Source organism: Alligator mississippiensis, chromosome 13 (assembly GCF_030867095.1).
Source record: "Alligator mississippiensis isolate rAllMis1 chromosome 13, rAllMis1, whole genome shotgun sequence".
Lineage (NCBI taxonomy): Eukaryota > Metazoa > Chordata > Crocodylia > Alligatoridae > Alligator > Alligator mississippiensis.
This window is the reverse complement of record NC_081836.1, coordinates 11,100,217-11,215,124: the sequence shown is the minus strand read 5'-3', so window position 1 is coordinate 11,215,124 and position 114,908 is coordinate 11,100,217. Positions and strand designations below refer to the sequence as shown.

The window sequence follows — 114,908 nt, the reverse complement described above, 5'->3', positions numbered from 1 at the left end:
GCTGGCAGCCAAAGTATGAGTCTGGCTGTGGGAGGCACGTGCTGCCCCCACATATGCCACACGTGTTTTTTTTCATGTGGATTCTTTTGACCCCAGGATCTCCCAGGGTCAATCCCACCCCCAAGCTGCTACCTTGCATCATGTCTGTGGCGCCACATACTGCACGGCTGCACTCATCTGGATGCAGCCAAGGAATGCATTAATGGGAAGGAGATGAAAACTCAAAGGGAAGGTAAAGAGTTGAGGATGAGGGGGCAACTATATTTTTCTTAGCCCATTTAAAGTACCACTTATACCAGCTAGTTACAATATTGATTGGCTTTTTAAACCATTACAACAATTTCCATGCTGTATTCCTGCCAAAGGTAAATTTACTGCATATACTGTTTGATAATGCAAAGTCAGTAAGTCAGATCAGCCCAAGACGTTTGGTTTTCGTTTGTCTGTTCTGTGTTTCAAATGCTGTTATATATATGTACATTCAGCTAATAAGAACTGGCAGCATACCTACAGTAATTATTTCTTCCTGATGCTTTACTGGATAGAAATGTACATAAACCCTTTGTTAAGTACTAGATACTTGCAGGGTAAGCAAATGTATATGTATAACCAAAATGTAGATCATCATTCTGCGTACACATGGTTGAACAATGGTTTCTATTTATTCCACACAACTCCATTCACAGACTTCATAAGCAACGCTTCAAAAAGTCTGCCGGGACATTTAAAAACTTAATTTACCAAGCCACTGTTGTTTGAGTTTATCTAATAAAACAAGAGGAATGAAGTCACTGATCTCTTTTTGGAATTGCTGTCAGTACAGATATTCTAGACTAGTGCCTCTGGCTCCCAATGGAGAACTGAAGTTGTAGTACACCATGCTGGGCACTGTGCTCAGAAAAGTCCAAAAGAACTACATGTGGCAACTGCTTTTGGGTTTCTAAATTTTTCATGCCTGACGAAGTGCTGGAGCTGAGATTCATAAAAGCACCTACAGGATCAAGAGGAGCCACTTTTGACAATCTTCACATTTATGTCTTTTGTGCTCAGAGTTGTCTTTTCTTACAGGCAAGAAAATCCACACTTGTGAACTGGCTAACAACCATGCTGGAATATTTAAATTGTTCGCCCCCAAGGAGACAATCATGTTGTTGTCTAGAACAGAAGCTCTTAAACTATGGTCTGCAGACCACCACTGGTCCGCAAGCTCCATTCAGGTGGTCTGCAGAAAGGTTGTGGAACAATTGAGAATATCTGTCCTTGTAAAGTAAGCCTACTGATATTAACATCTGAGTTGCGTGCTTTGATTTGTAGAACAAAAAGTAGTTTAAAGTGGTCCGCCGAGACCTTCAGCAATTTTCAGGTGGTCTACGGAAAGAAGTTTGAGAACCAGTGGTCTAGAACAATGCTAGTTTTGCAGAGCATAGATGTAAGCCAGTTATGATTGATTAAAGGTAAACCAGTGGGATAACATAGGCAAAATGCTTCTTTCTGTCTGCCCAGCACAGTGGAATAATAGTTTTATTGGATCGTTAATTATATGTCACTATTATATAAAACTAGCAAATTGCCCATCAAGAATGACCAGAGGAATGGGGGGCAGAAACGGAGCCCCACATCTGGCTCCCCCTCCCCCGCTGCTCTGGGTCCACCTCTGCTCCCCCCACAACCCCTCCTTGCTGCTCTGGTTCTGCCCCCACTCCCCCCCCCACCTCTCTGTGTCCAGCACCACTCAACCCCACTTCCTGCCACTCCGGGTCTGGCCCTGCTCTACCCCTACCCCCCTCCATTCCCGGTCCAGCCCCGCTCTACCCCCCCACACTTAATTCCGGGTCCAGCCCACCCTTCCCCCCCCCCCCCCCCTCCGGGTCTGGCCCCGCTGTAGCCCCCTGCCATGTCCGGCCCTGTGCTCCTCCCCTCTGCCACTCCAGCTCCAACCACGCTCTACCCCCCCGCCGATCCAGGTCCAGCTCTGCTCTACACCACCCACTCTCATGTTCAGCCCTGTGCTCCCCGCACCTCACCACTCTGGGTCCAGCCCCATTTCTCCCCCCGACTGCTCCGGGTCCGTCCCTGCTCTACCCACACCCCTTCCCCCACCCTGCATCCACCTGCCTCCCCTCTCCTCCCTGCCTGTTGCCTCCCCCTCCCTGCCAGCTCTTCTGAAGGGAGTTGGGGCCAGGCAGCAGAGGGCACTGCCATTGTGATTCCCCCCCCACTTTGCCCTCAGGCAAGGAGGCATAGGGATGCCCCGCTGCTCAGGCACTACAAAACTTGCCAGCAGCGGCGCAAACTTGGGCCTACGCAGCTTGGGCCACACAACCAATCGCCGCCTGCCCTCTTGGCAGTGCATGCGCAGTTGCCCAAAAGCATTACAGACAGACAGAGACAGACCGACTAAGCCTTTTTATTGTATTAGATTTGGTTTTCTTTTTGACATATCTGCAGCCTAAGACAACATTCTACATGCAACCTGTTGGCCAGTATCCATCAAAACATACAGCCTTAGTCTTAAGTTAGACAAAGGCAAGATACTCATATCTTATAGACCGACTTAATATGTTAATTCAGAGTATATGCAAGTTATATATGCTGATATTTTAGTGATCAAAGTTATTGTTCCTTGAGGTGACTATTTGTTACCTAAGGCAAAACAGATCAATATATCTCTTGCATCAGGACTTACTTATGTTAATTTTCACAGACTTCCAAGTTTCCTGTTGTCTGCTTTGTGCATTTGGGGAAGGTCTACATTTTCAGGATAACTTAGGCTCCCTTCAGCTGTCCATTAGTGAAATTATAGTTTCATACTCATTGTCCTTCATGTAGAGGTGATATGGATGGGACTTCCTTAAGGTTTAAATACTTCTCCCAAGTTAGCAGGATGTCCTGTTGAATTATGCCAGGCCGAGTTCCTCACTGCACCATTCCAGAGACCATGATCAAATGTGTACCCACCTCTCCTACATGTAACTGAAGAATTCTGTCATCTTTCTGATACTTTATTAAGAAATTTTTCTATTTGCAAATGTCTGATACCAAGATGCTTAGATTCAGAACAAGATGCATTTTTGTTCATCTCAGAATCAGTGGTATTTATTTGTATTTATTTATCATGTTTGTTGCTTCTAATGCTGAACTTTAAAACCAAAGAAAAAAAAAATCTATCATTTATATCATTTTCTCTTTGATTGTTCCCCCTCCCTACTGTGTTTTGAATTAATCTGTCATGAGTATAAATGTTTATGTTTAGTAGCTCCAATTTGACTTTACAGTCATAATTACACTACACCACAAAGAATAGTGGTGTCAGGACATGTCTGCAAACATCTCTTGCTAGTTAAAGTGCTGCAGAGCCAACAAAGCAAAAACACAAGAGGCAAAAACAAAGCGTGTTTTTGTAGGTCCTATAAACTAACCTTGTTGTGGTCTTGCAGACACTTGTTGATGGGACTATTACATTTAAAATAAACAAAGAATTTGGATATTTTATACAGTTTAACTCTTCTAATTTATGCCAAATACAATGTGAAAAGTCTGACATTCGCCTTCTTAAAAATTGTATTTAAAAAATACTATAAATGAGTATTTTTATGTAATCAGAGATGTATTTGGTAGCCAGGTTGGTCTGAGACAAAAAGAAATGCAAAACTCTAGATCTCTTGGTTCAGAGATGATACCTTTTATTAGACCAACTAAGAAATCGCTTTTGTGATTCCTTAGTTGGTCTTAATAAAAGGTTTCTCTGAACCAAGAGTTCTAGAGTTTCGCATTATTTTTATGTAAATATTTTGTTGTCACGGTGCCCTTCAACTCCCCCTCTTTCATTCAAAGACTGTGAGCACTGCTTGGCTCCTCTGCACTGTTCATGCATCATTCTTCTGTAATGGACAGTTTTGCTAATTAGAAACAATCTCACATCCATTAGCTTGGGTCTTAAAGCCATGATTAAAAATCCCAAATTATTGTTTTTAGGTTTTTCTGTAGAAGTGACAGATGATATCAGACTATATGGGTGAAGGAGACAAAGCCTAATACAGGCTTGCCACCAAATTTCTAACAAGAATCTTAACTGTGTAACAACACCTGAGGCTCAATACCAGAGGAATTTGGTGCTCCAGGAATCCATGTCTGCATAATGTCTGTTCTGCAAAATAGAAAAGACTATTAGGAGACACCTGGAGGCTCAACAGTACACTCAGAATTAATACAACTGAACAAAAGGACCCCAAACAGTTGTGGGAGTCAAATTTCTAGATACTGACTTGGTGACTGGCTCCTATCAATGTCATTGTGTGAATCAGAATCACAGCTTCCAATATGCCTGAACTTGGGGCATGTTTGAATTTCTATTTTAAATTTGCATCTTGAACCTGTTTCTACTTGTGAATCACTGTGACGTTGTATCTCCTTTATATAACGTACAGCTATTATCGAATACACACACTTAATGCAACTGACTCGCACTGTGTCAGCACAGAAGAACCCACAACTCCAACGCTGTAAAACATTATTCCACCCACCAGCTCTTCAAATGCTATAAAGAGAAGCATTTCTCATACACATGACATCAGTGGATACAAGTAAAATTACATTGCATCTAGACATACATTACCTAGAATCCCCTTGTCTTGTAATTTTTAGTTGAGCCTAAATTCACATACTGTATTTCCAAAATTTAGATGATACACAAGTATATAAAACCTGTAACAGAACAGGCACCAGTACTAGAAATATCACCCTTTAAAAGTTCCTCATTTGGCCTAAGTGCTTCCAACTCGGATTCAATTTTTTGCTTTTTTATTTTTGCATGTAGACCAAAGACAGGTAAAGGAACAGTTCAAAGCTTTTTCAGCAGAGAGAGAAAACAGTTTAGATATCTGTTCAGAGTAGTGGGGGTTCCATCCCCCAATACCTGGTTTTTACTAACTTCCATTATTCTACTGGTTTATTTTTTTACTTTACCACTTTCCTCTTTTCATCTCACCAACACTTTTTCTTGTCTACATTTCCCAAATTTTTGTTAATTTTTCCTGAATAATTCCTCTGCAGAAAGTCATCTGCTCATGCTCAGTTGCCCAGCTCTTCCTACTTATTACTGGTTTGCTTATTTAAAACTGCCCATTTAAAATCCCCATATCCAACTAATTTCCAAAATATGTGGAGCCTTCCGATTCCAACATTCTTTCCTCCTTCCACTAAAACCAAGCGCTTTCTGTGGGCACTGCAATTTTATATGCTTAATTCAGCTCTCTCCAAGCCCTGGGTGTCAGATACAACTAGATGAACCCTACTTAAAAACCTCTTTTTTAGGGTTTAAACGAAATTGCATTGTGCCATCCCCTCCACTCAGGGGAAATTAATTTTGCTGGTGTAGCAAAAGAGAAGGAAATGATCTCTGTCATAGCAGGAGAGATTATTGGTACAGTAATATTTGTGAAAGCATTTCACCTTTACTGGACAGAGGTGAAAATAAGGGAGATACTGATGTAAAAATGATGTCAAAGACCCTTAAAATTGCACCATCCCAATGCAGAAAGGCAATAAAAATGAAAGGCATCCAAGCTTGCATTGCCAAACCTTGTCTTGGCATTAGCACATTTTCAAGAATCCCTTAAAATCTTGAAGGACTGCTCTTTTTTCATGGCTGTGACAACATGCATCACCATCTGCTCCTTCTTGTCTTTAAACAGGATAAAAAGCTCTAACTAAAAAAAATAAAATATTTGAATCCAATTTTCAAGAGAAGTTTTGTTTAAAATACTTTTACATATTATTCCTCATTACAGGATCATTTATTCTTCATTACATATTATTCCTCATTACCTTAATTTTCCTGCTGATATCTTCTGCATCAGACTGTCAATGAGATTAATTCAGTTAACAGTCTTTTCAAAGGTGTTGGCTGAAGCCATATTTTGTTTCTCTGAGGAATGTGAGGGAGTCTTGTTAGGATCACAACTGACCAAAGATTATTCTCATTTTGGTTTCGTTTTCACGGAGATTGGTTTATCTACCTGAAAAGTCCAACACTGACAGACGCATGAGATTTTTTTCTGATATACAAGTCAGTAGTAGGGAGGTAGATAGAGGTGATTGACTGATCTGTGAAAAAAAGGCAAGATACTCTTTTTAATATCCAGGTGTATTTTGTGTAAAGATAGGATAGGCTTCAAGCTTTTGCTAGAGTATGAAACATCTGCTGCAGGCTGCAGCTTTTATTAATGTGCTCAAGTAATGTAGGTGTATAAGGCTCTGACATCCTGTATTCAGAGGAATTTAACATCTTAACTGATCATAAGATTATGATACTAGGAAGAAAGACAAGGCAAGGGCAGGGGTTGGGGGTAGGAGGAGGAAAGTACCTCTACATGGATCAAGGTTTTATGATTGCTTGGCAGAGAAGATGCAGTACACTACTTCCTAAATACTTGTTTATAAAACTTGAAAAACTGTTTAAGTATTTCAGAGAATGGGAAAAAAGTGGATAGTGAGAGGGACAGGGAGGTCATTCAGTAATAGGAAAGAAATCATGGAAGTAGTCTTCACATGCTTGATTTCTCCATGTTCTGAGAGCCTCTGCTACATACAAGACGCTGCCCATTATAACAGCCTTTGCAATCGAAGTTACATACCCTGACATCTCATTACTTGGTTCATGAGTGGACCTAGGATTTTTAAAAAGGGGTGCAGATGATGTGGTACACCACCACATATAACACACCATTTTTCTCCAGTTAAAAAGAAACTAGAAGCTTTACTATGGTAGGGGTCTGGCACTACATTATTCTATTTGAAAACAAAAACACAACTTTACATTTAAAAACACGTGCATAACTTTGTTAGATTACATATTAAGTTAAAAACAACAAAACTAGGCAAAAATGGTCTAAATAGAAGATACTGTGCCATTAGTTCTGTAGTCATTATAGTTAAATGTACATCTCTTCTTCAAATTTGTAAAATAAAACCTAGTCATCTTGAGCATCTTGACAGCACCTCCAGTTATTCATTTCTACACAACTGAGTTGGTATGGTATTACTACCCCCGAGTTAAAGATTTTAGGGCTATGAAATAGAAAAGAGAGATTACCAGATAGCAAAACTGCAGAAGAAAGGATAGCTTGACTCGAGCTACCTCGATTTAACATCAAGACCATTAAAAAGGAGAGGGTTGTTAATACCTACCAAGTGAAGAGAGATTAGCAGGAATCAGGTGGATTATCAGCAGCCATGAAGTTAATGGACTCCCTCAGCACTGCCTGAATAGAAATGCTGCTGCCTCTCCCAAGCAATTGGTTTAAATTTTGGATAGATTAGGAATCAAACTGCACCCCACCCTAGGTCTGCCTCCAACTCAGTTATGTGCTGGTGAAAACAATGCTGGTCATTGCAGATCCTGACATTACCAAGCAATCTCCAACCGATTCATTTTACCTAATTCTACCATTTTATTTTTTTAACTAATTCTGCTCCATCTCTACACCTTTCATAGGCTCTAGCCCTAAGTATAGTTCCTGACACCTGTGAAAGGGTGGAAACTCTTTAGATATACTTGTGAGCAAGTCACCTGAGAATCCAGTCTGCATTGTGCTGTGCTGGGATCTTTTTCACTCTGTGTGGATTTAAGCTCAATAAGCTCCAAGAATAAGTTATACACAACCAAAACTCCCTAAGGAAAGGAAACATAACGGATGCTCTTGTCGCATGGCACTTTCTTCTCAATTTTCTTGTGCATATGTTGTATGTGTTGACTCAGTTCAGGGATGGGCAAAATATAGCTTAATCGAAGTCTGGTAGATAACCAAGAAAACAAGAGCTCACAGTACATTGCAATAGTTGAATCAAATCTGATCATTAATTATTCTGTTACTCATATCTAATAGATGTCCGGAAGTATAATTAATTACCAAGTTATATAGCATTAGCAAGACAATTACTGGAATACTGCGGCCATTTCTGGCACCCATTAAAACCAAAGCTAAGCTAATATTCATGAAGAAGATTACAGGAATGCTTTTGAGGTCTGAAAAAACTGTCTTACAGTGAGAGCTGAAAATGCTTAAAAGTATTCAAGCTTCACAAAACATTAAAAATTGACTAGATCATGGCTTATAAGTATCTACCACAAGGAAAAAGTTCTCATGAGCAGCATTATGGAAGGCTGTAGCAGGCTGCTAAGCCAGAGGCTACAGCCCAGCTGCAGGCAGTAATGCCAATTACAGACTGCTTAGGAGGACTGGGCCAGCTGTGGGAGATAATTAGCTGGCCCACAGGAAGTGAAAGACTCCCAGGAAGAGGAAGCCAGACAGACAGAAGGTAAACAAGAGGGCCTGGCCAGCAGTTACAGTGCTGGACCATGGGTTCTCAGGGTCTGCAAAGAAATCCAGGGGCTACAAGACTGGGAGCAGCAGCACCATGGTAGAGACCTGAGTCACAGCCAGTCTGAGAGGGAAGATTACAGCGAGGAAGAATCAGCAATAAGCCAGAGGCACCTTCTCAAGGTCTGAAGAGGACTCAGACCTGTGGAGCTAACCCTCTATAGACTGTATTTATGTTATTGTTTGAGGACTGACTGATGTGGGAGGACGCCTTTGTGACAGGTGTGCCCTGAGAGCAAAGGACTGTATTGCGTTTAAACACTATAAGCTAAGTGGTAACCTTGAACCCACTACAAGCACACAGAAGCTGTATTTTAAACTATTTCTGTTCACTAAACACGTGAGATGTCCACTGTATGTTCCTATTGAAAAGGGCTAGCAGTATAACTATTGTTCTCTACAGGATTCCAATTTGCATCAATCTTCCATATTGAATATCGTATTTGTGACATGACGTGACAGTGGAATTCCTACCCATTAAAAAAACAGGAGCCCTTGAGGCCTAGACAAGATATATTTAAGTGATTAGTACTTAACCTCAGCTTCTAGCCAGTGACCAATTCTTTCTGCCTTCAGCCTGTACTTTTCTTATTTTAATTAATTAACCAGCAGTGCTAAATCTGTATAAGATTTCTTAATGTTTCAGGCACTCAGCTCCAAAAGAAAGACAGGCACAGGAGAGAAGACAAATCTCTCTATGCAAATGTCTAAGTTGCAGTGGATGAAGGGGAACTAGAAGAGAACATTTCTTCCATCTCTCCCCTCCCTAAAACAATCTGTTCAAAGCCTGCCAAGGGAAATCTGAGGTCATTTGAGTGTTTTCATCTGCTAGACGGTAACAAACAATGAGGTGAAACCCTGAAAAATTGAAGATTATATATTAAGAACAAATATGCACATTGCTGAACAAGCCTCCTTTATCAAATTAGCAATCAATTCATAATTCTTGCTGAGATTTTAAATTGCTTAGAGCAATAAAACCTTGATAATTAGATTATGATTCCTTTCCTAGCTGAAGTACTGAAATCAATCAATGTTCACACTAATTACTTTACACAAAGAAAAGCTATTATGCCTTTTTACAAAAACTGAGATTGTGAAAGGGACAGAACCACGTTGAACATCAGTTGCAGCAAAACCTAAAAGTTATGACGGAATGTGATGTTAAATGAGGGTAAGATTTCTTTTTTAAGCCTTCGATGGTCAGAGTACAGATTAATACACTGAACAGACTGCTCTCTGCAATCTCTCAGCTGCCCAGAACCATCCCTCTCTAACCATTCATAGAATTCCCCCTCCTCCACATTTTTCATCTCACTTACCTCTCCCAAGGCTTCACTGAGCTATTATCTAACCTGACGCAAGAGGTGAGAACAAGTCTCCCTTTGAAGTTTATCCACCTTGCTTCCTGACTGGCTGTGTGCAAGTGCACGGGTGTGTCTGGGAGATCTGAAGAAACGTAAGACTTTTCCAGCTGGCAAAAAAAGGAACATTAGCTTGAAGGCCATACAAAAGGAAACTCTGCACATTTGTTAAAAGCAACTGTTCACATGTAATTGAGTAGTTTTGCCTCTTGAACACTAAATCAATATCAGCAAGAGGAGTTAGAGCAGCAAGATACATTATAGCTACTCAGCCATACTCAACCCCTACTCTTTTCCTTCACTAAGCCACTGAAAGAAAAGGAAGACACAGAGGAAGTTCTTTGTGAATGTGTATCACCATTTATTGTAGTTCAAGAGTCAGGAATTGAACAGAGGACACTGTCAGCAAAAAAACAAGAGAAAAAAACAACTTTTTTTTTTTTTTTTTTTTTTTTTTTTTTTACAGGCTTCATTTTAAAACACTGTGGTTTCAAATCCTTTTTAAAAAGGAAATTCAAGTATCTTAAGCAGGGGGCAGTAATACAAAAATGTTTTGTGGATTTTTTTTTTAGTTTTTTAAAAAAATGTAATTCTACATTTCCTGCACCCTTTTTGCTTTGGTAAGGCCAAGCTATGGATACAAACTGGTATGCAACATAAAAATGACCCCGCCCCAAACTGCAGGCTCCAAGACTAAAAGGATCTGCTCTCTGGAGACAAGCTGTAAAGGCTCAGAACTGTCACTTAGCATATCCTATCTCCAGCGTTAAAAGAAGGTTTATTTTTAAAAAAGTCACTGAAGTCCTGGTATTCCCAAACACCTCATTGGTGGCAGCTGCTTCAACATGTTCCTATCCACAAGGCTTTTCAAAAATACCAGAGCATCAAGATTCTCTCCATTTAACATAAAGGGACATCTCAAAGAACAGAACTTAAAATCCACGTGTCAAATATTTTGCCTTTTTTAAATTATTATTCTTGTGTGTCTTCTAACACCAATTAAAAAACAAATATGCGAATATGTATAATATAAAAATACGATCCCAAGATTAACACTTTGTTGCAGGCACAGTTATCTCACAGAATATGTTCTCTTGGGGGCAGGAGAAGGATTTTATTTTCATGGGGACTTTTTTTTCGCATTACAAAGAAAGACAGCAGTGCAGGTTTATGGGAGGAAGAGAAGGGAAGGAAAGAGGAAAAAGTTACTTTAGCAGCAAAATGTCCGATGTTCTAACCACAATCAAATTAACGGATATCTGGCTGTAAAAATAAAGTTGAAGGGATGCTGCCCTGATCCATTCATCTTTGCTAAAATAATTCAGCTGTAAAAACCCCAAATTGTGACAGGTTGAAGGACTTTGTTTTGTAACATGAGCAACTTCCTAATTTGTCCTCCAAGCTATTGACCATCGTTATCATTTAAATATATGTACAAGAATTAAGCTGCTTTTCTTCTCGTCCACATGCTTCTGGTCACTACCGGATATCACCGATGGTGGGCATGCTAATCCCAGCGTTAGGTTTCCAATGTATTATCTGCACCACCATCACTAGACCAGCCCATGCCCTGCTCTTCTCATTGGCATTGGCGTGCGCTGCAGGGGAGTTTTTAATGGTCAGCATTCTGCTTGTCTCTCATCCAGGCTTGGATTTGCTCTTTCAGTTCTGGCACTTGAGATGAAGAGAAAAAACAATGAATGATTAATGTGAAAGTTGTAAAATTTTAGATATGCCATTATCCTGAAGAAGACAGGGGCGTCCTTGGGCTAAGAGAGGCGGTAAGAGGAGCAAACTCCTGGGTTATGTTCCCTGTTCTAGCAAAAAAAATTGCTGCATGGCTTTAGGGAAATCCTTTCATCTCTCTCTGTCCGTGGATTATACCCACGTTATGTGGGTATCATCTACCTATCAAAACACGCCCAAATGACAGGAACTCTGGACAAGTTCAGATACTAAAAGAAAAGTGACAAAGGACTAACCAAAGACACAAAACTTGAACTTTTCTGAGTAGGCTGGAGTGAGGGAACTGCTGCTTTACCCAGGCTCCAGTTCTGCAGAAGCTTCAGATACATCGGACAATCTGCAATGAAGCTGTGCTCCACTGTACACCATTCCAGTAATTATGGTAAAAGCAGAGCTACCTGGTTCCAGCATGTTTTCTGTCAGCGTCTGCCGATTGAAGGGGTCAGTGGAGGAGTTCAAAAGGTGCCGCAGGATTATTGATCTGTCCATGATAGTTCCAGATGGCAGCCTTACAGGGTCAGTCATCAGGGTGTCCATGAGTGGATCTAAAGAGAGTTCAAGCTTTACATCATCATGAAATTACATGCACACACACACGCCTCTCAAGACCACTGATGACCAGGTATATTATTGATGTGAACTTTAAGGGAAAAAAGGCTCTTAGGCATCTCCAGTCAGCTGAACTACAGTTGTAATGAGGGCAGCATCAGATAAGGACATGTACGGAAGGGCAACACTTGCTGAGAAGGGGACTACTGCTGAGATAAAAGCTACTTCAGAATGCAGAACTGGATGGTACCCAAATTTAACTAGGGAAATGCAGTGTAAAGGCCCAGCACTTCACTACTGTAGCATCAAAAAACCCTGTAAAAACCGTAAAGCAGATTTAGCACAGACAGGGCTAGACATGGATAACAAGCTCCTGATCAACTCTGTTCTCTTCACTCGAACACTGTTTCACTGAACTGGGGAAAGGTGCAGGACTTGAGGACACCAAGTTGTTTCCATTAAAAGTTACAAATCTCAATTTATACTTACATTATGAGAATGTATGTAATCTCTATTCCCCCTCAGTTCCCTTTACTCCAAAGTCAATGTTTAGAAAGTCAACTTGCCTCTAAATTCATCTGGAGCATCACTATAATCGATTTCCGCACGGGCATTCTTGGCAACAATTTCCTCCACCTTCTCTGCCAGCAGCTTGAATTTCTCTATTGCTATTGTTGACTTGATGCCAGCCTTCCTCATCTTCGAGATAACCTCCTCAAACAGCTCTTTGCTGTAGGACCTCTGTAAGCAAGGAAAGCAAGCTGACCATGGGAACTGGTGGCAGCTTTGCTTAGCTGCAGCAACTTGATGTAAAGATCTCAGCACCCTTCTTAAAAGCATCTAAAAGCTTCATCACTAATGTGAGGTAGGTAGGGGGAACATAAGAATTATTTCACTCCGCATTGAGATGCCATCATAGGGGGGTGAGTACAAAAGCACTTTTCCATCATTCCCCCCCACTAGTTACTATTCAGGACAGGAAACAAGAATGTCGTAATACTTCACTGAAAAAGTCAGGAAATTTAAGGAAGCCAAACAATTGCCAGAGTTGTTGAGACAGGACACCTGGTCACAGATAGTTGGGGTTTATATTTAATTTAAAAAGTGACAGCTTCAACAACCCCAGTTCAATTTCTGCATAATGGCCACCAACCCACAAGTGCTTCTGTTGGATTGCCATCCAAGAATTGAATCATCCAAACTGTATCTTGCTTGCAGGATGCAATAGGGTTAGGGTATATGGTAATATAGATTCAACAATTTTCAGAAGTCCAAATTCATATGTTAAGCACTGCATGGGTTAAGGATCTGAGTACTCTCCCCTACAAGGTTAAAGTGGGAAGGTGTACTCTAGCCACCTCAGGGAAAAAAGCCTACAAGGTTCTCCTCTATCTTGCAATCCAAACAGTTTCACTGTCTTGCATACCCACACTATTGAGATTATTATAATTATTATTATAATTTAACTATAAAATTAGATGGTACCTTCCCCAATAGAGAAATATCTATGTGCCTGACAATTGTGGGTTAACCATTTGGCAGGGGCCTCTTTTCCCCCAAAAGTACAACAGGTACATTTGCACAAATTGCCGAAAACACTGCAAACAGTTTGAATGATTAACTGCTGTAATTAACCATGCCATGTGTCAAGTGGGTACAGGAAAGTGGGTGTCAGGGTCTGACTGAGGAAATCTAGAAAACAAGCAAGAGATCCAGCTACGGACTACTAGAATCCTGAAAGCCAGGTGCCCAAAATCAGGCTGACTAGCTAACTACTGGCTTACAATTGCTCCAGGCAGATATACTAATCTCTGCAACAACATGGAATCCTATCCTGGGAAAGAATGTAATTCCCCCCGCCATTCCCTAATGCCAAAAGATCCTACTGCAAAAGTCATTCTGTAGTCTCACAGAGGGAAGCTGGTACCAGCTGGGATCCTGCCAGTTTGCTGCAGCATGCAGCACACTGCAGGAGTAGCCGAGCTCTGTTTCTAAAACTGTGCAGCTACCTAGTGCAATACAAATCAGCCACAAACAAAAGGCATACTCCACAGCTTCCATCGACTTTTGCATCAGTCTCATCAAAACTGAAGAAAAGAAATATATATAAAGAACTTTGGTGAAGCACTTATGTTCTAGAGACTGCAAAGCCACCTGCATTCACTTTCAAAGTGTTGGGTTTTGAAGAAAAAAGTTTGAAAAATTAGGTTTTTTTTATAACCTAAAGAGCCCTGTTTTCTAAAATCTTGCAATTCTGTTTTTAAGCCGGTATGAATCAAACAACAAACATATGACCTAACGCACTAGGTCTCATGAACCCATAGTATTCTTTGGGCATTATAAAACATTCTTAACACAGCTACGATTCTTCAGTACTATACGTCTTGCTGAAGCATGGTATTCAGTGCTGAGGACACTGTGTACCCACCCCAACTCCATGCCAACCTGGAGGGGAACAGAGAACTATGGGCACCATGCCCAGGGCTTTGGAAAGGTCTTCACATTTCTTCTATTACGTGTTTGGACTTGCAAAGCAGCAATATTCTTTTGAGAGTCCCCACTAGAATCAGACATTTTTTTTTTTTAATTCAATAGCTATTAAACTATTGTGCGTTTTTCCTGGTGCTTCCTTCCTGTCACTGACAGTTACCAAGATACTCATCATTCCCCTCAAGACCTTTTTTTTTTGTAATCCATCATTCATTCATTTGTACAAGTCACAACTCAAGTACACAGCAGTTAGGTGGGGACAAACGAGAATGAAGCACATTAGTGCTGGAACCGGAAGAAAGCCTGGTTAACATTCTGGTTTTTACCCACACCGAATAGCATTAAAGGGACACCATTAATTTAAAAATTACAAGCAACTTCCCTCTGCTACTGACACCACATGTACTGATAAAAACAGAAAGAACTTTAAAAATCCAACTGAATTTTCACTATTTGTGCTTTTTTTTTTTTTTTTTACTGCATCTCTCTCAGATTAGCCTAATGCGGGTAGAATAAGGGAATCAATTAAGCCAGTTCCACAGCTCTGCGGTTGTATTTGGGATGCAAACAGGGTTTTAATTCTTTGGAAACAGTTTCCATTAGAATTTTAAGCAGGCACAGAAAAGCTTCCTTTTTGTCTTTGGATTTGGAAAAAAACTTGTTCTTCTACCAAATACAAGCTACTGGCCCACAGTTTTCCCCCTTTAACTGGCAAATCAGTACAAGGGACCAAGCTAACAGATGAGCAACAGCTTAAATGTATGCACACAAGCTTCTGCAGGAGTGATTTTGCAAAGATGTTTGCCAAGGTCTTCACTCCCTTCTCTGGTACTCACCTGGTCATCAGCAATTGCTTTAGCAAAACGAGCACAATCTAGCTGCAGGTAAATATCAGTCAGTTGGTCCAACAGCTTCTTTGGTTCAAACCCATATTTCTCAGGGTTTTCAACTTTCAGGTCACGGCACTTAGGGCCACACAGTTGCTGAAGGTTAAAGTTCAGCATAGCAGCCAATCGTGGTCCAAGTTCCTATACAGGCAAATGTAAAGCACAAACAGAAATGAGGCAGGTGTGAAGAAGGGCTAGTACCCTTTGGGGCACAGGCATCAAGATCAAGAATTTATGGCACTAGGATTTCCCTTCATGGAAGCTTCTGCTGAATTCATAGGTTTCACACTGCAATCTCCCAGCAGCACTTCTTTTTTTCAAACTGAAGCACTAAGCATACAAAATAGAAAACAATTCAACTCGTATTAATGTACCCAACGACCACACATGACTAATAATATTACTGGCAGAGGGGTTTCTGCTGATGAGAAACTGGAAGTGTCACAGCCTGAGCCATGTACCAAGCAGTCAGAAGCTGCATGTGCTTCTCACTGTGGTTTGCAGTACCACACATTTCTTGAGGACACCTTGCTTTGTTGCAATACATACTCAATGTGGGAGTTTGGGTTGGATGCACTCAACCCTGCTCAGAAAGGTTCAGATTCCGGCACATCTTAATTTTCCCCTTAAATTTGTTAAATTCAGTGCCAACATTTTTAAAGTCTCATCACTATTGGCCACTACAGATCTAAGAAATCTATGATTTTCTCAGTGGCTAAGAAACCACCAAATCACAGACACCACCAATTAGATCTCAGTGCACTGGGGTGGCAGTGAAGGAATATGTTACAATTCCTAGCTCATTAGCCAACCAACATTTTTTAAAAAGTCAGAAATCAGTCGGGCAGGGGAGAACACGAGAGCACGACCGGTCATACTTACAGGTCTGAGGAAAGGCTTCTGAACCTGCTTGGTAAGGATATGGAACATATCAACAGTTTCTGTTGCCAGGGCAAGATATGAGCGAGACACACGCTCATCCTGAGCAAGCTGAGACTGACGAGCCTGTTGCTGGTCCTAGAAAATAAAGATGTAACAACCCAAAGGCTAAGTCCTCAGAACTCATTACCAACCCTGAACAAAACAGATTAATAAATTCATAGATGTAGGGTAGGAAGGGACCTTACAGATCTTCTAGTCTGACCCCCTGCTGTGGGCAGGAGAAAAACTGGACTCAAATGACCCCAGCCAGGTAAACATGGAGCCTCCTCTTAAAGATCCCCAGGGTAGGAGCCAGCACCACTTCCCTTAGAAGTTGGTTCCAGATCCTATCCGCCCTGACTGTGAAGTAGTGCCTTCTAATGTCTAGTCTAAACCTACTGTCTAGCAACTTACGGCCGTTATTCCTCGTTACTCTGGGAGGCGCTCGGGGGAACAAGGTCTCTCCCAAACCCCGCTGGTCCCCCCTAGTAAGTTTATAGTTGGCCACCAGGTCCCCCCTTAGCCTTCTCTTGCGAAGGCTGAACAGGTTAAGGTCCCATAGCCTCTCCTCATAGGGTCTGCCCTGCTGTCCCAGGATCATGCGAGTGGCCCTCCTCTGGACCCTCTCAATGCTGTCCACATCCCCCCTTGATGTGCAGCGCCCAGAACTGGACACAGTACTCCAACTGCAGCCTGACTAGTGTCATATAGAGGGGGAGGGATCACCTCCTTGGACCTGCTCGAAATGCATCTGTGGATGCACGACAAGGTATGGTTAGCCTTACTGACCGTGTTCTCGCATTGTCAGCCCATGTTCACCTTGGAGTCAATAATGACTCCAAGATCTCTTTCTGCCACTCTGCTCTCAAGAAGGGAGTTCCCCAGCCTATAGGTATGCTGCTGGTTCCTACTGCCCAAGTGCAGCACCCTGCACTTGTCAGTACTGAATCCCATCCTATTTTTATTTGCCCACTCCTGTAACCTGTCCAGGTCCTGCTGTAACGTGTTCTTCCCTTCTAGCATGCCCACCTCACCCCAAATCTTGGTGTCGTCTGTGAATTTAAACAGGCTGCTCTTTACCCTGTCATCCAAGTCACTAATAAAGAAATTGAACAGTGCGGGCCCAAGGACTGAGCCCTGAGGGACCCCACTACCCACTTCCCTCCAGGTTGAAAATGACCCGTCCACCACTACCTCTCTGAGTGCGACCCCTCAGCCAATTTGCAATCCATCTGACTGTGTAGGCATCAATGCCACAGCCACCTAGCTTTTTAATGAGAATGGGGTGGAAGACAGTGTCAAAGGCCTTCCTGAAGTCCAGGAAGACTACATCCACAGTGACACCTGCATCCAGTGATTTTGTAGAAGGCAATCAGGTTGGTCTGACAGGACCTGCCCCTAGTGAAACCATGCTGGTTGCCCTTGAGCATCATCCCCCATGGATACAATCCTGATCTACTCTCAGCAGAGAAAAGCAATAGACTAAGATATGAATGTGAGCCCATTCTTTGGTGTCAGGTATGAATACAGCTCCCCGCTTACTGGTATGCCTGGGGGAAGAGTAAAGAAGCAGACAACGGGTGGTCAAAATACAGCCCACGGGCCTAATCTGGCCCACCAGGCCATTCTATCTGGCCCACGGGGTGCCTAAAAGACCTAGAAAATTAATATTTATCTGCCCCTGGCTGCCCGTCAAAGATGACAGGAGCCAGCAGCAGTAGGACCCAGGGGGAGCCGGTGGCAGGATTCAGCAGCCACAGCAGCAAGGCCCACTTGGCCCCACTCCACCCACAGCTCACCTCCATCCCAGCCCCTCTAGCTAGGAGAGGCTTCTGGCCTGGGCCCCTGGGGCTGTTCCTGCCTCCCTCCCCCAGAGAGGTAAATTCAGATAAGAATGGGATTGGGGGGGGAGGAGGAGAAAAGGAGTGTGTGCCATCACCTCAGTCTTCAGGGCTGGACCAGGCTGGCTCCTGCCATGCAGCCAGGAACCACATGGTGCTAGAGCATGGCAGCAGCAGGCATGACAGTGGGGAAATGGCAGTGGCAGGAGTGGAGGTGAGTGGCAGTGAGCAGACGTGTGAGAGTGCAGAGACAGCTGGGCAGGGACGTAGGGCTGAGTGGCAGGAGTGCAGGCTGGCAGGGGCCCAATGGAGCCAGGCTGGGCTGCATCAGCAGGGAGAGGGGAGAGTCGGCCCAGCTCCATAGAACCCCTGCCAGCCTAGGCCCTGCACTCCTGCCACCCTGCCCTGGGCCCCGTGCTCCCGCCCAGCTGTTGCTACATTCCTGTGTGCTGCCACTCGCCACCCCTACCCACCCCATCTGCCACCGCCATTTCCCCACTCTGCACGTGGTTCCCAGCTGCATTGCTGGACTGCAGGACTCAGCAAAACTCCTCGCAATTCTTGGCTGGCTTTGTGCAGTGCTGGCCAGGCCAGGCTGGCTCCTGCTACATCCTGCAGTCTCAGCCTTGCAGCTGGGACATGGCAGGGAGGGAATAACATGAGGAAGCGGGAGAAGAAGGGCAGTGGTGGCAGACAGGAGAGGGAAGTGATGGAAAGCGGGAGCACAGGTCCGAGAGAGAGAGAGAGAGAGAGAGACTGCCATACATGCACACCACACCCCAGCCACCCTCCCCTTCCACACATGCCACAACCCTCCCCAGCCACCCTTCCCCCCCACACTCACAGCCTCCCACAAGCTCCATACCCACCCATACCCCACATATCCACACACATGCTCCGCCACCCCAAATACACACACATCCACATCCCCCCAATCCCACATATACACACCCACACGCCCCACACCTATCCACTCCCCCGCAACCTCCCCCACACACTCCTCCACACCCCATATACCCACAGCCCCTCACCCACCCATACCCCGCCCACAATATACAAGAGTAAAACTTCATTTTAAGCTTTTATACAATCACCTCTATGTACACTACGCAAATGCAAGTAATTCAGGACAAAATATTTTTTAAAATCAGACCTTGTAGTAGATGTTTGAGTTTTAGAATATAATTTGGTATTCTTCTGGTTCTGAGATGGCACACCCCCTTGCCAAAAGGAGTACTTTCGGGGGTAGGAGAAGGGACTTCTGGTGGCAAAGGTCAGGTGTTTGGGGACAGGACTTCTGGTTCCAAGATGGTGACCAGGGGACAGGGCACCTGTCAAGGGGTGGGGCTACCCTCGCACCCCTCGACAGCTTGCCAAAACTTGGTAAGTGGCCCTCCAGCCAAAATAATTGCCCGCCCCTGAAGCAGACTGTATCAAAGCTCTCAATTGCTGTATTATTGCACAAGGTAACTAGAAATGAGGTCCCCTGTTATGGGATTTACATGGATTCTCTAGCAAATTTGCTCACTATAATTTGCTCTTCCCCACCAAACGCCAGTACTTCGTAGTCATCCCGGATTCGGAGAGTCAGGCAGAGATCTTTCTGGCTTGCAATCCAAGGACTTCCTACTCCAAAAATCTGTGGCCATGTGCATTATTAAAGCCAGCTAGATAAGACTGCAGTCAATACTTTCAGCATATGCAACCTTTTGGGTATCGTTTCATTATTGTTTGTATATGGGGAAGAAAGCAATACCTTTTTGGAAGATAAAGCAATTAGAATTTTCTTGTCTGAAGAAATACAGCAAAATAGATCTTGCCCTTCTTTTTATATCTTTTCTATGCCAGTCTGTTTTTTTAAAATCAATAACCTTAAAATAAAAATATCTGACATTGGCAAGTCAACACACAATTGTTGTATAATCAGACTGAAGTCTGAGGTTTATTCTCTTCCTTTCTAGTCCAAGCTTTCTACAAGATCAATGCTGTAACTCTTTTCTAGAACAATTAGCAGAAGTAAACTCGATTGGTGGGCATTTTCCAAAGCCTTCATTGTAAGGGTTTGCAAGCCTCAGTTTCTACACTATGATTTTTAGGTACACCTCACACTCCTCCCCTGCACACACACTCCATGCCAACCCTGACGTAGCTCTGCAGATTGGTTTTTTGTTCAAGAAGTGGTGTCTGACATGACCTTGGCTGCAGAAGCAGCAAGAGGCAACATATCCCCAGGTTGCTTTTGCAGAGCTGCTCTTGGGTACTTCTGTACCCAAAAAAGCTTTAGCACACAAAGAAAGACATGCTTCTGGGAAAAACCCAACTATACCCACCCTTGGCAGCAGGTCCCACTGTTCCTTGTTCTTCATCTCCTCTTGGACTTCATGAATACGCTTTAGGGACTCCAGACTCTCATCCAGCAAAAATGTTGTGTCATTTATCAGCATATTGATGTAGCGAACAAACTGCTTCCCAGAGCTGAGAATATTGAAGCAAATATTTATCTCTCTACAGCACAGCGGGTGTGTTCATTCCAGACTGTGACTCTCAATCTGGATCACCTGCAACCTTTCCCTCACATTCCACAGTCTGGACAATTCATTGCCCTACTCCAGAGCCCAGGCTGACTGTGGCAGCAAGAGCCCATGCACACTCCACATTCCTCTGTGTTTAAATGGTTGCAGCTCTGGCAGGGGTGCCTAGTCATTCACAAGAATGTCAGGTGAAAACAGTATCTCCCCACTCCTGACAGCAATGGCAGAGCACAGAAGGAAGACATGGCACAAGAGGAGGAAAATTTCCACCTCAAAGAGCAAAGCAAGGACAAAATTGTCGTTTAGCTAGGAAACCACAGGGTGGACCCAAGCAAACCCATCAGTGTATGGAAAAAGAACATGAGACAGACCAGCAGAGGGAGCACAGTGCAGAAGAGAGAGGGATAATTCCAGTTTCTGTACAATGAATTAGACCACGATACGGTCATTAAATGGCAATTAGGCCAAGCATGCCCAAAAAGATCCCCTGCAGGATCTGAGTTAGGGTCATCACTCTCCCAACTCAGGAACATGCTCCGTTGCCGCTCACTGTTCCCTCTAATGAAAGACTACAAAAAAGCACATCCCGGGGTATTTCTGGCTCACTACGACAAAGGCAGAGAGAGCACACGTTTCCCTCCCCACAAAAGCAAGAGAGAACAAGCAGTGTACAGAGCAAGACACAGGGCATATTTGAAAATGAATATGCAGGGAGATTTCCTCTTCCACTTCCAGGCTTAGTATGTTTTTTCTGGCCCTGACACTAAGTGTCTCTGCAGTTCTGCTCTTGGAGCGATCAGCCTTGGACCTTCATTCCAGTAGTCTTTACACTTCAAGTGGAGGGTTAATAGGCTCTTTGCTGGCTTTCAGGACAGCGAGCTGCAGCATGCATAGCCTTTTACTCACTTGAACTCTTCCATGAAGGTGCCATGGTGAGCTATGTTCTGCCAGAGGCTTTTGAAAATGGTACTGATGTGGTAGCGGATGGTAAATTTGTCATAGAACTCGCTGGTGGCTCCAGTGTGCTCAACATCTGAGAAAGAAAAAGACCCCAATGTTTCCACTAAAACCTCCTCACCCCCACCCCTCCCCTCCTGACTGCGCTGTGTTGGTACATTGTACCTTTCCTATCACACCTTAGCTGAGCAGGAATAACTGGAAACTGCAGGAAATGAAGACCCATGGGTAGATTTCAACTTAGTCCCCATTTAAAATAGCTGTGCCCACTATCTCCCAGAACCAAACCTTCAGGGAATATGGATCCCATGAAACATCTCAGAAGGAGGGGAATACCATACCTCTGCCCTGATGCCATCATTTAAAACACATAACTGTTTATGCTTGCTAATAGTTGCAGTACATATAAAATTAAAAATATATTATCCCTTTAAAAATGATGAGGTTCTCTCGCTCAATTAGAACAGGTTTTTGTGATTAAATCAGGTGATTCAGTTGTTTCTATATCAACTGAATCTCAGGGCCATTTCACACAGGTAATGATCCATACTAAGACTCTCTCAGGGTTGAATATTTCCAGTCATCACCACAGCACCTCAGCACTTCTAAATAAAACAATCAATAGTAACAGTAAAGTCCCTAGTGTATTTCATAAAGCCTCTGGCTCTTCTCTATTTTGGAGGCAAAATTCTGCTTGCATACAGCTTCAATTTTTATTTTAGGAATTTGCCATTTCTTTTTGTTTAGGCTGCTTGCATTGTTTCAGGGTAAAACAATACAATAATTCTGGATTTCAAATACATACAGCACAGTCAAATCAGGATTGCTAGAAAAAGCTTAATAGGGCAAAAAAGATAGGACTGGCAGGGACCTCTGGAGGTCATCTATTCCAACCTCTTTCTTAAGGCTGGATTATCCCTGCCTACACCATATCATCCAAGTGTTTGCCTAACCTGCTCTTTGGCAAAAAAAATTACGGGGAAGGAACCTGACAAAAGATACAAAGCCAGAGTGCTCACAAATTACCTGGTTTTGTAAATTTAAAATATCAGCCTTGATGATGTTATCAGTGTAGGCACCAGTCTTGTGATCTCTTCTTTGCCCTGTACATTTGACTCTCAGCAAGTTTTCTTACCACAAAAACAAACCTGGGAGAAGTCTCCCAGGTTATGTGAATATGTGCACGCAGCCTCAGGCACAACAAGTTTCAGCTTCAGGCTTGGCACATATGCACCACTAGAGCATTATAAGCATCTTTACAAGGTTTAGAAGTGCTGACACAAGTACGGTCAGAAAGCAAGATAAGGCCAAACTAGTCAGGATCCACAGGAGACCGGCCTTGATATTCAGAGCCTAAAGCAACTGATGACATGCGCACGCACTCCCCTCCCCGTGTCTTACCTGTATAAAACTTCATCAATGACGGGACTAACAATTTAGTGGAGAGAGGATGATTCTCAATCATTTCAAAGAACTTTTGCGTCCGTGGCTGAACGGCAGGGTTTGTCATGAACATCACCTCCACCAGCTTAGCAATCAGATAGGGGTTTCGGATGTAGTTCTGGTTGCACAGCATCACAACAAGGAACATCACAATGTCCTGAGTGCAGGGCTCATAAAGCACCTGAGGAGCATATCTGCAGAGAAGGAAGAGAAAATAAGCATGCAGCATCTACAAGGAATTCCACCGTGTATCTACCTCAGGCAACTACAGGTTTAGAAGGCCCATTAGCACTAGCAAAACCATATGTCATTTTGACACCACCACTACCTATCACCATGGAAACAAGATTTTCATTAGATTCTATTAGAGGCTCTTGCCAGTAGTTCTCCGGGAACTGGATCCTGGCCCCCAACTCCAGGGAACAGGCCACCTTTGAAGCACAGCCTCATTCAGCTGCTGCACTTTCTCTGGCATCAACACCCCCTTAGAAGTGTCACTTTAACAACAGCTCCTAGGAGCTCTCTCTTTGGAAGTTGAGCTGAAGATAGGACTGCAGGAGGGAAACAACTGAAATCCCAAATTTTATTAACAGCTGCCTACTTAGTCTGAGGAAGAGCTGCACTCAGCTATAAGGTTAGCTTCAGAAATCAATGCAATTGTCAGACCCACAAACTGAAGGTCATTTCTCTCACTGTTGCATCTTACATTTATACCTGTTCTAGAGCTTGTTAATACCTCATCAGACCTACAAGAGATGAAATTCAGACCTATCTTGATATCAAGAGGGTGGTGGCGTTTTCTACCACCCTACACTGAAAACGGAGTCTCCTGTAGGCTGTATGAGGGATATACACATACACACAGCTTCCAATCCCCCTTGCAAATATGCACCAAGGGTTGAGAATAAAGCAGCTTGTGGTTCCTTGAAAGTCACCTGCAACCCTATTCCTACAATGCCTTAAATGGAGCCAGCGCTAAAAGCAGCTCACATGTAGAGGCTAAGACAACAGCCTGCTGGCCCAACCTTCTCTTTTCTGTACACCTACAACAGTACATGTAGCTGATCCCCACTGAGTCACCAAAAGATGCCAAGTCCCACATCCCCAGCACCACACAGCCTTCAAGTGAGTTAAGAAAAAGGACAGTCACACTGGTTTTCAGCTACAGAAATGGCAGATGCCAAAGGGGATCCAGAGACTACTGCAAACACTATCAGCAATACAGTATCATGTCACAGTACAGGGAAAGATAATACCTGATCTTCAAGCATGACTTGACTTACTGAACAATAAAAAATAAAAATTCAGCCACATCTTCCACGTAGAACTCCGGCAGTGCTGCAAACACCTTCGGAACATCAAGATTTAAAGGCAGCTTCATGCTACGGAACAGAAGACACACAGGGACAGAGTTAACGAGGGGGGATCATGGACTACCCGGGTTAACCAATATTTTGTGTTCTCTTACAGAACAGCTCCTTGCAGACCTTCTTAAATGAGGAGTTTTAACCAAATCTCAGTGCTTCACGTCAGGAATCCACACCTGAAATTTTTATCGCTCTAACCGAAACTGTTGCATAAATAAAGCTGGGATTCTTCACAAACTCATCCATTGACATGAACCAACCACAAATTTTCCAGCAGGTGGTAAAAGTGAGAGATAGGTTCAGAGTGTGACAGACACCCCCAGCCCTGAAACTCACTTGGGGTAAGCAGGGTCGAGGATGCGAAGCATCAGCTGAATCACCATGCCATAAAAATTCAGACATCTCCTCAAAAAGTTCTCATCTAGCAAGCCAGCATCTGCACACGCCTTGCAACGCACCAGCTTCTGCAAGAGAAGATGCACATAAAGGCTAATCCAGTGCAAGATACAAGAAACATGACACAAAATCCATCCAAACAGCTCAACATGTCTAAGAAAAACTATTCCACCACCCTCTGTAGACTATCTAGGCAACAAGAACCTTGAAAGCAATATCAATGAAATCAAAGATGTCCAATATGGACATATATACAAGGTGAAAAACACTGATAATTTGTAGGCAAGGAGTTGTACAGTAGTACAAGAACAGGAGAGTTAAGAAAGGAATCAGGGTGAGGTAATTGCTCAATGCTGTCTAGATGGTGCAGCATAAAAATTTCCATCAACTGACAACTGGGACTATTAAACAGATCACAGATATTCTCAATGAGTGACCATAGCACACCCACTTCGGAAAGCTCTCAGTAAAGGGAGTTAAGAACCTTGGAGTTCTAAGATCAGGTTGGCTCTCAGTTGTGCACGCACATATGGAGATCCTGAGTAATTGCTTTGGCTCATTACTTTTATTTTCCAATCTGGAAGATGGGGACATCAATATTTTTAGATTTCCCAGTGTTGTCCTGTGGATTAGTCTTTGTGACTTGCTTTTAAGTTTAAAATTGCTAAGCACTAAGGGGTTTCAACCCCTATCATACGGTGCATATTTATGAGGGCACTTAACAGGTATTATACTACACTGTAACATGCTACAGACTACACATACAAGAGCATCTAAGGAACATTTTCAGACACCTTCAAAAAAAACTCACCACTTATCAGCCAACAGATCATTTACAGTGAAAGAAAACATTAACACTGCACACGCATATTGGCAAGGCCAGTTAGTTGCCATCCCAGCTAATTACAAACCTTAAGCTGTGTTTTACAGCGTTTCAGCATCTCTCGATGTCTGGTAGCCAGAGGAGAATCTTTCCATTGACTCTCATTGTTTTTCAGATCCTCGACAGTCCTGTAAATCATATGAAATCACTGGTGATTACAGCAAAGCTTAATCTACCTGGCTTTCTTGCCAAATTTTCCCTCACTGCTTTTATTAAGAGTAAGATTACAAAGCCCATTCTTCAACCGAAACTACGCCATATCATGACAATGACAACAAGCTACTCCTGTATCTTGCTGAAAGCAAAGGCAAACCTTGTCCAAAGCCCACGTGCTAGGATGCACCAGATGCACCACTCCAAGACTGACATACCCATTAAGCCTTCGTTTCTCAACTTTTTTAGAACCAAAGTATCCCTTGATAGACTCAAGGCACCCTTCAGAAAATGACAGTTCTTAGCTTTCACTCATTTTTTGACTATGAAAACAGGTCAAAATGGTTTTTAAACACTAAGGATTTCTTTTTTAAAACTCTGGCCACATCTGTTTATTTCCCCAGGGACAAGCAGAAACAGCATACCTTGTGTCGCTACTACATGTCCCCAGGAAATGCCCATGCCACGAATGCTCTGGCGTGCAGCAGGTTAACCCAGTGAGATAGAGAAGGCTGGGTCCAGCAACTGTGCTGGCCCCAGGAGCTTTACCTGGGGTCCTGGGAGCCTTGGGGAGCTGCAGCCGCAGTGTTCCGGCAGCTGGGAGCCTGGCCTGCAGCTGGAGCACGGCTCTGGCTGGCCAGGCTCTGGTTTTGGGCGGAGCACACTGCGGCCATGTCTGCCACCCTGCTTTTTGCCATGGATTTTTTTGACCCTGGGAGCTCCTGGGGTCAACCCCCCTCCCCCACCATGCAAGGTAGCAGCATGTGATGTGCCTGCATGTGCCAGGTGTAGTGACAGAGATGGATCTGCAGCGCCATATACCACATGTCCACGCCCGCCTGGACACGGCCTCTGGGGTTATCCTGTGAAACATGTTTGCAAACCTAAGTATGCTAACATTGCTTGGCACCCCATGGCACCCTTGAAAAGATCTCAAGGAGCCCCATGGTGCTGCCACACCCTGGTTGAGAGTCATTGTATTAAGCAAACTAGAGGCATGACCAAAAAGTCTGGGGGGGAGAGGGGAAGAGGAAGACAGAAGAAAAAATGGAAAGTGGAGGGGGCAGGATGATAACAGGGGAAGAATTTTTCCTCTAGGAATAGCTAATCATTTTATCACCACATTTTGTACTATTTATTTTGTTTCAAATCTACAATATAAAAAAAAAAAAAAAACTTAAACCAAGTCATTAAGAACCATGATGGAGAACAGGGATGATCTAACTAACAGTGAGAACCTCTGATATTCAGACCCAAATCTCATTTACCTCTCGGAGCAAGGGCAAAGAGAAAGTGAAAAGCAGAAGCAGCTAGAAGGAAAAAAGGGAAGGTGCCAACATGAATTTCCCCAAATATGTTCCCCTCCAGACCAATCCCTGTGCCATCTCTACATCCCAACCCCCACCAAACATTTTCTTCTCCAGATTTTTTCCTTTAACCCACAATCCCTCTGATTCCAATTCTAACTTGCAGGGGGGAAGGAGCGTAAACAAGGATGAAATCACTCCCATTCTCTACATCCATGCAAGGGCCACAGTTATTAATAACACTGTTGGCCCTTTCCTCTTGGCACAGTCAGTGTAGATCTAACATGGGGAGTAAGTCAATGGTAGACTAGCATCACACAACCATCCACACTAAGCTCTTTTCTGGACATGATAAGTTCAAGTATCTTCTGGACCCAGCTCATTTTAAAAGAGCAGCTTCTCAGTGCAGCATGCAAAGTATTCATTCTCTCCTATTCTGCTTCCATTTCCTCCCTCCCTCAGGCATGAGTAGCCTCCGCTTCCTCTTGCCCCCCCACGAACAACTGCTATCTGCTGCGGCTAATTATCTAACCTTAATTTCTTTATGAGTGACATCTAAATACATGGCCTGATCTTCCTGGGAAATGCTGAGTACCCATAACTTCTACTGAAATCAATGAAAGCCAAAAGCACTCAGCATGTTGGAGGACTGGACACAGTTGCTATGGAAGCACCCAATGACTGACAAGCCTAAGAGGAATGGTTATTCTTTAAAATCCAGGGTCTGCTTATTCAAAAACCTTTGTTTATGTACAACACGCAATCATTCCTCACACCCAGTCCCTAACAACCTTCCTGGACATTTGTATGTGTATATCATAACCACAGGTTGGCAACATACAGTCCACAGGCCAGATCCAGCATCACAATTTCTGGGACCCTGCAGACTGTAAGGAACATCTCAAAGTGCAGTGCACTTCTGGATAGGTGGAGGAGTTGTGGCAGCAAAATCCATTCTGCACCACGCACCAGGGAGTAGCTGCAACAGGAACAAGTCAAAAAAGGGCTCCAGCATGTCCCCAGCCAGACAGGGACTTGTGGAGCAGTCAGCTCATGATCCACATAGGGCTGTGCTAGCTAGATTGCAGCAGATGGGGATGCTTTGAGAGTAGGAAAGTTATGCTGGAGACCAGGGTGCTGCTGGGGTGCCTTCAATCAGTGTATAAGGACTGCCTACCCCCAACTCCTCCTGGGCATGCAGGGCTGGGGTTGGCAGGTGGACAGGGGTTGCTCTAGTTGATGCTCCATGAGTCTTTCCCACTTGCTCAGACACTGCAAGGAGCCAAGGTGAATCCAGCAATCCTTGTACATGTGCTTTGTGAAGAAGCTACCTGCTGTCACATTGCTGGTGAAGATCAACAGCAGAATAAGATATACACTCCAGAACTCCTCATGACTGAACTGTTAATTGGGCCCTCCATTACTGAAAGGTTATCAATCCCTGCTATAAACAACTCACAATAAACTATTATTGAATGCAGATGAAAAATCCTGCAAACTGTCTGTGGTCTTACTGCCAAGGGACTTTTACTAAGTGAACACAATTATACACAATGGAAAATACTCATGCTGTATAATCTGCTCTTACTTATTGCAGCAGAGAAAGTACCTTGGAACTGCGATTGTACAGCTATAAAAGTCTATTTGGATTCATGTCAAGAAAGGAAAACAAAAGCATCTTCACGTTAGCATCAGAATTGTAGGGGTTTTTTTTAATTTTAGAAATGACAGGCCACTCATTGAATGACACAAGCAACACCATCACTCAGATTCACTGTAGGAGCTTTTACATAATGAAGGAGATAATCACTTCTTATCTTTAAACACCACAGTAGCCCTGAGGAACAATAAACATATGATCTGTTGGGGAATACAGAACATCAGACAGAATAATGATAAGTTGCTTTTAAAGCAATCACTACAATGACTTGCACATCAGACAGATCCAACTTCATATACCTCTATCACAGTGCAAAAAGGCCTAAAGTATGATATCCTCACACTTCTGGTGGTGCCACAGAGCACTCAACAGTTTAACCACTGCAAACATTACCAATAACATTGCCATAAGGGGCTTTTGAGAAAGATCCAGTGTTCTCCAAGACAGGGACTCCCAAGGAGTTTGGTATTGTATGTTCACCTAATCTCTGTTCTTTCCCCTATTATTTGAATTTGTAATGCAAACCACTGCCAAGAAAATCTGTAAGGACTAAAAACAGCAGACAGATCACAGGATAGACACCACCATACTCTACAATTTCACTACGTCCATAATGTGCTTTTAACTTCCATCAAATTTGCAGGAATCAGAACCACACTCTGGAAAACATTAATTTAAGGTGACAATTGGAATCTTGTATCACATGCTAGGTAACTAACAGTGTCTAACCTGTTGAGTTCCCTGATGGCCCGCAGTCTACGGATGTAGCGGCGGCAGCTTGGCAGGATGGAGAGGTGGTGGGCATGCAGGGTTAGAAAGAAGCATTCCGTTGGGAATTTCGGCTCAGAAAATTGAGACGGATCCCTGTCTAGAAAAAGAAAAGAAAAAAAGAACAAAACATGGGACCAAGGACAGTGAGAAAAAAACTGGATGAAGTAGTGAGCAGAACCTGACCACCTCAAACTTCTCTGCAAATCTTCAGCTGAATTAATGAAGGCAGAAAACAATACCAAGCAAATTATATAGGGACAGGAAAAAGAGTGCAAAACTATCTCTAGCATCACATATCAAAATATCACTAGCACCAGAACAAAAGGAAAGAAGTAAAAAGGAACATGTATGTACTATACTTACAAAGCTCAGCCATCCAGGCTGTAACATCCTCCATGGTTGCTTTCACTCTGGTCTCATCCGTTGGGAGGATAATGCGACACCTCGGATGGAATATATATGTGGGATCAACTGTTTCTAGCTTAATTTTTGTGCTTAGCTGCTGCAGAACCCATAGGAAATTGAGCATAAAACCATCTGTGGACACCAACCGATCATCTGTCTGTAAGGCAAGGTACAGAAAGTGAATGCTTGGAAAAGGTATCTTAAAATAAATTAGTGGGTGACAGACCTTTGCAACGAATAGGTTTAGGAGCCAAGCCACTACTAATAATATAGAATATATGGCAAAAAAAGAGAGCACCTCTAAGGAGACTTCTCAATAACTAAAGTACAAACAGCTGTAACTGCCAATATGGTCTCCTTGTCCTGTGTATGTTTAACCACTCATTTTTCAGGAGCATTAAATGTATATATGAAAATTGAAAAGCAGTAGGAAGGAAAGAGGGGAAAGAAGCTGAGAAATGTTTAGCAAAGTTATATTCAAGACCAAGAAGGATTAGGTATGTTGCTAAGCCTTGCTTCTTACCCTTTACTTTATAAGCAAGATTTACAGTGGTTCTTGGAAGTTTAAGTTTAAGTTCTGACAACAGTTTCAAATGTTACGTCTATGGAAAATGGGAACCTCAAATAATGATGCCTTAGCAGCACCTGTTTATGAGTCCTATATAAGGTATGCCAAGGAAAACTGGTACGAAAAGCAGGTAACTAGTGACAAATGTATGCCCTATTGCTTCTGCAAAACTGTGCTAGTTCATTCCCAGGGCATACACAAATCTACAAGTCACAAAAACATGAAACTTGGCAACTTGATAAACAACTATCTGAAAACCTTCTTTCCCCACTTGGTGGACACTTCCACAAAGGGCAGGTTGGTATGTATCAATAAAAAGGATAAGCTTCTGCTACAGAATTACAGGCCAACACATTTAGCTGGCACCTCGGTATTCACCCAGGAGGAAACACAAGCTTTAAGCTAGCAAGTAGGTTAATTTCAGAAAATAATTTAAAGAATTCTTTTGAAGACTGATCCAAATGGATTTTCTGACTGCTTCAGTCCTTGCAGTCCCTTTGATTTCTGTTCCTGAAGTACCGCTGTATCAGCAGCCATCTAGAGCTAACTGTGTTAACTGCATCCATGATGAATAGGAAGAGAGTTTCCTGTGTTTACCTGCATCTGTGCCTTCTTCATGTTGGCATTGACAACAGCTGCCATGTAACTAAGAGCTGCCTCCCGAGTTTCCCCATTCAGCAAAATATTATGTAGAATCTTGAACAGTTCTAGCTGAAATGTAAAGTGAAAGATCTGTTCAGAAAGCAAATCTGTCTCCGTTTCTACAGAAGATAACTTCTTCCCCCAAGTGACTAGTGAAGTATTCTGAGAATTCTGCAGAACATCCTTGAAGTAGAGTCACATTATACAAAATACTGATACTTCAGTTACAAAACACTTCTCGCTCTCAGACTGACATAAACAGAAGAGTATACCTTAAAAATCATGGGAACATATGCCTTATGATAACATACCATGTACTCTTTTACTTATTCTCAGACAAAAACTACATTCCATAGATATGTTCAAGGCCTGGCTTCAGGACCTGGGGAAAAAAGTCTTGACTTGTGGTCCGGTGGCTAACCCCTACTTGGCTCTTCTTTTACCTGCCCTCACCCTTACTGCCTAAGCTGGATTTTGTTAGAACACTCTTCACCAATGCTGTTAAAACCAGGAACGAAAAAAACCTATGGATAAAAGTCGACCTGCAGGAGGGAACTATTGAGACACTTACCCTTGCCAATTCCAGGTAATGCTGCAAAGATTGGCTAACAACACGGTTGTTTTCAAGAGTAATGGCAGGCCCTGAGAAATACTTTTCAACCACTTTAGTCTGAAAGGAGAAAGAATATTTGCAAGCAGTACAAAAAGCACATCTTGTGGTTTATTCTCAGAAAAGACACTGCAAGCAGTGCTTCTTGAGCACTTACATCATCTTCAGCAAAGACAGAGAGACTGAAGAAAGCGCCAAGGTATGAAAGTCTTTGCAGCTCACGTCCTGCACCCGGGCTTAAAGATTTAGGCAACCACAAGGGCAAAGATACAACCTACCAAAAAGAGAAACAGTAAGACAGAGACAGAGCTGCCAAATCAGTTGTACTCTTTTTCTATTTGCATTACCATTTTGCACCTTTTATCCTTGACTTCTATCACATTCACTCAGTTCTTCAACACAGCTGTGATGGCTGCTAAGTAACAAGGTCTCTGCTTGCTTAGATTTCTAAAGTATCACAGTCTCCATTCTAGATCTCTCTGTATTCCAATATGCCTCTTTTTAGGGTGAGAGCTCTTTTCACTGATGTTCCTCCTATCTTACTTACTGCTGTTAAATATTTCCCTGGACCTCAAAACTTCAATCAGTATTAGGCCCCTGTTCTAACAGGTGCTGGACATACCACAAAACAAGAAATGACCCCTGCCCCCCAAAATTTCCAATACAAGGAGCCTTAAAGTACCACAAATTATAGATGCAAATCTTGACCAGACTGGCAGTGCCAAGGAAATGAGTCAATTGAAACAACAGTCCATCAACAAACCTGCAAGCTGATCAGCAGGGATCCAGATTTTCTGTTTGCTCAGGAAAAAAATGTGGATTTTCTCTTTTAAAAGGAGAAAAACACAGATTTGTTTTCCTTTAAAAGAGAAAAACCCAGGAAACCACAGGTTTCCCCTTGTAGGCTGACAAAGTTCCAGCCAGCAAAGGCTGCTTGGGGATGGGGGAAGAGGGATGCAGGGTGCACCATGTGCACATGCATGTGGCAACCAAGCAGTGTAGTGGACAGCAGCTCCAGCAGCTTCCTCCAGGTAAGTTTAAGGAGGCAGGTGGGGGAAGGGAACACAGGCGATGTGCGTCTACACATGGGGAGGGTTGGGGGGAAACATACGCCCCCTGAGATTTCTGCACTCAGTGGGGCATAGGGTGGCAACTGGGCCAGATCAGCTGCAGAAAGGAGTCATTTCTGTGGCCCAGCACGTGGTACCTGGCATGGGAGGGAGTGCCATGTCACCATGGCTGTCAAGGTGAGGTGCTCTCTGCCCACCCAGCAGCAATGAGGGGCATAACTTCACAGCTGCTGCACCTGACCTTGGCAGCCATGCTAGCATGGAGCTCCCTCCTGTGCTGGGTCCTGCCTGCTGGGCTGCAGAAGCTGCTTCTGCCTGGAGCTGGTCCACCTTGGCTGCAGCCTCACACCACACTGAGTGCCGAAATCTGGGGGGGCATGTGCCCCCCCCTCCATGTCGCCTGTGCCCACATCCCCCTTTCCCCACACACCCACCACCTTCCTCACACACTGGGGGGCTGGGTCCTACGGATAATGGATCGGGAGTGACAGGCACCAGCAGTGCTGGGACTGCTATGGGTCAGGAGTGACGGGCAACAGCATGAGCAGGGCACTGGTATATCAGGCCTGTTCAGCACCAGAAAGTAGCCAGGGGGACAGCCACAGCTGGACCCATGTCCTGATGACAAAAGGGGACAGAGGGAGCTCTGATTTTCCTTGATAAAAAAACCCCAACCAAACACCAAGATAAATAACTATTTAGAACTTAATTTATTATAATGATGGTGGCACTGGTAGGCTTCCAAAGTGCTTTAAAATTGTAAATATATCAATAAAAATTGTGTTCAACTGATACCTGTATATAAAAGAGGCTTTTCATTTTAATTGCAAAAAAAAAAAAAATAAAAAAAAAAATATGCAGATTTGGCATTTTTTCAATCAGAAAAATTGGGATTTTCACCAGAGAATCTGGGATTTTTAAACAGAGGAAACCAGGTTCCTTGCTGATCAGGAGGTGGCCATACCAGTTTTAGCTCAGGGCTGAAAGCCAGGAATTTATCTGGCTCAACCAACTGACTCTTGTGCTTTTAGGACAAGCCACTTCTCTGAGGCTTGGTTTTCCAGTTGTAAAAAATCCCAAACACTCAATGTTTTAAGAGAAAAATCAGTTATATTTCCCAAGGGCTTTGTAAACACGCTAGGTGAGCACTATGTACTATGCAGCAGAAATACTGTGTCGATATGTAGGAAAAAGTAAATTTATCAATAGAACTAATTACCTGAAAGTACATTCTTTCCAAAAATAAATATGCCCAAAGCTACACTTCACAAAACTCTGGTTGCACCTTGTTTTTAAAGAAATGCAAGCTTCAAGAGAACAACTTCTCTACTCATGCCATTTTACAGCATTTCTGGCTTACTAAATCAATCAGGATATACTTACCAAGCTGCACATGGGGTGTGTTTTCCCAAACTTGATTTCACACAGTTCACCTAATGCCTGTAAGGAAAAACCCATGAACAGTTCATCCACATGCATTTTCCATATCATCTTTGGTGAAAGAATAACCATGCTAGAATGTTTAAAAAGTCAAAGACTGCTCCACTAAACTTCCTGGCAAACCTTCCCCACACTATAATGGAAACAGGATATAACTACCTTAGTGCCTATTTCAGCTTTTGTGTGTTTTCCAAGTTGTCTCAAGAAAACTAAATGGTTCAACTGGACAATAAATATTGCACTTATTTTAGAAATTAGCTGTGCTAGTTATTTCCTTGTCTGGTACATAATGATGCCATTGCTGGACTCCTGAACTGCCATACAAGAGTCAGTAACAGTAATAAATAGAGCTATTGTCCTACACAAACCAAGGCTTTTGTCTTCCAACTCTGAGTGGAAGCCTGTCAGATGAATGTTGAGGCCTGAAACAAAGAATCCGATCTACAATCTCTAATTCGCTTTAAACTGCAGCAAAGAACTAAAGAAAACAGCTACAAAGGAGGATTTTGAAAATAAAAAAAAAAATAATGTAGGCTTTCATGTGTTCCACTTCTCTTGTGCTACAAGTTCTCATGCTTCAATTATACTACAGTGAGCACAGCTACTGCTCTATCCCATTGGCTTGTTCTTTGCCAGTATAAAGCTCTGATGAAGAAACTTCACTTAGAAATATTACTAGCCCATGCAGCAGATGAAGAAACGCCTCTTAGAAATATGACTAGCCTATGCAGCAGCCAAAAGGCAAATTTCACGAGTTATAAATTGAGACTAGTAGGGGAGCCTGATAATAGAAAAACATAAATCTGCCCAAGAAAATGTGTTTGTTTAGGGGTTTGTTTTTTTGTTTGTTTTGTTTTTTGGTTGTTTTTTTTTTTGGGGGGGGGGGGGGAGAAAAGAGGTGGTCTTTTTTAAAGATGTAGCTAAGTGACCTCACCATCAGGTCTTTTTAATTTGCAGAATCCGAAAGTGCTTAAGCTAATTGCTGGAACTGCAAACTCAACCCAAGATTTGAGGCCATGTTTTTTTTCTGGCTCAATCGTTATCCATAGTATCTTGCAGTCTAAATTTATCTGACGGTACATGAGAGACAAGAGAACCCAGCTCATGGTCTTGAGCCATACTGGATAACAGTGCTGCCTTTGGGTTCACCAGTAAAATGAGAAGCTTTGTCTTGGGGATATACAAGGAACATACACACATGGAGTAAACATTCTATATGGTTATTTTATTATATTTTTTATATATTTATATAGACCTAACACTTGACATTTTCAACATGAAGTGAGTGTTTAATAAGAAGTTGAAGCAATCCTAGACTGTATTAAGTACTAGGCATCCTAAAGAAAGAGCTGCTAGAAAGGAATGGTTCTTACCATAAGAGGGTATTTAAAATTGTCACTATCAAGGGAGCACTCTTTGGAAGCAAGAGCCAGACCTTGTAAGATGGGGATAAAAATCTGTAAAAACAGAAGTACATTACTTACACACTTCAGCAATGGAAAACAATAAAGGTATAAATGAAACCATAGCTTTGCGCTGTGTAAACCCTCACTCACTTCTCAAATGTTAATATATGAAAAAGAAAAAAACCAAAACTTGAGGCTTGCTCTGTTAATTTACATAATTTTAAAAGGTATTTCCACATTTAATTGTAGGCTGAGGGAGAGAAAGAATCCTGAAGCTAGAAATGAGCTGAAGTCTAATCCCTATCTTCTTCAGGCAATGAAGCTCACCCCGTAACATGTTGAGAAAGACATCTGGCCTAGATCTTCTAACACGCTGACCTGGATGGGGACATAAAACTAACGAAACGCACCAGAGCTTAGCAACAGTAATAAAACCATCAGCCTTGACGAGACTAGCAGCTTGATCGCTTGTTTAGTTTTCCTCAGGACCCTTACATAGGTCTTTCAACACACAGGTGCTCAACTACAGGTGCATGCACATACATACCCACACAAACAAACGACAGCACTACTAAGCTCTAGGCCTCCCTCCAACAGCTTGACAGCTGAATCGTTCAGATCTCTGTACGCCTATTCATGAGACAACGTTTTTTCATCATCACAGTGAGTCAGTAGGTTTGGTGTTTATCCTGGTAAATGTTACTGCTATGACAAGCATTAACAAAACAGCAGCAATCATTAAGGGATGCAAAGGAGGAAGCACCAAGGGAGGAAATGATTAGCTAAACATGATGACACCCAATTATACAGGCTACGTCACACAGATGCATGGGGAATCATTTCTTATGCAATAAGATCAAACACTGATTCTGCGAAACACAGGAATGACCATGGAAACCTAAAGAGAACTGTCCTGGGTCTCTTGAACAACAATACGCAAATACCATTACACTGATATGAAAGATGGCTACAATACATATGTTCCCTAATCCAGTTAGGGGCATGGTTCTAACCTTTAGGATAGGCTGGACTTCAGAAGTATTCTATAACCATTCCCTAAAAGTGCCTTAAACAGACTCCTGGTTAAAGCAAACACTGATAATAAGAGCCCAATGAAGAAGTAACCTGTAAATTAAAGTGACTTGTTTACTCTACATGTTGATATTTAATCCCAGGTAAGAATTAATAGTTTCTTTTGCACTCATTTGTGTAAACATATGTTAATTAAAACAGAAGAGTCTGCAGAAAGCATTCAGCTCTGTGGATTAAACATTTCTTTCCAAAAGCCATTTCCAGCCAGTACTGACGGCTCTTTATCATACTAATAAATTTAGCGTTTCTTTAGACTTCTTAAGATATTAGTCTGTTCACACTGTTTTGAATTCCATTTCTCTGTAAATAAGTCATGTCACCATGTGCAACAGTGCTAACTGAAGACAATTATAACCTGACTAACCTGCTTTTGTATTACATTGACTATTAGTACATTGGCCTGCTTTTGTATTATATTGGCCTAATAATTAAAGCACGCTAGCAAACAGGAGAACTCAGTTCCAACTCCTGAATCTTTCACTGACCTCACCCTGGCACCTAGGGCAAAGTCATTTAATCTCTCTCTGTCTCAGTGTCCTCATCTGTAAAATGACACTTCAGTGAGTTGCCATCTGTAAAGTGCTTATAGATCCCTCAGTGAAAGATGTTATAGATGCAAAGTATTATATTATTAATTTGCTCTATCCTTTCCAGATGGACAGAAAACCACAACATTTTGAGCATGTGATCTTGGAAGACTGCTGGGTTTCGGATCTGACTGGAGGGGTCAGTTTGGGAGAACGCTCAGAAAAGTGACAGTCCCTGTTACACGAGGCTACCATACACCAAAGGCACCTGGGGGTGTGCTTCTACATTACATAGGAGTGCTGTATGTTAAGAAGTATACTACATTTTGATATACAGAAGAATTTCACATTATTTGCTTGCTTAAGTAAAACTTCAGAGCTCTGTCATTCCTTCCATCCCCCATATTAAATTAGATAGCAGACTTGCACCAGCCCCTGGAATAATGGTTCTCAACACTACACTCTCAGGATATGATCTGCAGAAAGCTCTCCCCTGGAAAGCTCAGAAAGCAAACAGTAGCGTACCTGACTTGGGCAAGCCCCTTACCTGTTTGAACACCTCTTCATCCTGGTAGGTTGTTCTCACCAATTCTTGGATGAAGCCAAACGGGAGGTTCCTACACAGCATGTATGGTACCAACAGAGACTGCTGCTGCAATAACCTTTAGTCGTGCAAAAAAGGGACATTTTTTAGAAAAAAGTAAAGAGGCATCAGATTTAATGATGTATCAGACAAGAAAGCCTCAGCAGGGAAACAGCTACTTCTTTTAGAAGCAGGTAACCAAGTTTCTCAAGTCATCTGAACAAAGAATTTTCTGCAGTGGATACTGCTACTAACAGCATACTTCAGTCTAATGAGGCTGGAAGGAAACAGTGGCTTCTATAAATTAAATGGTTCTCTTCTCCATCCCCTCCCTAATGAAAAGACCCTTTGTTTGGCTCATCCGGTGAAGAAACAGCATTAGGTTTGTTCTTCCGATTTCAACCTGTTTGCCTTTCCAGCCATAAGGAAAGGTTATAGTCGCAATATTTTCCAAATTAACATGCTCACTGTACGTAACCGCTCTCTGGGAGCTTGAAACTAAATGGTGCGTTTTCCCCACTATTATACTCAAACATTATATGTTTGCTGTTCACGTAAAAAATGAACGATTGACATTATTTTTAGGAAAATTAACAAAGAATTAGTTTTAAATGAAAGAGGGTCAGAGTTATACAATCTAGCTTTCACTTCCTGCAGTATAAGAGTAAGCACATTCAGAGTACATGATAAAGCCCTGCCCCTTTAGCTTGCTCTAATTTATACATTTGTCAATATCCTAGTTACATGGATTTTGGCAAGTCAAATATAGTTTAACTGTTTATATCATCCCTTCAAATACCTAGGGCTTGTTTATACCAGACATTACACTGCCACTGATAAACCTTTATAGTGATCAGTGAGAATCCCCATTAAGACACTTACGGTACACTGGTGTTGTTATTCTCCTAGTCACTGCAGTAGAAAATACCATTTGCATGACTGAAAATACATGCCGCTTCTGCAGCTGATCTGAAGTTTCTCTATCTAATTCCATGGAAAGAGAAACCCAACAGAGAACTAGCATCCTTTTTAATCAACGTGAGCCGTACTCACCTTGGTTGTGTTAAGGAACCGTGTAGTACCAAAGCAGCATGGGAAATGCACTGTGATCGGATGTTGCTCAGTAACTGACTAACCGCTGGCTGGCTACACATCTAACAGAAGTATTAGAAAAGACAAATTATTTTAATGACAATTGAAAAGGTTCAGAAACAAGACACAGGAAATTCAGGGGACTTGTGTATTTGTGCAGCTTAAACAAAAGGAGGCAGCCTTCCTGATTAAAATTCTCCAAACTATATTTAGAGAGCTAAATTAAATATTTTCTGTACCACTATCAATAAAGGAATGGGTTCAGGTTAACAGCAAGATAAACTCTGCCAGGTTCCTACTCTCACCAAGATCTGCTTCTGTATGGAATCAACCATCATCAAGAAAACCAAAGACATACATCATTCCCCAAAACACTGTCCACGCCACAGACATAAAACTAATACAGGAGGGGTTCTAAACATGGAAAAAAAGACTTAAGGCAGGGGTGCCAAAAAAAACAAAGTGCCGAAGAAGCCCACGATGCCTACCTCGGAAGGTGCCGGAGCGCTGCCCCTGCCTGCAGGGAAAGTGTGGCCAGGGCAGTGGGGAGCTCGGAGCAACTTTCTGCGCCTCCTGTTGTGCCCTGCCCCGCCAGGTTTCACATGCTGCTCTGCAGAAGCAGCAGCAAGGGCAACACAACAGGCAGCATCGCTGGTATCTGCTGCCTCTCTGGAGCCCAGAACTGGATCTGGGAGGCAGCTGGGGCCTGGAGGCAGCAGCTTTTTGTAGCCTCCTGGCTGCAGCCAGCCCAGGTTCTGGGTAGCTGCTGATAGCCCTGGAACCCAGGCTGCTTGCAGCAGGCCTTCCATCTTCCCAGCCACCTGCTGGGAGCAGCCTGGGCTCCTGACTGGCAGCAGCTACCCAGAGCCAGGGCCAGCTGCAGCCAGGAGGCTGCAAACAGCTGCTGCCTCCCTGCCCTGGCCCTGGCCCCAACATGTGCCGAGGTGCCACACTTGGCATGCATGCCAGGGGTTGTTGACCCCTGACGTAAGAGAACATAGATTAAATCTCAGTGATCTACTTGTAAGACTAAGTTTCATTAAACCTTTCTAGGTTTTTCTCTGTTATGGACCATCTTTCCCATGTGAATACAGCTAAATGAAGAAAACCATTTCAGATCAAACTGATGCTTAAATATCTCTTTACTCTTTTCAAAGTACCTTTGGTGCTTTTCTCTCCTCTATTCCAACTCTGTCAAAACACTCAATGAGGTAGTTCAGCATCTCTGTCTCCTTGCAAGTTTCAATGGTGAAATGGTCACTGCAGGAATCAGAAACACTTGTGCTGCCAGAGCCTCCCACACTTTAAGAAAAGACAAAAAAAAGCAAAATGAAGAGCCTTGCTCTTGCAAGTATATGCCCCCAACTCTGACAGACAACTTCCCTAAGGCAAAACCCCCAGACCAACATATCAAACTCATGCAAGCATGGTGACTGTGTCAATATTTACATTAATTTATAGATCTGTGCAGGGGTCAGTAAAGTACCATCCGAGTCTTGATTTTGGGCATCATTTTAACATACATACTAGGCAACTGTGCAAGAATCTCTTCTATTTTCTTGTGTAACAAGCAGCCAAAAGCAATTCCAAAAAGGCAACCAGGAATCAATAATTTTATATTAAATGGATCAGGTACTTGGAAGATGGTAAAAGGCGTGCAAAGATAATGGGGCTTTATCAAAAGTGATTCACACAAGGGAGACCAAAGAAGTGCTTTGTCATGATATTGAAGCATGCATCGATCTTGGAAAGTGATGCTTCAAGCTAGTTCTACCCCACTCCAGCACGCTTCCACAGCTTCTAGAACCAATATCAATGAAAAAGGCAAAGAAACTCTACATAATTGCTTCCTATCTTCTTATATAGCATCCAGTTCTGTGGAGGATACCAGGATCAGCAAGCTGGAAAACCTGTAGCGAGGTAGAACCAACCTGGAAAGAAGTGGCCAGGAGAACAAAAACAGAAAAGGGTCTCCAGGAAAAGGGATACAGCAGCACAGAAAATAGAAGGGGGGTCTAAACAAGCAGCCTATCCTTGCATATTAATTCATCTCTATTTTTTTTTTACCTCAACACTGCCAAAATAATATAATAGTTTGTTTTAACTAAATATAGCTCCTGTCAAGGAAACCTGGATTCTATCTTCGGTCCTGGCATGTCTCACTCCCATCTCTGTTGTGTTTAGTGGCTCACCCTCTTTAAATGTACTTATTAGAGCATCTGTGGGAGATGGGATAATAATGTCCCTATTTTTAGAGATGGGAAAGTGGGGCACAGACAGTAATGCCTAAGTGCACAAAGGTATGTGGGCACCTAGATCCATTATATTAAATGGTGCAAAAATCCTTTCTGGATCTGGGCCTACATGACTGGCCCAACAGTACATAGGAAGTCCTGTGGCAAAGCACACAAGGTTTCTGGGGTCTCAGGGCAGCAGCCCAACTGCTGGACTAGACTGCTCTTCCTCTGGAAGGTGCCAGAGTCCATCTGTGTTTTTCAGAAGTAGTCCAAGTCTGAAAACAATACCTGAATTCCTTGTGAAATGAACAGGTACAAATCAGGTGTGTATGCACAAGCTCTTTCCTCATATGAACAAGAAAAAATAACCCAGAAGTTGTATAAGGATTTATGTCTTACTGGCATACAACAGATGAAGCAGAGTCCCCCCATAAATGCACACTGGCATCAGATCATGTAATTACCTACGATGTTTGAACCACCAGCAATGATTCGTATAAGAAAAAGCATAGTTAGTATCACACAATCAGCACTAACCAACCCTCTTACTCTACGAAGCATTCCTGACAGCATCCTCATGCTGGAAAAATGTGGCTGCTAGCTGAAATTAAAATTTGCACTTTCAGTGTGTACTTGTTAGAAATGGTTTTGTAATCTCAAGGCCCACACACCATCTCCATTTTTAAATCTTCAATCTCCTGTTTTCATCCCAAGTAAACTTCTGGTACTATGTTTATCAAGCTGACCCTTCTAGGAGCCAGCACAATTTTCCTGTCTTAGCTTTGACTGTGCACACTCCAAAATGCCTCTTTAGAGGTCATCTGTACCCTCAACTCAGCTTGGCAGTGCTCAGCAAATCCTACTGCTGTAGTACTATGTTATAGAGAATTTTCTGAGAAAACACATGCTTGGTAGCACCAAGCAGAAGAAGCCATGAGATTTTCTCCATCAGACACCATGTTCAGCTGGATGCATGAGAACTGTATTTATTCTTTCACACTGTCTGGCAGGACTGTAATTCCCATCACTTGCAGTAGGGTTTTATGGGTGCGGGTGGGGGGGGGGGGGGGAGGAGGAGGAGGAGGAGGAAGGTTGGTTGGTTGTTTGGGGGTTTTTAAAGCTACGTTCCCTTTATACTTCCCCTTACTTCTCCTATAGCAACTCATTGTAAGCTTCTTCTGTTTAATAAATCAGATGGTTCTAAATGCAATCCATGTTTTGATATCTTTTCCCTTCTCTTTAGTATAAAGGCTATACCACTTAAGTGCATTCTATAGAAAAATAATCAAGACATTCAAACGCAAATTTAAAGATCATTTTAATTAATATTTCTTGTTTGCCAACTTAAGGCAATCAACCATGCACCAATTTGGCCTGAGGTGGTACTGAGCAGTATTTCAACACAGAATAAAATAATACAGCCATATTTTTTTCTTGCATATGCTCTTTCCTGTCCTTTGGATTATTCGTCTCCAGCCCAAAGGTTATCCCTTTTACTTGTACAAGTTTTTTTTCTTTATTAAAGGTTAGTCTTCCCAAAGGCAGTTACTTTAAAAGAGACTTCATTTCAGCAACGACTGAAATTACCCCCGAGCACAGCTGTCGATGTTTATTATATACACAAAGTACTATGGTAACTTTCAAAGTGCAATTTGTGGTGTAAATACAAAATCATCATGTTCATAATGACATTCCAAGGCAGTCGGTAGGATGTCAAGAAATAATGCATGAGCAAAGGCACCTGAAACGTGGCAATCCCACTAGTTCTTATACTGCATGAATCACGGCATCCAATTCTTGATTTAAAATTTGCAACAGTACAGGAATTAAGTTTGAAATGAAGCCAAAAGGCTACAACTGTAATCCACAAATCCCTGAACACAAAATGCAAGCTTAAAGCTGCAAGTACTTCTCATGAAATCATTCAGTGTGAACTGGAAGATGGAAGTTTAATAAGCCTGTTTCTCTAAATACTTGTTGGAAGTGTCTCAAATTGACAGCTTATAACTTTAACAAAGTTGTTATATTCCAACATTAATATGTAAAACAAAGACCATAAGAGCCAGAGAGAAACCTATTAGGTCCTTCTACTACATTCTCCAAGCCCAGTGCAGGACTGGGTAATCCCCAAAAGGAAATGTTCTAATTATTCTGTGGCTTCTATAGTTTTGTAAAACCTAACTCACTTCCTATAGGAAGAGATTTCAAAAAGGAGTTAGAAATTGCTTTAATTGGATTAAAATAAATAAATAAATAAATAAATCGAGCCTTTTTAGAATGTGATCTCATCATTTTAAAATTAGATTGGAACAGATCTACTAATAAGCACAGTGAAAGGATCACAACAACCAGATTGTTGATTGCTAGTAAGGGTCATCACCTATCGCTATACCAAAGGCTAGCTATTATCAACTAAGTGACCAAGTATCAGTAACAAGCCTTCAATATGCTAGCAAGATTATAGAGCTACTGCTTTCCAAATCGTTTTCCTCCTCCAAAGCACATGTTTTTCCATTCCCCTTTTACTCTGCTTGGATAGATATAAGACAAAAGAAAAGGGCCAAACACATTTATTGAGGGTTCAAATGCCTAGGGGTAAACCTAAAGAACTTATATTTTAGGCAGGACACAGGAAGAATGGAACAGTGGCCAGAGCAGGAAGATGACGACTTAGGAGTGGCCAACATTTATGCAGGGCAATTGTTTATTTTTCATTTTGGAAGCTACATTGAGGCAAACACATTGGGCAATTGTGATAAGCCTTCAGCCACGTACAGATCTTCAAACCACGTGTATGAAATCAGAAGATTCTGTCCCTCATGGTCATCTTGTCTGGCCAACCCAACACAAAGCCAGTTCTATTGCACGGCTAATGGGTTAGTCACTAAATACAGCTACTCAAAATCCATTCTTATTTTGTACTGGTGTATTTTCATGCCATGCAAACCAAAGGGACTTTGTGACAGGACGCCCAAGTCTCTGACTCAGCATAAGCTATTTTCTCTGTCCTAGAATGTCCCATATACATTCATTTGTACCGCCCATCCTCTCCAGGGGTACTAATTGCCATTTGTGCACTTGACTTCCAGGTCCACTTGCTCAGGAAATAGGAGGCATATCCAAACCCCACTGGTATAATTTGCCATAGATCCATTCACTTCAATGAATCTACACTACTTTACATCAGCTGAAATTATGGCTGGAAAACAGGTCCATCCTCCCAGACACCCTCTACCCTCATTTTCTAGAGTTCGGTAGGAATTCTGAAAAGTATAATATCTGAGGAACAAAACTACTTGTATCCACACATCCAGTAACGAGTTCCACTTTCTGACCATGTGGTCATTAAAACTGAAGGGCAATATGACTAATATTTCTTTTATTCTGAGTCACCTTTTCAAAAAGAGCTGGCTAACTAAGACTCATCATTACTCATATTTATACTCCATCTTCCATTAAGAGCTGTCTAGGTCATCTCCTCCCTGTCCTTATTTCCAAAGTTTCCTGAAGAATGCTTACGACTTCCCGGACTGTTAGTTCTGAAGCACCCAGACATGCAGTTTACATTCTATTCCATTCCTCCAATACCTGGACCCAAACTGGACACAAGAAAAATCATCATCTTCATTTTCTTCATCACTACTGTCCTCAGATACATCAGAAACGCCAAGGAAGAGGAGTGAGAAAGGGTTGTCGTACATACTACCGCAACAAAAGCAAAAAGGCCATCAGAGAACAGAGATTTTTAAAGAGGAAAAGACAACAACAAAAACACAAAAATAAAAATGCCACAAAGTCTCCTGCTATGTTTGCTGTCCCAAACCTTCTTCTTAAATGGGCAAACAATGGTTAGCACAATCCACAATGTTAGAAAAACCAAGACTGCGCTCACATGCTCCATGACATGGCTGGCCACAAGTTATTCACATAACAAATGATTAAATATCCACTCATAACTTAAGCTAGCAAAGTGTCTACAGATTCTGTACAAGTTAGAGCATAAACAGAAGTCCTTGGATCTCACTGAAAAATAAAGAATAATAAACCTCTGAGCTACTCAGTTTTAACACGAGAGCAGCAAGTCAGCTCATTGGTTTCTCCCTCCCACCGAGGGGGGAAGGACCTGGAAGCAGCTAGCAAAGACAGTCCAGGAGTGCCTGGCCTGGCTGACAAAGGCAGGACAATCTGTCATTTAAATCCATACACCAGAGTTGAATCTGACACAGCCCAGCTAGCACAAGCCTTCGACAAACTGATTGAAGATCCACAGAGAAAATTGGTTTCAAAGCAGATACGGGTTTGATAAACTATTCAGCCCGAGTGACTGAACTGCAATTTAAACTGAAAGGAGATCATTAGCCTGAAGTGGGAGGTAAAAGGAAGTGAAAAATGTACAACAACACTGCTGCCTTTCAATCAATTATGTTCCATATCGAATGCTGGCAGAAACAGGTTTAGCCGTTTGGCAGCCAGGACTTGTTAGCAAGTCAACATATTAGCTCAAAAACAAACATAAACATCAACTACTAGTTAGTAGGGTAAGCTGTAAGCTCAGTACAAACACAACTTCTTCCAAATTATGCCACACCCTGCACTGCACACGTAACACACTTGTGCTTGTGAAATACCTAGGAGAAGTCCTGTTTAGTAAAGAACGCCTGCTCATGGTACTTGGCGAAGGAGGAAACACAGGTGGGCCCATAGTTGCAGGCCTCTGTCTGGATGAGCTGACTGGTATGGCTTGAGGGCTGGTAGCTATGGCTGGAGGACTTGGTGAGCTAGATGGGATGGAGATACTCAAGGAGCGTGGGATGGGAGAAGCTGATATGCCTGCAGAATGGGCAACAGTGTATGGGCGGTACCTCGGAGATGAGGGCTGGACTCCAGAAGGACTTGCTGCTGTGAGGTGTGGGCTGACAGAAATGGAAGGTACAGATGTAGTGGCAACTGAACTGGCTGGTAGGGTAGGAGATGAACCAGACATTGGCACATGGCTTGAGAAATTGATATTAGAAGCTGGACTAGTCCCATAGAGACTAAATCAGTTAAGGAAGAAAGAAGGGGGAAAAAAAGAAGCAATTTAGGATGCACAGAAAGAGAGAAAGACGTAAATGAGCAATAGCAAAAATCCTGCTGCAAACTGCTTAGTTAAACTATACATATCCATAACAGCATCTTTTGTGCTTTTACCTACTAATATTCACCTGTGGTTATTAAGGATAAGTAATACCGATTTCATTGCTGGAATTATAAAATGTAAAAGTTATAGGCCAATTCCTCAATGGGCTGACACTGGGGACACTGGTCATATGATTTCAATTATCTCAATTTCCACCTGCTGAGGATGGGCGCTAAATTACACAGTGTATATATAACTGTGGCAGCATAATCCAAAAGGGGAGGGAAAGAACAGGTTGGTGCAGCAGAATGAAGCATTTTTCACTTAAAGGTTGCTAGGGCATTTCTAAACTCCCCCATCCACATATAAATCAATATTCAAGTGCAACCTAAGTTACCTGGATAAGGAACCAGAACCAAAGGAACCCACACTACAGAACATAGGGCTAGTTCCTGGGTTGGAGCCAGCGTTTAGAATCAGGTTTCTATCAGGTGACCGGGCAGCTGCTGCAATTGGCTGTGATGTAGCTGTCAGGCTGGCAAATGGGTTTTCATCTCTTGACTGAGTGGACATCATCAGAACTTCCATTAAAATCTGACCAATCAAGTCCTTAAAATCTGAGTACACTGTGAAAAGGATAGCAAGAGAGTTAGAAGAGCATTCTTCACCTTCACACACAAGATATTTCACATGTCACCTAACCAGTAAGTTTTCTTCTGTTTTCACAAGTTTGGCACTCTTGTTCCCAATAGCAATAGACCACGTTCCTTCATCATACCCCAAAATGATACGTTGGCTGCATTATATAAAAGAGTACAGCAAACTACAGCAAAGGCTGAAGCTAGACAGCTTTGGCAACACCTCAGCACCACCATTATCACTGTGGATGAATAAAAGGCTAGAGCTGAAGCAGCTAGGCAACAAGCCAACCACACATCTTTACAATTAAACAACTTTCTCTCATGTCCTAACCAGCACAAGCAGCTGATGCTCCTACCTTCTTTTGGGTTCTGCTTAAATTGCACAGAGAGCGAAGTAAGGAAAATTACATCTCTGTCTCGATCCTTCCAGGAAACTCTGAATATCTTAGAGACCAGTTGTAACGCCTGCTCCTCCGATACCTCAGATCCTGACGGAGGCTCCTTGTTGAGAGAAGAGGGATGTTTTTGCATTAATATTTGGGTTATAAGTCACAGTCTCGTAATCACCATACCACAGCTTAAATTGGCTTTGGTAGCCATTAGGAACAAAAACCCAATCCTTATCTAGCAGTTCTTCATGGGAAACATTCTGCAAGATTGCTTGCATGCTTGAAAACTGCAGCAATGCCCTGGTAACAGATTCTAGGTGGTTATTAACAGGAGAAATACAATTGTCAGAATTTATTTTTAAAAAAAGAACTGTACTAAGAAGTCAAATAAAATGAATACACACACCAATCTGGTGCTAAGCACCTTCTGAGAAAACAGTATACCTAGAAGAGAATTTTTAAACCTGGTTATCAATTAAATGTCTACTCATATTATAAGGAGTCCTACAGGGATTTTAAATTTACTTTATGTCCACATAGAGCAGAAGGAACTTTCTTGCCCTAAATTTCTTCTTAAAAAAACCCAAAAAGGATAACAAGGGTTTAATGCCCCTAAAAGAATTCCTCTTTTCCCTCCCAATCTCTCTCTCCTAAAAACAGGCCAACAAGAATAATTGTGTCTGCACAGCAATTAGAAACAAATTTAGTTTAGAACATTAAATATAGAGAAATGCATATTCATGGCCCAATCCAACCCACTCTGAAGCTAATGGACACATTTGCATCCATTTAAGCAGTTGTGAGCTCGATTTCACACCAAATGGCAGCATCTTTCATAGAATTTAAACTTTCAGGAAGCACTTCCCAAACCCCAAGGTGGGCACCCAATGGTGGGGGCAGAAAAGGTTTGTGTGCAAAGTGGGAAAGAGCGATGCCCCTCTGCTTTAGCCTCTGCTTCCCTTGCTACAGACTGCTGCCAGGGAAGGGAGCCAGCCACAAATGGCAGCAGAAGAGAACAGCTGAAGAATTACGGGGGTGTGGGAATGCAATATTCCCTGACTACTACAATGGGGCATGAACTCACAAGGATGCCTAAGCGGATGCTCTGCTGTAACTCAAATCACATTTTTCCACACACTGTTACCCCAAAACAACCCGAGAGCCTCCAAGCACTGGATGAGAGCTCAGGGTAAGTAGTTCCACAGCTACAAAGCACTTTGCCAGAGAACAGAAAAAACAAGAGTAATACATAACTGAGAAAATGGGTCCTAAGTGTAAACTTCTAGTCCTAATGCTGGGAAAGAAGTGCCTACTGAAAACTGTTATTTATTTCATCATGCTTTTTTCAGTCAGCTTCATGACACTACCTCTCTGTATAAAGTGGAATGGACAGAAAAAAGTTCTCAAGAGTCTGTCTCAGTCCCCTCTCCCTTCATTAAATGGGATCAAACTAACTATATTAAAGGCCAAGGCAAAACAAGTCCCTCTGGAGTTACTCCCCTAAAGCTGTCATCACCATACATAATTCCTAACACAAGGATGAATGGAAAGGTTTAGAAACCAGAAACCAAATATGGGGGTATCAATGGAAGATTAAGATCATCTTCATCTCCACCATGGGTAGACTGTCTATTTAAAAGCATTTCCAGAACACACACACACACAAAATCATTTCCCTTTGCCCTCCGAATCACACTTCATAAGGCTAAGACTAATTAAAAAGAAGAAAGTCAGTGAAGAACACTGAAAACATCTGCTGTGTAAAATTCAGTAATATTTTATTTTTTCTTCCTTTCATTTCCCACTAGATAACTCTATACTTTGAGTCCAAGAATGTGAAGCACCCCAGTTCCTACTTGTCCTTTATTGGGATGGACTGGTGACTGGGCAGCTTTCAAGTGACTGCCTAATACCACTTTCTCCCTGTTCTCTTTTCCTGTTTGAAAACAAGGATGTTTTAATGCAGCTAGCAACCTAAAACACCATAATTCATCTAAACCACTTGGTTCTGGAATAACTTGTATCCTGCCTACTCCAGCCCTTGATAAAGGTAATGACTGCCTTATTCCTATGCACATTGCCCCTCACCTACGGTTCCTACCTGCAGCCGTCTCCCTGCACAGCCTAGGCTGCCACCCCGGGTGGGTTGGGTGGACCCTCATGCGGACAGTGGGGCTGGGCACATTTGGAGCCCCAGAACACACCACTGCCTCAGTGACAGCAGGCCCCATGCAGCCAAGCTCCTGCAGCCACCAGGGAGAAGCCACTTTTGCAAAGGGACCTGGTGCCCGGCAGAGTGGACTATCCCTCACAGGATGTCTTATCCCGCCCATGTGCAGCCCAACATCTGCGCAGCAGCCCTGGTGCTCAGGACCCCCCTCTGCAGCATCACCATGGCAGCAGCAGTAGCAGCAGGAGCCAGTAATGGTCCCTTTGTTGCCGAGCTCAGCACCTTGTGATGACTTCCAAGCCCCCCCTCCACCTCCTACTGCTTGCTGGGATCTGTAGTTTGCCACAGGCTTGGGGCAGCAGCGGGGCATAGGGACCGGGTTATGCTCGCCAGGGTGCTCCAGGCACGCAGATGTAATTAAATCGGTTACAATGACCAAAAAAAGCTGATAGCCAATAATGTAATTTCTCCTTTTATTGGTGCTGATCCAATAGTCAACCGATATAACTGGTGCACCCCTAATTCTCACTTTTCTATAGGTTAATTTCCAATACACGTTAGCAGCATATGACATTAAGTGCAAGGGCCAGATCACAATATGACCAAAAAAAGCCAATATCATTTCAAGCCACAGAAGTTAAGACAGGGAAAAGGTCTATCAGGTCCCGGAGACCATTTTCTTGCAAGGATAAGGCATGCTTTTTAGGCAGAGAACATACCTGATATTCAACAGACACTTTTTAAAGATAGTGTGATAATATAACTTCTGAAGAAGCTACTCTCTAACAGGAGACTTGAAAGGCAGGTATAGAAAGCAAGCAGCAGCTCAAACATAAAAAAGGCACAAATGAATGCTCACAGGGTAACCCCCAGATCCAGCAGAGATTTCCTCAGTCTCCCCACTGCCCCAAAACACAGGCAGTTAGCTATTAACTAACATTTCTCATTTTTTCATCCTTCTTCTACAGCAATCAAGTAATCCAGAACCCAGGACAGGACAGTGCACTCTGAAGTACATTAAACTTATATTAGTGTATATTAGTGTTTCATAAAAGAATCTACACAAAAAGACTTTAGTACTGACATCAAAATATGAAAAGAATTTCAAAATAACATTAACACAGTTTTCCACACAAAGGACAGGGTTGGATGTTCCCTGCTAATAAATAGACTCTCCAACTTATCTATTCAAAGTTACCTGAAAGACAAAGGAAATGAGCCAAGTTTGCAAAACTTCTTCCTACTCTCTGCTGCCTCCCCCTTCATTCAACACTGCTCTCAGCTCCCAACTACCCATTCTACAGCAGCATGATGCAGGCAACTGCTCACAAAAAAACCCCCAAAACCAGCAACTCTGCAACAGGATTAATTCTATGTGGCTAGAAGCCACATTTTTACCCACTGAACTTATTACTCAAAAGTGCAGGCATAAACAAAGGCTGAGTGAGCACTACAAGAGTAGTGAGGAGAATCCCTCTCCTCCCTAGATTCACACTGACATCCCATTTCCCAAGTCTCTATTTAGAATGGAACAAAGTCAAAAAGGAGGAACCAGGCTGCAGACTGAAGCAGGGCTTTGTATCTACTTTCCCCCCCTCTATTTTATTATTTCAGGTCCCATTTCTTGCCTAAGTGATGGGATAGATTGCTATTTATTTATTGTTAAAGAAAGAAGAATGATGACGATGCAGCTAAGAAAATCTGTATTATTTTGACAAAGGACATGGAAAAGTCTTCCAAACAGAATCAGTTATTTCCTTGAACAAGTATCTGCTTAGGTCTAATTCATATTTGAAAGAACCAGGTTTGGGAGCTGAAGACTACATTGTGGTGAGGTACTGCACCCAACCCGTTCACTCCCCTTCCAACACACACTTCAGGAGGATATTTCCAAAACTCAGCAGCTGGACAGCCAGAGTTTTTGTGCAGAAGCCTATTTCATACACTATCTGTTTTCTGCATACCATCGCCCCATATCTGAAGAGTTCCATATTTGAAACACTTTTTAAACAGGGAATTTGGGGGGGGGGGGGGGGGAATTGATCTGCTGGAGCAGAAAAAGAAATAATTCACACCACTTTTTCTGCCCATCTGAATATTGTCACTTAGCCATCTTCCTCCATGACTTACTGAAGGGCAATTCCTATCAGGGAAATTTCTTCAATACTGCTATAACCCTTTGGAGATCCAACAGAAACCAAGCCATCCAAACAGAAAAATTAAAGAGAGCACACCAGCATTGTGAGTGTCTATGTATGGCTGTACTTGCCTGACTGATACAAATGAGAGGCACAGAATTAAATCTGAGCTAATGACTTTGTAAAACAAATGTAACACTGTATGAAACAGAAGCACACATTGTAGGGAAAACCAAGATAAAAATGCTCTACATTTAATCATTAGACTGTTTAACCTGAGCAGATACTCTATGAAAAGCAAGAGCTCAAGATCACCATACGAAGCTCACACATCTGGTCTGAAAGAGCAAAAAGAGAGTCTAAACAACCAACCTTATCAGTCAGGCTCCTTTTCTCTCTGCGATCATTCTCATCGACCTCCATATTTTCAATTCCTGAATCTACGTCCACCTGGGACATACTGTAAGTGGAAAGAAGAGAAGAGTCCATTAACCTCTGGAAACCCAGAGACAGTCCTTTTTAAGAGGCTGACTGAAGGAATGTCATCTTAAGTGAAAGCAGTGCAGGAAGGAGGGCTGAAACAGGAAAAGTCCAATCCATAAATGTAACAATTAGAAGTCTCTAATCATTATATGGCTCTTTTGGGTCTGCCTCTCACATTACAACTACTTTAAGAAATGTGTCACTGTATTTCTTCAGCAGGCAAGGAAAAATGTATATCAATCCTTTTCTATGATTTAAAAAAAAATAATAAAATTATTGAATCATACTTCTAAGCATGTTAGTCACTCATAGCACCCAAGATGACCCTCTGCCTTGCATCACTTTAGTAGAAGGGACTCCAGTAAAACTAGCGAAGACGGCATTATATTTCATACTACAGGAAGTGATACTGCACTGTAAGCTTGACATACAATAACATGACTGGAAATATGAGATAAGAGCATATTTCCCTCTGTATACAGATGGTCTGGATGCTCGGTCTAAGTGCAATCTTTGCCTATTAACAGAAGTAATGTTCTTTACCTTTTCTCACAGGAGACACTATCAATATCCATGCTCTGGGACCGGGAAAGAGACTGGGATTGCGTTTCAAGGCTATTGGATGGAGAACTGCTGAGTGAACTCACTCCTTCGCTGCTCTGGCTTCGGTGGGCTACTCCTAAAGAAAAGACAGCGTCAAGATTAGTATTACAGGAATGGGAAGTCATCACAATTATTTAGTGGGATCCACCTAGTTTTTTGGACCATTTATTAAATACAGCCATTAAGGATTCTTTGTAACATGTTATGAATATTATCAACTCCAAAAAGCTACTTTGAACCTCTTCTTCCTTATATGGAAAGGCAGTGGCTGGAATGCTTACCTGTATCGCAAAGCAGATGGACTAAGTTAGACTCAAGTCTATAAAGTGCATAGGCATTCCACTATGCAAGTGCTAGCAAGGTGCTTTAGCTCCCCCCGCCTCCAACTCCCTGAAGCCCAGACAAGTAAGTAATGTTGATGCTCTCCAGACAGCACTACTATGGAATAATTAACCCTGCATCTTGTTCTATAGTAAACTTACTCCATGGTGCGATTTACATGTCAGCACTGATTTACACTAGTGCTAGAAAGGGAAGGTGCCTCTTGCCTCTACTCCTTTGTTTTCTCCATTTTCCAGGCTCCTCAGAAAACAAAGGTCTGTCTGCAAATCCATATACTCAGCTCAGTTACAACACTAATATGGCCTAAAGGAAAACCCCTCCAAATTTATAATCCCCAAACTACAAATGCTTGAAGGTAACCAGTAAAAGAGCAAAGTAATCCATAATGGGGATGATATAAAGCTTTGAGCAATTGCCCATCTTTCAAAAATTAGTCCCAAAGCAAACTAACTAATTATGTGCATACTACTACTACTAAAGGAGAAAAATATTAAATTCTAGCTGTAGAAAATGAAAGAGTTAATCAGTAAAAGTAATGCTAATGAGAAGAAATTCCTGTGACATTTAAATTTTGGAACAGGTTTTCTGAGTTATGTAGTAACACTTGTCTGCTTCTGTACAAATAACCTGCAGAAAGACACTCCTGCAAAGAATTTGCATCCAAAGTATTGTACATGCAAATACCTATTTGCCTATGTGGGTGGGGGTAGAAACAGAAAGGAATTTCTCTCTTTAGGAATTTCCCTCTTCAAGAGTCATGTCTGCAAAAAAAAAAAAAAAAAAACCACAAACTTTCTACTCAGTCAGGTTGGGTCTCTGTTTCTCTCCCAGTTCCCCAAGTCAATGGTTAGCAACCTTTTAAGGTTGTGGGCTAGATTGATCCAGTTCAGGTCAGAGCAGCAGGCAGTACAACCTAGCTACCACTGCACTGCAGGTGCCATAGGTTGCCAACTCCTGCAGGGGTGCACCAATGAAGATTTTCTTGGCCGATACTGATAGACTATTATTAACCAGCCATATGCGCCAATACCAATCCGATAACTGATTTGGTTACATGTGATGTCAGAAGCTGCTGAAGCATGCCAAAAAAAGGTTAATTTATGTCAGTACTTAAAATGTACTGACATAAATAAACCTTTTTTTTTTTTTTTTTTTTTAGCATGCAGCCTCCGGTGTCACATGTATCAGCATCCCAGCACTTAAAAATGGCAGCAGGAGTGCTTGAACTAAAGCTCATCAAATGAGCTTTAGGTCAAGCACTGCCACCACCATTTTTAAGTGCAGGGATGCTTTTAAGCAGGGCAGAGCTGAGCAGGACGAGGGCAGATGTGGGCTGTTCATTGTGGGCTTGGGGCTCTCTGCACCGCTGCCTTGGAAAACCCACACCGGCTGCATATCCCCTGCCCACCCAGCAGTGGGTGGCACAACTTACCACCCCCGCTGCTACCAGGTGGGCAGGGTGTGTGTGGCTGGCACGGGGCTCCCAAGGGAAAGGAAGCAGAGTGAAGAGCCCCAAGCCCACAGCAAGCAGCCCGCATCTGCCCCATGCACAATTATGGAGGAGGGGGACATGTCTCCCCTAGGGGGTACATGCAGTAGCAGAGAGTCAACCCCTGCCCAGTGCTCCCTGGATGAGCTGCCCATGGTTCCATCCCACTCCCCAGCTGTTTTCCTGGACATGTGCATGCATGCAGGCGCACACAAGCGCACAGAGCCCCCTGGGTCTCACTCCCAGCAACTCCAAGCAGAACTCCTTACAGGCTAGAATGCTGCCTGCCTGCAAGGGGAAACCCACCATTTCCCATGGGAACCCAGGCATACGGGGGCCCCAGCCCTGCTGGGGAGAAGGAACCCAAGCATCTGGGGGCCTGGCCCCATGGGTGAGAGGGAACCCAAGTATCCAGGGGCCCCGTCCAGAAGGCATAATTCATTATATTTATTGGAGAACATTATCAGCTACAACAGACAAGAAAAGCTGACAGCCGATAATGTAAATTTCCCTTTTATCAGTGCCAATCCGATACGCAGCCGATACATCAGTGCACCTCTAGACTCCTGCCCCGTGTGCCACACACAAAAGCAATGACTAAAGGCTCCTTTTCTTCCTGAAGTAAGGAAGAGACTAAGTTTACTATAAATGATTACCTACAAAATAAATGCTAGACACTGCCAAAACTTCCAAGTCACTATGAAGCCAATGTGTTTTTAACTTCTCATCAGAAGAGCATAAAGTCTGTTTTCATTGTAGAATTATCTTGGTTTTTACCCAGGCATTGCTCCCGAATCAGCTCCCATACTCACTGACCCAAGTTTACAGATGCTTTCAACCCTAGAGAGCTGACCCTCCCTTGGGTGCAGGCTACAGAAACCCAGACACTTTGCAATGAAAGTACAATGTGAGTGCTGACCACATGAGTACTAACCACCTTCCAATTTCTCCCTTTGTGTTCAGGTCAAATACATTCTCTAGCAGCTGGTGAGGTAACAGTTACCCAATTATGACTCTGCAGTATGGATGCTCACACCTAGGCACCCATCACTTGGGTTAAAGCTGCAGTGATAAAAGATATACAAACCAGCATTCAGGGCAGTAGCTCTCAACTGTTTCAGATTCAAGTCACCCCTCATTACGCTCAAAATGCCTATGAAAAACGCCAGCTTAGTTTTCATTCATTTTTTAATTACAGAAAAAGAATAGAGGGATTCTTCTGCTGCACAGAATGCAGAAAGACACAACAAGTCAAAACGTTTTAACACTACAGAGTCTCATCTGAAATCTCTGGGTTTCTCTTGTGAATCATGCTTACACACCTAAAAGTGCTAACATTGCATTGCATGGTATCCTTAAAAGGATCTCAAGACATCTCAGGATGCCATGGCATCCTCATTGGGAATTATGGATTCAGGGAAAGAGGAAGGGAGAAATTTAGAAATAGAATGCAAACTAAAAGCAGAATAAGACTTGCATTCAATAAAAATTAAAGCAGGGTGAATGCTACTGATGTCCATATGAAGATGAACTCTAAACTGCAGCATTTTCTTAAAATCCCTGTCTCAACACTGGGTCAAGAAGGATGCTAAACTCAAGTCTTGCCTAGCAATATAAAATATTAAATTTCATGCTGCTATGGCAATAGTGCTGTAGCATGGTACCTACACCCTGATAGACGAGCTCTTTGAAGAGCATGCACAGAAAAAGATATTGTTATAGCTTGCTTACTTAAAAGGAAAGCAGCAGTGAATTCCTCTCCTCTGGGGTTTTCAGCTCACTCGTTATTTACAGGACATTCCCCAAACAGTATTAGGTTTCAGGTGAAGAGTGTAAAACCAGATTGACAACCTATTTTTAAATTCCAGTACTGGGTCTGTTCCAATGTTACTACTAAGAACTGCAGCAGCTTGTCCCATGCTTGTGGCAGTAACACATTTTAAAGTTAACAGAGTGGGCAGTGAAGTAGAACAGATCCAGGATTATGCTGGTTTTGCCGCAAGCTGTTTGCTTTAGCAGTTCCTTCAAAAAGCGTTTCAAAGATTTAACATAAATTTCATCTTCATGAGAAAAATCTAGACAGCCAAAGTAACGCCTGTTCAGAAACCAGCCTGTTAGGGAGCATAGCTGATTTTAAAACCAGAAGACTGCTTCATTTCAAATAAATGGTTTTGATTTATTTTGCCAAAATGTACAGCTACCAACTTCATGCTTCTAAAACATGCAAACCTCAGGTTCTGTCCATACTGCAGGGCAAATTGTGCTAGCAACAGCTATTTAAACATGGGCTGGGCTCAAGTCTGTTCTAATGTAGACTAAAATAAATCTGAAATAACTGGACCAACTTCAGTGGAGTTTTATGGATGCAAGACTACCTGGGTACATCTACATGTGCAATTAGCGCAACACAAAAAACTCCAGCCCAGTTTGTACCAGAGTTTATTGCACCCAGGTGCTGCATTTCCGTGTGCACCTGGGAGTGAAGCACATTCAGCGATGGCAGAGCAGCCCAGGCTTGGCAGGTGACCCAGAGGGTCAGCGTGCTGGTTCAACGTGCTGCAGAGAGGCTACCTGGGGCATGAAGGTAGTTCAGTACAGAGCCAGCTGAGGCACTCTCATGCCCCAACAAGTCCTGTCAGCATCTATACATGCAATGCAGTGCACTAAACACTACTGCAGGATAGCACTTGTGTTTAAAAGTACTAACCGATAGCAGAGTTAATTTACTGCACCCTAATAGGACTGTACGTGTAGACACTGAGACTTAACTACAGAGCTAATTAGGCAATTGCGCAGTAAACATCTCGTGCAGATGTGCCCAGCGATATCCAAATCTGATGGACAAATCAGTTTTTTTGTCCAAGAGAGAGAGGGTTTTATATTTTTGGACCTGCACTGTAAACATAAGAGTTATCCAAGGACAAATCACATACCATGGCACAACATGGCAAAGAGTCATCACCATAAAAAGGTCTCTGCCCAGCCTGGTCAAGGTAGAGATTCAATTATGTAAGGAAGAGGGTATCAATAAACTGGAAATGTACTCACACAAGAAAACACTGTGCTTTAACATCATCAGAGCATGCCCTACCTACATGGCATTCAGGGGCCTACTGCATCCTATGTGAGCCCTCCGTATGTAAATAGTGACAATATAGATTTACATTTCAACAGGAAACCAAAAATAGGGCATATTCTGAAAATGGTCCTGGAGCAGCAGTTGTAACTATGACACACATTGAGAATGTGTTCTCACTTCTTGTGTGGGTTAGTTGGGACTTTGGTTCTTAGAACACATCTAAAAACAGGTGCAGATTAAGCACCCAAGAACAGGTGAGCTCTTAACAAAATACAGTGACCACCTGGTACTCTGATGCAGACAGAACAACAATGAATTAGCATGCACTGCTTAAACTTCACCATGCTAGAGGACAGCTGACAAGATACTGGCTGCCAGTTAATTTCATCAAAGTCATATTAGGAGCCTTCCATATCACTAACCATAGCAGACAGTCACAATTGAGATGCATTCCTTGGATGACTAAATGTTGCAGCTTAAATGCATGCCAGGCAGTGCTAGTTAAAAATAAATAAATAAATACATAAATAAATAATCTGCCAATGTATATGTGGAAACTAAAAGGAAAATGTATTTGCTCACACAGCTAAAATATTTCAATTTCCAATTGTCCAAAGCAGGTAGCTCAAAAATCAGTTTGTGGCTGCCAAGCTGTGCGCACTGCTTTTTCCACCCCCCAAATTCATGCGAAATGCCAAAGGCCTGTAATGTAACCATGCCTTCTCTATATTAGTGAATGTCACTGCAGTTTTTTTTTAACACAAGACATCCTATGTAAGGGCTATGTACTAATAGACATAGCTGGATATGAAATATATAACTGCTCTCTAAGGCAAAACCTGGAGGTCTCATACAAGATGGTGCAGCAACAACTATAACATCTCATGGATTACAATTACCTGCATTTAAAGCAGAATCTTAGAGCAAACTATCGCCTGAGAAATCACTAATCACAGAAGGCAGGCAGGCAGGCCATGACAGTGCCTGAGAATTAACATTTTTTGTGCTCATGTGCTCAATACTCAGACCATGACTTGCCTGCCAAGAAGCTCTAATAAAGTAATTTATCCAAACCCTGTTTCCCCAGAAGATAGTAGCTTTGAAATAAGTCCTCAAGAAAGAGAATGCTTTCAGAAGAAAAAAAAAAGGGGGGGAAAAAACCCAAACCTCCACCTCAAGATTTATCACTGACTCAAAATGAATGAGCTCCTGACCTAGTAATCCCACAATAGGACTGGAAGCAAAACTTGAGATCTATTCCTGTCTCTGCTGTTTAAAACCTCTGTTCCCAGTCCCTTGAATATAAAAATAGCATCATTCTTACCCATCTCACAGGGAGGACTGGGGGGGGGGGGGGGGGATTGTTTGTTTAAGGAATAGCTAATTTCTGGAGTGGTCTCAGATCCTCAGACATAAGGTGTAAAAGATGCACAAGGTATTATTACACATATACTAGAAATGCAGTTGAACTAAACAGATTAGCCAAACGCCTTAGCTGAAGGACTGAATAGAACTAAGTGCTCTACTGTGTGGTACAAAACCAGAGAAAGAACATATAATTAACACCTACCATTATGTACATGTTACATTTTAAAGCTATGAACAAAAAGGAATGTGCTACGTGTAGGTTAGCAACCTTTCATGGGGATGCAGCTATTAGCATTTCTAACAGTAGGCAATTAGGCACTCAGTATAAAAAAAAAAAAGCACAAAGATGGGCTCTGGCATCCTCCAAGACAAGTTATGTTTTGCTGAAATGCCTATTTGTCAATATTATTCACAAAAGATTCAACCTTGTAGATGAGGAGATGTCAGGAAAAAGAAGTCCCACTGCAATTAAGGAGAGATAATTGCTTCCTCAAAATCTGGTGATTTACAGATTGTATGCTACAGCCTTGGGCTTGCAAGTTCTTGCAAGACGCACAAACCTGCTGCAATCCAGCTCAAATGGGCAGCTACACAAAAGCTCAAGAAAACAGAAATGTCAGGTCTAGCCCAGCCCTCTGCACTGAACGGAAGCAAGCTCTAGGCCTTATCTACATTGACGAAATTTGCACTGGAGTCACTACAGTGCTAATCTCTAATGTAAATATGCTGCGTCAGCACACAAAATCTATATTCATTGTGTAGTTCAGTATGTTACTGGCAAGATGCAGTGGTGCAAACCCTGTGACTCCATTTCAGTTCTCTGCCTATGTAAACTACATTTAGTTAGTAACACAGACACAACTTTCCTCAACGTAGGAAAGCCCAACCACTTCTATACAACTCTTATTGCCCTCAAACAGTATAGGATGACAGCAAAAAAAACAGGCTGCAGAGAAGACAGGAGCATAAGCTTGACTCTCATTATGCTAAAAGCAGTGCCTAAATACACTGCTCTCAGGGCCTTCTATAGTATGGTGGCCAAGCTGCAGTACTCACTAATATAGGATAGTGATTTCCTCAGAAAGTCTGTCCTGCCTGTGCTGAATTTCTTTGCACTTTTACCCCTCACTCAGTGCTATATTAAGTGTTTTATGAAATCTGACCTGCAGAAGTCCAGGCTCGCTTTAAAATGAAAGAAATCAAATAATGCAAAAACATGCTGACATGCACTGAACACACAGACAACACATGGCACATGTCTTGGCCCCCCATTTTATTTATTATTTGCAGGGTATCCCTAAAAGAGTCAAAAGTAATGAGAACTGTTACTCTGTTTCCTGCCAAATCGATCCTGTGCTCCGACTTCACCATGATATGCCAGTCCTCACAGGAAGGGACACTTGCAAGGACATTATTTTGCTGGGGCTGCTCTCTGCACGTCTAAGTGAATTAAAGTCCTCTGCAGTCATTTTAGTTTACCACTGCAAAAGGACTCCTGCAAACTGTACATCTTTAACAGAACCTTTGCTGTTGCTAAATGCATATAGCAGATAATCAGCAATAAATACTACCGCTTCTCACCACCCTTTTCCCCAACTTTGTAATTTATCGCACATACCCCAAACCAAAAATTAATATCCCTTCTGGCATGAAAAAATATCCAATTTTAATCATTTCAATAATCTGTACTATAATGAACACACCCTGTATTGTAACAAGGGATTCTCCGTTTCTGAGCACCAGACAAGCCGACAGCTCATGCATCACCGCTTAATGTGCTGTCTAAAGCTAACTAATGCTGCATAGGCTTCTCCAAGCAAACATGCAAGGTGAACTCTGCACCATAAACACAGAGTTCATTAGCTAACAGGTTAAAATTACCTTGGTTTCTGTGTCACTTCCCTTAATCATAAGGCCAATGTTCAGCGTTAAATTCCAACAGCAGTGAGCTTTTCTCAGGAAGTGCTTCTGACAAGTACTCTGCCCTGAGTGGAGTATGGGCAGACAGAAGGTGAAGCTATCTTTACCCTCCAGAAATTCTGGAAGAACATTTATTCTTTGTTTCATTCTTCTTTTGCAAATAATACCTAAGCACAGCACATACAGCACTCAAATGCACCAATACACCAGTAATGGGAGACTTGAAACAAAAATGGATTTAGAGACCGACTGTTGAAGTCCATCAAGAGGCCAATCAATAAAAAATGCATTGCAAAGCTGAGGAGCTTTTTTTCCGTCTGTCTGTTAGATTATCTTCATTCTTCAAATTATTCTGAAGATGTAAGCATTCTCAATACCATCTGCACTGCACACTTCACTCTGCATCAGGCTTTTATTTGCAGTAAACAGTATTTGAACAGCATCTGTGATTGCCCTTGCCCTCCCCTAAAACAAATCCTTACAGAATGGTTTCTTCACTGCAGCAGATAAACAACTAAAGTAACATAATTCACTTAAGCCATGTCATATAGTTTACCAGAAAATATATAAATATGCACAATATAAAATTTCTCCTCCCCCCCAACCCATTTTCAAACAATACCAGAAATAACCCAGAAAATGTTCTCTTCACTGCTTAGGTTGCTGCCTACCTGATGCGCCAATTGGAGAGGTAGCTGGGGTCATGCTATGGACATTTAGACCAAGATTGTGGGATGGACCCGGGGCTGGCGCTGCTACAGGTGGTCCTGGTGGGTTCTCTCTTTGTGGGGATGTAAGCGGAGTGGTGGGCTGGGAAGATGGCCCACCTGCAAGCCGAGCAAGGCGCCTTCGACGAATCTGCACAAAGGAAATTAAAAATACTCTGTTACAATAGACACTTAATGAACTCCCTTTCAAAAGAACATGGATATAACCTCTGCTGGATGGCAATACTAGTATGCTTGATATGAAGGGAAACTAACATATGAGATTTCCTCATCTTTCATGACCATTTTTTTTTTTAAGTTTCCAGGGCATATTTTACTACCTTTGAAGACCATCATTACAAGACAATTTGTTCATCCCACTCACAGGACAAACACAAGTTTCACTTTTTGCTGCAGAGTAGTTTAAAAAACTTGCAACACTTCCCTTCATTTTAGCGTTTGATGCAACAAACCACATTCCTCCAAAAAAGACATCAGCACAAACTTTACCCCAAGTTCATAACATCCAAGACTATGAGAAATGTTTGCATTTTAAAAGTGTTTCATTAAAAGTTTTTTTTAAAGAGGAGTGTGTTACCAAAACACTCCAGCACTAAGTCTCTACAAGGGAGACAGCTGCTGTCCTAACACCTGGCTAGGAAAGCAAATAAAGCAATGAAGTGTCTTGTCAGAGTCTGGGAGCAGAGAGCGAACACAAAGGAGGAAAATAAGATTTTTTTAAATGGTACCACTCAAGGTGTTAATAACACCACAGATGAAAGCAAACATTTCTTCAATATCTCACTTAAATTTTTAGCATCCTTTCTAAATTACTAAAATTTAGTACCACAACAGGCAGACTGTTCATTTATTCCCCATGTATCAAGCCAAAGGGAATATAAACTGCAAGACCTATTTTATAAACCAGCAAGCTCAAAGAATAGATTTAAAATCAGAAACAAGTAAAGGACTAAAAACCCAAATGATACAATTATTTACTATCAAGGACCACCAAAAAACCCCCAGAAAAACCCAAAATTCTTATGCCCACTAAGAGCACCACTAACAGCAAACCCAGGGCAAGCAGAAAACATCACATGCTGGTAAATTCACTGTGGCAGACAAGCCATGATAATTCCATTTCTACAGCGATAAAGCAGTGCTAAATGAACGATAACATTTTTCACTTCTACCCATAATACGGAAGGGTTGGCAAGATGTGAAAGAGCGTAACAAAGGATGTGTGTCAAGTGAATGTTTATGCCATGTTACTACTGTCATTTAGTGGCCTGCCAAACCTACCCCAAGAGAGAAAGATGAACAGAGCAAATTAAAACAGACTTTAAAAACTGTGGGAAAACATAGTGCCTGGAGCAGGATTTCTTCTGTGACTCTGGTGTCACCACATGAATATGGAAGACAGCAAGAAAATAAATCCTTTTTTTGTTCTTGGACAAAAAGGGCTTTAAATGGAACATCTTAATCCCTTCTCTTTGTAAAACGAAGGTGGGGAGTTCATTATTACAGCAAAACTGAGAAAACTTATTCACGCAGCTAAAAGCTTCTGTTGTTGACTAAAAAAAAAATAAAATCAAATTCACCCCCTCATCTGTTTCTTAGAGGAAGTTAAATTGAAGATTTTAGTGTTCTATGTACCCACTTAAACATAAGATTTCTGTTGCGTGGTGTCGCTGTAACCATTAAGCAGTTACTACATTTCATCCAAAAAAATGACTATTTCAGCAGTTACTCAATCACTCCGTGATCAAGCATAGTTGATCAGCTTGCATTCCCCAATCTATTTTTTATACTATATAAATAAAATATATTGAACTGGAGGTTGAGAAAATCCCTAGGGTTTTGTTTCACGTTGCGTGAGTGACTGAAGGTTTTGCTTGTGGACAATAATTCCCCTACAACAGGGGAGTCAAAGATATAGCCTGCAGAGCTTTATCCTCCAGCCTGCAATGCTGCTCATCACTTTCAGCGTGTGCTGGCTCCGGCCCCGCGTGCTGCACACAGCATGTAAAGCCCATCTGGTGTGAGGCCAGCTTGGGGTGTGTGCTGCACACGGCACCCACGCTGGATCCACGGTCAGTTCAGACTGGGCCCACAGACAGGCTGCCTATGCTGGATCAAGTGTACCCCAGTGCACACCATGCCACACCAGGCAGGAGCTACCCTGCACTGCAGGCAAGCATGCTGGACCTGTGACCCATCTGGGACACGCACAGCAAGCAGCACCTGCACAAGAATGACCATCCATGCTGAATCTGGAGCCAGTCTGCATTGGGCCCATAGATCAGTCCTGTGTGCCTGAACTGGAGCAATAGGGACAGTCTAGCATAGGCACCATATATAGCATGACCTCATGACCCATGGGGCTTGAGCCAATGCTTGCTAAAAGCAGCATGTGTGGCTAGTCCTGCACATGCACTACATACTATGCCTGCGCCAGCCCAGTCCCAACGGCTGGTTCCAGCATGTGGGGCTGGTCTGTGGGACCAATCTGATCTGCAGACTGGCTCCACACCCCTTATCTAGCCCATGGGGATGCACAAGAGAGACCCCCAACATTCAAGGAACAGGAAGTACTTTAAAGATCTGCATTTTGAAAACACAAAAGCAACTGCTGAATTTCACACACGAGTTGCTCCAACAACTTCAATAACTCATTCACACAAAGTTAAGTCTATAGAGAAGCATTTGCAGGATCGGAGCCCAAACTCTCCGAATCTACATTAATCAAATTATTGTAATCATGTCAGAAAATGGTTTGCTAGGGTGGTTTAGGATCTGCAGCGAACACTACAGCTCTTCAAGGGGATAGGAACAAGTAGCGATCTTTTGAATGGTACTCCAGCGTTTTATAGGCAAGACTGACAAAACAAGAAAAACACTTACATCCTACAGTTAGAATCCAAATTCCAAAAATTGAATGGAAATTTAGCTTAGGGCAGTTCTCAATTACCTGGAAAATTTCCAGATGATATCATCAAAACTCAGCAAAGTCTCAAATCAATATGTTCCCAAAATCTCTAAATTAACTTGGGAGATATTTAAACAAGCCCACCAAAGTAACTTTTACCCTACCACTCCCACATCTAACTTGGCTGTTCTGAAAAGAAAGACTTCTGTACAGAAGACACCAATTCCCACTCATTGTATGAAACAATGTGATGAGGATTAACTTATGCCCTTTATCCAAAAGGTTTTCAGTACTGTATATCCCAGATAAACAGGGCAGCAACATCTAGCCATTCTGGACACCTTGGATTTATTAAAAAAGGTCTCCATGTATCGTGATGTATAGTTCTGGTACTAGTGCAAGGTTGCTCACTCCCTCTCTCTGTTACATGAAAGCAGTTTGGTTTTCCATGCCTGAGTATTCTTCTTCTACCTACAACTCCTACCTACAAATGCAATCTCCCTCTCTAGCTTGATGCAGCTGCACTAATGGTTTCCCCCATATTACTGTTGACACTGCAGTAGCAATAACCCTGTTTAAAACAGTTTATGTCAAGACTGTTTCTTTGACCAGGAGCTGACCAAATGGTTTAGACTGTATTATAACATTTACTATGCTTAGGCATCATTTTTAAATGTTCTAATGATCCAGTCACAATGGGAAGAACCAGCAGCATACCTACAGGCTGGGGAACTCCCTTCTCGTCAGCGCAGAGGCAGAAAAGATCTTGGAGTCATCACTGATGCCAAAAGGAACATGGGCCGACAGTGCGGGGAAGCGGTCAGGAAGGCCAACCACACCTTGTCATGCATCCACAAATGCATCTCAAGCAGGTCCAAGGAGGTGATCCTCCTCCTCTATGCGACGCTGGCCAGGCCACAGTTGGAGTACTGCGTCCAGTTCTGGGCACCGCACTTCAGGAGGGATGTGGACAACATGGAGAGGGTCCAGAGCAGGGCCACCCACATGATCAGGGGGCAGCAGGGCAGGCCCTACAAGGAGAGGCTATGTGACCTGAACCTGTTCAGCCTCCACAAGAGAAGGCTGGGGGGGGGGGAGGGGGAGGGGGGATATCTAGTGGCCATTTACAAACTAGCCAGAGGGGACCAGCAAGCATTGGGGGAATTCCTGTTTCCCCGAGCACTACCAGGAGTGACTAGAAATAACGGTCACAAGCTGGCCGAGGGTAGATTCAGGCTAGACATCAGGAGGTACTACTTCAGTCAGGGCGGCTAGGATCTGGAATCAACTTCCAAGAGAAGTGGTGCTAGCTCCTACCCTGGGGGTCTTTAAGAGGAGGCTGGATGAACACCTTGCCGGGGTCGTTTGACCCCAGTACTCTTTCCTGCCATGGTAGGGGGTCGGACTTGATGATCTGCTCAGGTCCCTTCCGACCCTACCAACTATGAAACATTCTAATGGGATCTGATCTTGCCTGCAAAGCCTACACTAGATGACAGCGTAGTAACAAATAAAATCTAGCTCTAATTGTTTACCCAAGTATTTAAGCATAGTAGATTTTGAATAGGATACAGGGCATAATCAACACTGAAATCAGTTTCAAACTGCACTCTGAGACCAGTATAGAAGTCATGCCACAGGAGAATAGCATACTCTACACCTTGACTAAGATGATGCCCTAAGTATAAGGTTCCGATCTATAAGTGGGGAATCCATACTAGCTAGTAATGACATAGTTTAAACTCAGTTGTTGATAGCAGGTTTCAGCTGTAACATGCTGAAATGCCCAAGAATATTTTCAACCGTTAGAATTTATTTGGTTTTCTTGCTTTGCAACAACCTGTGACATTTGCTGAACAATGATGACAGCATGCAACAGGATTTAAGATCAGAACTAATCAAACAATATTTTTCTCCCCAAGAGCCTATCTACCCTAGAAAAAGAAGCATGCCATTACAGTGAGGATTTTCCACATGATAACCTCACCACTGCACCTTTGAAGACATGGTTTTGTATCAACATTCATGAGCACTGTTTTAATTTAGGGCAAAGCCTTCAACATCCTACCTTTGACCTATGCAAAATGACTGCGCTTGAACTATTAGAAAACCAATTTTGGCATACAGAAGCAAAGAACCACTGCAAGATGAACAGCCCTAACCACACATCAGCACAATTCTTTATGAAGTAAAAAGTCTGGCTAGGTGTAAGGGCTATAAATCCTACAGAGTGCTTCTGTCATTGCCCAATTCATGTTAAGTGCAGCAGCAAAGCAATGGAAACATGCAAAAGGGGATAAAGTCCAACTGTCATTACAGACTTTCATTCAGAGCAATAAAAGTACAGCAAACAAAACAGCCTCCCTTCAGCACGGGTGAAGCCTGATCTGAAGTACAGTGGCCACTTTGGGGCCCTGCACTTCAAGACAGACATGGGCAAATTGGAAAGAGTTTGAAGAAGAACAACAAAAGTGATGAAGAACAAGATTCATGAGGAAAGTCAGAATGAACTGTGATTATTTGATCTAGAGAAGGGAAGGCTGAGGATGTTTTTAAATGCAGATATGTCCAACACTTGACTGGGATGATTTAGTCAGGGTCGGTCCTGCCTTAAGCAAGGGGGGCAGGAAAGGGGGGGGGGGGAGGGGTGGTTGGACTAGATACAACCTCCTGATGCTTCTTCCAGCACTACTGCTCTACGAATCTATGAACAAGCCTTCATATATCACTTTCACTTCACTTCCACCTCTTTCAAAATAACTTCTGAATGAAACTTGGCACAACCAGTCAAGAAGTGGTGCTGATGGAATGCAACAGTTCTGGTCACATTATCTGAAAAATAAAAACGTCACCCATTGCTCCCCGAGATGTAAGGTCAGGAATCTTTAGTAACATACCCTGACTTCTGCCTTTTTCATTTGTCAAGTCCACTCATACCAACACTGAGAAGGCCAATGACTATGTGACCAAATCAAGTTTGCTTTGCTCAAAACTGGAGGTCAAAGAGGATAACTAGTAAAAACAAGAAAGCTGAATTTCTAATCTACATGGGGATGTTTAACCCCTAATATACCGTCCATTTCCTCACTGTTCAAATCTAAACCTTCTACATGCCTTCCAAACTGAGAAAAGGGAGGCAAGACAGGAAAACAGAGGGGTAGGCAATACTAAAAAGAAAAATGGTCATAAAGTTATTGGTACAGTTAAGCAAAGGGAATAAGAGGGAGAAAAAAAACCCAAGAAAATGAGGAAGGCAGCATAAATAAGAGGATAATCAGTCAAGAGTAATTAACATGAAAGCAAGACAACAAGGTTGACATCAGACTTCCCTGCATTATTCAGCCATGTACTTGCTAGCTTTGATTCTAGCAGCAGATTATCAGATTTGGGGTCAACTGGAAGAGAAAAGGCCAAAGGACAAGACACATGCACCAAGGCTGAAATATCAACATTGGAGTGGCATATTATTCAATCAACTCTCCGTCAAACCTTGATTGTACTGAAGGCCACGTAACACACATCCACGCATACCACAGCGTGCAGCAGTTGCAGAGACAATCCTCTGTTGTCTATGAATTATTCCCACCTTCCACCGTTTCAAGCAGATAAGCAAAGGCTGCTTGCATTCCTGTGTAACTTGAGGCTCTCCTCATCCAGGAAGCGCCAGATGTGTTCAGGCATGATCAAGCTTTTTGGGTTGTGCTTCAACTGTTGTGCTGCCCTATCATTGTGTTATGAATAATAAAAAATAATATATGTTCCTATAACCACCCTGCAGCCTCTCTAACATTGCAAGATGTTGTAGAACTGTAGCTTTCCACTTCTTTCTTTTCTTTCATTTACATTCCCCTTTTCCCTCCCTCAGCTATGACATTCTTGCCTCTGATATACCCTGTAGCCCAGAAATTCTACTGAAAATAGTTACAGTTTTTGCTAGCAATAAGGGCGCCAAGTCTGATTTTCACACTTGAATGAGTTATTGAATGGGGCTACCAATCACCTTCTTTAGTAAGGTTTCACCATATCAGCTTATAATGTACCCTGAAGACTTTAAAGGGCATTTTCTCTAAGAAGCTGGCACACAATAGTCAGACTGCAATAATGTTTACTTCACTGCTCTCAAGCTTACTGCAGTTATATCCAGTCCAAGGTTTCTCCCTTAGCTGTGAGGAGTTAATGGCACGTTACGGTTTTTTTCTGTACTCACTTCTAAACAACCTTTCCCAGAAGGCCTTCCCTTGCTTTTTAACTGAGGTCCCGCCCAAGAAAACATTTCAGCTGTATTTAGCACTGATGCAGAATAACTGAAATTCAGCTTTGGTCAAATCACATAACAACCACCCAATGTGTCTGGGCTAATAATACTGACTCAACCTCTTCTCAAAGCATAGGCTACCCCACTTATTTAGACCTTGCAGAAAATGTAGTTTGTGTCTGTTCACCTGGGACAGACAAACCAGCTGGTTTTCAGTAGCAAGTACAGCTAAAACTCAGTAAAGATAGGAGATTCATATAAAATAACATTGAAATTATCAGCTTTGTCTCACTATTTTACAAAGCACTATGACTTAGTCACTCCTGGGCCAAAGTTTAGCCCTTGTGTAAAAACTAGATTTGGCTCTTGAGACACGACGATTTGTCATCTTCACCCTCCTCTGCTGCCCCAGTCTATCCAAAAGTATCCTGGGGGACCCAACAAGTGAGAATTAAAGAGTCAAGAATTTTAAACAAGAGCAACAGAGTGAGAGACAATGGAAACATAAAAGTAAATTCTAGCCAGTGCAAGAAAGGCCCAGGAGCATGCTGAAGTAGAAGGGCAGAGCACAGATGTCATGTGGTCTTCAGGTAGCAGAGGATGAATAGAACAGAATAGAAAGGTTTGAAAAAACTGCTTTAATTTTTCTTTAAGGCAATTAGATAACTAGGATACTTGACTTTCAGAATTAAACTAGTGGCTAATACCCATACCTTCTGTTGCAACACTTTAATTAAAGATCAAAGCTATTATTTTACCCTATTTTATAAAGGCTACACAGTAGAAGTACACCGATAAAGATTTTCTTGTCTGATACCGATAGCCAACGATTGAACAACTATATTGGCCAATGCCGATTCAATAACCAATATTTAGTAATAGTGCAAGGCAGTTTAAACTACTGACATGAACAAACCTTTTTTCTGTGTTTTGCATTTATCTCACACATGCCTCTTGCCTGCTCTATTCCTATGCAAGTCACCCCCTCGCCCAGGGCTCCTACCAGCTGCTCTGCTCCCCGCGCAGCTCATGCTGACATCCCTGGTAGGCAGGGTGGACCTTCACACCGACAGTGGTGCCAGGTGCATTTTGAGCCCCAGGCATGCCACTGCCTCAGCACCAGAGGGCCCTGTGCAGCCAAGCTCTCACAGCTGCCAGGGAGAAGCCACTTCTGCAAAGGTGCCTGGTAGAGAGGAATGTCCCTCATGTGATGCCTTATCCCACCCATGTGCAGACCAATGTCTCTGCAGCAGCCCTAGAGCTCAGGCCCTGGCTGCACATGTGGAGGTGCTGCCGTGGCAGCAGCAGCAGCAGCAGGTAACAGTCCCGTTAGTGCTGAGTGCCGTGTCCTGTGACCACTCCCCAGCATCCCCTGCCACCGCTTGCCAGGACCTGTAGTCTGCTGCAGGGACCGGACTACACTCAGCAGGGTGCTTCGGGCATGCAGCCGTAATCATCAGCTACAACCACCAAAAAAAGCTGATAGCCACTAACATCATTTCTCCTTTTATCAGTGCCAATCCAATAGCCAACTGGTATATTGGTACACCCCTACTACACAGAAACATTTCCTACAGTATTACAGCTACTACTATAGGAGAGAAGATGGTTTTGTGCTTAAGTCGGATGGGTGGGCCTCAAGATCTACAGTTTGCAAAGTACCCAGCACAGTGGGGCCCTAATTGGGCAAATAATTCATTTGTGACCAACAATAGTGGTTAGTTCTCAAAAGGACCTACACTTTAGATTGTCTTTCAGGCTCAAATAGCACTTAGCAAACAAAATAGAAACAGGTAGTGTTTTTAAATGTTCTGCTACAAAAAAAAAATCACCATTTACTAAAATTAATCTTACGCCACAGAATACCTGAATGTCAAGACCCTCTCTTAGGTAAGTAGCACATTATTTCATAACATTCATTATATGGGGTCTGGAACAATCAATGCAATCTTCCCTGTATTACATATGTCAATAACATGATGGAAAAAAAGGTTAATGCAAACATCTAAGTGGCCCAATGAAACTGGTGCATTAATTTTGATTAGTACACTTAGCTCCAGACACAGCTAAACTGCTTCTAGAAATTAACTTTCATAGATAACATTTTTTATTTTACCAAACTTCTACCACAAAATTGCCAGCCTGGATACCCAACACCACACAAGATAACAATACCTCCATCACTAAAAACAGCAAACAGAGGATTTTATTTATAAAGGAGAGCCATAGAGACAAGACTGTAACAATAGGTTCCTTATATATGTTCATTATATATATTCACCACAAAGCTATAAGCTTTTTAATTAACATCTATTTTGAGGTCAGGTACTAGCTCAGAAGACAGTCTAAGAAAACAGATTATTTTTCCATCATCAACAAGCATTTTCAAAGCTGAACAGCATGATATCTATAGAAGAGTTGTTATTATCTTTAATACCAAGTATATCATTTTACTTCTTTGTGATGATCACAGTTACAACATGAAATTAATCTTAAGAAATATTCATCTTCTGTATACACTTGTCATGGTAGAGGTTAATGAGGTTTATAAAGCCTAGTAAAACAAAACATAGAAATTTAAAAAAACAACTGGTCTCAGTTTCCCGCCTGCCCCCCCCCCCCCCCCACCACACATTTTAGGTAACTTTTTTTCCCCTTCTTCCATTTCTATTTTGTCCTTCCATTCACCTCTTACCTGCAGCTCAACATTTTTCATCCAATTCTGTCCTGGTTCTTCTCCCTCATCTCTCAATCCCCCACTGTTTCTGACATTTCCTCCTCTTGTAGACTCTCTACTCACCCTTTCTTAAGGTACTATCATACTTAATTTTGCAACTTTGCTTTATTATGGTACTTTTAAAAGTTGCATCAGCAAGCAACTTTAGTGCCATAAACATACTCTTTGCTAGACAAATGTTAGTCTCTGCCCTGAGCTAATTAAAGGCACAAGCATGGATAATAGACCTCTTTAAATTACTCTAGAAGCCATAAGGAACAAAGGTCCAATCCAAGAGTCCTTGAAGTGAACAGAAGGCCTCTGACTTCAATAAAAGTTTGATCAGCCTAAAAAGGTATAAATCTGAACCCTGCAAAGAGCAAAATTAAAAGGTCTTAACTGACAATCTAAACCAGAGTCTATTAACACTGTGGTTTAAAAGAGCAGGAACATTGTATCATGGAGGCACAAGCCCAGAAAAAAAATAAAGCTTCAAGAAGTCTTACAAATAAGAAGGAGAAAGAAGGAGGAATTAAAGAAGCACATTTTCCTAACAGATAAAATGTTAACAACCAGACACTCATCATTCACTAATAACACTTTATTAAACAATATTCAGCCCATATGTCTTTCAACTATAATTTATCATGCACAGCAATATCCGTCATAGAAATCTGCCACGTTCTCTTAGTTTATTGCTATACATAGTGATTAGGTTTGTATGACAAAACATCATCTACTTCCACGGTGGAATGAGAGAACTAACAATATAACATACAACCTTGCTGGCTTGCTTTTTTGCTATGCCACTGATGCCACAATTTACACCCAGAATATGGCAAAGGTTCAATTCCATATGTTGGTGAACTCTCACAATACAAAGACTCCAGTGCTTTTACAAAATATCCCAGACACTTACCACTTTACGCTAAAGCAATCTTCAACAGGAAAAGGATCAAGGTGCATCAAGATTAAGATCAATAGTAAAAATCCCTCCAATTTAACTGAAATTGGGACCTGACATTTTATTTAGCACTGTACTAATTTTATATTCTGGTTTTTTAATTACATTTCTGTATTTTCCTTGCTAATTTCCTAAATTTATTAAATTATATTGGGGTCTCAGACACCTGCACTCATCAGCATGGATCCGGGTTTTCCATTTCCCATGGAAAAATAGAAGGAAAAAAAAACAAGAACGGGTTTTCCCTTTTAACTGAGAAAAACATGGGTTTTTTCATTTTAACAGAAAAACACATGGATTTTCCACTATTGCAAAGAGCTCTCTGCAAGCTGTATGAGTTCCAGCCTGCAATGTGCTGGGGGGAACAGGAGGTGGCCATCAGGCAGGAAGCAACATGTGCATGTACGCTCACACATGCACATGGCTGCCAGGCAGCCTGGAGAGAAGCTCCTGCTGGTAAAGGGGCGGGGCAGGCAAGCGGGCAGAAGGATTGAGGCCCCCATAAGGAGGGAGTAAAGAGGGCAGGGCTGGGGCTGCGGCCCAGCCTGGGCGGTGTGTGGGGCTTGGGGCCCAGGGCTGGAATGCACAAGCAGGAAGCGGGATGGAGCCATGGGTAGCTTGTCCGGGGGGCAGGGCTGGCTCCCCACTGCTGTGCGTACACTGGGGGGGGGGGGGGGGGGGGGTATGCAGGGCATGTGCCCCCCAAATCTGTGTGCAGGATGGAGGCAGGTTGCCTGCTGTGGGATCAGACTCCCTGCTCTGCTTCCCTCCATCTGGGGCCTCTGGGACCTAGTGAGCAAGACTAAGCATGGCAGGGCAGAGCGGGGCCAGACAGGGAAGTTCCTTGCTACTGCTGGGAACTCCGCACCATGTTGGCAAAGCACTCCCTGCCTGACTGGCAGCAGCGGGGGCAGCGGCATGGAGTTGTGCCCCATGCTGCTGCCAGGTAGGCAGGGGGTGTTTCACCATGGCAGCATGGGGGTCCCAGTGGTGACAACAAGCTTCCCCGCCTGGCTCTGCTCTGCCATGCCAGGTGCTGCCTGCTGGGCCGCAGAGACCCCATGGAGAGGGCAGCAGGGCAGGGAGCCCAAACCCACAGCAGGCAGCCTGTGTCCACCCTGGTACCTGGGCTGTGCTCCAGCCGTGCCACCCGTGGCACTCCACTGTGCTGCAGCAGCCATCACTTCCCACTGGAGACAGCTGGGGCTTGGGTGCTGCTGCAGGGAGCAGGGGGCTGCAGACCCAGGTCCCTGGCCCTGTAGCCCTGGCAGCTGGGGGGAGGGGGGCTGTGGATGGAGGATGAGGGGTAGCAGCAAGGCCCAGGGTGCTGCAGGTGAGGATGAGGGGCTGGAACCTGTGTCCAGGTGAGCTAAGGAAGCAGGGAGAGCTCTGATTTTTCATGATAAAAAAACAAAACAAAAGTCAAATACCAAATTTTACAGGTACTTAGAATTTATTCTATTATAGTGATGAAGGTACTGGTAGGCTTCTAATTTGCTTTAAAATTGTAAATATATCAATAAAATATTGTGTTCAATTGACAGACAGACATACACACATACATAGTGGTGTTTCATTTTAATCACATTTGGGGGGTTTCAATCAGATAATTTACCAGGTTTAAACAGAAAAAAAAAACAGTATTTCTGCTCATCAGCTAAATTATACTGTAGTTAAAATATATTTTGAAATGAGAAGATATTCTAACTTATGTGAGTATTGACACTGGCTTCTATGAGAGTTTTCTTTTCACTCCTGCTCCACCCAATTCCAAGAGAAGCTTTGAGTACAACATATGGCAAGACACATGGCCATTTAAAAAAAGGCTATATTCTCTACCAGCGACCATTCTTCAATAAAGAGCCTGCTGCCTTGAGTAGTAGGAAACCAGAAGTATGTTGGGGGGAATAAAGTAAACATGGTCCTGAAGAATATCCTTTCTAATTAAAAGAGTGTATATGTTAACAACAAAAAAATCGAAGGAACTGATCTCTTTAGACAACATAACACGAAACATGCCACAAGCAACTACCAAAAGGTTGTTCTTTAGTCAAAATTGCAGTGGAGAGGTTGGGGAAGACTAAGTAACTTAAGACAAGGATTTTCCAAATGAAGGACTATTTTGGAGAAAATACAAGATTTCCACTATCTTGCTTCCACAATGCATCATTTTTCTCAGCAATTTATAAGAATAGTGATATGAAGTAGGTTTATGTGGGATGAACAGCTCTGAATCCCTATAAAAATACCTCATTGTAAGATACAGTTGAGCAGTATTATTAGAAGAACAAGAGATAAACACACTACTTATTAAACATGCCTCCTAAATTATAGGCTCCTCCTGATACATACTAGCATCACCCCCCCTTCACCTTCCTGGGCAGTGCCATATGGGAATTGTAGTCTCCCTCTCTCTACTGCCACAGTATATAAAGACCTCATCAAGCAAGTGCTCATAAGGCACTTTTCCTGGTTCCTGTTGCAACACAGTAGAATTGCTAAATCATAACTTACAACACGATCAAAACACATCACTACCTTTTGGAATACAAGTTTGAGCGACAGCAGCAACAGCCTTGTTCCACAATCCAGTCATCAACATGAAAGTCATTTCTTCCCACTACCACTACCACCCTAAGCTTAGAGTGGAAGTCTGCAATAAATCTAACAGAAAAGCAAGACAACCTTAAACTGCAGCTAACTTGAGATCATTCATTATTTATAGGGTACTTTCATATGAAAACATTTGAAAGAAAGGGAAGATCTGCATTCATGCCTGAAGTAGGTATCACATTGTGGAAGCAGGAAACCCCCTTGACATCCTCCTCACTAGCATATTATAAATCATCTGACTGAGCACTTAAATATGAACAAAATAGAAAAAAGCCTAACAGTAGGCAGGGCACCGGTTTAAAAGAAGAATCAGGAAACAGTTTGAAAATGTTTTGCCCAATGTCAGGTCTGTATCACCCAACACAAATCACTAACAGTTTTCAGCTGCAGAAATAAGAAATGTAAAAAAGTTAAGCGAATGGAGGCGAGCCACAGAAAAAAGGCCTGTTCCAATACGATCTCAAGATCTTCACAAAGCCAACAAAAAGACTATTCAATATAAAACTGCACTTACACTCCAGCCCTTGGAGCTAGGAAAGACTCAAGGTGGCAATTTTAAACACCTCAGTTGGAAACAAAATACAAAACACATCAAGAAACTATTCACAATACTGACAAGAACTTACCTCATATGAAGGAGTCTTCTTTTAAATTAAGACAAGTTGGCAGGTGTACACCTCCCTCCCCCCCACCCCAACAAAAAAAGCAAAGGAATTCAGCCCCTTACTTCAAGCAATATAATGAAAGGCTCCCAAAAAAAGAATTGAGCTGCTGCACAAATAACGAATGCAAACCTTGGACAGAGCTAATGTCTCTTATGAAGTGCTTTCCTGAATCGAAGTCGCCCCTTTGAATCGCAACATATGAATGCCCTGGAGCCAATTTCCCCTCGTGTGTGCCCACATGCCCTCATGCAGGACCCCGGGTACAACTCCAGTGCCCACAACACCCCCTCAGCGCCCGCCCTACGCTCTTCACGAGCACCAGGCAGCCCCAGGATGCCGGCCCAGCCTCCCTCCCACATGTGCCCGCGTCGCCACCCGGGGCCCCTGGACTCACCTCATCCGCGCTCAGCTCCTCCATCGCTTTCCTCTTAATGGTGAAAGGAGTGTGGGGGGCTCTTTCCCCTGTGCGGGGCGGGAGTTCGGGGAGGAGGGGGAGTGGTGTCCTGCTGCCGCTTCCCCCAGGGGTGTCTCAGAATTGCATAGTCAGAGGTGGAGAACAACAACAGGGAGGCGCCCCCCTCTCCTTCTCCCTCTGCCCGGCCGTCAGCGAGCACCAGGCTCCCCCCTCAGCGGCCGCTGCCCCCCGCGCCCTCCCCCGCTCCAGGCGCCGGCGCTGCTCTTGCTGCAGGTCCCTCGGCTGCTGCTTCGCCCCCTTCCCCGGGCGCCCCGCGTGCCGCAGCCCCAGACCCCTCCGCAGCTAGGTGATGTCCGTGCCCCCCGCCTCGCTGCCGCTGCCCCTGCCCCAGCCCCGGCCCCGGCCCCGCGCGGAGATTATTCATCAAAACAAGAGGGCGGCGGCGGCCATCTTGGAGCGGGATCACGTGACCCTGCCCGGCGGCTCCGAGCGAGCCCCGCACGCCAGGCGCCGCGCCGAGGCGGCCAATGGCAGCGAGGGGCGGGCTCGGCCGCCTGCGCCATAGCAACAGCGGGGCGGGGCAGGGGAGCAGCCAGGAGGAGGGAGGAGCTGATGTGGCGGGGGATGGGATGGGATGGGATGGGATGGGGCAGGGCGAGGCCCAGAGGTGGGGCAAAGGGGCTGGGGATGGGGGGAGGAGGAAGGTGGGGGAGAGCAGGGAGCATGGAGGCTGGAAGGAGGTGCTGGAGAAGTGTATTTCAGGGAGGGGACCCGTCTCCCCTTGGTTTTGGCCCCACTCCATTCGTGGCCGTGCAGCGCGGTGCCCACAGCTCCCCGACTTCAGTCACTTCCAAACCCGCAAACAGGCTTTGCACCCTTTGGCACGGGTTTGGGATTGAGTTGACTTCAAAACAACAAACCCTTCCTCCTCGGTGCTGGTGGCCCTGCTTTGAACCGTGAAAAGCTGTGGAGGTGAAGGTTACAGTCCCGCTGGGTTGCAGCAGGTCTGCTGCTTTTGTGTGGTTGCCCCTTGGACCAAAAATGGGGTTTCGCAAAGCAGCAAAAGTGTGGCCGTTTACTTCACCGAGGGGCGAGCCTCCGAAGCGCAGCGTGGATGGTATCGACAGGCGCTGGGCAAGTGCCATTCCCCGTTCAGTAACACAGGCAGCCCCTCTTAACTGGTTCCTGCAAAACAGAGAGTTAAGCAAAACCGAAACAATTTGACAATCCAAGATGGCATCCATAAGTGTTTTTAATGACCCAAGATGGCGACCGCGAGCATTATAACGAAACTCACTGAGCACAAAGTTAAATCTGGTGTCAATTAAAAAAAAGCATTATAGCGAAATATGAAGCGAAACAGCGGGGGTTGCCTGTACTTGTTGATATCAATGAGTCGCCCTGCGAGAGTCTATATCAAGGCCTTTCAGTCATCCGTTGCTCTTCTAGCACAGTGGTGCTCAACGTTTGAGCCTCACGGGCCACATGAGTGACACGGAGCCAGTCCATGATGAAACCCAGGGCTGATGTGCAGAATCAGTCCATGGGTGCAGTCCAAGTCCGGTGCATGGGCCCAGTCCTGTGCACATCTTCTGGCATGTGGGGCTCCCCAGGAATCCAGGAAATTGATAGAAGGAGAACAGTGATTAGCACTGCCACTGCTCCCTCACCGCCAATTTTCCAGATCCATGGGGAGACCCACAGGCCAGATGACATGGCTTGGCTGGCCAAAGGTTGAGCACCGCTGTTTTAACAGATCCAGGCTTATTTTTTATGTTAGGTCTCTTCCCAGTAATCATGGGACTGAAATACAGTTTATCTTTCATCCAGTTGAGTAAATGGGCATGTCTATATGTTTATTAATGCACCTTTGTGACTGCACATTAAGTTTAGTACCTGTAATATGCGGGACTACATATAGGCATGTTAGGCCATGCTAATGCACAGTAGCAAAGGCAAACTTTTTTTATGATACTTAATGTGCAATAGACAAATTCTATTGCACATTAGCGCGTTAGCACAGTTTTTGCTGTGATGTGCTAATGCGCAATAGGCTACTGCATAATATGGCATCTCATGTAGATGAGCCCAGTGTTTCTTGAATGAATAGCATAAGGTTTCTGACATGCCAGTTGGGTAGGTGAGTTGCTTTTGTTGTGCAGATGGAGACAACTAACATACACAGAGATAAAGTAAGATGTCCAAAAGCAGGTAGCAGGAATGGCAAGGACCTGTGATGGAGCATATGTTTGCAGATTAACTTAACTTGTATTCTACTCCTGTGTTTCTTTCACAAGAAAGCCACATTGAGTCAAACAATTACATAGGTTTATTTAAATAAAATATTGTCAGAGTTTTCCCAGGTCCCATGTTAGAGGATCACCCATACCTGACTTATCAGGTTGAGGTGAACTTAAGTAGGATAAGAATTTTAAATAGGAGTCCAGTCTTTTTATAAACGAAAGCAGGATAACATACTGGAAATTTTCCCTTGTTTATGTATGGTTTCTTTCAGAGTTTATAGATTTAAGATAGAGAATAGGAATGGAGACTAATCATTAATGAGTTTGTAATGATATATAAAGTGTAAAGCAAACTTTAAATCCTAATGAGAGTCCTTCCCCCCAGCTCCTTTTTTTTCTAACTTGATACCCATGTAAAATTTCTATTGGGAGACACATCCTGGTCTTTCTATATCAGTGCTGATGCTGTTTACGTTTGACTGAAATTAATACCATTATATAGCTACTAGCCATTTGGTCTGGGATTTTCCTTTAAAGGCATACCATTAAGGTGGTTCTAATTTTCTGATTAAATGTCCTTGCATTTAATAACAGTCTGATGTGCATCAATCAATGCATCTCCAGCAAAACCAAGGAAGTGATTCTTCCACTCTACTTGGCATTGGTGAGACCACAGCTGGAGTACTGCATCCAGTTCTGAGTGCCACACTTCAACAAGGATGGGGAAAAGCTCGAAAGAGTCCAGAGAAGGGCCACCCATATGATCAGAGACTTGCATGGCAAGCCATACAAGGTAAGGCTGAGGGACCTGGGACTCTTCAGCCTGAAGAAGAGAAGTCTGAAAGGACGCTGGGTAGCAGCTTACCACTATATCAGAGGCATACATCAAGGGCTCAGTGAACAACTGTTCACCAGGACACCTTTGGGGAAAACCAGGAGAAATGGTCATAAACTCCTGGAAGACTGTTTCAGGCTTAACATTACGAAAAACTTCTTCACAGCTAGGGTGTCCTGACTGTGGAATAAGCTGTCTCCAGAGATGGTGTAGTCACCTACCCTGGAAATCTTCAAGAGGAGACTGGATGGCATCACCTGACCCCAGTTGTCTTTCCTGCTTGGTGCAGGGGGGGCTGGACCCGATGATCTTCTGAGGTTCCTTCCAGCCTACATTCTATTAATCTATTAATCATGTCATGCTATTAACATAATACATAATTTATACAGTTTAAAAATGTATAAGGCATGTTATGAGCATAAAGTAAAATAGATAGGACCATCTACACCTTCACCTTGTGTTGCAGGAAACAGGCATCCCTTTTCAGTCAAAAGAGCAGTTAACAGCTTTCGAATAGTTTCCTAATTTGACCTTCTTAAATATATATAAAACTTCAAACTATTTTCTGATGATCTTTTCACTTGTATCAGAATAAAAATATGCATAAGCTTATCCATTTGCACGTAACCCCATCATTCCACCACCAAGTAATTTTTACTGTTGTCACTGAAGGTATCTCCCTTTTTTCTCTGTTTTTTTTATCCAAGAGCCATAGCTGGATAATTGTGCATTAGACAAAGAACAAACCAGTCTGATCCTGGCTTTTCATTGAAGAGGTTGTATATTAATTTCCAACTCTGTAGGTTGGATCACTCATCACTTATTTTATATATAATGGTGAAGAAGAATATTTAAAACAACTGCTCTTCTGGAAGAACACGGAAGAAGAGTTTCTATCATGGCACTGACAATGTCTATAGGATGAACAATCAGTGTTACCAAGGATGTTAATCGAGAGGTGTTTGCAACAACAACAGCAGCATAGCTTGACTCAGCTGGTGAAAGGAGGATAGCAGGAAGCTCCTGAGTCAAAAGCCAGGTGAGACAAAATAAAATGGAGCATAAGTTAAGGGTGCTTGTACACGTGACAGGTGTTTAACCCCCCAAGGTTTTATTCTATGCCCCCTACATTGAAATGGTGTGGCATAGAATAAAGCCCTGAGGACTAAACTGTTTAAATTTTTCCATCACGTTATGGCAATGGGCCTGATCCTTTTCTTTTTGGGGGTTTTTTGGAGCTGGAGCCTGCCCATGGCCGGAAGGCAAGTTTCCAGTAGGCCAAGTGGCCCCTGAGCTGCAGGAGGGCTTCAACCCTTCCCTCTGCCATGATGCACTCCCTGGAACTGCCTGGGCAGGTTGCTAGCAGGCCAGGCGCTGTCCCAGCTTGGAGGCAGCACCAGGCCCAATCTGACTGTTCCCTGAGCCTGCCCGGGGAGCAGCATCCAGCAGGCTTCCAGTGGGCAGGCTCTGGGAACAGTTAAATTGGGCCGGGTGCTGCCTCCAAGCTAGGGCAGCACTCAGACCTCTGTCAGCTCACCTGGGTAGTCTTGGAGGGGCACCACCACCACAGAGGGAAGGACTGTGGCCCCCCACAGCTCAGGAGCCATTTGGCCTTCCAGCAGCTTGCCTCCCTGGTTGGGCAGAGGGGAGGCTCTGCAATAGCAAAGATTGGGCCTCTCTCCCCGTCTGCTTGCAAGCAGGGTCCTACAGCTGGCAAAACACCTGTGGTCACCCAAGAATGAGTTGGCCTGCCCTGGGCTGGCAAGCTCAGGGAAGTTTTGGATCAGGCACCTCTGAGCTGGGACAGCACTTAATCAGCTAACAGCCTGCCTGGGCTTCTAGTGCCCTGGGCACCATCCCCGCTGCCTTCTTTGGCCATCAGCAACCCAGCTGCCCTCCTGCCACCTTTCTGCGCTGCCCCAGGGGCAAGCTATCCCATTCCTGGGTGGCCCTAGCCATCCTGCCAGCCACAGAAGCCTGCTGAAGGCAGAAGCAGCAAGGGGCCCAATCCTTTTTTCTACAAAGTCTGCCCATCTTTTCTGTGAACAGGGAGTGAGCTGATAGCTACTTTGTTACAATGTGTAACATTGCAAACTACATTCGGATGTAGTTCATCCAGATGTAGTTTAGTTTGCAACAATGCAAAGTCACTTAAAACCCCCAGAAGTCTTACATGTGTACACTGTGACACCATTAAGCCACACAAAATTACATTTTAATCACGTGTACATGCTAATGATGTCACATATACAAGCTCCCTAATAGTGCATATTGCTGAGAACACTGCAAATGAAGGTAAAGCATTAAAACTTGCTGTAAATTAGAGAAAGGTCAAGACCTTTTCAGAAATATTGAAAAGTTAATCCTGCAACTGCATTCCAGTATACACATATTCTCTAATGTAATTTATTGTACGAATGTTGAAGAAGGTGTTTTTTCTTGATGCTCACAAGTTACCCAGGGTACAACTGCATCCATTAAGCAAATGTTCAGATCATTTCTAAAGAGTCATCACTTTTCTTCCTAGAAAAGACATGCTGAAGTTTCAACTGTGGAAGGCTAGTCAAGGACTGCTGTATTATTAAACATGCTTAGATCAGGAGCTTAATCTCCAGTTTTAAGTATTCAGGTGAGATACTACTGCACCAGTGTGATATCTAAATGATGTTATGATTTTAATGACTAATTTAATTACAATTACAGAGTTCCTGCTGTAGAAAGTTGCTCCTGGTAACTATGGCTCTTGTTGGTTATGTACAAAAATGTATCACTAAATACGGTAGGAAGAGAGAGAGAGAAACTGCATGACAGAGGTGGCAATGCCCAATAGCATTTTCAGGGGTGACCTCGGAACAGAGAACCTTAGAGGTGTCAAGTTGGTAGTGTTCATTGTATGTTATTACCTCCTGAGCTGACTTATGCATCCTTATTCAGCATTTATTTTTTCAGAAGGGAATATCTATTGATTATATTTACTGCTGCCCTTTTTGTAAGACTTCTGTGGCAATCATTGTAATGTAGTCTTGGGTCAGCAATGTTGCTTAATTCTGTATTCTTTTTCTCCTTTGACTTAGATTTGTTATGCTGCCTTTCATGTTTTTCCTTCAGGAAAAGCTTTAAACTTTCAAACACACCTTTCAGCCACATTTTCTCCTTGAGTTGCAGGTCAAACCCCTACTTTTTACCTGATTTCTCTGAACAATTTGTTTATATGCTAATCTCTAATGGCTTTTTCCATGTTTACAAACATATCTTATACAACAGTAGGCAAGAAAATGAGTAGGGGGCAGTGCACACATTTAATATAGTCAGCTTTATCTCTGACAGCTGTTTTTTAAGATGTACAGTACTTAGTAAAAAGGAATAAGTGTAAATTAATCTCCTAAAATCGTTATCAAAAATTGGTTTTTCTTTCATGAGATAGTTAGTGTATACCCCTACCATGAAGTGCACATTTGATCCGCTTGTACAAACATCGGCTGAAGGAGACTGAAGCAAGTAAAAGAGACTCCATGTAGTGCTGCATGCTATACCCAGCATCCTTTTCTTACTGCACAACTGTATCAAAGTAATGGTTTGCAAAGCATTTGAGCTCTAACCCCCTCTGCAGAGAAATGCTAAATTACTGTCCTTTTTACTTGTGTCATCTGTTTTGGTTGTAAACTCTGTAGACCAGGAGCCTTATCTTCATAGCTCCAGAAAGCATTCCACACATTCTTAGTGCTCTACAAATGACTGTGAATGTGGCAATCCTACCATGCATATGGTCAGCTGGTATAGCAGTGACTGAGAAGCTCCTGGCCTGAAAGAAAAAAATTCACTACTAAATCTGTCCTCAGACAACTTGAAATTATTTAAAATTCTACAAGGAAGACCTTTCAAATACTGTCTTTAGGGTTTTATTTCTATATTTCCTGATTACTCTTAAACAGTGCATTTTTCCTACTGCAAAGAAAAATACCTTGCTGGAATAGTACAAGCAACTTTTTTGTAGTGTGTGTGTGTTTTTCCTAGCTAGTTCCAAAATCTAAAGTTGCTCCCTCCCCCAACCCCACATAATGTCTCAAGCTGCTACATTTTATATACACTGCAGGAGGTATGTCAAATGAGCCCACAGGCCATGCCACAGGCACTTGCTGTGCCCTGTGTGGGTCTGATCAGACCCAGGGATAGCAACAGGGGTGGAATGGCAGGGCTCACAGGCTGGATGCAGCCCACAGGCTTGTATGTTTAACACCCTTGCACTACAAAAACGTCAATCAGCTAGCATGTTGCTGATTATATAAAATCTGTTTAAGCAGTTATGTTGTCACTATTCAATGCTCTCCTAACTTCTAAGGATGTATATGAGAGTTCTTAATACCGTCGTGAATATCCCAGTGTAGGCTTCTTCAAAGTAGGACATACTAGATAGCAACATTGCTAAGTAGGGTAGTAGCAATGGAGGCCCCCTCAGCCATCCCAGCAGAGCCATCCCTAGGGTATGATGAATTGGGGTGACCGCCCTGGGCCGTGCTGTTTGGGGGGGCCCTGCAGAGCTTGGTGGAGCAGCTGTGGCCCCTCCCGCGGACCCCACCTGGATCTGGCGGCTAAGCCCCATGCCATGGAAGAAGCATGGAGACCTCCACCCTTTGCAGGGGTACCACAGCACTGCACAGTGTTAAAGAGGCCCTGCACAAGCTGATTTGCCCCTGGCCCCGCACCCGCCTAGGGTTGGCTCTGCCTGCCAGATGGGTACTTTTTTATATATTCAGTTAACAGCTTCCTCACATGGTGCCTGTCAACACAAGACCTACCACTGCTAGCATGAGCTTCCTAACCATAGTGTCTTCCCAGTGTCAGTTGGGATTCTAACAGCATGGATCTTTACACTAAAAAAAAATCTCAAGACTAGAACTGGGTCAAGGGTGAGCCAATATCACAATCCTTTTTCTATGCTCCCTCTCATACAGTAATCACTATGGAGTTTACATTCTGGGAATGTTGGGGTTTATTCATACTTTGTAGTTTGGGTTTTTAATTAAAAATATTGTTAAGGGAACAAAACTTTTTAAGAAAGATGAAGGATGTTGCAAAGATGCCACCTAGTGGAGTAGTGAATTCAGTGTGGCTGCTGTAACTGCTTTTGCTCTACATTGAGTCCAGATGTGATAGACCTAGTTCACTGCATTGAAGTTTAACTCTCACTAAATTAGGATATCGTTAACTTATTTATTTATGTATTTATTTATTTATTTTTACATTGAAGGCCCAGCCTCGAGCTTCAGAGAATGGATGGTATATCAGGTTTTGTAAACCATACTTCAGGGATTTATATCATGCCTTCTTTTCCATTGGGGAGAAAGATTTAGACAGAGGCTTTGGGGAAACAAACATACAGCAACAACAGTCACCTTTATCTGTCTAAAGTGGGGAGGAGATACCTTAATTTTATATATTTCACACCATCAATCACGTTTCAAACTTCTCTCTAATCTGTGTGATAGGAATGAACGAATTCTCCTGTGTTTGTCTCAGACTGAATACCAGTGCATTCTCCCTTGTTTTCAGAACAAAGTCCTCAGCAGGAAAAAACAAATCCATGTAATTTTGTCTATTTCAGATTACATCTACTGCACACTAACAGCTTTTTCTGGAGCCTTTCACTGCAAATAGACAACAAAAGAGCTGCTTGGCCCCTGTGGGAAGTTTTGTTTACCCTTCTTTGACACTTTTAGATGGCAGCTGTTCTTAAAATTGGCTGTAGAGATGATTTACATCACATTTGTCATCTTTCAGAGATGCTAAATCTAGATTTGCCTAGTTTAAATGCAAAAAAACCCAAATCTTTTTCTAATTGTCATGTTCAGTCAGTAACGTTAGATTCAAACTGTTCTCTTCTGTTCCTCTGGCAGCAAAAGTAATAAGAACTCGGCAAGGTAGATTGTGCCCTTCACAATTCCTGTGTAACTGGGTTTTTAACCACTCCAAATGTAACCTAGGAAACCGCTTGGCCCTGCCTTTGTGGTTTAGTTGACAATTCCATTGGCATTATATGAGCTAGCACAGAATCCAGCTTACTCTGCAGTAGCTGTTTTAGCTGTACAATACTAAAACGAACAATTTTTTATATTTGTTAAAAAAGCAAATGAGGCAGCGACAGTACACCAGCAGCAAATATGCTGAGTAAGAACATGTAATTTTTGGTAATTTTTCTTGCTAAAATTATATTTAATATTTTAATTAATTTGTAAGCTGAGAACACTTAAAACATAAGTGGGGCATGAACAGATGTGTGAGGACTTCCTGTAGCATTTCTAGCATCTTGTCAAGACTAGGGCAACTACTGAACATAATTCCCTGCATCATGGTTTAGTTGATTCTAAGGGTACTTCCTCTATTTCTTGCTTCTGCTGATCAGGTAATCACTCTCCAAGTGCAAAGTTGAAAAACAAATTCATACTGACTGCCCTAAGTGTCTGAGTAAAACAGATAAGGTAGCACATTGCTGCTTTATCATTTGTAATTTTGGAAACCCAGCTTTGATCTTGTTTTGTACCTTAAACAAATATTCATAATACAGTAAATTAGAGCTAAAATAAATACTTTTTTTCGTAAGCAGTTTTCCATGCTGTGGCTGTAAAAATGTCTTTTTGCACAAATACAGATTAAGCTACCTGCTCTGTTAAATTGTCCAACCCTTTCAGCTTTAGAAACTGATTTTTTTTCCCCCAGTTAACTGGATGTAACCTAAGCAATGTTGTCTTCCTCACTCTGATAAATGCCCAGTTCAGTGCCAAAAATCCAGGTCCACTGCCCCTCTTAGGCACTAAAACTTCCCATTTTCCTATGCTACTGCATACCTCTTTACAATATAGTAGTATTTTAAATATAATGTCAAACACTAGACTAATGAGCTGCTACAGAAATGTAGTCATAGAAATTTACTGTGAACATATATTTGGTACCATGTAATTTTCATCATGTTATTAGCTAACATGAACCTTCTTTTTTGTTTTTTAAGTTTCTGTCCAGTGGTATTGTAGAAAACCTGCAGGCTTTCCAGGCTGATGTGTAGTCTGCAGCTTTTAAAGTTACGTTTATTTTAACTTCTCAGTATTTAGAACTGTCACAATCTGTTCTTTGCCTAGCTGTTGAAACTACTTAGAATGGATTACAGAAGCAGCAAGTGACTTGAGTTAAAAAAAGATAGAAACTGCTTTTGCTTTCACTGGAGAAAGGAATGATTCTGATAGCATCAAGTATCAAAACAGGTGAGAAAGTGGAAAAATTTGAAAGTTTTGCACTTTGCACTTTGCATTTTGCACTTAATGAGCATTTTTTTTTCATAATTACTCTACACTTAATGAGCATTAGGGCTGTGCAAAGTTTTGGGTGGTGATTCATTTCAGAGGAGATTTGGCCCAATTTGGTGGCTGAATCTCTGAACCCGAATCTAATCAGGGGACCAGTTTAAAGGTCCGAATTGATTCAAAGCTCTCTGAATCTTTGGCAAAGATTTGAAGAGCTTTGATGATTTGGGCAGTCCCTGGTGGCTGCAGCAGGGAGCTGGAGCTGACTCCATGCTGGTAAGTACTAGGGGTGGGGGAGGGGACCATGCGGCAACCCCTGCCAATTCCCCTGCCCCGCACCCCCCACCTGCTCCCCCAGCCCCCCATGGTTGACCCCACCCACCCCAGCTCTCGGTACTTTAAAGAAAAGCACCGGTGCTCACTGGGTGCTGCCAGGTGGGGGGTGGGGGGCGATCCCCATTGCCCTCCAGCAGTGGGTCCCAGGGTTTTTTTTTGGGGGGGGGGGGGCATTTCTTAAAGGGCTGGAGCTGGCCTGTGTGGGGCACCTGTGGAGGGGCTGGAGGAGTGAGGGGGGGGTCTGCGGTTTGTGCAGAGCTCCCCATGCAGCGTGGGGTTAGTGGGGGGCAGCAGGGATCCCTCCCCCCCCCCCACCCAGCAACACCCAGTGATCTGGAGCTTTTTTTTTCACAAGTGCTGGGAGCCCCCGCCCCCCTTCAGGGGGGACTGAAAACCCCCCAGTCTGAACTCCCTCTGCTCCCTTTCTCCCCTCCCATTCTGAAAACAGGGACAGGCTTGGACCTCCCCAGAAACAAGTTACAAAAGATACTAAATTACTTAACATCTTTATCTGATACCTCCTGCAATGAGGGGTCAGATTTTCACTCAATCAGCCATTTTAAAGCTGGTTGCAGCTGTGCACATGTTTGGCCACAGCTTTAAATGGCTTTCTGTAGCCAGAACAGGCAAAAATTGTCACTTCTGTCTACACTGGCCAGCAGCTGGAACATCCTTCACCTAGTGCAATGATAGGGCAGCCTTCTCACTAGATTTAACTTGGCAAATGACCCTTTGAAGTGTTATTATGAGACTGTAGCCCACTGTTTCTGAAAGCAACTCATAACATTATCTGGTGTCAGGTCTACTCAAAGCCATTTGAAACTACCATTTTATAGTGTGTAGTCCAGAGAGCATCAGGAAGCTTGAGTCCTTAGAAGTGAGGGCTAACATTACATGTATGGGATTAACACAGGGGTGGGCAAAATGCAGCCCACGGGCCAGATGTGGCCCACCAAGCCATTCTATCTGGCCCACGTGGCCCCTAAAAAAATCTAGAAAATTAATATTTGTCTGCTCCTAGCTGCCTGCCAGGCAGCCCTCAATGGCTTGCCAAAACTCAGTAAGCAGCCCTCCTCCCAAAATAATTGCCTGCCCCTGGATTAACACAATCCCTAGTTAAATTAAATATGTATTAAGGCAGCTGGCAAGCAAGTGAAGCCTACTCCATTTTTCCTTCCTATAATCAGTTTTAGTTTGAGAAAACAGACAAAATACAAAGTAGTCTAATGAATGACATCATGTCAACCATAAGTGGAGTAATAAGTTTCAAAAAGAAAAAGAAAAAGAAAAAGCTTTAGTCCGTTATTACTATTAGAAGTCAGTTGTTTTCTTTTCCATTACTACCAAAAAAGTAGCTTTATTTTTACTCAGTGGATGATGTTTTTTGTTGTTGTTGCTTTAAAATACAAAGGCCCACACCTCTACAGGCTGGTGGCTTTGAAGTGTGTATACAACCAATGGCAGAAGGGATTAGAAGTCAAACCCTCCCCACCTCTGTGGATACAGGAAAATGTTCTCTTTGCTTAGATAACAGGAAGATGATTAAACAACTCTGAGGGTGTGCTGAAAGCTAGTACAGGTAGGAGTTCCTTTGCAAGGCAGTATTAGTTTGTTTCTTATGCACAAAAACCCACCCACAGGGGTACAAGTTTGACTTCATATCAAGGAGTTCCCTAGTAAGAGCAGAGTAGAGCTTCAAGGCTAGTAACAGCAAGTCAACTTCTTTGGATACATGTATGCTACAAATTGATCAAGTACAACAGGTGTTAGCAGTGAAAGAAAACCAACATCCCTGTCAGACAGTTTTGAACTCTGGTGTGTTCTAGACCTCATGTACAGTTAAATATCATGGTTCATTGAGTTTCATATTCACAGTTGAACTTGGCTATCAGTACAGGTCAGAAATCACACTCTCTTGTAAACCTGTTTACAAACTTGGTCCTCGCAGCAGAGCTCCTGCCAAAAAATGGAAGAAAACAAAGAGTTATATAACATGTTACCTTATGGCGCTAGTTTCCTACTTAATTTAATCCATAAACTTCCAGCTCTATAGAGTTTACTGTCTCTTACATTTCTGAACATTGTACCTCCTGTATTATCTATATAGGGCCTAAATAAAAAATAAATACAAAAGGTGGAAGTTTAGCAGTGTCATTAAGAGCCGAACGTATTAAAAGGAACTCCCATGTGTGTTACTTAGAGCTTGTTCTAAAGTTTTTTAGGCTTGGTTGCAGTTCCCAGACAGATTACACAGAGGCCCAAACAACAGGCTGATTAAGAAAGCACAACAATCAAGTTTAGTGGAAAGACAACACTGCTCAGATTGATACCTGAATACTTCCAACTAGTCCCTGTTGTAAAGAGCTAGATGATAAGAGGGCCTTACATACATATGAATTATGTACAATGATCTTGCTCTGTCCTTGTTATAAGATCCCAGAGTCACTAACCTGTTCACTGCACAGAAACATGTAAAGGAACATGCCAGTCAAACAAGATTCAGGGTGCTGCCATGGCTTGGGTTATCTTTCATACAGACCCATTAATTGAGATAACTTAAATCTGACCAGGTACCAGATAGAGATTATCTCCTTCTATCCAGTGAGTCCAGCCCCGGTTGCTCTTCTCTCCAGTCTGTATGCAGACAAGCTTGTGATTGTCCCAAGTAACCAAACTCTGCATTTGAGAAGAAAGCAATAGTGCATTATTTTTATTCCCCAAATCACTCTTCTCTGCACACATGGAGGCACTTTCCCATGCTAGTCAACTTCCTTAAGTTTTATAAGCACGTCGTAGAGGAGAGTGGCACCCTTCTCCCCAACCCAGGAACTGAAGAGTTCTTTGTCCTGGATCTAAGGCAGAGATGTACAACCCCACAGTAAAGATTCAGAATTTCAATGTGTCAGATTAGACTCTTGCCTCATCCAGGGAATACATTCTGTCCTACCTTGCATTTTCTGTTACCCAGGCTTTTATTATCTTCTTCAAACCATTCTCCAATTTTGAACTGGACAAAGTCCTCTTGGAGAACATTAGTGGTGTGGATGGTAAATGAGTCACCGTTCTGTTCAATTACCTTCTGTGGCTTCACGATGCTTGCTATCTTGCGTATAGCAAAGTCAATACCTTTATAAAAAAACAAAACAAAACAAACAAACAAACAGATGTTGTTACAGGGTTTTAAACAAACAAACAAACAAACCAAAACAACACACACAACCCCCCCACAAAAGAAAAACACCAAACCCACCCAAATAAACCACATACACAAAACCATGTACACAGATGTTGCTAGAGCTTCAAGGAAAACATTATCTAGAAACAAGGCAACTTTGGTTCTAAGTGCTTCTTGAAAGGTTGACTAGTGCTTCTTGAAAGGTTGACAAGGTTTTATATTGTCTTTCCTGGGAAGTATCTCCTTGAAGAGAGGAGGTACTTGCTTAATACTTTACTCTGTGTTGCACCATTCCCAGGTAAGATTTCAGCATTTAAAAAGCGCGGGTCTTTCACTATCGGCAGATCATAGCCATGTGTCAGTGGCACTGTTCTGGTAGTTGTAGTGAGTTCTGCCATTATTAGTACGACACAGATGGTGTAGTTGCTTTGATGGAAGTTCTGGTAGATACATTTGGCCTATATTTTTTTTACTACTACTACTGACACCACTACTATACGAAGTCAGGTGAAAGTTTCATCTATATTGCAAGGTCAGAATTTTGGTTCCATTAAACTTTCCAGCATTCACCAGACAATCATTCCTCCTCTGCAAACCTCCATCACGCATTGGTCCCCAACTCTACCTTACAGTATTGAGTGCTGCTTGCTGCATTAAGCTCCTCTACATTAATCTGTATCCAGCTTCTTTATTTATTAATCACCACTTTAGCATCAATAGCTGAAGTGTGGTTTCAATGTGAGACCTCTCTCTTACATTTTCAAACAGTTAGAATATAGTTAGCAAGGAAGATTTGGACAACAGGTTGTTAAAAAAAATAAGCTTGCGTAGACAATAAGAATGCTTGAATTTTTGCATTCTCCCGCCCCAGGGGTTGTAACCATCAATATGAAGGGATAGCTTTAATTTTTCCAGGGACTGCCAATTCCCAGCAGGTGCTGCACAGCAATTAATTTGCAACATCAGGCTTAGTTGACATTGTAGCAGAAAGCCCCCTTTTCCTCTTGCCTGCATTTGCTCTCCCCTCTTTGGATATGTTTCTCTTTTTCTACCTTTTCTTCCTTCCTCTTTCTTTCACTTTAAGATAAGGAATTGTGTTTTAAAATTTGTATGTGTGCATTTTGTATCTCCCCTTGTAGTTTGGCATTTTTATCTGTGTGCGCGCCATGGCATTGGTAGCTTATATTTTATACTCCTCACCTTTCATCTTTCAACTGAATGTATTTAGTTTCATAAGTAAGTTATACATTGTTAAAATGTATAAAAGGGCAGGAATCAAACTGTCCTTCCCTGTATCAGGCTGCAGACAGCAATTAACACCTGGGAAGTTGCAGATCAACCAGCAGAAGAATTCAATAGAAGACAATGTAACAACCAGGAAATCTCTAAACCTCACTGATCAAGGGCTAGAAGCCCTGGCCTGAGTTAATCAAGGCTGGGGATCAACTTTTGGGCTGAATATCTCCAGATCGACCGCTCCCAGAGCCCTATTCAAAATTTATCAATGGACTCCCAAACCTGCACGTACATGTGGACGACCCCTGAGGCTGACAGATGCCATCCAGTAGCCACTGAGCGGGTGGGGGGGGGAAGTCCCACAAGGGTCAACAACCCCTGGATTGGGCAAACCTGAAAACTGGGGAGTCACCGAAGTCTGCCAGGGACAGATAAAAGGCAGTGAAAAGTGACCCTCAGTGGCGCCCTCTGGATCTCCAACTCAACCAGACCTGTCCAACCAGAAGGACCAGCTGGCGACCCCCTTCTGGAGGATAACACCATGCTGAAAGAAGCCTCGACTGGCCATCGACGGCAGACTCCGGCACTTGTAGGATAGGTATACCTGACTCTGTAGCTTGCTACTGTGTGTGTGTATGTGTGTGCATGTGTGTGGGGACCAGCCCCAAGGTTTATGATTTAACTCATTACAGTGTTTCAATCTGCCTAATAAACCAGAATTTTAAGGATCCTGAGTTGGACATTTGTAGCCAACATTATCAGACACTAGGCAATTTTTTGTTTTGTTTTGTTTTTTGCTTTAAAACACCATCCACAGCCCCCATCCTTGTAAGACCCAATTCAGAACCCTAGCTACATTTTTAGTGAAGTTCAACAAGCTCAAGCAGAGGCCCCCCACTGTAGTTTGCTTTCCTTCTCTGGCTAAGCTCATGCTGGGAAGGTTGTTTGCCTGCTATATTCTGATGGAGAAACCAAAGTAAGATAAAGAGCATCCCAAGAACAGTCTCAGGCCTCCTTTGATCTATAGTTTTCTCCACCTTCTGTTTTTGAAGCACAAACTTTACTTGCACTCCGAGTACAATTAGTTGACATGGCAGTTGTCTGTCACAGAAAAACAGCACATTTGGCACATTTATGTGAAGCTGAAAACTTCATGTTACTTCCTCTTCCCAAATTCTGGGAGTAGTCAGCTCATAACAGCCACCATCTGTTAGCCATTTAGTGCATTCAGTTTAAGAAACTGGAACATTCTGCACATTATATAGATACTAGAAATAGATACATGTATGCCTTTCATCAGTTAGTGTTGTTCATATGCTAGCATAGCAAGACTTGACTTCGTACTGCTGCATGTGTGCATTTATCTTAAGAACTCCCTCCCACACAAAAGCAAGTAATTTTGAAGCCGAGTTTAGTTGCAGTTAATTATTGATCTCTCTGAAAGTTGTGCATTAGGCTAGGTATCTCAAACCTTCCCCATACAGAGAGATTTTTTTGCCCAGTGGAGTGACCAACTGTACTTCCTTGAACCACACTTTGCTGGAGTTGCCATTTCTCAGTGTTTTCTTACTCAGAAGACATGACTAACCTTGCTTTTTTTTCGCTCTGCTCCTGTTTTTGCCCCCTGTCCACACTCATACTGGTCTTTTAAAGTAGTAATACAGGCAAGCCAGCCTGGAAAGTGACTGCAAGTCTGAGAGGCAGAGGATCCTGTTGAGAATGGTTTTAGCACAACAGGTTACTGGGCCATGTATGAAATGGATTTCTCTTTTCACGTGGCAGTTGCAAGTCTTTAGATAGAAGTTGTTACCTTTAAAACTCCTTAGTGTGCAAGAAGTTTTATTCTTCACTTATCAGGGCTGTACTCCCCTTCCTTCTCTTTCTTCCCCCTCACCTCAAGAATGCTGAAGAAGCCATGCAATCATTATATTAATTCAATATACACATCATTGTTTGTTAGAAAGCAAGGCACTTCCAAACTAAACTACTGAACTTAAGTGCAAGCTTCTGATCTAAATACAAGATAATGGTCTACTTTGAGTAGAACAGGGTGAGTAAGTGGAGGTGGGGTAAGAGAACTGAAACAAACCACTTTATCATTGGTTAACATTATACCCCCTAAGGAAAATCTCTGGATTAAATTTCCAACTGTGCCACAATGAAAGACAGTCTTATTCTCATATCTTTCAGAAGCAGGAAGGCCAGACTGGTCTCCTATAGTCTGGAGACCAATGAGTATTGTCATAAGAATCTCTATCCTTGGAGGTTTTTAAGACCTGTCTAGACAAAGCATTGGCTAACAAGATATAGCTGGTCCTGCTTTAAGCAAAGGGTTGAACTAGATGACCTGAGATTGCTTCCAACCTTAATTTTCTATTATTCTAATTTATTTCCATGACTGAGATTTAGGAATTCAACATTCAGGTGCCTGAGACTTATAACTGAAGATGTAGTCATTCTCAGATTATTACCATCGTCTTCTAGCTGGAAATGTGGTACTTAAATTTACTCTACTTTATTAATAATATGTGGGAGGCAATTGATTTCAGGTCATTCAATGGTCTTACTACTATTTAGAATGTCAGTTGAGTGTACAACCCAAGGAGTTGTGCCATTTAACCATCACAAAATTTCTTTGCTTGCACAAGGCAGACAAGGTTCCTTGGGTGAATCTGATATCTTTTATTAGACCAACCCAAATAGTTGGAAAATAATTATTAAGCAAGCTTTCGGGTTCAAAAACCCTTTCAATGTTTGGTTGATTGAAGATTGTCTAATATACAGCCCACACACCTTTTCACCATGAGAATATTTGGTATTCATAAACTTTTCTGAGTCTTCCCATCACCCCTGATGTTTTCTTGTCAGCTTAGCTAAGAGAACTTCAGCAGTTACCTCAGGGAAGCAAGGGGAAGGACAGTTATGGCTTGACTCTGCTCTCCTGTGGTGACCTTATAGATTCATAGATGTTAGGGTCAGAAGGGACCTCAATAGATCATCGAGTCCGACCCCCTGCATAAGCAGGAAAGAGTGCTGGGTCTAGATGACCCCAGCTAGATACTCATCTAACCTCCTCTTGAAGACCCCCAGGGTAGGGGAGAGCACCACCTCCCTTGGGAGCCCGTTCCAGACCTTGGCCACTCGAACTGTGAAGAAGTTCTTCCTAATGTCCAATCTAAATCTGCTCTCCGCTAGCTTGTGGCCATTATGTCTTGTAACCCCCAGGGGCACCTTGGTGAATAAAACCTTACCAATTCCCTTCTGTGCCCCTGTGATGAACTTATAGGCAGCCACAAGGTCGCCTCTCAACCTTCTCTTGCGGAGGCTGAAAAGGTCCAGTTTCTCTAGTCTCTCCTCGTAGGGCTTGGTCTATAGGCCCTTAACCATATGAGTGGCCCTTCTCTGGACCCTCTCCAGGGTATCCGCATCCTTCTTGAAGTGTGGCACCCAGAATTGTACGCAGTACTCCAACTGCGGTCTGACCAGCGCCCGATAGAGGGGAAGTATCACCTCCTTGGACCTATTCGTCATGCATCTGCTGATTCACGATAAAGTGCCATTGGCTTTTCTGATGGCTTTGTCACACTGCCGACTCATGTTCATCTTGGAGTCCACTAGGGCTCCAAGATCCCTTTCCGCTTCCGTGCCACCCAGCAGGTCATTTCCTAGGCTGTAGGTGTGCTGGACATTTTTCCTCCCTAGGTGCAGCACTTTGCATTTCTCCTTGTTGAACTGCATCCTGTTGTTTTCTGTCCTCTTGTCCAACCTATCCAGGTCTGCCTGCAGCTGTTCCCTGCCCTCCGGCATGTCTACATCTCCCCATAGCTTTGTGTCATCTGCAAACTTGGACAGAGTACATTTCACTCCCTCGTCCAAGTCACTGATGAAGACATTAAAGAGTATCGGTCCAAGGACCGAGCCCTGCGGGACCCCACTGCCCACACCCTTCCAGGTCGAAACCGATCCATCCACCACGACTCTCTGGGTGCGACCCTCCAGCCAATTCGCCACCCACCAGACTGTGTAGTCATCCAAGTCACAGCCTCTTAACTTGTTCACCAGTATGGGGTGGGATACCATATCGAAGGCCTTCCTGAAGTCTAGGTATACAACATCCACCCCTCCTCCTGTGTCCAGGCGTTTTGTAACCTGGTCATAAAAAGAGACTAGATTGGTTAGGCACGATCTGCCTGCCACGAGCCTGTGCTGGTTTCCCCTCAGCATAATTTGTCCTGCCGGGCTCTCACAAATGTGAGCCTTGATAATTTTTTCAAAGACTTTGCCAAGGATGGAGGTGAGACTGACCGGCCTATAGTTGCCCGGGTCCTCCTTCCTCCCCTTCTTGAAAATGGGGACCACATTGGCCCTTTTCCAGTCTTCCGGGACTTGGCCCGTGCGCCACAAGCATTCAAATATTCCCGACAGTGGCTCAGCAATGATGTCGGCCAGTGCCTTCAGCACCCTTGGATGGAGCTCATCCGGGCCTGCCGACTTAAAGGCATCCAGTTCTTCCAAATGACTCTGCACCACCTCAGGGTCTACGCATGGCAGTCTGGCGACTTGCTGCTGCCTCTCTACAACCCCAGGGAGAGACTTGTCGTGTCCCTCACTTAGGAACACTGAGGCAAAGAACTCGTTGAGGAGTTCAGCCTTGTCCCCCCTGTCCGTCACCAATTGTTTCTGCCCATTTAGCAGGGGACCTATTCCTCCCTGGGCCTTCCTTTTACTCCCTATATATCTAAAAAACAATTTCTTGTTGTCTTTTACTTAATCGGATGCTGTTTTGCAGCTATGATACCACAGCTGTTTCTTTTGTTACCTTTCTCCCTCCACTTAAAGAAGACATCTCTTGGCCTCTTAAAGAACTGTAGTTAAGCAGGCAGGTCAGGGATTTAGTGTTAGTGATCTCAGAACAGTCCATTGTATTCCTTGTGTCTATAAAGATATTTTACTTTGAGATGGTACCTGTACTTGGGAGCATTTGGTGGGGGTTGTTTTGTTTTAAAGCCATCAGTTGCATCTACACCAGGATGTCAGATTTTTGTACTTGAATGAGGACCACAGACACACACAAAACACACTCTAGTAGAGACCTCAGAAAAGTGCAGTCACACCTAATTTTCCTTTGAAAGGCACAGCTAAGAACTCATACCAAACTCCAGAGCAAGGTTTAAGAAGACTAGAAAGCTACTAGCAAAATAGAATAACAAAACATCATATCTATTCTTATATGGCTGACAGGTAGGAGTATAGAGTAGGATCCTTCTTACATGTGGACCAGTTATTCTTTTGTGGAAAGAAATAAAAATTTAACCCCCCCCCTCCCCTTCCAACCCCCATTTTACAGAGAAAAGAGACTTTAACCACCTCTTGATTCTAGTAAAGCTCAAACCTCCAGAGATGCGGGTAAGAGACTTGCACTTACCCAATGCCTTCATGTAGTTGTCAAAGTTGTGATTGCTGGTGTGTTTCCAGGTGCCATTGAAATCCACAGGCATGATTAGACTACTGGAGCAAAAGATGAAGCCAAACAAACACTAACTAAAGAACAGGAACTGAAGATATGCCACTTAGTCCAGCTTTATATGAGCTGGGATTGTGGGAGGAGTGGGGGATTACAGCTGGAAGCCCTCTATGGGAGGAACAGGCCACTGAGCTGACAAGGGTGGGAAACAGGACAGGAGTAAATCAGCTGCAGCTGGGATTAAAGGGGGAAGTTCACACTGCCTGAAATCTTTGTGTGGATTAAATGTTATTGATTTATGAGCCATAAGAGTATCGTTTAACCTTTGCCTGGCTCCTTCTTTCAGTTTAGTAAAGAAGCAGTGGTAGATGTAATTATAACAAGGCCTACTGAAAACACATCAGACCAACGTTTGCTTGATTAAAGGACTGTGTGTGTTTGGAAAAAGGTAATCTTCAAGTTACGTATGGGACATGTTCTGACAAACACATTGGACTGATCCTTGTGCTATGCATGATTGTGTAACAGGACATTTAAGGGGAGAGTGATGTCCATGCTACAGCATTAGAAACAAGATTACATGTGCTTCTTGTTTCTGAAAGATGACAAGAACTTTATATCAACATGTTAATTGATGTCCAGATAGATAGAGAAGGCAGCATTATTGTTTAGTGTTTAGAGCAGAAATCTGTGAGACAAACTCCTGGTTCCTATTCGTGACTCTGTGATGAATAACCTTGTGTGCATAACCACTCAGTGCTTCAGTTTACATATGTTCTGGGATCTTTCGATGCCATTAAGTATGTTAAAGGTAACCTAGGATCCAGGTACATCATCAAACTACAGAATGGCTGCAGTATGCTTTGTTTTCTCAACTCCCTTCCCTGTTTCCGCAACTGGAAACACTATCTGTCTGGCTAGTGTATCAACTAGTCAGAGTAAGAGATGGTATCAAGATTCCACAGTTTGGTGCTGTTTAATAGGCCTGTGTGAAGCAGCTAGCATTCGCTTTGGATTCAGATTCGGCCGATTCGAGGGACAGTGATTTGATTTGGTGATTCGAATCACTGTCCCTAATTGATTTGGCTGAATCTGATTCAGAGATTTGGCTGCTGCCAAATCAGCCGAATCTCCAAATTGGACAGGCCCCATCCCCTGCCCACTCACCCAGCCCTGGAAATGGCTACCCCGCCCAGCTCCAGCTCCCGGCTCTTTGGGAAAAAAACCCCCACACCCACCGGCTGGTACCCAGTGGGGGGCAATCCCTGCTGCCCTCCACTGCCCCATGCTGCATGGGGGGCTGTGCCATGAGCCCCCTGACCCACCCCCCATGGCTGCCCCACCCACCCTCACTCTGGAACTTTAAGAAAAAAAAAACCCTGAACTCACCAGCTCCTGCCTGGCAGGGAGTGATCCCTGCTGCCCCCGACTGCCCCACGCAAACCTAGCAAATGGTAATTTCGTGAGCTTGGAGGTCTGACAGGTGTCTGAGGTCCTTGCTCCTATTACACGAGGAATTAAGAGACAACAATATTTTAACTCGTTCATTTTCCTGTTGTAAGTTGACCTTTCTCCTTTACGACTCATGTACATCTGAAGCAATTGCAGATTTTAGTTCAGTATTTTGAACTTTTGCACATTGACAATCTCTTACTCAAAAGTACAAATATATAAGGTTCTTCTTACATTTGCTATAAGAGTGAAAAATATATCAGTAGTAATCCTGTATTACTTGTGTAGTCTTAGAATATGTGGATGTATTTATGGGCAAATCAGATCATGTTAACTTTCGTGCCTCGAGTTTTTGTCTGTAAAATGGGGTTGATACTATTCTCCTGCCTGGCATATGTGCTCTGAGGATCCATTTAATCATACTACTGTCATGTAACTAGCATTCAGCAAAAGCCTATAACTATATCTATAAGAAGCAAAAATAGTGTGTTATTTAAACGTTAATCTAGACTGTGTTGTTGTTTTAATAAAAAATAAGGAGAAGTTAGCATTCCTGTCAGTCAGGAGCTTGAATGGGGAAATTCAGTCCCCGCTATTTTATTTATTTAACTTTTGCTGTCAGTGAGTTGAGGTCACTGACTTAGGGGCTAGGGTTTCATAAACCTGATTTAAAAATCTTGACTCTGGCCACATTTTTGGAACTGACAGTTGTTCCCATTTGGCTTGTGACCATGGGAGTAGGAAACTGGAATACCAAAGCAGGCTTCTTGCTCTCAAAGTAAGATTGTTCTCTAGCGTAAGAGGGCAGAGAAATACAAATTGCTTTATAAAATAGCAGGTCTTTGGCCTTGCTGGTTAGAAAGAGGTCAGATGGAAGCAGGTATTTTATTGCAATCTTATCAGCTGTCCCAAGCCAAGGAAGTTAAGCTGCATCAGTACTTGGGCCTAATGACAGATGTTATACATAGACAGATAAATAGGAAATTTCCAGTGAATTTCTAGAGGGTGGTGTTGAAAGTTATGCTGAGTGTTCAACAGGTGGGACTCTTCCCTTAAAATCAGTTCTAAATCACAAATCTAGTGTCAACGAGCCATTGCACCAACCCTTGAAAAGTGTAGGCACCTCAGTGGCATGGCCAGTAGCCACCCAGATAGGATTAACACTCTTGCAAGTTTCTCTCTGAGGCAAGTATAGCCTTGTCCTCACTCTATCTTTCCCACCATGACTTAGTTGGAATGAAAAACAGGAGGAGTTGCTCAGTCTAGGAACAATCTTTACCCACAGAGAAAAACCATGGCTAATAGGGCTGCTCAAAACAGCACTGTTCTGTTTCACTTTCAGTTTTGATGGTTCGACAAAACAACATTCTGTTTCAAATTTTATTTCGAGTCGAAACAGCTGCTTTCCCATCCCCATCGCTAGATCACGTGGGGGGTGGGCGGCAGCCCAGCTGGACTGCTTTCCCATCTCTGGTGCTAGATTGCATGAGGGGCAGGAGGCAGCCCAGCTGAGCTGCTTTCCCTGTCCCCCGCGTGATCTAGTGCCAGGGATAGGGGAGCAGCCCAGTTGGGCTGGCTGCTGCCCCTGGTGCAGTCTAGCGCTGGGGATGGGGATCTAGTGTGGGGGTGGGAAGTCAACCCAGCTGGGCTGACTTCCTGTCCCCTGCCAGAACTTGTGCTGGGGATGGGAAGTCGGCCCAGCTGGAATTACTTCCCATCCCCAGCCTATGGTTGAAATGTTTAGACTTTCGAAACATTTTGACTAGCCTCATTTTGTTTCAAGGCTATTTTGATGGCCTTTGTTTCATTCCAATTTTGCTGTTTCTACCTCACAGTGTTGAAATGAAATGGTGGGCAAATTTTTGCACAGCCCTAATGGCTAAACACAGCAGGCACCTATCTGGCCACAGATAGCTTAGGGGAGCTCCTCCAGCCTCTACACTCCTGCCTCAAACCTCTGCATGTCTTACTATAGTCCTAAACCCCTGCAGGAGCATACATCAGCCTGACATCAGGATACACAGTCACATATGTGTCTAGGCTCTTAACTGAAGGCCCCAGGCTTTGCCCCCAGGTTACCTAATAGTCTGTTCTGGATAAGTATGAAAGATGGTGGACAGCTTGGCTGCCTCCTACCCATCTGAGAGCTGAGTCCCTCTGTCCTCCACTCTCCTCTGTACCTTAGTTCCGTGGTCTTCTTGTACTTCTTGGCCAGCATTTTCCTCCAACTGGGGTCAGTGTCCTTCAAACAGCTGGAGCCTGTCATCTGTGTTGAGGAATTCACTGGACTGAGTCACCAGCCAGATGTTCTCAGTCAGGGCCAGAGCTTCCCTCGGGCCCTGCCCCCAACAGGCAAAGCTTAATTTCCCAGATAGCACTTCCCTTCCTGGGCTCCTCACCATCCAGCCCAGCTGACCCAGTCTGTTGAACCAGAAATGCATAGCTGACTCCGTGGAACTTATTCCGCTTCTGGAAGTAGCAGCGGTCACGGGGGAATCTGGACGCTGAGCAGGTAAGGCGAGGGGTGCGAGCAGTGCTTCTTCCCCCGCTACCCTGGCTGTTCTAGCACATACCCCTCCCTTAAGCTGTGAGAACCCTTGTCTATTTTACTTATCTTAAGATGATCCCTTAGGGATTGTTGCTGCGAGGTCTCTCTGTTTTTTGTCTCTGAAATACTCTCCATCTCATGTTGTCGGGAGACGAAATCCACAACTATGTATTATTTTCCTGGTCAGAATTCAATCTTGGAGTGATATGGCTGGAGAGCCAGTGCTCACCTCATGATCCATTCATTTTCTGCTTTACTGGATTGCAGCCACTTTAGGGGTGAGTGGTCTGTGATGAGTGTAAATTCACGGCCCAGCAGGTAGTATCTAAAGAGTTCTGTGCCCCACTTAAAAGCTAAACACTCATGCTCCACTGTGGCATATCAGATCCCATGCTTCAACCATCTGTGTCTGACATAAGCTACTGGTCTGTGGTCCCTGTCTACCTTTTGAGTTAAGATGGCCTCAAGTGCTGTTCCTGAGGCATCCGTCTCTAGGATAAAAAGCCTATTAAAATCTGGTGTGAACAGGACTGGTTCTCTACATAAGGACTTTTAAACTCTTTTGAATGCCTCTTGTGTTTCCTGGGTCCAGGAGACCTCTGACCTTTGTGTATCTTTTGTTAAATAAAGGAGTGTTAGACGCTGACTCTGTGTGGCTCCCAACAACTAGGGAGACGACGGTCCAATTACCCATGGATCCTGTTACTCATTAGCCAGAGCAGAGCAGGGAGCAAACACCAGTACACATTGCTCGCAACAGCTTTATTCAGAATGGAGACAGCTTCGGACAAGGGGCCTCATGTCAGAAGAGACAGGGTACTGCACTGAACAATAGTTCTTTTCACATTTTATACACCTTGGTTTATAAATATTAACATTTACCCTGACTTGTTCCACCTCCAGTTCCACCCATTTCTCCTCCCATTTCAAGCTCCTCCTCTGTTTACTTTTTACTTCATTAACAAGGAATTGCCTATGCTTTTCCTTCATTTACATTCCTCTCTGCTAAGAGTGCTTGCATAAGACCATGACCTCGGGTACTCTCAGTCACTTGCTGGTTCTTCCTTGTTCTTTGCTGATTTCAGCACCAACTCCAAGGTTTAGCTTCTGTCTTATCTCCCGATAATAGCTGGTGGGCTGCATCTTGTTCTTCTTACACAATGGGCTCTAACACTTCTTTGTTTAGAAAACCACTTGCTTAGGCATTTGCAAAGTTAATTACTTTTAATATCAGGAGGCGCTACTTCACTGTCAGGGTGGCTAGGATCTGGAACCAACTTCCAAGAGAAGTGGTGCTGGCTCCTGCCCTGGGGGTCTTTAAGAGGAGGCTGGATGAACACCTCGCCGGGGTCATTTGACCCCAGTACTCCTTCCTGCCATGGCAGGGGGTCGGACTTGATGATCTGCTCAGGTCCCTTCCGACCCTACCAACTATGAAACTATGAATATATCATCCAGCCTTGTGACCAGTAGCTTTTTTGCTGAGACTCAGGAAAAAGCCTTCATTTAGCTGCACACTCAGCACCCCCAGATTCCATATTGTTACCCTAACATCCAAAATCTATATCATTACCCTAACAGAGAGGTGCTACTATCTCTGAGAAATGTGGAACAAATGTCCTGTAATAATTTGCTAAGCCCAAAAATGACCTCATCAGCCTCTTGGTTTTGGGTTTAGCATAGGCTTATAATGCTTCCACCTCGTCCATCACTGGTTTAACACATCCCTGGCCTACCACAAAGCCCAATTATTTGGTTTCTTGTCTGCCCAACTGGCATTTCTTTGGATTTGCAGTTAGTCTTGCTCTTTGTAAGGTCTCTAGTACCACTCTCAAGTCCTTCAGGTGTTGTTCCCATGTAGGTGAGAAAATAATGACGTCATTGAAGCAGGGGACTAGGGTGTGCCTTCTTCTTTACGAGAGGCTGCTTGCAGGTGGCAGAGGGGGGCTAATGTGGGGCTCACCTGACCAGAAGAGGGCTCAGGCTAGAGCCCAGAGTCTATACTAGTCATGTAGTCTTTCCCCAGCAACCAAGCTGTGAGGAGCTCCTGTCCACAGGGCTCCTGAAGGGACTGGATGTTGCTGGACAAACCTGCAAGTCTGAGAACTGAGGCAAGTCCCCTGGGCTGAGAAAGACTGGGTTTATAGGCAAATGGCCTTTGTTTATGTTAAACACCTAGAGATGAGAGGCGTCTGCCAGAGGGCGGTGATATTTCTTGTTTGAGTTAGCCTGTGTGGTAGGCCCATGCCCACAGCACCGCCACTGGTGTGTCCTGTCCACCTGGACACTACCCCGGGGTTTACTTTCCTGCCATGACTTGATGTTATTGAAGGTTACTTGGAGGTGTTGTTCAGTGTTTCTTTTCTTTGGCCCTGGGGTCTCTGCCGGTATTTCTTCTGTGAGGTTCCTCCTCCCCTGCACCTCACCCCTTTCCACTCAGGTGGTCTGCTTCAGGTTGATCAGCTCTGGAACAGAGCGCTGGTGCCACTCATTCTCTAGGAACTCCCATCCACACTCTTTTTCACAGGAGTATGGCCAGGCTCTCTCACCTTCATGAACGTACAGCTTAACTATAACTGAACACAAGAAGCTCTGATGGTGCAGGTGAGCAGGACAATGATGCTACCTGCCTCTAGTCCCTTCAATTCCATGCTCTAGGCTCTGCAGAACGTGTTTTACCCAGTGCCCACACACTTCCCCAGGTGCAGGTATGGCTGGTGCCTTAGACTTGTAGGCGTCCTATTACCATATGTTTTGTAATTTCTACTCTTGGGACCTAGCCATGTACCACATTGCTTCATGAGATCTTCCCTCATGCTCATTTGGGCCCTGCAAGGCTGGCACTGCCCTTGCAGGAATTTCTGACCCTGGGCTCTCTCATATGTGATACACTGATGGATTTGGTCTGTCCATCAACTCTGGAAATTCCTAGGTCTCTGCCATTCACAAGTCAGTCTGGTAATGAAACTCTGCTCCTGCTGCTCAAGACCTGTATGGGTTGCAGCCATCAGCTGTTCTCTTCATGCAGTGAGTGATCATTTCACCCCAGGTGTGCCTGACATCTCAGTGATAGAACTTGTCATAATATAAGTCTTGCAACTGCAGAGCTTGATAGCTTTTGAGTTTAAAATATAACTGTTTCATACACAAGCAAGAGCATTTGAACAAAAAACAAAAATAACAATTGAATGTAGAATTAGATTAAGAAATCCCATACAGATTAACTCCATCCAAGTAAAGTTTCCCACCAATAATTTTATTCAGCATTCCGGACCTTTTCTAATACTTAGTACTTCTTTTTGGTTATGTTTAATCTGAATCATGGTTTCTTGGTTGTATTTCTTAATAAACTGGAGTACAATTTGTAGATTAGGGTGAGAAAACTTGTTGCAAAAGTGGCAAATTCAATTCTAGTGGCACTGGGGTTATATCATGATATAGCCATGGCTTAACTTGGATAGACTGTACAGTCCACCTAGGCACAAGATACATAAAATCACAACCACTAATCAATGAAACATTACTAAAGCATTGATTAATAAAAAATATCAGATATAGAATTTATTTGATTAATTAAACATATGGGCAATGAGTACATTCACAAATACATCCTTTTTCAGCATATACAACACCAGAATTGTTTTCACTACCTAAATCAAAGATAGCGTGTTGAGCTTCATGTTGTTCATACATGCATTTTATCTTGTGCTTGAAGATTCTGGTCCTCACACACATACCCCAGATTCTCATGAATTAGACATCCCTTGATATGAATTAGACATCCCTTGATATTAATTAGACACCCCTTGATATAAATGCCCAATGATGATGGTCTCAGGGGTGTATCACAACACCTTTACTTACTCCAAGACCCACATATACCAGTGGATATATGGTATTACAGCAATTGGCACTAACAGTAACCACATGAGCCACAATTTGATGGTTCAGTTCAATGTAGGTAAAAGAGACTAACTTTTACCACATGGAAAGGTCATTTTCTCCTTGAATGGCATTGTTCCAAACAATTTTTCTTTAAGGTCTATTGGCAAATGGCCCTGAAGGCCAGAACAGATAAAATGAACGACTGTGGTCTGGCTAAAGCTTAAGCCTGTGTACAGGCCAAGACTAGAGTAATGTGGTACCAAATTAATTTATCAGTTGCTGCATCTATAATTTGGTAGTCTTCTTCTTTAATTTGTTGGAGTACCAGCAGGATGTCTCCCACTAGCTGTTCCCCAATTCCCAAGCATGACAATGAACTCATTAAAGATTTCCAAGTTCTTTGCATCTCATCTGTAGCATAGCTTAGTTTATTAGCTAAGACTTCAATGTTAATTTTGTCCAAGACAGCTGCTCCTAATCCAACTCCACTCAGGCTAGTTGTGTAATCTCTCTTCTTTCCCTATAGGTATACACCTGTGTAGTTTTAATATACCATAAGTCCAGCCAACACCTCCAACCTTGATGGCTTGCCAGAATAAAAAAGGGACACTTTTTAGCAATTGTTACCACATTTCTCATACATAACTGTAACAACTGAATACCCTGTGAGGTCCACAGACACTGCATTTGATTTATATGAGGTAACCAGATAGGACGACCCAAATAATTTGCTGAGAAAGAGCTGAATATGCAAACTGCATTCAAGTTAAGAGGGCAGAGGAAATTTTCCATCCATAGCAAACACCTGGACAGGAGCATCTTTTAATAAGGAAATAAAATGTGATTCCTAAAGTCCTATTACAATACGTTTTGTAATTTCTACTCTTGGGACCCAGCCAAAAACATACATTAATACTACTGAACACCATGGTCCAGCTTCATGGAAAGAAGGTGTGCTTCCTTCAGCTGCTCTTGAAGTCGAATAAAAACTCAGCAGTCAAAAGAATTAAAAGACTAACTTTGGAAGAAGAGGAGATAAAATTACTTTAAACAGTTACAGTGGCATAGTTCCGCTCTTCACCCATCAAAATAACATTGTCCCAATCAAATATGACGTAGTTTTATTTTGCTTGATCCTCTTGAGCAGGCCCCTCTTTGGATCACAGAACATATTTTGGAACCATACACATTTAGAGCTTCCTGCCACCACCAAGACTGTATCTGACATTTGTCAACTCTCCAGGTTCTTGTTTTCTTTAAAGCAGTGGGTTAATGAAGTTTTACACACACATCCTGGTATGCTGGTATCATAAATAGCATCTAAATGCCAACAAGATTCTTTTTATAGCCTTAGAAACATTCCATCAGGTGGTTTGTTAAAAATATGTACATTACCTCTTGATAAATGCCATTTTGCTAAACAAGTGGAACTCACAACCTAAAACTCCCATATGAATTGCTGCAGGGGTGTAGGTTGTAACTGTGTTGGTCTAAGGACATAGGCAGACAAGGTTCCTTGGGTGAATTTGATATCTTTTATTAGACCAACCCAAATGGTTGGAGAATAGTTATTAAGCAAGCTTTCGGGTTCAAAAACCTTTCGTCAGGCTAAGGAAGTTTCAGCAGTTGGTGTGTGCTCTTTCTGGATGGAATGAAAAGTAAAGAAGCCAGAGGCTGGGCTGGGGAGTCAGTTGCCAGGAAGATTATAAAGTGTAAAAAATCCAATGTCTATGTTTAGTCCATGATCTCTTGTATCTAGGAGGTTGATGAAATGGAGCTCATAGGCTCGTCTCTGGGAAGTGTTGTGTAAGTTTCCCTTGAGGATCAGGACTGAGAGATTGGGGAGACAGTGGCCCTCCTGTGAGACATGTGCCCCCACTGGAAATTGGGTATTTCTGTCTTCGATAGATTTCTGGTGTGCGTTCATTCTGGTGCGCAGTTGTTGTTTGGTCTCTCCTACATATTTTCCATCAGGGCATTTGGTGCATTGGATGAGGTATATAACATTTCTGGAGGTGCAGCTGTAAGATCCTGGGATGCTGATTGATGGCTCTGTTGTGGGGTGTAGTAATTGTGGGGGCGGTGGAGACGTGTTGGCAGGTTTTGCATTTCTTGTTCCATGGTCTGGATCCTTTTGGTGTGTTCTGGGCTTGAGGAAGTTTGGTTCTGGTGATGAGGTTGGCGAGGTTCGGTGCTTGTTTGAAGGCTAGGATGGGTGGCTCTGGGAAGATCTTTTTAAGAATAGGGTCTCTTTTTAGTATGGGTTGCAGTTGTTTGAGGATTTTTCGTACAGGTTCGAGGGAGGGGTGATATGTCATAACCAGCAGTGTGCAATTTGTGGGGGGTTTTCTTCTGCACTGCAGCAGTTCTTCACATGGTATCCGGGTGGCTCTTTCAAACGTGAGACCTACCTCTCTGGAGGAGTGTCCTTGCTGGGTGAAAGCCTTTTTCAGATTGGTGAGGTGGCGATCCCGGGTGTTCTCTTCAGTACAAATGCGGTGGTATCTGAGGGCTTGGCTGTATATCACAGCTTTTTTGGTGTGTTTAGGGTGATTGCTGGTTCTGTGCAGATATGTATGTTGGTCTGTGGGTTTCTTGTATAACGTGGTCTGTATTTTATCATTTTGGATACTGATCCTCACGTCTAAAAAGGAGGTGCTGGTGCTGGAGTATTTTAGAGAAAGTTGGATGGAGGGACGGTGATTGGTGAATTTCTGATGGAACTCAATCAGTGATTGCAGGTTCTCAGTCCAAATGATGATGTCATCGATATATCTTAAGTATAGCAAGGGTTTGATGGTGCAGTTCTTGAGGAAGTATTCTTCCTGGTGACTCATAAAAAGGTTGGCATACTGTGGGGCCATTTTAGTGCCCATAGCTGTTCCCATCATCTGGAGGAAGTGTTGATTATTAAAAGTGAAATTGTTGTGTGTGACGATGAAGTGTATAAGGTCAGTAATATCTTTGGGTCTGTAATCTGTGTTGTAATCTTGTTCCTGTAGATATGTAAGGCAGGCTTGGATGCCATCCTGGTGTGGGATGTTGGTATATAGGCTGGTAACGTCCATGGTGGCTAGGAGTGTGTTGCTGGGCAGGTGGTCTATGTTTTTAAGTTTCCGTAGAAAGTCTGTAGTGTCTTGTACAAAACTTGCTTGGTGGGTGACGAGCAGTTTTAGGATTGATTCAATGAAACCTGATATTTCCTCAGTTAGGGTCCCATGGTTAGATGTGATAGGTCTGCCAGGGTTCCCTTGTTTGTGGATTTTAGGGAGCAGGTAAAAAGTCCCCGGGTTAGGTAGTGGAGGGATCAAGGTCTGTAGTTTTTCTTGTAGTCTTTGTAACAGGAAGGACGTCAGGGTCGCCGTGCTCTCCCCTGCCACCTCCTTCACCGTGTCAGTTGGCCGTCTTGCACTCTCCGATCCCCGCCCGCCACGTCTTTGATTTTATATATTTTATAGGGAGGCTACCTTCTGTCCTCTTGGCCACGGTTCTCCTGTCATGGGTGTCCCATGCACCTAAGCCTTATGGGCTATGCATGGCTCCTACCACCCCAAGACCACGCCCCAAGCCTCGCAGATGTAATGGACGTTGTTCTGTCCCTCTCTCCGTCTTCACGCTCTCTATGGCACTCGGGCTCTCCAGTCCCGTCTCTCTCTCTCTTCCTCTCTCTTTCTGTGCCCTTCTCCCCGGGGGCCTTCTCAATAGTGCCGCCCTTCTCTCACGTCTATGCCGCCCTGTCTCTCAGGCCTTCTCAGTACGCCGCCCTGTCTCTCGGGCTCACCACAAGGCTGCCCCCTTTCTCTGGGGCTCACCCCACCTGCACTGGGGCTGCTCAACAATGCCCCCCTTCTCTGGGCTTCTCACCTGCCCCTCTCTGGGGTTGGGGTCTATGTACCCCGTGTGCAGCGCCCTCACTGGCGCTGGGGTCCCCACACTATTGTGAGTCCCCTATGAGGCCTCCTCCATCCCCTAATAGCCTCACCCAAACCACCGGTGTAACCAATAGCAAACACAAACAACATAAACACAAGCCCCTGGGCTACAACGCAAACTTAAGCCTCCAGCCAAACTAAGCTCAGGCCTACCAGGTTCTCTATCCCACCACAGTGACCAACGCTGGTCTGGCATCCCGGCTCGGCTTCTCTTTTCTGGCAGGGAGCTCCTTCTTTCTTAGCTGCTGATAGGGAACTGCCGCCTGGCCTCCTGCCTGTGGTTTATGTAGGAGCCAGGCCCTGCCCCTTCCTGTCAGCTGGCTAGGCAGGTGCGGATCATTAGCTCCCTCTAGTTACCTCAGCAACCGGCACTTGAGGAGTCTTCCTGGCTCTCTCAGTAGCAGGCATCTTAGTGCCCTGCTACAGTCTTGATGGAAATGATTTGATGGTATTGTTGAGTTTTTTGGTGAAAAGGTTGCAATACTGTATGCAGTTTTGGGCGCCACACTTCAAGAGGGATGTGGATAACCTGGAGAGGGTCCAGAGAAGGGCCACTCATATGGTTAAGGGCTTGCAGGCCAAGCCCTATGAGGCGAGACTGGGGCACCTGGACCTCTTCAGCCTCCGCAAGAGAAGGCTGAGAAGTGACCTTGTGGCTGCCTATAAGTTTATCACAGGGGCACAGAAGGGAATTGGTGAGGTTTTATTCACCAAGGCGCCCCCGGGGGTTACAAGAAATAATGAAATTACAAGAAATAATGGCCACAAGCTAGCAGACAGCAGATTTAGACTAGACATTAGGAAGAACTATAAATAATGGCCACAAGGAAGAACTATAAATAACATTAGACATTAGGAAGAACTATAAATAATGGCCACAAGCTAGCAGAGAGCAGATTTAGACTAGACATTAGGAAGAACTTCTTCACAGTTGGAGTGGCCAAGGTCTGGAATGGGCTCCCAAAGGAGGTGGTGCTCTCCCCTACCCTGGGGGTCTTCAAGAGGAGGTTAGATAAGCATCTAGCTGGGGTCATCTGAACCCAGCACTCTTTCCTGCCTATGCAGGGGGTCGGACTCGATGATCTATTGAGGTCCCTTCTGACCCTAGCATCTATGAATCTATGAAGGGCAGTAGGATCTTCTTGTAGTTCTTTGTAGTAGGTAGTGTCAGAAAGCTGTCTGTTGGCTTCCTTTATGTAATCCTCACGGTTTAGGATGACTATAGCTCCTCCTTTGTCTGCTGGTTTTATTACTATTTGGTAATTACATCTTAGAGATTCTATGGCCTTTTTCTCTGGTAGAGAGAGGTTGTTGTGGTGGTGTGTGTTGCTGAGTATTTCATTGTTCATTCTTTCCCTGAAGCAGTCAATGTAGTGGTCAAGGTTAGGGTTTTGTCCACTGTGAGGTGTCCAATCTGATTTTTTTTGGGCTTTTTGGCATTGATCTTTTCCTGAATGTTTATAGATTCATAGATTCATAGATGTTAGGGTCGGAAGGGACCTCAATAGATCATCAAGTCCGACCCCCTGCATAAGCAGGAAAGAGTGTTGGGTCTAAATGACCCCAGCTAGATACTCGTCTAACCTCCTCTTGAAGACCCCCAGGGTAGGGGAGAGCACCACCTCCCTTGGGAGCCCGTTCCAGACCTTGGCCACTCGAACTGTGAAGAAGTTCTTCCTAATGTCCAGTCTAAATCTGCTCTCTGCTAGCTTGTGGCCATTGTTTCTTGTAACCCCCGGGGGCGCCTTGGTGAATAAATCCTCACCAATTCCCTTCTGTGCCCCCGTGATGAACTTATAGGCAGCCACTAGGTCGCCTCTCAACCTTCTCTTGCGGAGGCTGAAAAGGTCCAGTTTCACTAGTCTCTCCTCGTAGGGCTTGGTCTGCAGGCCCTTGACCATACGAGTTGCCCTTCGCTGTACCCTCTCCAGGTTATCCGCATCCTTCTTGAAGTGCGGCGCCCAGAATTGCACGCAGTACTCCAACTGCGGTCTGACCAGCGCCCGATAGAGGGGAAGTATCACCTCCCTGGACCTATTTGTCATGCATCTGCTGATGCACGATAAAGTGCCATTGGCTTTTCTGATGGCTTCGTCACACTGCCGGCTCATGTTCATCTTGGAGTCCACTAGGACTCCAAGATCCCTTTCCACCTCCGTGCCACCCAGCAGGTCATTCCCTAGGCTGTAGGTGTGCTGGACATTTTTCCTCCCTAGGTGCAGCACTTTGCATTTCTCCTTGTTGAACTGCATCCTGTTGTTTTCTGCCCACTTGTCCAGCCTATCCAGGTCTGCCTGCAGCTGTTCCCTGCCCTCCGGCGTGTCCACTTCTCCCCATAGCTTTGTGTCATCTGCAAACTTGGACAGAGTACATTTCACTCCCACGTCCAAGTCGCTGATGAAGACATTAAAGAGTATCGGTCCAAGGACCGAACCCTGTGGGACCCCACTACCCACACCCTTCCAGGTCGAGACCGACCCATCTACCACGACTCTTTGGGTGCGACCCTCTAGCCAATTCACCACCCACTGAACTGTGCAGTCATCCACATCACAGCCTCTTAATTTGTTCACCAGTATGGGGTGGGATACCGTATCGAAGGCCTTCCTGAAGTCCAGGTATACGACATCCACCCCTCCTCCTGTGTCCAGGCGTTTCGTAACCTGGTCATAAAAAGAGACTAGGTTGGTCAGGCACGATCTGCCCGCCACAAACCCATGCTGGTTTCCCCTCAGCATAATTTGCCCTGCCGGGCTCTCACAAATGTGAGCCTTGATAATTTTTTCAAATACTTTACCAAGGATGGAGGTGAGACTGACTGGCCTATAGTTGCCCGGGTCCTCCTTCCTCCCCTTTTTGAAAATGGGGACCACGTTAGCCCTTTTCCAGTCCTCCGGGACTTGGCCTGTGCGCCACGAGCATTAGAATATTCCCGCCAGTGGCTCTGCAATGACGTCGGCCAGTGCCTTCAGCACCCTCGGATGGAGCCCATCCGGGCCTGCCAACTTAAAGGCATCCAGTTCTTCCAAATGACTCTGCACCACCTCAGGGTCTACGCATGGAAGTCTGGCGCCTTGCTGCTGCCTCTCTACAACCCCAGTGAGAGACTTGTCGTGCCCCTCGCTTAGGAACACTGAGGCAAAGAACTCGTTGAGGAGTTCAGCCTTGTCCCCTCTATCTGTCACCAATTGCTGCTGCCCATTTAGCAGGGGTCCTATTCCTCCCTGGGCCTTCTTTTTACTCCCAATATATCTAAAAAACAATTTCTTGTTGTCCTTTACTTGGGTTGCCATCCTCAGCTCCATGGTAGCTTTGGCCCACCTAACTGCCTCCCTACAAGCACGAGCAGAGGAGGTATATTCATCTTTAGTGATCTCACCCTTTTTCCACTTTTTATGTGCTCCCCTTTTGGCCCTTAGGCTGCCCTGGATTTCTCTGGTCAGCCATGGAAGCCTCCTGGCCCCTTTCCCTCTTTTGCCTCGCTCGGGGATCGTCTTGCTTTGTGCCCAAAGGATCGTTTCCTTTAGGCACAGCCACCCTTCTTGGGCACCCATCCCATCAAAACTCCTACTCTGCAGTGCTTCCTTGACTAATCGCCTGAGTGCAATGAGATCAGCTTTCCTAAAGTCTAGCACTTTCACCCTACTAGTTACCTTACCCACTCGCCGTCTTACGTTGAATTCTATCATAAGGTGATCACTGTCTCCCAGATAGCTACCGATTTGGAGGTCCCCTATCATGTCATCTCCCGTTGCCAATACCAGATCCAGTATGGCATTCCCCCTAGTGGGACCATACACCTCCTGTGTCAGGTGGAGGTCCTGTACACAAGTTAGAAACCTGCGTGAGCGATGGGACCTTGCTGTCTGCGTCTCCCAGCAGATGTCTGGGTAGTTTAGGTCCCCCATGACTACCGCCTCTTTAGCTTTTATGGTCTCCGAGAGTTGCCTCAGGAGCCCCGCATCTATTTCTTCCCCTTGGTGTGGGGGTCTGTAACAGACCCCTACCACCAAATCCCTTTCTCCTTGCCCCCCATGTAGCCTAACCCACAATCCTTCTACTTCCTCAGCCTCGGATTCTGTCTTGATGAGGGTTGATGTATATTGCTCACTGACATAAAGTGCAACCCCCCCCCTTTCTTCCCCGACCTGTCCTTTCTATACAATCTATAGCCCTCAATATGTACCGCCCAGTCATGGGATGAATCCCACCAGGTCTCTGTTAGCCCCACTAAGTCATAGGTGTTTAGTGCAAGCAGGAGCGCTAGTTCATCCTGCTTGTTCCCCATGCTCCTAGCATTAGTATATAGGCACTTGAGCCCTGCGACTGGTGCCTTTGTTGCCCCCCCGCTCCCAGTCCCATGGGGCCCATTGTTTCTTACCTTCTTGTTCCTTACCTGTTCTGTTGTGCTGGCCTCCCCATGGCTTTCAGTTTCCCAATGTTCTCCTTCTTCAGGCTGGGCTGTCCTTGTGGGTGCCACATGGTTTGGTGGTCCACAGCTTCCCCTGCCCTCGTACTCCCCTCCCCCCGACGAGCCTAGTTTAAAGCCCGCCGGAGGAGATCCGCCAACCTAGAAGAAAACACACGCTTACCTTTGGGGGACAGGTGAAGCCCATCCCAGCTGAGCATGTCCCTCGTCGTGATGTGCGGGTCATGGTCCAGGAAACCGAAGCCTGCCTCGAGACACCACTGCCGAAGCCGCCAGTTGGTCTCTCGGATGCAGTTCTCCTGCCGTCTTCCTCGTCCGGTCACTGGTAGGATGGAAGAGAAAACCACCTGGGCACCGAACTCCTTCAGCACGCCGCCCAGAGCTCTGTTGTCAGAGGATGAGTTGTTGTTGGGAGTGGGTTCCCAATATGAATTGCTGCCATTCATTCCAAATATTAGGACAACTTTCCAGTCCAAGCCGGACAGAACTGTCCTGGTTTGGGAGCCAAAGACAAATTCAATTTTTAGATGGGGTATTACCAATGATTTCCATAATATTCAAATAATAGCCATACATATTTAAATTACCAAAAACCAAACCACCACTTAACAAGACAGACATACAACATGAAACAAACAAAACAATTATTATAGCAGCTGAGCCATGGTAGAGACAAGGAAAACACTGGTGACCCTGCTGATAACACCAAGGCCTTGTGGTCCCACTGGATTGAATTTTCACTTTATTGTTTCTGCAAAAGAAAACAAACACACAAACCTGTCGAGGAAAACTCCTCGCAGTGAAATATTATTCATATTTACAGAGCTGACGTGCAGTGGTAATACATGCATCACTGCAATTCTTGGGGTGTATCTTTTATACATTTGAAACAACGAGGATTATCCATATCTATTAATTGTTTTCAATGGCCCATTGCATCATTCTGGCAATTGGAGTTGGGACCTTTATACTTTTTCTTAAATGTGAGATCATGGGATGCCAATATCCTTATTTCAATTTCAGCCACATTGCTATCTTAAAGATGAGTTTTTCTCTACCTAAATACAATTACTTTAAATCACCTAGGCTCATCACATTCTATTTTCTATGAGCTTGCCTAGTAATCACTGCCATCTGCTGTCATTCTTTTCCCTTACTAGTTGCTTCTCTCGCCAGTGTATTCATCTGACTATTCTAGAATCCTTCACTTCAGTCATTTTCCTCCTCCATATACATTTTGTTCTTTGCCCTGATGGGCAACCATCTAGCTAGTCCCATAATCCCTAGGTACTTTACCATAATCCCTAGGTACTTTATCTCCTTGACTACCAACTGTGCCTTAACTCTATTAATCTTGAATCCTGTCTCCTCAATCACCTGCAATACTTTTCTCATAAACTTCATAACTTACTTTTATCTTTGTCATGTATCAGTATATCCCTATGTATGACAACACACAACTTTGAGGATCTGGAGAAAGCTTCCCACATCCTCACCACATGTGCATGACATTGCTGGGGCATTGTGAAATCCTTGGGGTACTTGGGTAAAACATTACTGTTGTCCCCTGAATGTAAATCCAAAATTATATAAGCACTTTTGTGCCAAGGAAATAAAAATACATAAGTAAATAAAAACTGTATTCGCCAAATTCAGTACTGAAAACCATTCCACCCCTCCTGCTATAGATGCTAGAATTTCAGGGTATTTTGCTAAAAGAGGAGCGGTGGCAGTTGTTTTTGCATTCAGAGCTCTGA

The 114,908-nt window shown here is 43.4% G+C and overlaps 2 protein-coding genes across 3 annotated transcripts; both read right to left on the bottom strand.

The window, feature by feature from the left end:
• Positions 1–10,082: 10,082 nt before the first annotated feature.
• UBE4B (ubiquitination factor E4B) lies at positions 10,083–76,541 on the bottom strand. 2 transcript variants are annotated; one of them, XM_019493981.2, is made up of 29 exons: positions 76,304–76,541; positions 61,732–61,918; positions 52,803–52,938; positions 52,149–52,236; positions 47,436–47,580; positions 46,836–47,064; positions 45,948–46,355; positions 44,908–45,021; positions 40,243–40,384; positions 39,044–39,144; positions 37,955–38,069; positions 35,756–35,839; positions 34,326–34,382; positions 32,030–32,146; positions 31,834–31,932; positions 31,218–31,331; positions 30,011–30,209; positions 29,606–29,744; positions 25,785–25,884; positions 24,814–24,941; positions 24,394–24,492; positions 23,069–23,304; positions 21,617–21,743; positions 20,510–20,654; positions 16,300–16,434; positions 15,367–15,558; positions 12,607–12,781; positions 11,890–12,036; positions 10,083–11,419 (listed from the first exon to the last, which is right to left on the bottom strand). In XM_019493981.2, exons 1-29 carry the CDS (start codon positions 76,325–76,327, stop codon positions 11,358–11,360), a joined length of 4,044 nt encoding a protein of 1,347 aa, XP_019349526.1. In that variant the 5' UTR covers positions 76,328–76,541; the 3' UTR covers positions 10,083–11,357. The 2 variants fall into 2 exon arrangements, with proteins under 2 accessions (XP_019349526.1, XP_006271438.2); XM_006271376.4 differs by lacking the exons at positions 44,908–45,021; positions 45,948–46,355 and having other exon boundaries at positions 76,304–76,537.
• Positions 76,542–88,732: 12,191 nt separating this feature from the next.
• Positions 88,733–97,010, bottom strand: RBP7 (retinol binding protein 7). The gene is made up of 4 exons (XM_014610359.3): positions 96,867–97,010; positions 89,978–90,156; positions 89,605–89,706; positions 88,733–88,986 (listed from the first exon to the last, which is right to left on the bottom strand). Exons 1-4 carry the CDS (start codon positions 96,937–96,939, stop codon positions 88,936–88,938), a joined length of 405 nt encoding a protein of 134 aa, XP_014465845.2. The 5' UTR covers positions 96,940–97,010; the 3' UTR covers positions 88,733–88,935.
• Between the last annotated feature and the right edge of the window lie 17,898 nt (positions 97,011–114,908).

Excerpts from the sequence above, each read along its gene's own strand:
- RBP7 (XM_014610359.3), bottom strand. The coding sequence starts at position 96,939 with ATGCCTGTGGATTTCAATGGCACCTGGAAACACACCAGCAATCACAAC. Across the intron at positions 90,157-96,866 it reads CAACTACATGAAGGCATTGG|GTATTGACTTTGCTATACGC; the intron begins GTAAGTGCAAGT and ends TTTTTTATAAAG. Across the intron at positions 89,707-89,977 it reads TGGGTAACAGAAAATGCAAG|AGTTTGGTTACTTGGGACAA; the intron begins GTAGGACAGAAT and ends TCTCAAATGCAG.
- UBE4B (XM_019493981.2), bottom strand. The coding sequence starts at position 76,327 with ATGGAGGAGCTGAGCGCGGATGAG. Across the intron at positions 46,356-46,835 it reads GGTTCTGGTTCCTTATCCAG|TCTCTATGGGACTAGTCCAG; the intron begins GTAACTTAGGTT and ends TAACTGATTTAG. Across the intron at positions 29,745-30,010 it reads AGCCTGGATGGCTGAGCTTT|ACAGGGATCCGTCTCAATTT; the intron begins GTAAGTATAGTA and ends TTCTTTTTCTAG.